At 42.0% G+C, this 144,179-nt stretch overlaps 2 protein-coding genes and 1 long non-coding RNA gene across 11 annotated transcripts; 1 reads left to right on the forward strand and 2 right to left on the reverse strand.

Annotated features, from left to right (window-relative positions):
* Nucleotides 1-8,367: 8,367 nt before the first annotated feature.
* On the reverse strand, nucleotides 8,368-91,353 carry LOC104479695 (DENN domain-containing protein 5A). 9 transcript variants are annotated; one of them, XM_086750201.1, is made up of 23 exons: nucleotides 91,119-91,353; nucleotides 70,548-70,619; nucleotides 69,846-69,955; nucleotides 68,495-69,140; nucleotides 55,452-55,639; nucleotides 45,049-45,366; nucleotides 42,640-42,855; nucleotides 41,492-41,726; nucleotides 40,874-41,024; nucleotides 40,116-40,209; nucleotides 36,842-36,973; nucleotides 35,029-35,181; nucleotides 29,040-29,124; nucleotides 27,546-27,630; nucleotides 26,486-26,614; nucleotides 18,125-18,246; nucleotides 16,034-16,179; nucleotides 15,362-15,480; nucleotides 13,929-14,110; nucleotides 13,036-13,118; nucleotides 11,644-11,767; nucleotides 10,905-11,073; nucleotides 8,368-10,179 (listed from the first exon to the last, which is right to left on the reverse strand). In XM_086750201.1, the coding sequence occupies exons 1-23, from the start codon at nucleotides 91,225-91,227 to the stop codon at nucleotides 9,996-9,998; spliced, it is 3,852 nt and encodes a 1,283-aa protein (XP_086606327.1). In that variant the 5' UTR covers nucleotides 91,228-91,353; the 3' UTR covers nucleotides 8,368-9,995. The 9 variants fall into 9 exon arrangements, with proteins under 9 accessions (XP_086606327.1, XP_086606331.1, XP_086606328.1 ...); XM_086750205.1 differs by lacking the exon at nucleotides 45,049-45,366; XM_086750202.1 differs by lacking the exon at nucleotides 26,486-26,614.
* LOC147600601 (uncharacterized) lies at nucleotides 58,205-63,168 on the forward strand. Its single transcript, XR_015258755.1, has 3 exons — nucleotides 58,205-58,422; nucleotides 61,505-61,757; nucleotides 62,889-63,168. It is a non-coding gene; the product is annotated as an uncharacterized LOC147600601 (long non-coding RNA).
* Nucleotides 91,354-99,757: 8,404 nt separating the features above from the next.
* On the reverse strand, nucleotides 99,758-110,019 carry TMEM41B (transmembrane protein 41B). The gene is made up of 7 exons (XM_086748220.1): nucleotides 109,824-110,019; nucleotides 108,155-108,272; nucleotides 106,861-106,989; nucleotides 105,007-105,100; nucleotides 103,738-103,842; nucleotides 101,588-101,726; nucleotides 99,758-100,754 (listed from the first exon to the last, which is right to left on the reverse strand). The coding sequence occupies exons 1-7, from the start codon at nucleotides 109,903-109,905 to the stop codon at nucleotides 100,585-100,587; spliced, it is 837 nt and encodes a 278-aa protein (XP_086604346.1). The 5' UTR covers nucleotides 109,906-110,019; the 3' UTR covers nucleotides 99,758-100,584.
* Nucleotides 110,020-144,179: the final 34,160 nt, after the last annotated feature.

Genomic DNA, 144,179 nt, shown 5'->3' on the forward strand with positions numbered 1-144,179 from the left:
TGTTAATAGGCATCATCATCTCCTATAAAACCACCTCAGAACTGAGATTTGGAAAAGCACCGTAAACCCAGCAGTTGCACAACACACTTTGCTCAGCAAGGACCCTGTTCTTTTTGTTCCTTTCCCTTGCAGGAATCTGAAAGATTTGAGGCCACTTGTGAAGAAGTGAATGTGTTTTTGAAGCTGTGCTTGCCTCACAGCTTCTGCCCCACATCCATCTTCATCATGCCCTGAAGAAGAATTAGAAGCAGCGGGTCTAATAAGCTGATGAAATTGAGATCATCTCAGTTTTCAAGAGAGGCAAGTTTGGTATCTCACACAAGCATGGCACCCCTGGGAGCAGGTACTGAGTTCATGTCTGAACCCCTCCCAAATCTGTCCAGGGCTCAGGCCACCAGCACCACCTGATCAAAGCATGGGGCAGGCCAAGTTCACTCTCTCAGCATCTCCCCCAGTGAGCCCACAGGATGACTCCATGGGTTTTTAGTAGTGCAGAATCACTGCCAGCTCAGGAAGATTGATGTGGGTCCCCTAAGAGATCGCAACACTTTTTATTTCGCTTTGCTTAAAAAAAAAGCCTATACCACAGACTGGGGAGAGGGAGAGGCAGGGAGAGAGAAACAAAGAGAGATGAAAGACACGGTGATACCTCCAAATAATGATCAAATTCCTTCCCTACTGCATTTTTCCTGATGGTATAAAACATTTAATGATGACCTCATACAGTGTGACACAGAGTGAACCCCACCAATTTCAGAATAGTCCTAACTTGAACCACTACTCCCAGGCTGAGAAAATTACCTTCTGTATTTGTCAGCTTCAAATCAGAAATTTGTTAAAGCATAAGTTAGCCATTGCTAACATGCAGGTCAGAAGCATAAGTAAGTCTCCCTGGTTATAGCTGATAAAGAGTGGGCAGCTCCCTTGTCGTGGTTTTGTTTAGCAAGGGGTGGCCTAAGGTGGTAGCTTCTGTAGGAAACTGCTAGAAGTTGCTCCCCTTTGTTCAGTGGACTCGGCCGGGCCTAGGGCGGACCTGCTGCTGGCCAAGGCCGAGCCGATTGGTAGCAGAATGTCCCGTGATAACGCCTCTGCGATAACATATTTAAGAAGGGGAAAACAGAAAAAAAAGAGAGAAGAGAAGATGTGAAGAAGCTGAGCAGGGGCAGAGGCGCAGAGGGGGAGGCGCAGGCCTCATGGGCCTTGCAGGCCTCACCCTCTGGCCTCTCGCCAGGCAGTTAACTGGGTCCGACTCGGTCCGGCCTGGCTGTAAGAAGTGGAGAGGAGATGAGAAGTGAATAAGATGTAAAAAAAGATCCTGAGAGACATCTACCAGCCTGTTGTGAGGAATGGCTGCAGACACCAAGGTCAGTTCAGAAGTGAGGGGGAGGAGTAATGCGGCTCCTGGCCAGGATTCCTCTGCAGCCTGAGGTGACGACCATGGTGGAGCAGGTTGTACCCCTGCAGCCCATGGAGGTCCACGGAGGAGCAGAGATCCACTTGGAGCCCGTGAAGGACCCCGTACCGGGGGAGGTGGATGCCTGAAGGCAGCTGTGGCCCATGGAGGGCCCACTGGGGCAGCTGTTCTAGAGGGACTGCACCCGTGGAAGAGACGACCCACGCCGGAGCAGTTCCACGAAGGACTGTGGCGTAGGGGTGGGACCCCACAACGGAGCAGGGGAGGAATGCGAGGAGTTCTTCCCCCAACCATGAAGCAGTGGCGTGAAACAACATGTGATGAACTGACCGCGACCCCCATTCCCTCTTCCCCCGTGTGCCGCTCGGGAGGGGAAGGCAGTAGAGATAATGTTAAGCTTGGGAAGAGGGAGGGGTGGGGGGAGGTTATCTTGTTCTCTGTCTCATTATCCTGCTGTTTGTAGTAATAAATGAATAGTTTTCCCCAAGTCGAGTCTGTTTTGCCCGTGACGGTAACTTTAGGGATTTCTCCCTGTCCTTATCTCAAACCTCGAGCCGTTTTTCCTTATATTTTCTCTCCCTGTTCTCTCGGAGGGTGGGGGAGTGAGAGAGAGACTGCTTAGTCTGGTCCGATCGGGGCTGAACTACGACATCCCTAAAACACAGGAAAAATAGTGCACCTGGAGGATGAGCTCTTCTTTACAGATGCTGGGCTACTAAGGAATGGCAGAAACCATACAACATGGGGGAAGTGGCATTCAGCCTTCTTACCTGCTCCTGTCATTGTATGTGGCAAGGAACCACAGAATCAGAGTGACTGAGGTTGCAAGGGATTTCCGGAGGTCATCTTGTCCAACCCCTTCAGCTCAAGAAGGGATGTCCTGAAGAGTGCACCTGGGATGAAGCAGGAGATGAGAATGAGTAAAACTGACTTGGTCTCCCTGCTTCTCCCTCAATTGACATATAAAACTTTCAGGACACAGGCAGTAGAAAAGTTACAAAAGCATAACTATAAATAAGTTGTGCTTCTGTTTGTTTACTACTGCACTCAAATCTAAAAAATTAGATTTAAGGCAGGCAGAATCAGTTTCAAGGTGAGATAAGCAGATCCATACCTAATGAACCAAGATTATACAGGGCTCCACTACATCAGTACGTACTTCAAATAATTCAAAAAGCAGACGAACGGAGAGGGAAGGAACAATATTTTTGCATCTGTGCCAGTACAACTCCTCCACCCAATAATTCCTCCTCTAGGACTATGTCAAGTTAGATCTTACACTGGGCAAAGATGGGGTAAAAAAAAAAAAGTAGGAAATAGGCAATATAGGGAATAATGCTTGGGCATGCATGTGTGCCACAGATGTTGTCAGAGTCTCAGAGATGGAGGACAGTGCTATTTTCTCACTTAACCTTATATTTGAAGCATCTGATAGTTACATTTCCAACAATTCTTGCTTCTCTGTATGAATCCTCTCACAGAAGGAGAAAGGTTGAGTACATGGCACATAGAGGTGACTAATTGTATTTTTCAGACTATAAAATTTGGAGACTGTTACGGCCTGGAGCCATAGCAGGTTTGTGATTCCCTCGGACTATTAAGGTGAACTGACACCAAACGATCGATTTAGGATTTTATTTAACATTTGGAGGAACAACTTACCTTTGGAAACTTGGAAAGCATAAAGGGGGTTGGGTAGCCAGGGCTCTTATCGGGATATTTTTAAGAAGGAAAACAGAAAAGAGAAAGAGGGAAAGAGATATTACCACCCTTGGATCCAGCGACGACAATGATGGGTGGGCATGCGGATCCTCTGGTGCGGGTGCACGACTTCCGGTGGCGGGCGGCCATGATGGTCTTCTGGTGGGGTGGCTCGCCATGCAGCTCCCTCAGGCAGTGTCTTTTATAGTCTAATCCCCGCCTACAGTTCTGCCCCTTGAAGCGTCTGGTTCCAGAAAGTTCTGAGTCCTCTGCGCAGATGGCGAAGCAGGTGCTAAATGTGAGGAGTGGTCAGAAGCCCCCTCCTCAGATGACCGCTGTGTGACCCCTGACCATATTTGGCAAGTCATTAACAAGGGCCTGGGGAGCTACAAATCCCCCATGCAGCCCCCACCTCCCCTATGCAGACTGCAGTGCAGACTGCACCCGGTGCCACAGCCACAACAGTGTTTGAGACATTAACTCTTTCAGTCCCTGACAGAGACCGTCACCAAATGTGGTTATTGGGATAAAAAAAATTAATAAGGTAGCAAAAAAAGCTCATATAAATGGCTGCACGTGTGTGCGTGTGTACTCACAGATACTTCCCAAGATCTGCATTAGCCCTTTTCACCTTCCTGTTCTCCCCATTCCCCAATTACTGAGTAGGCATCTCTTCCACTGATGGCAGTGTGATTGACAACAACTACTTGCAAGAAGGCTACACTGGTGCTGGGAGGGAGGCAGGCATTTAGTTGAACAGATCAGATACAAAATTGTACAAAAAAGTTTCCCGAAATCAGACACTAAAGTGTCATACATACCTGCAGTCAGGCAAAGAAAAAAAGATGATTAGCCAAACTATAATAAGAGGCTTTTGAAAATAGCACATTAATGCTATTTCTCATGTTAGAAGACAAATTTTATTGCAATTCAGCAAATGAGCTACACCTGTAAAACTCTCTTGCATATCCAACTCACATTTAATATCCAATGGATTGAAATGTCATGGGAAAAGACAGAAAAGGAAAACAGTACCTGTTTTTGTCATTATAATGTAAACTTCAATGCCTGCCCTTAAAAAAAAAAGCCAGCTATTTCTCCATGTAGTAAAATATCTAGTTTATAAGGTATTGACGCTTTATCTTAGTTTAACAGCTAATCTATAGGTATAAAATAAAAACTACAAAGATGTGAAGTATGTGTACAATATCTTCAAGTATTTTCAAGTATCCTATAGTATCTTGCACTATCGACAAAAATCATTTGACAATATACAGAAAAAGTTAACTCTGAATAGTTTCACTGCAGAAATCCTAACATATTCATTAATTCAACACACATCAAAAATATGGATCATCCAGCTAGTAGGTCCCATTTGAACAACTTGAAAAATACTCTTTGTAATAGAAAAACTTGTGGAACAGTCTTCAATTCATGAATATGTTTTCAGCTACAGAATGTCAGATAGTTAAGTTCACGTCAGGTAAAGACTATTTTTTCTATAAACTTATTGTCATAGTATTTCACTACATCTTTATTAATTTGCATTTTCTTTTTGTATAAAAGTATCATGGTATGAACTCTGACAGCATTAATCAAAGAAGCATAAATAATTGGTAGGTGATAGTCTGGTATTTTTCCTCAAATCAAGTATCAACCTGTAAACATGTTTGGACAATTTAGCACTATATATTTACTGTATTATGAACTACTTACTTTTTATCACTATATTTCTATCTACAGAATGCATGTCTGCTGTTTAAAAAAACACTATATTTTCCCATTAACTGTTACAAAAAAAAACCAAACAAACAAAAACCGACCCACAAAACAGGATAGTCACATTAACCTGCACCTACCAAGCCTGCTCCCTTATTTTAAAAACGTAACAAACAAAAAAAAAAGTTTTGTTCATTTCTGAACAAAAAATGCAATGCAAGTTTTAAAAAGGGAGATGGATTTTACAAAGTTCTAGTTAAAGATTAAACGATGCCGACGATGACATTTGTTCTTATACAGAGTCATGCGATTCAGCAGAATGGCATGGAAGGAGCAAATGCTGGATCCTAGCATTATTCTGTGGGAAAGAAGTAGGCTGATTTGTGGTAAACACTGAAGAGTGTTAGGGATTATGGCTCCTACTACAGACTGAACAGTTCTTAGATATGCTAGCCAAATCTCTTCCCAACACCCTAGCACAAGCCACCATAGAGCTATATTTAATATCTCAGTCTTCCTTGGTGGCCTCTGGATCCAATAAAACCAGCATTTTTCCTGCTGCATTTCAGAATCATTTACTGCTTTTCAGTGGAGCAAATCCTTCCAGACTCAGAAGTCCATAATAAAAAATGCTTTGAATCCTAATGGGATTAAGCACAGCCCCCTCGTGCGAGAAGCAGGAAGGGTCTACTGCAAAGTGGTCTTTCCTATGATAATAAAGTAACTGAGGAGCTGGGAATAGGATCTCTTGTGAGGGATTTTAGTGATGGTCCGTTTAGGGCCACTGTGGGAAATTTCAAGCTTAAGAGTGTGGGTTGTGGGATAGCAGTGTCACAACTACAGACCACGCGGTGGCATGTGTGAGGGATTTCAGTGATGGTCTGTGTAGGGCCACTGTGGGAAATTACAAGCTGCACACAGCTGTGAAAACAACAACCTTGGAGAGGGGAGCTAGGAGGGTTGTTATATCAGAGAAGGGAGCTAGGAGGGTTGTTATATCAGAAAGGGGACCTAGGAGGGTTGTTATTGAGTGGTATGTTGCTACAATCCGGGAAACCGCTGTTAGCCAGCAGGGCACGTACTTGGCAGGCCTTATTGCATGTGCTGGTCATGCGTGCATCAACACCTGGTCAGTACTCTTCCGCTGAATCTGCTGAGGGTGTAAACAGAGGCGACTCAGCACAGAGAGAGAGAGAAAGGACCCAGAGCACACTCTACGAACAACAGGGGATGCCCTGAAGGTGCTGTGCCTACCTCCCTTCTCTGCTCTGACCCCGCTGATCATCATCCTCCTGCTCGGTGGTGTCTCTGACTTAGTCGGGTTGGTAAGACTCATAAAGGGAAAACAATACGCTGGTAACTGCTTATGCTAGGAACTGTAACTGCTTATGGTAGTAACTGCTTATGCAAGGCTATAATAGAGCAATAAATACTGTTGTGCTTTTAAATATCATATGCTGGGTGAACTTTGTGCATAGGAATCCTATGAACCGGTTACATCTCTGCAACTTCCTTTTGCACATGGACAGCTAGCACACAGGGTGCTGTCAGTGATGCACAGCTTCATCCTCATGTGCCTGCCAAAAAACCCACTAATGGGAACCAGTAAACCCCAGCCTGTGTCCATGCTACATATCGCTAACTATCATAATGAGGCCAAAAAGATTCACACCAAAGCAAGCCACTAAACCAATGGCATCATGCCACACTAGGTAAACTTGTGTAAAAAAAAGAATAAAAAAAAAATCCTTTAATTCAGAGTCAAATACCTCATGCAAGATAAAATTAATCCATACTTAATACTACAAGAGATACAGTTTTAACAGGATGTTGTGGTTTTGTTTAGCGGGGGGGGGGGGGGGGGTGTAAGGTGGTAGCTTCTGTAGGAAACTTCTAGAAGTTGCTCTCCTTTGTTCAGTGGACTTGGCTGGGCCTACGGTGGACCCACTGCTGGCCAAGTGCGAGCCAATTGGTAGCAGAATGTTCTGTGATAACGCCTCTCTGATAACATATTTAAGAAGGGGAAAAAAAAGAAAAAAAAAAAAGAGAGAGAAGAGAAGATGTGAAGGAGCTGAGTGGGGGCCAAGAGGGGGAAGCACAGGCCTCATGGGCCTTGCAGGCCTCACCCTCTGGCCTCTCACTGGGCGGCCGACTGGGCCTGACTCGGCCCGGCTTGGCTGCAAGAAGTGGAGAGGAGATGAGACGTGAAGAGATTCTGAGAGGCATCTGCCTGCCTGTTGTGAAGAATTTTTCTTGTGAGAGGAACGGCTGCAGACACCAAGGTCAGTGAAGAAGGAGGGGGAAGAGTAATACGGCTCCTGGCCAGAATTGCCCTGCAGCCTGTGGTGAAGACCATGGTGAAGCAGGTTGTCCCCCTGCAGCCCATGGAGGTCCACGGAGGGGCAGAGATCCACCTGCAGCCTGTGGAGGACCCCACACCAGAGCAGGTGGAGGCCTGAAGGAGGCTGTGGCCCGTGGAGGGCCCGCTGGGACAGCTGTTCTAGAGGGACTGCACCCTGTGGAAGAGATGACCCATGCCGGAGCAGTTTCACAAAGGACTGTGGCCCGTGGGAGGGACCCCACGCTGGAGCAGAGGAGGAATGCGAGGAGTTCTTCCCCCGACGATGATACAGCGGCGTAAAACAACACGTGATGAACTGACCGCGACCCCCATTCCCTTTCCCCCGCCCCGTGCCGCTCGGGAGGGGAAGGCAGTAGAGATAATGTTAAGCTTGGGAAGAGGGAGGGGTGGGGGAAGGTTATCTTGTTCCCTGTCTCATTCTCCTGCTAATTTTAGAAATAAATGAATAGTTTTCCCCAAGTCGAGTCTGTTTTGCCCGTGATGGTAACTTTAAGGATTTCTCCCCGTCCTTATCTCAAACTTTGAGCCGTTTTTCTTATATCATCTCCCCCTATTCTCTCGGAGGGTGGGGGGAGTGAGAGACAGACTGCGTAGTCTGGTCCTGATCGGGGCTGAACTACGACACCGTATCTCAAACCTCAAGCCGTTTTTCTTATATCATCTCCCCCTATTCTCTCGGAGGGTGGGGGGAGTGAGAGAGAGACTGCATAGTCTGGTCCTGATCAGGGCTGAACTACGACACAGGATCAACTGATCTGTTAAGGTTAAAATAATTAATCCAACCATCCTTTCTTATGTAGACATATTCCTTGTGAAATACACAGGCCTAGTAATCTTAAATACTGGTGAAAGCACTGTAAATTTTTTTTTTGCTTTTATCAATGCATAAATCAGCAATTTGGGGCAAGCATATAAAGATTATCCCAACATATTAAGTTAAATACATTAAATTCTTAGAATAAAGTACATCTGTTTTGGTTTTGCCATTCCAAAGATGGAAAAATCCCAACAAAACCTAACCTGCATACACAAAATGCTTCTGTGAAATGCTCCTGTAAGCTCCAGATTGTGAAAGAACTCACCCCCACCCAGCACAAGGAGTGGCTTGGACATTGCCCTTGCATCTTCCTAATGCTACTGTGAAATGAAAAAAGAATCTTGCTCCAATAAGTAGTGACAAAGGAATTTCTCAGTTTAATAATGAAATAAACAGGACAAAAGTAAAAGTAAAAATAGTCAAAAATTTAATACATATTCTATACTTATAATTATGGAAATAAAACTATCACAAGATGTGACTAAGCTGTAGATAAAGAAAAAGTGCTACAACATTGTATGAATTGAAAAACTCTACTTCTCAAAAGAGAGACAATACTGAGGAAAGTTTATACAGTGGAGACCTCCTAAATACATAGCCCTGAACTTCTGTACAGTAATTTGCGATGCTGATAAATCAGCCTGTTCTTAAGGAACATATTCATTTCAAAGAGACATTTATCAGAGGATTCAAATGAACAGAGATGCCTTTAGGCATTTGCCAAGATCTAGATCTCCAATGATTTTTGCTTTCAAAATGTTTGTGATTTATTGTAGAAATGGACTAAAGCTTTCTCTGCTAAAAACAGAAGCATCCTAAATGAAGCAGACTGTGAACAGGACCCAATACATATTCATTAACATTGAAAAGAAAAAACCTTACTACTTACTGTATTTTCAGAAAAATTACAAAATCCTTAAAGAAATCCTTACATTTGTTAGTAAGGTATACCATTATTATTTTGTAGGGGCATAAACACCTTTCTTTAGTCATCTGGTATTTGGCAAACTCACATCCCTCTTTATTAGCAGTTAAGAGAACTACCAGCAGCAACCATATACCAAACTTCAAACAGCTGGTTCAAGTGGAAACATTTTTGTTATGAACAGTTATTCCAGGTTTTTCATTTAAGTGGGCTGCACTGTAAATTCTGAATTGCAACATAATATAGCCAGCTGTATCATAGAAGAATTTTTTTAAAGACAAACTTACAAAACACAAAGATAGGTTTAATAAATAAAAAACATCAGTTAAAAAACACACTTAATTTCTTCTCTGTAATTATGTACCAATATGAAAAATATTACTTTGATCTCTGCACATTTCACGGTTCAGTCTCCTGGATTTCCCTAAAAATAATACTGACAACAAACATGAAGGAAAATGTGATTTGTTGACAAATCAGTGCTTTGGAGCTATTAAAAAAAAAAAAAGCACACATCAGATTTGTAGTTCCCTTGCAGCAGAACATGACCTGATACGTTAAAAATCAAACACTGGTAATAATGTTAATATATAAAATATTAGTTTAAAAACTATAGAATGACCTTCTGGGCAGAAATGGAGTGTATACATTGGGGTCTATGACACACAGCATATCTGAAGGCAAGTTCACAGAATGCTGAAAGGCTCACTGCACATTTTCTATGACAAGGAAATACTGCAGCTTTAAAATAAGCTGCACAATAGTAATCGCTATCTCTTTCACATGAAAGCGTGTAAAAAGCAAATCAGCAAATAAACTCTAAAATAGATTTATACCAAAATCGTCTTTTTTACATTGAGTTTACAGCTTCTATCCATTTGCCTGTACTATTTTTGGAGTTTCCTTCAAGAAAAGTCAAAGTTGCATTTTAGGGCCATGAATAAGTTCAAGATACAATGTATTGGCCGATAGAACTTTTGCATACTAATAAAATTCACTCCTTGTAGCTTTTAAGAAAAAAAAAAAAAAAAGAAAGTTTTTCCTGTGGGACAAGAGGTCAAATATTGATTCCTTTGACAATAGATGCCTCCAGCGTAATGTTGAACTCCTGCAAGGTCTGCAGCACTCGAATCAAAGAATTCACAAGAGTATGATCCTTAATCAATGCTATGTCTTCATACATCTGTGCTGTGATCGGGCAGTCTGCAAGCAGGGCGATCCAGTGATGCAAAAGGTGGTCTCTGATAATGTGGCAATTTGTAATTTGGAAATAAAAATAAAGCCAAGTAAATTTCTCATTTTCACTGACATTATTTTTATTCTTTGCTTTCTAAACAGACCTACCATCTTCTCCACATATTCTTATAAAGCAGGGAAGAGGGAATAACTATCTATGGAACTTTTTTAAGTAGGGAGCATCTGTGAGAAATGTGTTTCTAGGCTTTCCACTCCTCAAGTCAAAAGATACGGTTCCCAGGAGGCCTAGGAGTCCCAGGTAAGCCCAAAGTCACTAGCCTGTTCCATTGCCTTTATGTCAAGAGGCTTCTAGAGGATTTCAGCTTCCCTCCTACTCATCTTCTACAATGAGTAGGTGGAGGGTAGAGAATTCACTGAGCTTCACTAATGCATGGTTTTATGTTTCTATCTTTCGACCTTGCTAGCTGTATAGGAGAGGAAGGCTATTCACACCAGTTTACTACCCTTCTCTCTTGATTCAGCTTCTCAGCTCTTTGGGGTACTCAGTTTTGTATCTAAGATTTCCCATACTTCATATGTCTAAGAACTCTAATCAGAGTATGGCTCACTTGATCCTTCTTTACTTACAAAGAACTGTATAAGTGAGGTTAAACTGCACAACCCAGCAGTTGTGTGGCTTTCTCTTACTAATACATAACATCCTTTTCATTTTATTAGAATACCAATAACAACAATAATAGTAATAATAATAATAGAAGTTTGTTTATACCTGGCTCCAAGACACACTAGCATCTGAAATTTGCCATCCTTCCCAATGTTTCTAGGGGTGTTGTTGATAGCAGTGATAAAGCGACAGAAATTCCTGGCCCTTGTCTGCCAGTTCTCTTCTGGGACCACTTCATTCTGCTCAAGGGTCACATAGTATGTTTGTGCTTTTTCTTAAAAGCATGGTGGGAGATAATGAAGTTTAATCAGTGCACACAGCAGTCCTAAAATATGTGAAATATCATTCTCCTGTGCTTGGAATAAAATTAGACACTACAACCTTAAAATGCAGATGATTAAATTTAATACCACCTCAGCATAATGCTTTCCCCATAAGCATGCTTACAAATCCATAAGGCTATCTGATGCCCATATCAGACTGTTGGCAAATCAGCAAGAGTGTCTGCATCATGGATGAGATAGTTAAAGCTGAAAGGCCTAAATTCAAAGCTCATCCATTAATTTCCTGAGTTATTATGTCTAGGCATTTTTCTTTTCCTGTTCTCTGTTCCCCACGTGTAAAACTGGTAAAATTCCTTCCCTGTGAATAGTGCTAAAGAGGTTCTAGTATCTCCTGAATTTTGAGATGCTACAGTAAAATGATGATATAAGGAGATGGCACAGAGATGCCTCCAACAAGTATGCTATTCATACCAGCTGAGACACAGTGGCAACGATAAGGCACACAGACAGATATAGTTCGAAGACACAAGCAGGCTGTGGTATGCCTTCCTTCCACTTACCTAAAAAGTCCCAAATAAAGACATTTTTGAAGAGTCTTGGTGATTTAAATCCATGCTGAAACACTTGCTCAAGAGCTGAAACAAGTCCACTTTCTCCACAGAGCAACAACGTCAGACTGCCTCTCTGCCAAGCACATACAGAAAGTACACACGCTTATTATCTCAGTTTGGAATTCTGGGACACAAAAGTGTCTCATGCACCTGTTACTGAAACCAGTTTTTAAATAAACAGATGCCCCAAAGTTGAAGTCTACTGTCAAACAGGGGCTCCACACAGGATGGCCCAGTTGTCACAAGTCCCAAGCATTCAAAAATTGTTGACCTCTCTAAGGATGAGGCTGAAAAAAGCAGTCTCAGAGCCTTGTCATCATCAAATGAAGCCACAAAAATGCCAATATAAAGATGAGCACGTTTTACCTAAAATAATAACCACTGTACAGAAAATTAAGAAAATATTTTTCCCCTTTTATTAAGTAATAAAGATCACAGGTCCATTGTAGCAGGTACCTCAGACTATTCACTTATAAACAAAAATAACATTTAATGCAATTTTTAAATGCAGAAAAATCCCAAATTCTTCTTTAGAACATGATAGTAAATTCTATTTTTCAAAACGAGCGCATGACCCCTTGAGATTATTGTGTAAATGTGATCATCAACTGGAATTACACTGTATATGAATTTGCCATGCTATATTGAACTTAGAAAAGATAGGTGTGGAAGGAATGGGATGACCTATTTGTAAAAAATCAATTAATTTCAAGAGATATCCATACAGGAGCCAGCACTGCTCTGCACCACTCCTGCTCATAAGAGCTGGATTTTGATGCTTTGACAGAGGCATGCTTCTTCATTTCTTTCAGGAAGTAACTCCTGTTGTCACTTAAGATGTTAAGTTCTACATGTATAATGTAACATGTATGACTTCTGCTTCATTGGTGTGTTTGGGTGTGGGTCTTTTCTTTTGTTCTTTTAAAGTGGACCATGGTTTTTCATGTTTTAAGTAGCAAAAGATAATGCAAAACAAGAATTGAAAACCTAACCAGTACCCAAAGTAGATGTAAAATGTCAGTTAATCCAGAAGAAACTAAATAGGAGGCAACACTCTTGACAGTGGTACAGGTAGAATCCTCAGCAGAATTTTACTAATAACACAATTTCCAATAACAGAATGTTAACATTTAAATTAACAGAATGTTCCAGTTAGCAGCAAAGCTGAGGTACTTGAGGTTTACTATTCCAACAGTATAGTCTCACTATCTCATTCCTTAAGGAATTTTCAAACAGATGGTTGTACATTCAGTGTAGTTATTTCTGTTATATATTCTACAATGCTTACTAATCAGAGTTTTAAGACAGAAGTGCCATTACACAGACAACAGAACTCCTCACCTCCTTCTCTGGCTTGTGGAAATGCTTGACAATACCATTGACAGCTTCACCAATAGCTTCTTGTATCTGACCAGTATTTAATTCTGCAAAATAGAAAAATATATCCAGTGATTCTGTAGCAACTTCAGAAATTGTACCTGAGCATGAGGGGTAAGGCGCTGGACTGTGAGTAACAGAAATTCAATTCTACTTTCATTTACTGTGGAGGAGGTAGAAATTGAGATGGTTTGGTTTTACATCTAAGTTAACACACTGTGATGTTTTAATGCAACAAAAGGTGGAAAAGTTTTTTACATATCATGTGCATTTTCAGACCAGGGCCCAAACCTAAGAAAAGGAGATGTACTTTGATTAGGATCACCAAATCTGGACATTCTGGAAATACTTCCTGTGATAGTTTCACTGTAAACCCAAGGGTGCTTGGGAGCAAAGTAACCACTTGATTTATCAGGAATAAGACAACCTTAGAACAGTAATCTCATTAGAAAACTAAAGTCTATGAATAAAAACCACTAGCAAGCTTTTTCATCCACAAAGGACAGATAGAGATAGGACAGCAAATTTCTATCTTCCTCCATAGCATTCATTCCACAGATGAAGGACAAGAATACAGAAAACATCACTAGGGCAGCTAAGCACTGGACCAGGAGTCCAGAGACATTTTCCTTCCACCCTTGGAGACTTTCAAAACTTGAGTAGATAGAACAGGTTGCTGAGGATTGTAACTTGAAAGTTAGCTAGACTTTGAGCAAGAGGTTGGGCCAAGTGAGTTTCATGGGTCCCCTCCAAGCTGCAGTTCTAAAACCCGAGAAAACGTATCGTTCTGTTTGCAAGCAGCTGTCCTCAGGCAATGATGCATAACAGTACAAGACAAGACATCCCCCAGCACTCACTTGGCTTATTGTTTGGTGATATAGTGACAAATCTTCTGATCATGCTTGGTGACTGCTGCAAAGGAGGGGTTCGACACTGCCGCTCATCAACCTCAGTGTGGGAAGTCAGCAACTCTCCCACCAAGATCCTCTCTAAGCTGCCATCATCCATTCCCTTTCCAAGCCACCTTCCACAGGGAAACCTACAAACATAAAGGAGTTACTTGAGTCAAGTCGTTCAACCCAAATTCAATTCCATGCCAAAGACTTTCAAATGCAGTTGCATAAAACCCAAATTCTGCTAGTATAGTTATTAAAAATAGTTCACTCAACTAGCAATAAATAACAAAGTCTTGGTTTTGGCTTTTGCCAGCAGAGGGAGCAAAAGTAAAACAGCTTTTCTATTCTAAATTTGTGCTAAATGTCACACTAGATGATCCACAAAGCAAACAGTAGCAGATTTTATCTTGTACCCTATATGTAGCAGATGATTTGAGGGCTTCAGAAGAAAAAGAAGTAGAAGGGGAGGATCCACTACACCCTATAGATAGATGGTGAAATACACCTATGCTTTCATTGAATATGTTACATAGCAGGCCAGTCACAAAAACAAACAAACAAACAAAAAAAAACCCCAAACCAATCAAACAAAAAACAACAAAAAACACCCCACCACGAATCCAAGCATATACTTAAATGCCAAAACACCAATACATCTATTGAAATTGGGATATTAAATCAGCCACTAGAAAGCACATGTGCTCACTTGCTCATTATCACTTTCTATGAAACAATGTTTATGTCAGTTTAATCAGCTTAATCAGAACACTGAACAGCATCAAAAACCAGAATCTTGCCTCTTCATTTAATTACAAACAAACTGACATGGAGAACTGAGTGGACTTACCCATCAATTTGTCATCAACATGAGCCTGACATTTTCTCTAAACAAAGGACAGGGTATCAAATTATGCTGTACCTAGCGCAAATAGATATAACTCTTACTGTAAATCTCATTCCTTTATGTTCACTATGCAAACACAGGTTACTAATACTCATAAGCCCTTGGATTTGGACTGGATGACCTTTAAAGGTCCCTTACAACCCTAACTATTCTATGATTCTATGAATACCACCTATACTTGGTAAGCAGCAAGCTCTTCCTTGGCTTCAAGGTAGATTATTTTTAAGATGCACAACAGTCAACTCACCTTCTCCACCAATGTTTTGAGGCTAGACATGAGCATTTGCAAACTGAAAACTCCGTTTAATTTTTTAGGAATCATCACTTGTTTAATGCCAGAAGTCAAATGACTTTTCTATGCCATCAGGTAGCAGCAACTGTAGACACAGAGTCCTAGAAGATAAGACCTTTCTAATCCAACAAGTCCTACTGTGCCAGCTCCCTGCAGAAATTCTACTTACCCAACATGAAATGTCAGGATGATACTTACTTGTAAGTATGCCCTGTTACTTCATTTCTGACCATAACGTACTCCACTAGCCACTTGGCATACAGCCCTGAGTTATCATGTCCTATTTGCACTGTGGTCAGTTTTCCCAGATTCTGGCACTGCGAATTAAACAATGAGTTTGTCAGAGTAAGCTAGAAGAGGGCAGCATGTTGGAGTAGTAAACTATTACAGAATATGCTCAGATAGGGAATCAGAAATGCGGTTCTCCTTTTCTGACTGCATGATTGATTCTGGGCTTTTTAGGGGTGGGTTGCTTTGGTTTTGTTTGGTTTTGTTAAATACTATTTTTATCAGCAGAGAGAACAGATTTTTCAATTAAGTTTTATCCAATGCATGCGGACATAGACAAATCAGAGCAGAATCACTTCTTTTTTTCCAGTAGAAAAGTATATGACACCTCCCGCTATTACAGTACACAGTTGTGAGGTAAAGACAGTCTTGTCCATCCTTGCACTAAGGATTTGTCAGTCATTTTACTCTGCATGTTATTAAATATAGACTAAATTTGCTATGTACTGGCACAGGAAGTATTTGCGATTAACCACACAGACTCAAGATATGAAATGGACGGCAAGATGATATAGCAAGGGTAGAATTTAAATCTGAACAAACACATCATACAAAGCATTTTTTCTATCAAGCAATACAAACCTCTAAAGTAATTTCTAATATATTCCTGGGAATCTGCAGGACTCCTGTTTCACCTAGTTCTCCCGAGATACAGATCCAGGGATTGGCTGTAAACATTGAGCCACCAAGTTTCTTGCTAGGAACAATCAATATATGGTACGGTATCACTATAAACACAAGAAGAAATAACACTTCAAAAACAAAGAAGGATACTTATGCAATCTTAAGTGGGGGGGAAGATAAGTCATAAAATAATACTGTAGTATCATGAAAGGTTAAAAGAACATCAGAGCTGCTAATTAATCACACTGACACTTGCACACTAAGTACTGATTGACAATCAGGAAGTGTACACATAGCAGTCATTAAGAAGCAGAGCTGATAGCAAAACACTATCAAATGAAAAAAAGAAATATGGATGGAATAATGCCTTCATATGGGTATAATAATTTTTCATTTACCAGCCTCAAAACATGTCATGGTTACTTGTCCCCAGCTTAGAGAAAAGGAAGTAAAGACAGAATATTCATGTATCCAGGACTGTGTTCTAGCTCCGCATGCAACTCAGTGCTCACGTCTTAACTGCCTGCTTTTGTGTGTGCATGTATGCACACTATACAACTAACAGCAATTCCCATCCAGTTACTAACAGTCTTTGTTTGCAGAGCTTGCTTGGAGCAGCATTCACTACTGTGGCTGAACAAATTCAGTGAAAACACATTATAATGCTGCAAGATACTCTGTACCATGTTGCTCTTAGTTACGCTGTTAAGACTTCTTGATTTTAAAAAGAACAAACAACTTTTCTTCCCCTCTAACCGGCACCACACGCATGCTCAAACACTTTCCAGTCCCCTGCTTTACCAGTAACTCATTCAACATAGTATGCCTGAGTTACAGCCTATTCTGAGGGGACATTTGCTCCTGAGGAAATGCCTGTGCTCTTCAATCACCCAGCATCTCATGCACAGCCCACACTATTAACCAAACTTTTATAACAAAATCCAATTATCTCTGAATGGTCATAGTGTTTCTTGGCAATTTGCCCTTCTTTTATAGTGCATAAATGGATTACAGATAGGGCTTTTCAGCTGAGGTGTTTAATGTATTTCTCCCTCAATGTCTCCTCAGCTGTCAGTGCCCTCAAGAAAGTATTTGGTGGTTGGATTTTCCTAAAAGCTTGATGCTCACAGCATTTAAGAATTAATTAAAATGTTTCCCTTTTTACTTTCTGTTCTGATAGTCTTAAAATATGTGACAATTTAACTGCATCCAGCAGATCAGATTTTAGCATTGTCCGGAACTTGCCCACAAGACCACCAAAAACCATTTTACTTAGAGGTCCGCTTGCTTTGTCTTTCATACACACAAATATGGATCATAACATATCATTGAGGATAGCTCCTATCATGGGGCCAGAGGGGTCCTTTCACACACCTCCACCCTAATTTTGTAAGTCTTGCTGAAGTCTTTCCTTATTCTGCCTTATTAGTGAGGTCCTGTGGCAGCAGGCACACAAAGGCATGAGAACTCTAACATATTTAAGCATCAGCAACAACAGGTTAAAAGTTTCTCTAGGGTATCTTTTAAAAAAAAAATATTAGGAGAAAAAAAAAAAAAAAAGAGAAGTACTTCAGTGTGTTGCAGAGTTCTGATGCAGCCCTCAAGGGCATTTCATTGTTATTCCAAACTCAGAAACAGGCATGCAGCAAAGTAGGCTGAGTATAAAAAGGGGAAAGTTATTTTTAATTTTAATTCCTAGCATGTGTTAAGTTAATATTCTTACCTTGATAATGAACAGTCCATACTGGTCTTGTTTAGTATAATGGAAACAAGCCCACCACAAAATTTTCTGCTCAGAACCATCCCACAACTAAAACAATTAAAGTTGTGTATTTTACTAAGTCAGAAACAAAACCCTTCAGTGACACAGAGAGAGACACTACTGCCTACCAGAGAGGATCACAGAAACAGTGGTACAGCATACACAGATGGATACCAGGAAGAAAGCAGAACAATTACATTAAGGCACGTTGCTTTGAGCTGTTTAGTTTTTGCATAAGGACTCAACCAAAACTGGAAATCAGACTTCCAGGGAAAGCAAATACTTACAGATTGTTGTGAAAACATTGGTAAAGCAAAAGTAATCAACAGCATTGAATGACAGGAGATGATATAAGAACTGTTCTTTCTCATCATCACAGCGGAGAAATGCATAACGCTTGTAGAGTTTTCTGACAAAGTAAAACAAATAATCTGTCATAGTAACAAGACACTTTCAGTGAAATGTTTTCTATTGTGCATATTTATTAGGTAAACTACAAAGAACGTGCAAGCAATTACAAGTGCCAAGTGATACTGGTAGAGTCAATAGTATTTAATGTGCTATGATATCTCAACACTCTGCAATTCTGCAGTCTCCCAAGTGCATCAGTCCAAGACTTCACACTATTTTTCACCACTCAGAAGCAAGGTTTGGGGTGGTCTAAGGGTCTTCTCCCACCCAAAACCACCCTAAAGGATGGAAAATGGAATTTTGTACTTTCATGGAAAAAATTCTCTGACTTATTCTGGACATGTAAAATAACAGAACTGAAGTAAAGAGAGTCCTCATAAGTTACTTCTGAGCAGATGGGAGAGTCCTCTAGCACATGACGTAAGACAGGTAGAAGGCTGTTTTCAAAGGACACTAGGGCAAACGCTGGGGTGATCTGTTTATAATAGGTTATAGGTGATAATTCAGGGCCTACAACAACCTGCACATTAAGCTAGAGCATAGCTTCAGTGTTGATAGTACACAGCTCTTGATATAATCAAAATCATAAACATGCAAAGGTGGCCTAAAGTCCTACTGTTCCCTGTTACTGGGTTGCAAGCTCTTTGCTAGGACTGCAACACTGCACAGAACTGTAACTTCTTTTAAGTGGAAATACCAAAAGATGTAGCTCAGTAGCCTTCTCACTACTGGAGACACTAAATCCATGCAGAAAAATGCACAGTAAGCAGAAACAATCTTATATATTTATTGAAATTACTCAAACACATTGTAGAATTTAACACTGCAAGACTTGCAACTGAGAAACCTTGAAAAGAATTTACAATCTCAAGTGTTTCAAGTGCAAATTTTTGACCGGAAAATACTCTCAGAGTTACTCACTTGTATGTAGCAATTACCACTATTTTTGCTCCTTATACAGCCAATAAAAAATACCAGTGTTGGGTGAATAATCATAAAAGAAGAGCATGCCAAGATGCATCAAAATCCAGTTGACACTATAGGAATACTCAAAACATTATGAATGTATGAATTAGGTGTTAGAAATGATGACATGGCCATGGATAGTCCATTCCTGCCAGGAGGCCATCCTGATAAATCCCCTCAATTTCAGATATCAATTACAAAAAAGTCAGCAAGTGACTCACAAGCCAGGAATTTGCAAAACAAATCAATGATGATCAACACACACACATATTCTCACTTACATAACAAACATAGCACTAGAGATTGACAGGAAATATTCAATGGAAATAAAGATATTGAGCCCTAAATCAACAGAACCTGCCTGTAACCACACAAAGGCCTCACAGGTGACTGTGTCCATGTTTCACTTGAACAACCTGAACCACGTGTTTAGACAGCCTGTCCACACGAGTAGTGCCTTTTCAACGTGTAAGATTTCTCAGTTTACTTGTGCACATAAAGGTCTCAAGGGAGTGAAGCTATGTGATTTCCTTCTGTTCCCTAACTCTAGTTCCTTTGCAGAAAGAAAACAAACGTTTCAGTTTTCTTATATTTTTTTTAGCAAATGCCAAGTAAAAAGAATGGGATAATTAAAATATTTAACAGTTGTTTAAAAAAAAATAACAACACACAGTCATGTTAACAGGAAAAATGGCACAAGTTGTACAATTACTTTTAGTACCTTGCTGAATTTGGCACTGCTTCCTCTTAAAAAAAAAAAAAAAACAGAGCACACTGTAAATCCATGCTGCCTAGAACATCTTTCTTTAAGTAGGATATCTACTTTCTTTAAGTAAGATATCTAGTCGCCGAGGCAACGGCTTCGGAGTCGGCACGATCCGCAGCGGCGCGGCACAGCGCATAGCAGCGCAGCCAGGCGATTCCCGAGCTGAGGAAGCTCAGGGGGGAGCGGAGCGAGGCGCCAGCAGCCCGCAGCTTCCGCGAGAGCTGCTGACGAGACGTGGGCGGAGCCACGGGGCACCGGCTGTCCGGCCCCTCTCCCCGCATAAAGCAGAACCTAGGGAGCGCCAGCGAGCCGGAGCGCGGCGCGGCAGTTTGCGCAGGAAGCGTCAGCGAGGGCGCCGCCCCGGGACACTTGGTGATTCACGCCTCTCAGGGCAATGTGGCCAACACCCGCCTGAGAACAAAGGCTGCATCTCCGGCCGGGAGGCCTGCACCGGCACCCCCTGCGGCGGTCGATGCCTCCGTGCAGACGGAGCAGCCGAGGCGGGAGGCTGCGGTGCAGACCTCGGGCTGCAGGCAATGCCTGGGCCCTACTCCCGGGGCAGGGGCAGGCGGCAGCCCTGACTGCAGAAGGTGCGCCCAGGTGGAGCAGCTCCTGCGGCAGGTGGCTGAGCTGCAGGAGGCTGCGGGACATCAGGGAGGCGGAGAGGGAGCTGGACGCTTGATTCCAGGCACAGTCTGCACCGGAACCGCAGCACCCAGTGAACCAATCAACCCCCCCCCCCCCCGCACTGACACACGACATTAGCAAGCAGGCAGAAGATGCCACTGAATGGCAAGGTGCAGGAGGAAGAAGCAGAAGCTTCCTCAGAACCCCGAGGTGCCCCTGCAGAACCGCTTTGCTGCTCTCCAGACTTAACAAGTAAGACCCAGGACCTCGGGGGAGGCACTGGAGCTGTGTGAGGTAGCCCGACCGGCTCGTGTAATAACTAGCACTACCAAGAAAAAGAGACGAGTGGTAGTAGTGGGTGACTTCCCCCTGAGAGGTACGGAGGCACCCATCTGCCGCCCTGATGCGCTCTCTCGGGAGGTGTGCTGTCTCCCAGGGGCTCGTATCAGGGATGTCACCGAGAGACTACCTAGCCTCATACGGCCCACAGACTATTATCCACTGCTGGTGTTTCATGTGGGGGCCAGTGACACAGCCGGCAGCAGCCTGAGAAACATCAAAAGGGATTTCAGGGCTCTGGGTTCAACAGTCAAAGGCTCTGGGGCACAGGTGGTATTCTCGTCAATCCTCCAGGTCGAAGGGCAGGGACCTGAAAGGGCCAGACATATCTGGCAGGTTAACTCATGGCTCAGGGAGTGGTGCTACAGCCAGGGCTTTGGGTATCTAGATCACGGGGCGTGCTTTCAGAAGCCCGGGCTGCTAGGGACGGATGGCATGCACCTAACCGAGAGGGGGAAGAGTGTGTTTGGACAAAGGCTTGCCAGGCTCGTCCGGAGGGCTTTAAACTAGTGTTGCTGGGGGAGGGGGAGTACAGTTCAGCCCACTGCTGTCAGCATGGTGCCAGTGCCAGCACCGAGGGTCCAGAAGCAGAGGAAGGAGCACAGGTAAGTGCAAATGAACTTAAACTGCGGTCCAATAGCACCCGTCGCTCCAGCCAGCAAGTCAGCTTTGTCGGGGACCCAGCTGAAGCGTCTCTATACCAATGCACGCAGCATGGGGAATAAACAGGAAGAGCTGGAGATGCGTGCACGCGAGCAGGGCTACAACCTCATTGGCATCACGGAGACGTGGTGGGACTACTCATATGACTGGAGCGTCAACATGGAGGGGTATAAGCTTTTTAGAAAGGACAGGAAGGGGAGACAAGGAGGGGGTGTCGCTCTCTACGTCAGCAACCAGCTGGAGTGCGTGGAGCTCCACCTGGGGATGGAGGAGGAGCTGACAGAGAGGATGGGGATGGACGGGGGACATTACGGTGGGGGTCTGTTACAGGCCGCCTGGCCAGGAAGACAGAGCAGATGAAGCGCTCTATAGGCAGATAGGAGCAGCTTCACGGTCACAGGCCCTGGTCCTCATGGGGGACTTCAACCACCCTGACATCTGTTGGAGAGACAACACGGCAGGGCACAGGCAGTCCAGGAGGTTCCTGGAATGCGTGGACGACAACTTCCTGCTGCAGGCAATAGAGGAACCGAGAAGGATGGGTGCCATGCTCGACCTTGTGCTCACCAACAGGGAGGGACTGGTGGGGGATGTGAAACTTAAGGACAGCCTTGGCTGCAGTGACCACAACACAGTGGAGTTCAAGATCCACGGGGCAGCAAGGAAACTACATGGCAAGCTCTCAACTCTAGACTTCAAGAGGGCGGACTTCAGCCTCTTCAGGGACCTGATGGGCCAAGTGCCATGGGAGGCGGCCCTGGAGGGAAGAGGGGCCCAGAAAAGTTGGTCTGCATTCAAGGAGCACCTCCTCCAAGCTCAGCAGAGGTGCATCCTGACGAAGAACAAGTCAGGCAAAAAGGCCAGGAGGCAGGCATGGATGAGCAAGGAGCTCCTGGACCAACTGAAAGTAAAGAAGGAAGCCTATAGAGGGTGGAAACGAAGACAGGTAGCCTGGGAGGTCTACAAAGAGGCTGTGCGAGTGGCCAGGGATCAGGTGAGGAAGGCCAAAGCCCTGGCAGAACTGAATCTGGCCAGGGATATAAAATGCAACAAGAAAAGCTTCCACAGGTATGTAGGGGACAAAAGAAAGTCCAAGGCAAATGTAGGCCCCCTCCAGAAGGAAACTGGTGTCCTGGTTACCCAGGACATAGAAAAGGCTGAGGTACTCAATGACTTTTTTGCCTCAGTCTTCACCGACAAGAGTTCTTGTCCCACCATCCAAGCTGCAGAAGGTGCAAGCAGGGACTGCGAGGATGAAGAAACGCCCACTGTACTCGAAGAGCAGGTTCGGGATCATCTGAGGAACTTAAAGGTGCACGAGTCCATGGGACCTGATGAGTCCTGAGGGAACTGGCAGATGAGTTGCCAAGCCACTGGCCATCGTATTTGAGAAATCGTGGCAGTCTGGTGAGGTCCCTGATGACTGGAAGAGAGGGAACATAACCCCAATTTTTAAAAAGGGGAACAAGGAAGACCCGGGCAACTACAGGCCGGTCAGCCTCACCTCTGTGCCTGGCAAGGTCATGGAGCAGATTCTCCTTGAAACCATGCTAAGGCACATGGAGAGCAAGGAGGTGGCTGGTGACAGCCAACATGGCTTCACCAAGGGCAGATAGTGCCTGACCAATTTGATGGCCTTCTATGACGGGGTGATGGCATCGGTGGACAAGGGACGAGCAGTGGATATCATCTACCTGGACTTGTGCAAAGCTTTTGACACTGTCCCACACGACATCCTTCTCCCTAAACTAGAGAGACATGGGTTTGATGGACGGACCACTCGGTGGATAAGGAGTTGGCTGGATGGCCGCACTCAGAGAGTGGTGGTCAACGGCTCAATGTCCAAGTGGAGACTGGTCATGAGTGGCATCCCTCAGGGGTCCGTGTTGGGCCCAGCCCTGTTCAACATCTTTGTCGGCGACATGGACAGTGGGATAGAGTGCACCCTCAGCAAGTTCGCTGATGACACCAATTGCGTGGTGCTGTCAACACGCTGGAAGGGAGGGATGCCATCCAGAGGGACCTTGACAGGCTGGAGAGGTGGGCCCGTGCCAACCTCATGAAGTTCAACCAGGCCAAGTGCAAGATCCTGCACCTGGGTCATGGCAATCCCAGGCACAAATACAGGCTGGGCGGAGAATGGATTGAGAGCAGCCATGAGGAGAAGGACTTGGGAGTGCTGGTGGACAAGAAGCTTAACATGAGCAGGCAATGCGCCCTTGCAGCCCAGAAGGCCAACCGCATCCTGGGCTGCATCAAGAGAAGCGTGGCCAGCAGGTCGAGGGAGGTGATTCTTCCCCTCTACTCTGCCCTGGTGAGACCCCACCTGGAGTACTGTGTCCAGTCCTGGAGCCCCCAACACAAGAAGGACATGGACCAGTTGGAGAAGGTCCAGAGGAGGGCCACAAAGATGATAAAAGGACTGGAGCACCTCTCTTATAAGGACAGGCTGAAAGAGTTGGGGCTTTTCAGCCTGGAGAAGAGAAGGCTCCGGGAAGACCTTATAGCGGTCTTCCAGTACCTCAAGGGGGCCTACAAGAAAGATGGGGAGAGGCTGTTCAGCAGGGCCTGTTGCAATAGGACAAGGAGTAATGGTTTTAAAATAGTGGGGGGTAGATTTAGATTGGAAATTAGGAAAAAATTTTTTACAATGCAAGTTATAGAACACTGGAACAGGTTGCCCAGAAAGGTGGTGGAAGCCCCATCCCTGGAAACATTCAAGGCCAGGCTGGATGAGGCTCTGAGCAACCTGATCTAGTTGGGGATGTCCCTGCTCCTTGCAGGGTGGTTGGACTAGATGACCTCTGAAGGTCCCTTCCAACCCTAACCACTCTATGATTCTATCTAAATATGCAGCACAAAGCACTCAAGATTGCAAAGAATTGATGTCATTCCCATGCAAGTTCCTCCTTTGCTTGTCACTTTCATTTTAAATATATATTTTTGCTGCTGTCTCACTCTGTTCTAGAGAATCAGAATCTGCCTGAGACACAAACAGTGCATTGGCCAGTCTTAAGACAGTTGGGCTTTTTTCCTTCTTTTTTGGGGATGGAGTATGCGGAAAGTCCTCTCACAGCACTTGTTCGGTATGTGACAAACACTGCTAAATTTAACCTGATCTGGACTGTTGACTTCACTGGAGAGGCCTAACCTTAATTTAGAGATACAGGTAGATTTTTTAGCTGTCCTCACTCTGTCCTTCACCTTTTCCTTGCTCGCTGTTAGAAGGTCACAGCTTCATCAGAAAGTCCAACATAATTCAGTACAAGGCTAATCTCAAGTAATTAGCAGTGCAGGTTCAGGGGGACTGGAGGAGAGAAGACATTTCCTGGAAGGCGGTGTGAATGGGAAGAGAGGAAAGGAAGAGTAGACAGTGTAAGCTAAGCTGTCTCCAGAAAAAAAAGCCTTCTATTAAAGCTAATGACAATTCCTAGGGCCAATAGAAAATAACCTTTAATTACCACACAGTAAACAGTATATCCAACCTTATCAGCAATACATTTTTTTTTCTGCACAGGTTATACTAAATAACCTATATACCAATAAACTCAAATTGTTACTCCTAAAACAATTAAATATGGCCAGTACTCTGATTTGTGCAACTATTTACAGAAGAATTATTAATGTTTACAAAGATAATATCATGTACATGTGCACCAAGTAAATAGGTCCTTGTGCTAAGCATTTGTCCTTTTGCTATTCAAGATGCATACTTATAAAAAGCACTAGCACAGAGTACTTTTAATAGAGTTTAAGCCAGCAGAATTTGGAACTCTCTCCAGGTTCAAGTCTTGAGTTTTGACTGACATCCCCCTCCCCCTCATACTTAATATACTTCTACCATTTTCTTCCTATAGTACAATTACTCTTTAAATAGTGTTTTGGGTCTCAATGGTTGGGTCTTTTCATAATTTTTTAATGACTTTATATACAAGGAATTGAAAGTCACATTTTGAAGTCTTTAGGAGAAGTAATAAAAACAACAAAAAAAAAGGATCATAATAGTAGATATTTGACTATTACTAACGTAATTCACCTTATGTTCTTAAGCAAGGTACAAATGCAAAACCTTTACTGTGTAGGAGAGGACAAACAAAGTTGAGACATTGTTAGTTTGATCTAGAGATGTGGACATTCATGTTCTGAAAGAGTTAGATGGAAGGTTTCAAAAGATTACCAGATCTCATCTTGAGCTTACTGCCCCAAAATGAGATACAGTAACTGATCATCACAGCCTTCCTAATCACTTTCAAGGTACTGCATGTACACCATTCATCTGCTCTCAAACTACACTAGAAGTTGATTTTCTCTACATTATTTCACATGGCACTGAAACGAGTTACAAAAATGTCTCAGATTTGGAGACAGAAGTGAGAAGCTAAGGAACAGTCATTTTCAGTAACACTAACAAGAACCACAGAAGCACATCTGGATATGCCTTTACACTCTTATAGTATCATGACGGAACTGCAGCCAGGACCTAAGCTGCACTTTGCCATGCACTGCCAAACAATCCAAGGAAAACAAAATATCCCACACTTACAGAGGAGGGTCAAGATAAAAAGCTTGACTCAGAGTAGTGGCATTTGGACTTATACTCCATCCGTTTAATCCCTAGTAATTTTTTAAGATTTCACCTCCAAGTCAGACAGTCTACTCTGACAGAACTGATGCTGTATCTGAAGAATCCCAGCATTGAATCTTAATTCCCAAATAGCTCAATACACAGGTACAGAGACATACTTGAAGGCTACTTTGTTCTATTTCTTTTGCACACTTCTAAGCAGTGGAAAGAATAGGCATTTCTGGGTTTTTGAAGTCAAACAACTAAACAGGTTTAATTTTTTAAAAGCTTTCCCAAGATAAACCATCTTACTTTGTGAGTTCATGATCTGAAAGCAGCTGTTTTAAATGCTTAGAGAGCAACTTCTTCTCCATAGAGAGACGAACCCAGGCTCTGGCCTTGCCAACATCTGTTTTGATCTCACTAATGTTCTGAATATGCCTGGAAAAAAAAAAAAAAAAAACAAAAAACCAAAGAGACACTGCCCAGTATTTTCAAAGTATCACAGTTCTTTTGAACCATGTTAGGCTGAAGAAGGAATTTTGCCAAGAATGCATAATATCAGGCAAACTACTGGAAAAAGAGGCATGATGACCTTAATATTCAGCAGTATCTAAATTCCTTGCATATCCAGCTGAAAAAGAGTAAGAGACTGAAAAGGAAATACCTGCAATGCAGTGCCATATTTACAAAATTCTAAACCAGGCCCATTGCCTCATATGATTTAAGAATCAATCTGGACCTTATCACTACAATATTTATGGCTGAGTTCTTTCTAAAATTACATACTGTCTTTGCATGCTCAATAGTAGCTTTTCTTGCATACAAGACAAATTATATATTTCAGAAAGACAAGCATGTCCCTTGAAAATCCTCAATTCACTCCTCTCCACTGAGAAAAAAATTAGATATTAGTAAGGAAAAAAGAGGAAAGAAAAATCCTTTCAAAGTTAATTTAGAAGTTCTGCATATTGTTTTTTGATGTACTGAAAAGAGGGTATTAAGCAGAAGTTATAGTCTTATTCACACTACAGTACTCAATGTTAGACAAACCCATTCTTTAGATCAAACAAGTTTAAAAAACTGATTTCTTCACTGAGAAGCAAGAATGAGCTCAGAGCTACGCAACCAACTTGGCAAAGAGTGAGAAAATGCATATGCTACAACTCCATCTCTGTGGAAATAAAACAATACAGAATGCTTACAAAAAGATGAAAACTGTGTCAGGCTATTTCTATAAGCTAGTAGCTGTGACAATATAAAATCTCCTCAGTATGAAACATATACTTTTCTGTATTGTACGCATTATACACAGAAACAAATATACAAATCTCACAGGTTTTCTGTGTTGGTTTTAATAGCTTAAACACACCTCATATCCTGGATGAGAGAGATTTTAAGAGGTGACATGGCTGGACTGGTATCAGACTTTCTCCTTTCTGAATCAAGAAGTACACCTAGATTCAGAAGAACAGAATTTCTTGTTAGTAGAAATCTATCTATCTAAAGATTTTAAAATCAATGTAAAAAAGAAGGTGAATTAACTTGCACTCTTGCATTAGTGGTGACTCACTGCTTTGTGAAGATATTGTAGCATATTTCAAATTCAAATGACATGAAAATCTAATATGCGACACAGATGGTTATGCAGATCATCACACAGAGCTTTAACACATTAATGAGCTTAGATTTAGCTGAAATTGGTATCACATCAAATGGCTTAAGACATATACTAGTCAAGTTTGATTTCCTAAAGACTACCTTATTTTCTTTCTATGTAATAAAACTGTCTGGCACTGCTGACACCAGAAAAAAGTGTTCAACATGTTTTACTCAGTATACTACATGTCATATGCTTAAGTAGTCTATCACTTTTCATACTCTTTTAACACCATTACTTTTTAAAGTAGCACATTTGGGGGATTTTAAGCAATACTATTACTCTTATCTTTCAAATTCCACTCTAGAATCAAGCTGTATATTAAATACAGTCCCTGCCCTCAATCCCAATTTAGAAAGCATGAAACTGACTGTAACTTCAGTCTGACATGAAAAAAAATACTGTGGACCAAGTGACATTCAGGAGATACTTTCAAAATCTTAGTTTTTGATTGCTTACAGGACCTTGTGCATGTCAGTAATGCTCAGCTCTTTGCCTACAGCAACTTTAAAAAAAAAACAAAAAACAAACAAAAAAACCCAACCCCAAAATAAAAAACCACCCATCTCCTCCCCTAAATCCTTTCTTCCCTCCAAAGTTATACCCTATGCCCCCATCTGACACAAGAAGCAGTGTTTAAAAATTACATTAAGAATCTTAGAAACAGATTATCACTGGATCTTATGTGCAATATTACTTTTATTACAACACTTGATATAGCAAAAATTAAAATGTTTCTTCAGTGGTTTTGGTTTTTTTAAGTGTCTTTTTCTTTTAAACAATGTCTACTGTTCAGCTGTTTTTCAAGGAAAACTTCAGGATGTACAGCACAATTTGATATGCATATTCATAACATAATATGCTTTCCCAGTCATGCACTGACTATGTGTCACATGGAGGATGGTGTAACAGAGCAATCCATTTTAAAGCCTATCTTTGAAACATCAGAAATTTCTGGTATCTGACTACTGCAGTAGTCAGATATCAGACGCAAACAAGTGCACTCAATTCAAACAAGTTTATTTTTCACAAAACATATTGAGACAATACACAGGTCCATATTAATTCTCTAGCAGATGGAATACGTGATTCAGTTATATAGAGTGAAGGATATTTCCAAGGAAACAATCCCTGCATGGTGCAAATCTGCAGGTGGCTCTTACTTGCAGTTTTTTATCACCTCCTCCCAGCAGAAGTCAATCTTACCTGAGGTACAGAAGCTGCCTGATGTAGTTTTTCTCTGTCTGTTTTCTAGGTAGTGTAACAGATGAGACCACAAAGCAGACTTTCCCTAAAATTAAAACCAAACAAAAAATTAGTTAAAGAAATCACTATCAGCTGAATGAAAAAAAAAAAGTTTAAATCATCATTGAAAGTATCAGTCATAACAAAAACTTGCTTTAAATATGTTTCTTCCTATAAAGTCATTGGTAAAAAACAAAAATGAGACACAAGTTGGAAGTGCTCAGGAGCTGTAAAGAGGTTGAGAAAGAAAAGCAAGATGATTCCGGTAACCAGAAAAAGTCAACTGAACTTAATTTCTCATAGTTCATTAACACGACAAGAAAATATTTAAAGGCTTGTAAAACACTATGTGCAAGCAGAGTTCTAAGTCTGAGGCTGTAACCTGTACTATGCGTCTTGCCCTCCCTTCCTCTCTGGCAGTAAAACCAAAGAGACACAAACCTAGCCTGCATAAACCATCTTACACTCAGACCAAGTCTTGTGCATCTGTTCCCTTCAGGGTAATTAAGGGCTTATAGGTACACACTGCCAATTTTCAGAACCTCAAAAGATCCCCCTCAATTTCATCAGGCAAAGGACTTGGATAATCACAAACACAGTAAGAAAAGACAACCCAAAATACAAGCAGGACAATGAAAGCTTATCAGCAAAAGTACTCCAGCTCTATAGATTATAAAACCAACTTAAAATTTGGGATATAGTATTTAGGCCAAGATAAATCCGTCACACGATGTTAAAAGGTGCACCTTGCTCATTATGTTGCTTTCTTAAACCTCTGGTGGCTTAAAGCAGAGTGTGAGGAAGTCCTTCACTGGCACACTAAAAAGATTCATGGATTAATCCTAAAATATTCTGCATGATAAATCAAAATCTTGCAAAGTTGCAGAAAGGCAGCAGTAATTGAACACAGACTCTCCGGCACATTAACTGGAATTACTTACAGAGGAAATTAATTAGTTTTACTTATCATCTTCCTAAATTATTATATTAACTTGAAATCTCAGTAAAGATTTAGCAATTCTGCATTTCAGAAAAGTAGTCATATTATAAACCCATATTTTTATTTACAACTCTGTGCAGAAAGAAGTCATGACTGTAAAGCAACAGGTGTCAATTCAGCATTATCAATGGCATGTAAAATCATTTAAGTGCCTTCTTGGAGGTGCAGTAACTATGAGCCAACACTGAATTTTTTAAAAAGAACCCTTATATTTAAAAAATCTCTGAACACTTTAATTCTATAGCTCACTACAGCTGACATAAAGAACTAATGACCATGATGCATCCTGGGCTGCATCAGAAGTGTGGCCAGCAGATTAAGGGAGGTCATTCTTCCCCTCTACTCTGCTCTGGTGAGACCCCACCTGGAGCACTGCGTTCAGTTCTGGAGCCTCTAACATATGAAGGGCATGGACCAGTTGGAGAGGGTCCAGAGGAGGGCCACGAAGATGATCAGAGGGCTGGAGCACCTCTCCTATGAGGACAGGCTGAGAGAGTTGGGGCTGTTCAGCCTGGAGAAGAGGAGGCTCCGGGGAGACCTTATAACAGCCATCCAATACCTAAAGGGGGCCTATAGGAAAGATGGGGGAAAACACTTCACCAGGGCTTGTTGTGACAGGACAAGGGGTAATGGTTTTAAAATAGAGGGAGGCAGATTCAGATTAGAAATTAGGAAAAAATCTTTACAATGAGGATGGTGGAGCACTGGAACAGGTTTCCCAGAGAGGTGGTGGATGCCCCATCCCTGGAAACATTCAGGGCCAGGCTGGATGAGGCTCTGAGCAACCTGATCGCGTCAAAGATATCCCTGCTCCTTGCAGGGGGGTTGGACTAGATGACCTTTAAAGGTCCCTTCCAACCCTAATGATTCTATGAGGGATTATTCCAGAAGTGTCATGCCTCCACAAGACAAAGCCTAGTGTGTCTGTAACATCCGTATTGAGAGAAATCTATTTAAAAAATGCATTCAGTAGTGAAGATATTAAAAAAATCCAGAGAAGCTCAATGCCTCATGTGTGCACCTGACAGATCCAATTTGGAAAGCCAAAATTGCAAGTCTTATAAAAAGAAAGCATGAACAATATCAACTAGGGAACATTTTCATCCAAAATGGCATTTCTCTCAATAAATATACACATGCACACACAGTCCAGTATTCAGCAACTAGCTGCCATGTCAAGGAGAACTGCAAGAGATCACATAAAGCAGCAAACAAAGGATCCTGCAGCAAACAGATGTCAACAATCACTATGAATGCAAGAATTCACGCATCTACCCACTTCTTTTACCACCTTGTTACTCTCCTTTAGCTTCACCAAATAGCAACGATGATGCAAGCTGTATCTATATAAGGGAAAGGAGGACAGCTTAAGGAAAGCAGTGGGACAGAGAATAGGCAAGGGAAAAACCAAGGCCTTCTGAAAGCTCAGACTACTTCAGCCATTAGATCCTACATCAAACAACTCTCCTACATTGCTGTGGGCGTGGATTCACTTTGCACGTGGAAGAACCAGAATGTAGCTAATGTAGGACTATCAGGGTGTGGAAGAATCAGCATGTAGCTAACATAGGACTATCATGGTTCATCAGCAGGGAAGAGGTAAAAGCAGGGATTGGTGGAAAGCAAGCCATCCTCCCTACTATGGTCAATTGACAAAGAAGAGTCTTCCTTGGCTCATTATTGAAAAATAAAATAAAATCGATGTATAAAACAGCAGGCTTTTGCATATTTAATAAAGGCAAGAGCATATAGAGACTTGGTGGTGTGTTTTTTTTTTTAAATCTTTTTTCTTGTGTTAAACAGTGTATCATAACATGAGGTGCACTGCACTTCCTCAATCGGGCCTCTATTTATATTCCACCACCCTATTTATTCCACCATTCAGCACTGTTTGCCAACATCTGCAATCAATTCAAAGCATTAACCTTATGTAGGGTTGGCCGTCTGGTGGTCTGAAAGGCCCAAATCTGAGTTGAAGCAGAGTATACTGATGCTCTGTCTTCTAAGACAAAAGCAGTACAGCTTCTATCCTAAGCGATATACAAGAAGGAAGGGAGAGAATCACATGATAAATCTTCACATAGAGAACTATTAAATAGTTTGAAGGAGAGCATATTTAAACACTGGTGCTTGGGTACTGGGAACAGAGATATTGAATTACAGTTGTCTGGATTATGAACTTTATTCTGCATATTATTTTTTAAAAAAAAAACCAAAAACCACCACACACACACAAAAAAAAAACCCAAACAAAAAAACCCCAAGCCAACAACTATGGGGAGCACAGTTCAGCCCACTGCTGTCAGCATGGTGCCAGTGCCAGCACCGAGGGTCCAGAAGCTGAGGAAGGATCACAGATAAGTGCAAATAAACCTGAACTGCGGTCCAATAGCACCCCTGTTGCTCCAGCCAGCAAGTCAGCTTTGTCGGGGGCCCAGCTGAAGTGTTTCTATACCAATGCACGCAGCATGGGGAATAAACAGGAAGAGCTGGAAATGCGTGCACACGAGCAGGGCTACGACCTTGTTGGCATCACGGAGACGCCAGAAGGAAACTGGTGTCCTGGTTACCCAGGACATGGAGAAGGCTGAGGTTCTCAATGACTTTTTTGCCTCAGTCTTCACCGACAAGAGTTCCTGTCCCACCGCCCAAGCTGTAGAAGGTGCAAGCAGGGACTGTGAGAATGAAGAACTGCCCATTGTACTCAAAGAGCAGGTTCGGGATCATCTAAGGAACCTGAAGGTGCACAAGTCCATGGGACCTGACGAGATCCATGCGCGGGTCCTGAGGGAACTGGCAGATGAAGTTGCCAAGCCACTGGCTATCATATTTGAGAAGTCGTGGCGGTCTGGTGAGGTCCCCGATGACTGGAAGAGAGGGAACATAACCCCAGTTTTTAAAAAGGGGAACAAGGAAGACCCAGGTAACTACAGGCCGGTCAGCCTCACCTCTGTGCCTGGCAAGGTCATGGAGCAGATTCTCCTGGAAACCATGCTAAGGCACATGGAGAGCAAGGAGGTGGTTGGTGACAGCCAACATGGCTTCACCAAGGGTAGATCGTGCCTGACCAATTTGGTGGCCTTCTATGACGGGGTGACGGCATCGGTGGACAAGGGATGAGCAACTGACATCATCTACCTGGACTTGTGCAAAGCTTTTGACACTGTCCCGCATGACATCCTTCTCTCTAAACTAGAGAGACATGGGTTTGATGGACGGACCAGTCGGTGGATAAGGAGTTGGCTGGATGGCCGCACTCAGAGAGTGGTGGTCAACGGCTCAATGTCCATGTGGAGACCGGCCACGAGTGGCGTCCCTCAGGGGTCCGTGCTGGGCCCGGCCCTGTTCAACATCTTTGTCGGTGACATGGACAGTGGGATAGAGTGCACCCTCAGCAAGTTCGCCGACGACACCAAGCTGTGTGGTGCCGTCGACACGCTGGAAGGGAGGGATGCCATCCAGAGGGACCTTGACAGGCTGGAGAGGTGGGCCTGTGCCAACCTCATGAAGTTCAACCAGGCCAAGTGCAAGATCCTGCACCTGGGTCATGGCAATCCCAGGCACAAATACAGGCTGGGCGGGGAATGGATTGAGAGCAGCCCTGAGGAGAAGGACTTGGGAGTGCTGGTGGATGAGAAGCTCAACATGAGCCGGCAATGCGCCCTTGCGGCCCAGAAGGCCAACCGCATCCTGGGCTGCATCAAGAGAAGCGTGGCCAGCGAGGGAGGTGATTCTTCCCCTCTACTCTGCCCTGGTGAGACCCCACCTGGAGTACTGTGTCCAGTGCCCCCAACACAAGAAGGACATGGACCAGTTGGAGAAGGTCCAGAGGAGGGCCACAAAGATGATAAAAGGGCTGGAGCACCTCTCTTATAAGGACAGGCTGAGAGAGTTGGGGCTGTTCAGCCTGGAGAAGAGGAGGCTCCGGGAAGACCTTATAGCGGTCTTCCAGTACCTCAAGGGGGCCTACAAGAAAGATGGGGAAAGGCTGTTTAGTAGGGCTTGTTGCGATAGGACAAGAGGTAATGGTTTTAAAATAGCGGGGGGTAGATTTAGATTAGAAATTAGGAAAAAATTTTTTACAATGCGAGTTATAGAACACTGGAACAGGTTGCCCAGAAAGGTGATGGATGCCCCATCTCTGGAAACGTTCAAGGCCAGGCTGGATGAGGCTCTGAGCAACCTGACCTAGTCAGGGATGTCCCTGCTCCTTGCAGGGGGGTTGGACTAGATGACCTTTGAAGGTCCCTTCAAACCCTAACCATTCTATGATTTTATAATCCTCACTGTCCTTGCTATTCCTTTATACAAAGGAGAAGGAAAGGATAAAGGCCTTCCAAACTCCATCTACTCCCACAAGCAACTCCAAACAGAAGACCACGACAAACAATTTTTAATTTAATATGAAAAACAACACCTCTAACTAGTGATCTTACAAATGTCATTTAACAATCCCTACATCATCCAGGAAGAACCAAAATAGCAAGGGTTTTACTCTTGAAAACTAAATTATCCTTCATGAAAACAAATTCACCTCACCATATCCCATTGACAGCAACTTTAGCATATGCTGCTATATAGTTTATGTGACTTCAATAATGAAATTATTAAGAACACAGAAACAGTATTCTTTACCATCCTACTAAAAAAACCTCCAAAACCCACAAACCAAGCCAAACAAAAACCCCAGGTTAAACAGAAAGAAAGTCTTCTAAGATGTTCTCTGTGGAACACATCTACATGTGCATTTGCACATACCCCAGAGTAAAAAGTGGAGACAGACAAGGGGGCAGTAAGTGACATAAAAAAGGCTGGGAGTGGGGGGCTGCACAAGTATTTTAACACATCTATGTACACACAAAAGGTATCCTCTGAAAGTAGAGAGAGGAGGAGTATAACATCACTTCAGGAAAGTGTGCTTTGCAACACACAGGAATATTTGTTCCTCACCTGTTTGACTTGCAGACCATGGCTCCATATCCTTTCTAAGAGGTCACACAGACTGGCTATCAGGGTATTCTCTTCTACACCTGTGATATTCACTTCACCATGACCTAGCTCCACAGCTTCTCGACCCATTTTTTCAACCAACATCCTCTTGGTCTCAAAAAAGAAAAGGCAAAAGAGTTACTTCTTTCCGCAGGAACATCCAAGATCACTTACGCTTTTTAAATAACCAGCAAGGAAGCACATGATAGCAAAGGTTTGGCAGAATAATTGGCTGCACGCAGTATTTCTGAAGCTAGTGTAGGACTACATTTCTTTTATCCCTGTTTTTCAAGCCATGGCAGCTCTAGTGTTGATCACTTTACAGCCTCTTCCTTCTTTCTAACAAGCGGCTTGCAAATAGACACATAAGCCTCCACAGAGTAGCCCCAACAAAGGGAACAGCAGGCCACACAAGGACAAGCTAGAGGCCTAGCAGCAACACGCTGCAAGGCAGGCCTGGGTGTTTCTGAAGCCTGGCGAGTGCTGGACTGGCAGCAGTACACTATGTCCACTGCCTCCCAGTGGCAGTGAATGTGCACAAATGTTTCAAAGTAGCAGGGGGATACATCATTCCTGTGAGACCCTGTTCTCTCAGAAGTGTTTCTGCATTTAAACCAAGCACATTCTGGAGCGTATCTCAAGTTTCCCAATGAGCCACATTATCCTAAATCATGCACAATTTCATACTGGTCAACAAAGCTCTCACCAACTCTTAAAATACAGTTGCGCAGTTACAATATAGTCATCATATAAACACCTGGAGAGAAAAATTACTTCTGCTCATCTCTTACACTTTTTCCTCCATCTTTGGTGCTATTCTAGAGCAACTCTCAAATGAGTACACTCCCTTCAGCACCTATGCACAGTCTTAATTGAAATGAAGTACTCCAAATTAGTCTCTAGCTTCTCTTCCTCATCTCCCCTGGTAATTTCTCTCTGCTAACAGTAGGCTCACTACATTCACTAGAGTTGCATTCGCACAGTGAAAGAGGCGAATCTATCTTCAAGGATTTTAACAGTCATATGCCTCTATTAAGTGAAGGGGATTATTTGGACAGTTTCATATATACAGAAAACGGTATGAAACTGCATGAAAAAGTGAAATCAAAAGTAGATGCACATATTAAACACCAGTTTTACAGGAAGGTATATACAATTGCTCTATTACCTCCATTGACTCAAAGCAAGAACGCGTCTATTTGATAATTATTCTCTTTATTGTGTTAGTATAAACATGAACATTTAATTCAGATGGATCTAGTGTCAAATATATACTGGTGAAGCATGTGTACAAACTAATGTCAAGTTGAAGTGCTTGAAACTTATATTTAAGAAGTTTGTTAACCCACTTCCTTTAGTTATGAGAAAAGCTCCTGCATTTTCAACACAATCTCCTCTTTGGAATATTCACTCTTGTTGAAATAGTATAGTCTCATTAACAGTAACCGAAACATGTTATAACAGACATGGGCAGCAGGATGATAAAGATCCATCAGAATATTCAATCTCTTCCTATCATTTTACATTCTCTATCATAAATCTGCTTGATAAAGTTTCCACTCCTTGCTGAATTTCTAAATACATTATGTCTTAATCAATTTTTCACTACCATGCAAAAATCTTTAAAGGGATACCATACAAAAATCCTTGTAGGAATCATTATAGGAATAAAGCAGAAACAGATGACAGAAGCAGGGGTTCAACATTTGGCCACAAAATGGTCCATTACGGATGGATATGAGATGCAAGAGAACAGAATTATTCTCTGTATTACCTTATTTCGGCATTCCTTCAACAAGCCCTCTACAAACTTCCAGTTTGTTTGTGCAATTACAGATGGTGAGAGGTTAGACAGTTTGGGCTGCCGAATAGTGCTGCCCAGATTCCTGGCTTCTTGGATATACTTCTGTATTGGGATAGAAAATTGACAAATACAGATAAAAGTGCAAGTGAGACCACTTTGCCAAGAGAAGAGGGTAAACTTATTTCTATAACCCACCCCCTGTGCAATGAGGAGGAAAGGATCACCTCCTCTTTCAGAAAAGGCCCTATTTTATATGTAGCACTATATTGGGCTGAGACACATAAGTACTACTTCACTGGAGAACAAAACACCATTTATGTTGTCTACCTAGTACTAGCACACACATTGCTGAATAACAAAAACACAATATAAACTGCCAGGGATATTTAGATGCATACAGATTCAATTACTTCCTCCACCACTGAGAATTGTCAGGTTATTTTTTCATATAAAAATGAAGGTTTGTAATAATTACTGAGTCCAAGACTATTCAAATGGCATACTAGTCTATATGCAGACTGCAAGAAAACTTTGCCTAGAGCTTGACAACATTTGAGATCTTTGCTGTGCTCTACATTCCTGCAGATCTCCTGTTTCTTGCCTGCCTCCTAGTCTTCAGGAAGCAGCTGCAAAATGCTACTAACAGCTCTCAGCTGTGAGCCATCTGCAAATAACTTTGAGCAAAATCATTTCCTGAACATATTATATTTGAAGGCTTTTCTGCCTCTGTTACTGCTATCAAGGAGTTGCCATTGTTTTCACCTCAAAGACAAGAATAATATGACAAATGCTTTGAAAGCCAAGTGATAACAGATTGGTTTGGGCATGGCTAATTGTGAACAGGTGATAAAGTCCTGTACAGGCACTGACAGAATACACAGGATAAGTACATATTTCAGATTAATAAGCAATTCTCTAGTTTACACTGAAATAATGACCAACTAAAAAGTCAGTGAACAATCAGATTTATCAAATAAGATATGGTTTTTGCAAAGAGGGAAAATCACACCTTCTCCATCAGCCTTGCAGTAAAGAGATATGATATATATCTTAAAATAAGCATCTTTAACCAGAAGTATGATTGCAGTCATATTGTGCATTGGACATACCAGATAATGCTCTGACACAAATTTTATAAAGGGCATGAAGGGCCAATCATGCTGGTCCCAGTCTAAACATAACTGCAACTGAAGCTCTGACATGGAAAACTCCAGGTTTGGAGTCCTGCCTCCAGGTTGGCAGGACAAATTGGTAGCAAAAAGCCATGCAGACCAAGTAAACTGAAAGTAGTAAGCACAAATGTGAAATAATAAAAGCAAGCATGCAAAACAGAAAAGAGTGAAGATGTAAACTCCAAGAGCATTCAACATAAAAACAAATTCATAAGTAATTAATCTGAAAGGAAAAAAGAAAAGAAGGTCTTGAGTCATTGGATTGGTGTAAACTCTGCCTTCCACTGGGCACAAATACTTGCAAGTTAAAAGCCACTAAATCTCAATTCCACAGATTTTTGTTGGCTGCCCCAAAGCTTCAAATTGTCTAAAACTGACAACATTGCACTTTGAAACCACTGCCTCCTACTCAGCCTGATCCCCAGTGTTCATCTCAGAAGGGCTCCCTCCCCATTCTTTCAAACTTAATAGGAAAGCCTCTGGTTCACCTGGGAGAAGGGGTCAACATTCAACCAGTATTATGTAATAAAAAATGTACAGCATAAAACACTAGCACAGATTAACCCAGCAGTTGCTACCCTCTCCTGAGCGTGTATTTGTAAGTTTTATTCCTCAGAAATCACATGCCTCATGTGACAGAATAACTCCTATAGGATAATCAACTTGTGATTAGTCAGTTAAAAAACAAAACAAGCAAAAAAACCCCAGAGACTAGAGGTAGATTTTTGCCTTTGTAATTGATATCTCAGAAGTTTACATGTACTAAACATCATAATTGTTAAAAGCAATTATAGGGTTAAAAATCAACTATTCTTCCCGTCTATTACTTCTAAGTAAAAAGTACTTTAGAGTTCTCTGAGCACATGGAACATGTCAAAGCCAGAAACTACTCACACGGGTTTGTTTTTTTTTTTTATTATGCAGACAGTCTTCTATTTTGTGGTTATGCATGACATAGACGACACTACATTTCAACAAAATTTTAACAAACCAATGAGAAAATTCTGGAAATTAGTACACTGGAAAGGTAGCTAAACTCATCACTACTATAAAAGAATGAAATGGATAAGATACTTGATTTTGACAACACTATCCTAACAGACACAAGACTACTTTAAAATTCCAAATGAAGCTTTTCTGAAGATATTTAACAAGGCAAGAGAATATTGTCTTCAATAAACAACAAAAGCAAGGCTTCCAGGTTACTAAATTAAAAAAACAAACAAACAAATTCTGGTATTTTAAACCAGATTATTCTTGGAATTACCCGTAAATCAACACCCAGTGTAACAGTTTGCAGTCTGTGAATCAGAAACTGTACCGTAAGTAGCATACATAACTTAGATCTTTCAAAATCCCTTCACCACAAAGAATAACTGTGTTAGTTGCAGAAGCCCTGGTGAGAGAAGTTATCAGTTCAGAAGGTAGGTAAACCAGCATCAGACCATGCTGTGTAAAAACAGGCAGACACAAACCTGACAGTATGGGCGGGGTTCACATTCCCACCTTAGCATGAGATTGTGTGTCAGTTTGCCAGCTTAAGACTTCTTTTACGGTCTACAGCAGAAAACCAGGCAACTCTAAAAGGCAATGCTTCTGATTTTAGGATGAAATTAATCACTCTCTGGAGGTGGTTATCTTCCCTCCATCAAATATACAGAAGAAGCACAAGATTACTAAGTTATTTAGAGACAAGAAATAGATGGCTAAAAACTGTTAAGATTAATCCCTCCCTTCCTGCTACCTTCACTTTCTTTTATTAAAAAACAAACAAACGCCAACAAATCCAAAACTTTAAAGCATATGATGACATTTTCAGGGAACTCTCCTATATGCTTGTTGAAATAATTTTCTCCTGAGAGGGGGTAAAAATGGTGTAACTTTTAGAATAAGCAAACTATGTCTTTTCGGCCTGCTAACAACCAGTAACTTCATTCATATTAAATACACCTGAGGGAGAGTTGAGATCAATTGCAAGTAACTGTCTAGACATTTCATAAAGGTTACAGAGCACTATTCAGGCAATTAGGAAAAATTTAAAAATCACATCTCTATAGCTGAACAGTTTTCACCTCTCTCTGATCATTGTCAAGACGCAGGTGTTCTGTGTGTTGCTTCTGTCTGTCCTTTCGCCTCCACTGTGCCGGAGCATTTCTCTTTGTCCACCTACAGACAGCAGAATATTATTAAGCAAATGGCAAGAGTTAGGTGAAGGGCAGCAGCAATGGGGCAAATAAGAAGTTTCTATCTTATTGTATATTGAACACATTGACATCAATTACATCAAAGTGCAGCTGCAAATACACACAAAGAATCTCTGTAGAAGAATCCAATATTAGGCAACCAAAGGATTTCAGAAAATTAGATCACATATACTTGCTTTGTATTTTTCCATTCTTTTATGATACCCAGTTACAATTTACACCTTTTTCGTCTTCCTTCAAGGTTTTTATAACAGGATGTCCTAATGTATTTGCTAGTTCTTAACTGAGATTCAATAAGGAGATCCACTTTTATATCGACAGTTACTCTAAGTAATGCAAAGTACATGAACTATAACCTCAAATATAGTAGGGCTTGCTTAAGCAAATTTGCTTCTGAAATTCAGATTAAAAAAAAAAAAGAAAAGAAAAAAAAGGAAAAAAGCAAGAGAGACAAAAAAATCTCATCACACACAACCCACTCCCTTGATCTGATTTGTTCTCACTTTAAAATTAAAAAACAAAACAAAACAAAACAAAACAACTGAATTTGCTTTCTAGTATCTCAGCTTTAGTATCATTCTACAGATCTTGCCAAGATCCAGTACCTGTTGTCCTAGCTTACTCACTTGTTGCTTGCTGGTCCAGTAGATAAAACATCAGACTGAAGCTTGGGAAAAAATCCAAGCTCATATTTCCCTTGTCCAATTTTCATGTCCAGTAAGTGTGGGTGGACTGCAGTGTGATCTATTTTTGCTAGCCTTAATTCAATAGATTTCTCTGAAACAGTAAGAAAGTCAATTTTTTAAAAGTGTCTTAATCAGATGCACATCTATAATCACATATCCTCAACTTAAAGTGGATCTCAAATTTAAGAGAGGTGGTGGAAGTTCCTTACTGATCCAACAGGTACACGAGTACAGGAGTTTATTAAATATCAAAGAACTGAAATCTAAAGGAGAAAAATGTTTATCTTCTTAAGCTCAAACGTTTTTCACACAAAGCATGCAGAAAAACAGTTTAGTTCAATCACACTTTACATGAATTATATCTCAGCTTCCTATGTAACATTTAGTTCCCCACTTAAGCTTTACACCTTAACTTTTCTGGTGGTTTTTTTTTTTGTTTTTTTTTTTTTTAGGTTTCAAAGCATGAATCATTACTTAACTTTAACCTAATGTCTACAACATACAGCACTGACTAGTTATATTTTCTTCAGTGTCAGTAAAGTGGCTTATTACTCTTACCAGCCTCATCAATGGTTGTGCACTTTTGATACATAGACGTGCGCAGAGTTGGTGTCCTAACATTTAGCAGCCTAATTTTATCCACTCTGGAATCAAATACTCTCAATACAGGGTCTTTATCATCTTCATCATGGCACATTATCTTATTGTCAATAAAAGATGCAAACATTTGAGTTTCCAGGAATCTTGAGAGGAAAGGCAAGTAAGGTTCAGGCTGGTCCGACAAGAAAGATGCCTAACAGGCAAGAAGAGATAAGAGTGTTTGGGAGTCTGCAGAGAGATACATCCACCAAAACCACAATTTTTTCTAATCGAGGATGTATTATAGTGCTTTGGTGCTGCTTAGAGCCTAGTTTTATTACATATATGAATTCCATCTCTGAAACAGGTAGTCTATATGAAGTCTTCAGTTTCATGACAATCATCCACTATATAGCACAATAATTACTAAACTGTGATTTTAGTATTTCCTCAATTTTCTAAAAATTTCAACAGAATCCTAGCAAACCGCAACAACAGTACCACAGGTGTAGATATTATGTACTTCTGTCTGGGCCCGAAGCATATGAAGTTGATGAGAATCTTTTCATACGATTGGATGGGAATCAGATTAGTGTTTTAGCAGGCAATGCGGTATATAATCTTCATCCATGTGAACTATCCTGCTGACAAATATCTGATCTCCAGTAAAGCACACAGTACTAAAATTTGAAGAACTACGTCTTGTGTTTACCTAGAAAACAGCTAGGGATACATTTGGTACACATATATGTAAGTGTTGCGTGGGGTTATGGCTTTATCATTTTGCATATTCAGCAATTAATCTGTTTAAAAATAAATAAATAAATAATATTTTTCACTAGTGATATTTAATCTTAATGTAGAGGTTAGCCATGAAGTGGGGCCTTCTAAGCTATTCTTCTACAGCAAGCTGTCGTCTTCTACAGTATCCTTATCTCTGAGTGTGTGTATGTATGTATTTTTCCATATAATGCACAAGATGTGACTTCTTTGGGGAACACTGAAATTTAAGGACAAAATTACAGTTTTGACAGTCCTGTTTTCTATTTTATAGCCCAATAAACAAAGTCTTGAGTTTGAATACTGTTTTACTTTTCACATTGACATATATTTTTATTACAACTTACTTTATCAAAGTTTTGCATCTGTTCCCTGTTTGTAAACCAAGATTCCTTGTCCTGACTGGGCTGAATAACAAATACTTCATAATCTGCAAACATTTGTGTAAAGCGGTTGGCAAAAACTTCACGGATTTGAATATTCAGCTGGTAAATCTTGAATTCTTCTTCATCACACTGTATTTTAAGATCCTTTTTGCTTCTGGTTTCCTCTCGCACCTCCAACTAAGAAAGTAAGTGAACACAAAAGAAGTTTGTATTGTGGCTTTGTCAGGTATTCTAGCTACAGAAGATCTTAATCTGCCATTCCGCTGCTACTCCTCAAGTCAATATTACTATAATAAAAATTACTTACAGTTCCAAGCACTGCAAGAAAGCAGCAACATCAAAAAATCTAGTAAAAAAATCTAGAAATCTTTGTCTATAAAAGTTCTAATTTCAATAATAAACCATAACCTACATTAAAACTTGTTGCACTGGATACGTATTAGATTTTGAAAGGATAGATAATAACCATATACATGCCCATGTATGCCATATACTTGACTGAGTTTCTGTTACCCTTTGATCACCTGCATAGGTTATATAGGGGTTTTTACTACCCTTGCATATTAGGCAAATACATATTTATGTTTGAAGTAATACAAGTCCACATTTAGCACTGTTACTGTTCAATGCATACCAGCTCCCAGACGAAGACAGAAATGCACAGTAAAAAGATGTCTAGTAGCCAATTTCCTTTAACCTAAGTCCTTAGCAGCATAATGCACAATTAATCACTACACAGCCCAGAGTACTCTTTAATTAAATAAAATGCATTTTCAGTAAAGACATGGGCTAAGATTTATTAAAATAGCAATATGAGATTCAGATATTAAATTTTTATTGGTTTTGATAGGAATTGAGTATCTAGAAAAAAAAATCATCAATGCCACAAGCATTCATGCACTATATTGAATACACATTTGCTACCACTGTCTTTGTTAGTTACTATAAGAGGCACCACCACACATAATTAGACATAATATCTTGAGCTTACAACATCTGCACAATAATGCACATAGCTGTCCTATGCTTCTTAAAGCACCTTTGTTATAGCAGTCCAAGGTCAGCTATAAATAGCATCCTACAGCCATGCTCTCTGCTAGAGAGCTCTGCTATTCAGCCATTTCTTCTAACTGCAACCCATAAGTAGCACTTGGCATCTATACATTCTCCATCAATTGGGTATTTGGTATTAAGCAGGTTTTTTTAAAATATTTAAGTATTTGAGAAAATTTTGACAGTTATAACCTATACGCTCCTATAATTAAAAAAAAAGGCTAGTAGAATGGGACTTCAACTTCTATGGAAGAGAGTACAGAGTAAATAAGGCCTAAACGTGCAAAAACTTACAATAAATTTTAAAAGACCTGTACTTCTCCCATCACTTCCCCATCCACTCAGCAAAAGAACAAAAGCTTCTTACCAATTTTCCCCTGAACAAGAAGAAAACAATGCAAAAGAAGAACCTGAGAAAGGGAACACAGCTGATTTGAGCATCTAATCCTGTCTAGTAACCAAACACTTCTTCTTGTAACCCCCCTCTAGCTCCCTCCCCACAAAGTGACTCTCCTCCCCAACATATTGTAGATCACAGAATTTCTATCTGTCTAGCCCCACCTGTAGCCCAAGTTACAGTCACACAGGTAGGAATCAGACTCAGCAATGAAGAACCAGTCAAGACAATTTAAATGTGCAAGAAATAAAACCTTTGCTGAGAAAATCTTCGTTACATTCCACAAAGACTCAAAAAACTCACAGTGGTCTTTCAGGTAACACCACTCTGCACAGAGAGCAACAACTTTTCTTCCCAATTCTGATGGGTCAGAAAAGTCCCACCAGGGTCACCACGAGCTCTGCACTTTCACTTGCTGGGAGTCAGACACTAATTCACTTTACAACATCAAACAAAAAAAAGCATCACAGTATCCCTATGGCAAGCATATCATATACAAGCAAAATTATACATATTCTACATATCATGAGCAAAAGATAGCTATAGAGACCAAGATTCGATTCCAACCTCAGGATTATCTGGATGTCAGTTTTAGCCATGTAATTCACAAGAAAGTGGTGTACATTTAGAATAAATCTTAAAACCAAGAACAAACAAGGCAAGATGTATTTTTAAACACATTATCTTGGCAAAGAAACATTTGGAGGATAGCCAAAGGTTTCCCTAAATGTTGTGGGGTTAAATGTCACTCTCCTTCTCCCCTAGGCTTGCCTTTGTCTCTAAAAATGTTCACAAGGTTTGTGAACATATTAACACGAAGTTCCTTCTAGTAAAGACAGACACACGGAGTCTTTGGACCATGACTTTAGACCACCTGCTACTGCAGGTCAAGAGAGAGTGCAGATAATTACACAGCTTACCTTTTCTAGACTCACACCTGTTCTTTTAACAAGTGCTTGGAGTCTTGCAATAGTCTCATTTTCCTTTAGCAGCTCATAGGAATTCAAAGGCGATCCTGCTATGTTCCCATTTCTTTTATCAGAAACCAAGTCACATGCTCTGAGGCTCTTAATCTTGGAGGCACTTTCACTGCAGTGAAGGTTTCCCTCAGGTGGAATTCCAAAAGCCATTAGTATCTCCGAAATTTCCTGAATGAACTCAAGTTTATTTGGGAATTGGGGTAAGTCTTCCGGCAGCTCAACGAAATGGTTGTCTACATCCACAAAGCACAAGTTAGCCTAGGATTTAATTTAGAACAGGATACCATTACAATATCACTAAGCACAAGGGTCATATTTATTCACCTTTGGGTTTTGTGCTTATGAAAAGATTAAAATACATTTGCATTTGTTGGGTTATTTTGTTAAACAGACTTGCCCCAACCATAACTGAACTGGTTGGTTAGCATTGAAGAAAGCAGCACAAGGTCGACATTTCCAGGTCCTTCAAGGAGCTCACTAAGAAAGAAGACTCTAAAGTTGTTCACTAGGTACAAAAGAGATTGTAGCATATATTATGTACAGATGTGCGAATTTTGTCATACACATACAGCTAGATTTTAACTACAGGATATTTGCAACACCATTTTATACATGCACATATGTAAGCAGGTGACTGCCTGTTCCTCAGACTATCAGTCCACTCCTCTAACAGATCTGGCAAACTCCATTCTAAAAGGTGTACTGATACTGCAGAAGCTGCAATAAAATTATTTTCTCTTTCTTGTAAGCAACTTGAGAACTAAGGCAATTCCTTGAATGAGTTTAGAAATTTTTCCCCTTGGAAACAAGTTAATTTAACTAGTTTCAACTCTGTTTTCCTGTTCCAATCTCCATCTCATTTACCATCAAAAAAGACCAAGGTGGAGAGGGGAAGGGGAGGGGGGAAGAAAAACCACCTATGAGGCTTCCACTGCAACATCAAAAGAAGCTACACATCTTTCAAGGATTTACTTCACCCTATATTTGGGGAGGGGGAGTGTCTCCTTTTGGCTTCTGCATTGCAAATTCTGTAACATGACATAATTACACAATTCACAGTAAGAACCCCATTCATATGTGAAATCTGCTTGGAAAGTTAAGTATACAGAAGAAGCGTTGCTCTTCTATAGAAGCATTTCAGTTTTTCTGTTTTTCTTCAGTGCAAAATTAACATGGACTGTCACTTACCCTCCTCTATTAAAAACGCCTTCATCCAGTTTATGGATAAAACTAGCTTTCAAGCTAGCTTCATCCCATTACTCTAAGAGGCACACCTGAAATCAGGTTTCACTATAGCTTTGCAGCAAAAATACATATCAAGTCACAAGACCTAACAGATCTCCAGTTATTTCTTATTATTCAGTAAGTGCAGAAGGATGGAAACACTCTCAGAATTTAATAGGAAAGAAAGAATTTGAAGAGGTTAACCTCACACTAAATGAATGATAGTTGATCCCAGAAAGAAGAGCAATGTGAAACATCAGTAAGGACGAAGTAGTTCTGGTAGGATTTTGCTGTGGGACTGATGATAGGTAGACTAGGTTAAGCTGTACCTCACCCCTTAATTTAAGTAAACTAGTGTGAAAACATACATTTAATACTTGGGACAGATTTAGCTTTCTTGGCACTTCTACAGAACAGAGTCAGGATGTTGATTCTCCTTAAACACAAGTATCTGTTGTGTTTGCTTTCTTGAACTTCAACATTAAAATTTAAAAAGTCATTGTAATTCTTAAAGCAGAACTCCACTGGACATATGTCGGAATCTGCACAGACCTTTGCATGAAAAAGTCCAATTTATGCTCTGCTACAATATTACCGATAGTCACAAAGGTAAGTAGAATAATTCCAGTTCTCCATTTCCTGATGTTTTAGCTTTTTAAAACTAATATTTATTTCTTATGCCCAAAGGAGTGCATGTAAAACAGTTCAGTAGTTCTTGTATAGATTTTTTACTGTAAATCAAATCACAAATTGAATTAGGTGTGACAAAAGAATCCAAGGTCAATAAATAGAACTAAGACCTTGATTCTGAAACAGCTTCTGGTGCATTGTAGAAAAAGTTTTATTTTTTAAATAAGGCAGGTGTCATTGTTTAGACTTCTCCAGTATCAGCACTGCTCAAACAAGCAGGTGTTGTGTGTGCCTTCCTAGCAAGGCAGCTTCAGTGGTAGGCTAGGGATGCACGCAGAGTGCATGCATCTGCTTCTCTTTCAAAGGAACATTCAGCACAAAGGGGCAGTACGTGCACAAGAACTCCCATGTTTCAAGTAACCACCTGAATTTAGGAACTTCAAGACCTCCACTACACACATGGTTCTGTGATGATGCAGCAATACTATACAGAGTGCAAAAAGTATTTCTGGGGACACTCTACCCTTATTCAGTGCCTAGTTAGGCACCCCTAAGTTAGAGGATGACCAAGCATAAGCAAAGGAGATTCAGTATATCGCTTTGGCCTCTCACCTTCAAAAGACTGAGGCCATCCTCAAGAACTGCATAAGCACTGCTGAAAAGGCCACGTTCCCCAGGGAACAAGAAATTGCAAATTCATCTCACTTCTACCAAAACAACATTTTTCTGTAAAAATGAAATCCCAAGTACATAAACCGCCAATAAAAGACACCAAAACAGTAAGTCTCACAATACTCCTACACTGTAGATCCAACAAAAAGGAATATCAGTAAGGAAAGAGAGATCGTCACCTTCAATTCATTTTAAAAAACAAGAGAAATGAAATGGCACTTTTTTTTTTTTTTTATGAAATCATGGCACGCCAAAGCATTTCACATGCTAGGAACTGGGCAAGTACACAAAGAAGAAAAATAAAGGAGTTCTTAAATCAAAATTTTAGTTATTTTGCTTCTGGAGGCAGCAGAGTTGAGTGAGCTGTGAATAGCTGACAGCTCTGTAGGTAAGCCTCTATGGATACATCATTTTACACATACAAAATTAAAATTATATAAACACAAGATATTTAGCAACATGTGTACAAAGAGATACAACTGAAAGGGCATCCTTAAGTTAGTCCCTTGGTATTTTGAGTCTCTAGAACAGTCCAATATGCTTTGTTGCCAAGATATCGGGTTTTTTGACCAAAAGAAAACCTCAAATAGTTACACACCACTTGAACAGCAAGTTATTACGAGAGGACACAACAACATCCCACAATAAAATTGTTCTCCTGAGACACTACACCAAGGAACAAGATGCCACATCCTAATTTAAAAACTTGTCTTTCCCATAAGCTTTTATCATCACAAATAACGTGGTGTCCAGGTGAGCCTTACAAATCTTAGAAAGGTGGCTGCAAGTAAGTAAAGTTCATGTATCTGATGCCAAAGTCTGGTGCCCTGAGATTGAAGGCACAACTTACCACTGGCTCAGTGGGGTTTGGACTACATCCATTAACTCCAAAGCCAGAGGACAAATGCAATACTTTAGTTTGACCTCAGGTACAATAAGGGCCAAATCCCCACACGTATTGAGGAATGCCTATATCAAGCCCATATCCTTCCTTTTCAGCTCTGTTCAAAAATACAGAAGAAAATGACCTAGATTCTGCCAAAAAGACATCTAAGGAGGAACTAATAATATTCACTGAGTAAACTCCCCACCCCACTGACATCCTAAAGAGAAAATATGCTTTATTTTAAACATTAATATATAATTACATGGTGTGGTGGTTTAGCTTGAGTCATCACACAGTTTCCCGCTCAACCTCCCCCTCCCCTGTGGGATAGGAGACAGAAATTGGGAAGAAAGGAAAACTCGTGGGTTGAGATGAAGACAGTTTACTAGAACAGCAAAGAAAAACTACAATAATAACAGAGTATAAGGATATTAATATATACAAAATGAACAATGCATAACTTCTCACCACCTGATGTCCGAATGACCGATACAGCCCATCCTGAGCAGCAATCACGGAAATGAAACCAAGCAGCAAGCAAAGGAGTGAAAGGGAGCCAGCAAGATAGAGGAAAAGATGCCAGCAAGCAAGAGAGATGAAAAGGTGGAATATGGATGCCAAGGATGCCCTCTCCCATGCGCAACCCCTACTTATACACAGAGCATGATGTTTATCGCATTGAATACTCTTTTTGGCCAGTTTGGGTCAATTTGTCTGTCTTTCTCCCAGCTTCCTGCACCTTGACATTAGTGAGACTAGGAAAGCCAGATAGCATCCTTGGTCTCATTAACAACAACTCCTATCATCAGGGTGTTTTTATCAACATTCTTCACATATGAAATCCAAAACACACTGGCTACTGAGAGGAAAATTAACTCTATCCCTGCCAAAACCAGGAACACATGGTATGCAAATAGATGCCCACAATAATATAGAACAGTCAGTTTTGATAGCACAATCACTACTATTTGAATTCTCTGTGCAGCACAGGTACTCAAACTATCAGGTTTTCACATCCTCTCCTAGATAGTCAGATTGAAACATGGTTATGAGTTAAGGCTTCTGCTTGAATATACATTAAAAAACTAAAAATCATCCGTCTACAGCATTTCTACAGCACATACCACCTTTGTGCATTAGGTCTCAACCTTGCAAATAATCACCCACTTCACTTAATGCACAGAAAACATGGATATGCAAATTTATACACATATGGCTGGCTAGCGGAACACATGTTTACAATGGTCCTAAATTCTAAACGATGCTCCTGTGCCATTCCTGTAAGCAAACGTTGACATTCTGCATTTATTCTCAGCACTGCTGTTCCTCATGCCAACTCAGAATTTGTGACTGAGAACAGCTGCAGCTTTCAGAAACATGAATTTAACTCAAGTGGCTGTTTAACACTGAAGTACAAGAAAACAGAAAACTGAAGTTTGTCAATAAATTTGTGGTATTATCAAGGATCTATCACACCAAGAGATAGCCTGAGAATAGATACAAAGCAGTGATTATCTCTCAAAATAATTTTCTTGGTCAGTCTGGTCTCAATGTTTTGGCATCAAGAGGAAAAAAAATGCTTTTCAAGAGATCTTTCTTATCTTCTAAAACAACATACAAAAATAAAAACCCACTGAATTTGTTAAGATTTAGCATTGAACAACATATTTTTAATGGCTGAAATAAAAATACTAAGAATGTGTATCCAGCAGAGAACTGGATTTTAGCTTTTTTAATCTCACAGCTTTTCTAAAAGAAAAAGCTATTGCCAAAGACCCTTGGGATCACTTCATTAAAAACATGCTTTTTAATGAGATACTACTTTTGTTTGATTTAATCTGTACTGGGATACTCAGTGTTGCTTATTTTCACTCAAAATAATTCAAATTTCCTCCATTCTCCTGCATTAGAGTGGCGAGACACACATGCAAATCCAGTAGCATGGCCCAGATTAACTTGCTTGTTAAAAATATATTGCTATAGCACTGCAAAGGTTTCTTTAGAAGGAAATTCAAAGACACATCAAAAAAACAATCTTACTTCAGTACTTGCTGAGTTTGTGATCTGCAAGAAAGCTAGTTTAACCACTTTTTTGGATCAATTTTACTGATAAACAAACATTTTTGCCAGCAACATCTGAAGTAGCTACATGTTCTTCCCTTCCTCTTTGATTTCTGCAGCACCTTATTCTAGCACTGCTTCTCCGACCCCCCCCCCCCCTCCTGCCTTTTCTCTTCCGGGTTCCTTACAAGCAAGTCTCTGAATGAGCTATCAGTGAAACCACAAGGATGCTTATGCATATAGAAAAAGCCCTCAGCAAAGCAGCAACACATATAAGAACAAGCTTAACTTTAAGTGCACTGTATCACTGACATGTACAAGAAACTCAACCCTACAGTAAACCTTGAGCCTTTTTTACAATTTTACTAAGTTTGGTCTTTTACTGAGTCAGGTCTTCAAGTCATTGGTGAATCTCAGTTCTCCACCAGGCACTGTTTTCTGATGTACCCAAGTGATAGTCTAAACTGGAATTTTGTACTAATACAGTTATTTTGCTGAATAATTTAATCATTAGGTGACAAAGCATCAACTTGTAGGACACAGCTGGATTTCCATGCTCCCATGATAAAGCATTCCCTTAAAGCACCAGATGTGACCAAAACATGTAAGAACACCACCACAAGCAAACCAAAACAAGCCTTATGGACTATGTGTGCAAAACTTAAACCAAATCTGAACAAGTTAGGATAAATAGTATTTTTTACATATATTAGCTTAAAACAGTTTGAGCAAGACAAATCAGTCTTTTTAAAAATTCAATATAAAACCACAATCAAGATGTCTACAGTGACACTGAAGCATCCACACTACACCTGATAGCAATACAATGCTCTTCCACAATGCCCTTCAACTGAGAATCACTACTACGTTTGCTGTCAAAGCTCACTTCTTTGGCCCTTGTCCAAATTAGATACTGTTTAACAGCAGCTGTCCCATGCATCCATGTAAACAGATCAGCAACAGAGATGCAGTTTATGTAGTTTCAAGACAAAGAAAAAAAAAAAAGGAAGTTTGGTTTTTTTTTGCAGAACTCTGAATAAATCAGAACATAGAACAGCTCTTTATATACTCTTTGTAATAAATGAGGAAAATTCTGATACTTAGTACTACGAATCAGGAGCCTACAGGCAGGACTTGGAAATTAAGTTCCTCATATAACCCTGATGGTTTCATAATGGATCATATACCTCCCAAACTTTAGAGATAAGCAATGTTAAATATTAATATCCCCTTTGTTACTGATGATAAAATTGTCTTTAATAAAGTACAAATAATAGAATCCCTATGCCCTCTTCTGCTGTTCTATGACAACACATTTTATGCACGTTGCTTGTCAGTTTCTATGTGAGGAATTAAGTGTAGAGCTTCTTTGGCTCTAAATGAAGGGTATCTGAAAGTCTAATCATAAAGGAAAATATTTTGAGATGAACCTGTAAACTGCAGTTCTAAACATATTAAAGCTGACTGATTAAATCATTAATATCAGAAATACTGATACTGAACAATAGTTTCACTTAGTGCGACGAGCACGCACTTTGAATTCTCTTTTACATTTTAAAATGGTACACTTCTTGTCGCAACAGCAGATTTTTTTTTTTAAGTAAACCCTCTACAACAAAAATCTCAACAACAGTCAGTTCCTATTCTTCCCAGTCTACTTTGCCTCTCAGATAAGCAAATCTATTGTTATAGGATAACTTCTCAGTCATCTTTGAAGTCTTCAGCACATGTTCAAGTCCATTGCTATGCCATAGCTACATATGCAGTCTGCAGTGCTAAGGACTTCATCAGTTCACAAGAAACCTTACTCAACAGTGACTACCAAGGGGATGTCTCAGTCTAAGTCACACTCGTTGTATAAAAAGCTTTAAGAGTTCACTCTTCAAATAAGGAAGAGAAAAGCTGAAGCTTCAGAAGGACAAGTTTAAGTCCTGCAGCAAATTTCATCACATGGGTATATCACTGCTGACACTTCAGTCCACTTTGTCCTGCCCTCCCACACAATTCCAATCTCTGTGAGATACTGTCTAAAAACTACTCCTCCACCTTCATAAAAGGCTGTCTGTAAAACAAAATGTAAACTGAGGTGCCAGATTATTTTTTTAATACTACTTTGATTTAATTTTTAAGATCCAAAAGCAGATCAACTACCTTACTTTAAACCTCAAAGTAAGCTGATAAAGCTCTTCAAAACCATTTATCTTTTAAATAATTAAAGTATTTATTTGAAGTGAAATTATGTTTATTTAGTTGGAAGCATTACAGTGATTTTAAAAATGAGGAAGTTCCTTACAAGAGAAGGACAGTCTTTTAAAAGCTTGTTTCAATAGTGAAAACATCCATGGTGGATATTAACATGCATATCCATAAATGCATTTCACTTCACCAGCTGTCCTCTCTAAAAAGTATACTAGCCATAATAATTAAGTCTGTCTGTATATCCAAAATGTTATAAAAGTGTCGTAAACCAAAGCAATAGACTGTTTTCGTGGCAAGAACATACATTACTCTGTTATTAATTTTGTTGTGGTCAGTAGCTCGATGTCCACGTGGAGAATGGTAACAAATGGCATTCCTCAGGGGTCCACATTGGGCCCAGCCCTGTTTAACATCTCTATCAGCAACATGGACAGTGGGACAGAGTGCACCCTCAGCAAGTTCGTCAACAACACCAAGCTGTGTGGTGCCGTCGACACACTGGAGGGGAGGGATGCCAACCAGAGGGACCTTGACAGGCTGGAGAGTGTGGGCCTGTGAGAGCCTCGTGAAGTTAAACAAGGCCAAGTGCAAGGTCCTGCATGTGGGTCACAAGTCCAGAGGCCCTAACATAAAGAGTACATGGACCAGTTGGAGAGGGTCCAGAGGAGGGCCACAAAGACGATCAGAGGGCTAGAGCATCTCTCCTATGAGGACAGGCTGAGAGAGCTGGGGCTGTTCAGCCTGGAGAAAAGGAGGCTCCTGGGAGACCTTGTCACAGCCTTCCAGTACCTACAGGTGGCTTATAGGAAAGATGGGGAGAAACTCCTCAGTAGGGCCTGTTTTGAAAGGACAAGGGGTAATGGCTTTAAAATAGAGTGAGGTAGATTCAGATTAGACATCAGGAAAAAAATTTTTACAATGAGGGTGGTGGAAAACAGGAACAGGTTGCCCAGACAGGTGATAGATGCCCCATCCCTGGAATCATTCAAGGCCAGGCTGGATGGGGCTCTGAGCAACCTGATCTAGTTAGAGATGTCCCTGCTTCTTGCACGGGAGTTGGACTAGACGACCTTTAAAGGTCCCTTCCAACCCAAACTATTCTATGATTCTATGATTTTATAATTATGCCAGGGCAAAAACAAAGAGTCGGAGAAAAGAAAGAAATCAAGACATTAAATACTTTTGTTTTCACAAAAAAAAAACAAATTTGAGGAAAAACTGTCCTTTGAACTTGCCAGGAAAAACAAATGAAAGCTATCAGCATACAGACTTGAGAAAAAGAGCAATGTTGACATGGTGACCAGATGGGAGATTCACAAAAAATACCTTGTCTTTAATTTCACGTAGCTTTTTTAAGAAGTTTTTTTGTGTGTGTGTCAAGCCAGGTGGCAGTACTGCCTGACAACGAAAATAAAAAACACTACCACAAAACCCTCTGCCTGCCATACTTTTGCTTTCCCAGTAATGTAAATGATAATAGAAGAAAACAGACAACCAGCAAAAATGGCAGAGATTAGATAATCCTACCAATGCCTAAAGTAGGGTGTTTACCCCATCCCTCCCCTGCAAAGTTACACCTACAAGTAAGCAGACTCAAGCAGGAGCCAGAACTGTGTTGTTCTGAAACTAATAGCTCTGCAATCACCTGTTTCCCACAGGGCAATCTGTCAGAAGTGTTCAGCTTCTTGACAACAGCCACACAGATCACACTGTAACACTCAGCATTTTCTAATATGCAAGAGCAAATAAACCAATGAATGGTGCTTGATGAGAGAAGTCATTCAGATGACTGATAGCACTGCCTTACGAGCCAGCCAGATGCCAACCAGATGCCAACTACCTGACGTATGTCCCATGGGTGGTAAATGGCTCCTGCAGACATCTCCTTTGCTACTTCAGGTAGTGCTCAACCACTCTTGGTTCCCTGATCCTCACAATCAGCTCTTAAACTCTCTCTTGGCACCTTCTGTATGAGTTGCAAATGGTCTGTAAAGGTCCTGCTTCTCCTTGATACAGTAGCTGGTGTTAACAGAGCCTCACTATGAGGGAGGACTTCCTAAGCACTATCCCAATTAGTTTGCTCACGTAGATGCTGACATTTTGCTGCAGACTGAAGTACGTGTTCTAGAAGAAAATTTGAAATAGTTTTGGTGCAGACATCTGACAGGCTGGGTCAATGTAAGCCAATCCCAACTCAAAGATGCAGTGCAGGGAAACAGAGTCTAATCCCATCCAATCAGGAACTGGCCCAAGCACAGCACAGTGCTGAAGCTAGTCAAGCTTTGCTCATTCAGCATCACACGGAAGCAGCTGTATGGCCTTTTGGCCAGCTGGTGAATTCACACTGCATCTCTTTGCTTTTCCTAGCACTAAAGGGCTAAGTTTTGCAGCCAAAAAAAAAAAAAAAAACTTTTCTGTAACTCAACTGCATCAATATCTGTAAAATTACAGTTTAATTTTATCAGAGCATACAATTTGCAAAACGGGTTTATTTATCAATCTCACCAGATTTTCTCCAGCATCTCCAAAAACTAAACTACGATCTATCCCAAACCAGAGCCAGCAAGACCTTCACGATGGCTGTTAGAGTTAGGACTACTGTTTTGGCTCATTTCTCACTTCCCTCATAGTCACGTACAACATATAATCAATTGAGATAAGCTCTTCTCACCTCTTGAGGAAGTTCCAGCTTAGACCTGTCATCCTGCCCATTAGAGTGCAAGCCCATGAGGTAAGGGACAGGAGCATCTAGAAAATGAAGGAGGGATGCTGGAAGGATAGGAACATACACATGCTGCCACTGAAATGGAAACATGAGTACTGTGATGGTCTCTGCCACAGTCATCAGTCTCTGATAATCTGAAAAAGATCAAGAAAAAAAAATATTTATTTCACAAACATTTTAAGTAGATGTATCTAAGTTAAATAAACGAGAGCTTGCTTTAAAACAGAAACCACAAAACCCAGAACTAGCTGAGTAGCATCTTAATGAAAGCCCAGACTTGTACACCCAAGCACATTTTGCTGAAACAACAAAAAGAGCTCAATGCAAAGTAGGTCACTCTACAAGTCATACGGAAATAAGCAAGTTAAGCCTCAGCATTCATTAAATCATCCTCTGCTATCTATATCAGGGTTACCAGGATCACCATTTTAAGTATGGAACCAGTATTGTAATCAGCTAAGAAATACATCAGAAACACTTTATTTTCTCTGTGTTTATGGCTTTCTATGGAAGCCTTCGATGAAACTCAAGGGATCTGGTATGTCTCAGATAAACTTTTTTAAAAGAGTGTTTAAATGTCTATACAGCATGCTGGATAGGCATCAATACAACAGTGTGACTGCATACAAAATAAAAAGGATCAGCTTCATTTATCCTTTTTAATGTATGATTGAAGTCTCAATTCAATGTAAAAACAACTCATCTCCTCCTAGAATTTAACAGCAGTGCTAAATGCAGCTGGGCAACACGCATATCAAAAGGATCTTTTCATTCAGCAGCTGGTGGCTAGATCAGTTAATATTGCAGTATGCTGTGCCAAAACCTCACCCTCCTCTTTTATACTATAGAATAATCTTTAATAGGTTTTGATATCTATATACCATAAAAGAGGAGGCAACACCAGATGAACTCAAAGTATGTGGTCTAATACAACTGCTGAAACATTCAGAATGCTTTGGAGCTGCCAGGCTGGAGAGAGTATAAAACAAGCTCACAAGACTAAGGCAATACCTACCTTCAGTCAAGCTATAAATACGGTACAAGCTGGAAACATAGGACGCCTTTTTCACAACACTGCAACAATATCGAATTCCAGTGAGGAAGCAGGGAAAGAGGAGGAAAGGAAAAATATGTGTTGGGGTATGGGTGTGTCTTCTAACATGTTCATAAAAATACAGACACTATGGAATTGGAAAAGACACTTGAATGCACAGGTTCAGGTGCTGAGATTTCTGAAGCTGTTTGCACACTGTTGCAGAGCGCAGATGAAAACTGCATAAAGAATATTTGTTCTAAACAAAAGTTGTCAAGGAATCTTAAGTTTAACTGTGCACTTTCTAAGGTTATAGCTTTAATTCCATCCTCCATTCAGACTTCAGAGAGCAGAAGACAGAATCAAGAAATTCAGTTCCTAGCATTCATGATTAATTTTGTTTGAAGCCAAAGTTGCAGTGTTTGGGATCTGCAAAGAGTCCCACAACCCAAGAGGAACTAGCATAACTTTTGCTAACATCAGTCATAATTCTCCAATCTAGGCTTATGATTTTTCTTTTCACATCAAGCTAGGCCAGTGGAAAAGGCTACTGCACCAAGGTACTTGTCACTGTCTCACAGTAGATCTGCTGTGACTGAAGGAGCCTTCAATCAAAACAAGCCAGAATAGCTTAAACAGTTTAAAGTTCTTGCTAAAAGTTCCCTTGGACTGAAACAATTAACGAACATCACCAACAGCACTCCTCTATTTTGCCTGGACACCAGTTTCTGTCTACAGTTACTTATTGGTTTACAGCTTTAATCACAGTCTGACTGCAAAGAAGTGATGAATTAATGACAAGCTTTGAGAAGAAGAATCTATTCCATACCCTATTTTCTTCAGCTTTAAAAGGAACTTTAAATGTAGCTATAGATATACAAACATTCCAGCTGGTTCATATTCAGCTTGTTTATTTGAAAGAACAAGTATCAGAACAGAAAGTGTTTTCCTATGACACAAAACCCCCCTGTCTAATCCTGCTGGCTAATTTAAATACAACTTCTCTCTCTGTCATTAAGCTAACTGTAGTACTAGCCTTTCAAATTGATTACGAAGTAATTACAATAATTCAGAACTTCTATACACTCAGCAGCTACCTCCTGAAACAGAGTTATCTGCAAATATAGCTCTCTGATCCTACATATCCACATGGCTTAAGCCATTCTTTACTCTTGGGCCTTCATAGTCACAGCCTGCAAGTAACAATGACTATATTCTGCAGACTTTATGCATGTCAGGAGCTGCTGGCAAAAGGCAAGAAGCCTGCAAACATAAACCAAAATAATGTAAATGTTTTCTTAAGTTAAACAACCTGAGAGGGGATGGAGGGTTTTTTGACTTTAAAAAAGAAGAAAGTAGTACACTTCTGTAGGGAACGGCGCTCGGAAGATCTCGCGTTGTGACGGACAGATAGGCTGACCCCTCCCCTAGGAGTGCACCGCCCACAAAGGCGGAGCCAGCCAATATATAAGCATGTGATGCAGCCTAATAAACTGCCATTTGCATTTCCACCATATTGGTGTCAGGGTGCTTATTGGCCCCAGGGTGGGTGTCCCTGGACTCCAAGATAGGCCACATGTGGGTAGTGCATCGCCATCTATAGGTCCCATCGATCCCGAACACAAAGGCCAGCAGCAACAAGTGGTGACCCCGACGTGATCGAGACTGGAGGGACTGACAGGGCTGGTGAAGAGCCCCACGGGATCGAGGAGTGCCTGCGACACCAGGATTGGCCTCGAGAGGAACGTGGCAGTAGGTGGGGTCGGGCTAGCCACCCGGAGCGTCGGCGGATGGCACAACTTTCACGGCCAAAGAGGGAGTGAGGCGGCTGCAGGACAGTGGACGCCTGTGTGAGGGCTCACGAGCATGGAGAGTACGATAAAGGTACTGAAGGGACTGGCGAGGGCACAGGGGATTTGTATCAAATCGGCCTAACCAGAGAGTGTATTGATTATATGATACATATGGGAGTGACAGGGACTCCCTCAGATATATCTGATAGGGAAAAATGGGAGAAAATAAAAGGGCGCGTTCATGGAGCCTGCTGTTTTAGGCAAGTTGGATCGGCTGATGACCTTGGGGAAGGACATCAGGATCTTAGAAAAGGCGCGCGAGGAACGCCAAGTGTGGGTGGGAGCTAAAGCGTGTATAACAGGGAAAACTGAGAGGGAAATGGACGTGCAAACAGGACCCTTAATGGGGGACGAGGAGACAGTGGAAGAAAGACTGAGGGAGGTTGTGGAGAACATGAGCTTTCAGGGGAAAATGGCTGCTGGGTTGGGGGAAAAGAACATGGTGGGGAGTTCGGAGCGGGGTAGGGCAGGCGAGGAGGACTGGCCACCCAAATTGCCTGTTGCCTACCCACTGAGAAGGAAGGAGTCGACAGAACCCCCACCACAGTACCCCTGGGAGGATTTGGTGGAGGCAGGGAACACAGAAAGACAGAGGGTAGAGGAGGAGGAAAAGGCGAGGAGGGACAGTAAACGGCGCGAAATGAGGGAAGAACATAAACGTAAAAGGAGGGAAGAACAACTACTTGACTGGGTGCCCGGCAAAAGGCTCTCCTTTGATAGCAGTTCGGAGGCAGAGGGACTGGCTCCGTCCCCGATCCCCGCCAGAAAATGGCGGCAGCCCCGACCGCCCTTCCCCTCGGCCTCGGAGGAGTCTGAGGAAGAAGGCGGGAGCCATGATTACAACGAGGGGGGAGTCGGGAAGGTTCCGGAATGGGAGGGCCCTGCTGGCTGCCGGGAGGGGGCGCGGCCCGAAGAGCAAGCCGACACACCTACAGCACCAAAAAAGGCAAACGCCCAGAGAGGGGAGGAGTCTGAGCCAAATAAGGACATGAGCGCAGCAGAAGTGTTACACAGTCTCACGAAGGGAATGCAGGAGCTGGCTGCTGCCACGGCTCATCAGAAAAGGTTACTAAGTAAACTCCCACTAGGAGAACAACATGAACCAACAGATTGGAACTTGATAGCGAAGGAGTGTATCTTGAAAGGTGTGAAATTAGAGTCAGGAGCAATAGCTGCCTTCCCTGTAAAAGCAAACCCAACCGGAGGGCATGAGTGGACACCTTTAGATGCGAGGCTTGTACAAGCACTATATAAAGCGATAAAGGAGAAAGAACTAAGGGATGAGGAAACGCAAATTTTATTAGACAGTGCCCATGCTAGCCCATTAACACCTGCAGACATAAGGCAGCTGGCAAAAGCCATCTTAAACCCCACATTATTCATACTATAGAAGGAGGCTTGGCAGAGTGGATGTGCTGTGATAGTCCAGGCAGCCACTCAGCCAGGACATCCTCTCCAAGGGACCATTCTGGAAAGGTTAGTGGAAGAGGTCAATTCACCATGCCAGCTGCACAAATCACAGGGCTAAGGGGAAGAGAATTCCAGGCTACTACAGAACAATCGAGAAGAGCCTATGGAGAAACTGCAAAATTAGAAAGGCGAGCAGAGCCTTGGACCACCATCGTACAAGGACTAGGAGAGAATTTCACAGAATTTTGTGGCAGGCTCCAGAAGGCCATTTTAGAGTCCAACTTACCGGATATGGCAAAGGAACCGTTTTTGCTTGATGCATCAGGCAGCAAGCAAATTCGATGATAAAAGACATCTTAAAAAATGTGCCACCAGGGACCCCCCTCGCCCAATCAATTAGGACAGTGCTACAACAGGAAAATTTGCAAACAAATCAGCCTTTTGTAAAATCACTGCAATCAGCAGTAATGGCCACAGTGGGACCAAGGTGCCACAGTTGCGGACAACTTGGGCACCTTCAAGCTACGTGCCCTAACAGGAAGGGACAGAAGCCACTGAGAAATCAGAGAGGCCAAAAAGGTCCTTGTTGGATATGCGGTAGACCGGGACATGTGGCACGCGATTGTAGGCAAAAATTCCAACACGGAAACGGCCGAGGGAGGCTAGCGCGCAGAGGGGCTGCGCCTCCCTCTGGAGCGCGAACCTCTGCGGCAATGACAGCACCCTGGCAACAGCATGGGACAACAGAGGCGAAGCAGCAAGACCGAAAGGAAGCTGCCTGGGAACCCCATCACTCCCAGGAGTGGCCTTGGTCTTAGATTGTGCCGACAGGCCCGTGGTCACGCTTTGGATGCAGCACGGAACGGGTACAAAACCTAAGGAAATAGCTCTGACAGCCCTAGTAGACTCAGGGGCAGATGTCACTGTTATTGCTGCGTCTGTGTGGCCACAATCCTGGATGGCTCAATATGATGGGACCGTGACAGGCACTGGGGGAGAACAATCCATTTACAGAAGTGTCCACCTGATCAGACGAACGATAATAGCAATCAGGTACTGTTTGTAACAATTGACATATACAGCAAAATTATTTTGGCAACATCGCATTGAAAGCAAACTGCTAGAGTAGCAGTACAACACTGGAAAACGGTAATGGCATGGCTAGGAAAACCGGTGACCATTAAAACAGACAATGGGCCTTGTTTCATAGCGCAAGCTACACAAGACTGGTGTCAAAAATGGGCAATACAATTGAAACACGGTATTCCATACAATAGTACAGGGCAAGCAGTCATTGAATGGGCACACAGAACATTAAAGGACAAGATTAGGCAGCTTGGGGAGGGGGAGGGTTATACAGGAGCAATACCCCAAGCAGCCCAATCCACAATTTTAAATCGAGCATTATATGCCCTAAATCATCACATCAGGGGCAATAGCGATGATACAGCAGTGCAGAGGCATTTTAGGGAGCCTAAAGAAAATGAGAGGTACCCCTTAGTACAAATAAAGCCACCTGGGACAGTAGATTGGGAGAAAGGATGGAAACCGAGGGCACTGGGAAGAGGATATGCTGCAGTAGAAAAAGATGATTGTTTACAATGGATACCAGCAAAGTGCATTAAGCCAGATCTTAAGGTTACTGGTAACAACTGAATTAACACACTGTGAAACTAAATCTGCTGTTGAGCTCTTTCTTATAGGTCGTCCTCAGCATCCTAGGACTGCTGTGTCTAAACCAAAACGTAGAGGGTGGCTACTGGAAAAACTGGATGACAAACAGGAGCCTGACAAACATGTGTGTTTACTTGCCGACGATGGATGCAGTGAGAACATGTTACGTGTTTGTGGCACTGCCCGGAACCATCGCAACAGCAGTGCCCCAATTGTGGGAAGCAGCTCGGACAGGAAGCGTGAGAACGGTGATAAAGATAACTGATGGGAGTGGATGTCGTAGTTCAGCCCCGATTGGACCAGACTATGCAGTCTCTCTCTCACTCCCCCCACCTTCCAAGAGAACAGGGAGAGAAAATATAAGGAAAAACGGCTCGAGGTTTGAGATAAGGACAGGGAGAAATCCTTAAAGTTACCGTTATGGGGAAAACAGACTCGACCTGGGGAAAACTATTCATTTATTACTACAAACAGCAGGATAATGAGACAGAGAACAAGATAATCTCCCCCCACCCCTCCCTCTTCCCGAGCTTAACATTATCTCTACTGCCTTCCCCTCCCGAGTGGCACAGGGGGGAAGAGGGAATGGGGGTTGCAGTCAGTTCATCATATGTTGTTTCACGCCGCTGCTTCATGGTTGGGGGAAGAACTCCTCGCATTCCTCCCCTGCTCCGTTGTGGGGTCCCACCCCTACGCCACAGTCCTTCGTGGAACTGCTCCGGCGTGGGTCATCTCTTCCACGGGTGCAGTCCCTCTAGAACAGCTGCCCCAGCGGGCCCTCCATGGGCCACAGCTGCCTTCAGGCATCCACCTCCCCCAGTACGGGGTCCTTCATGGGCTCCAAGTGGATCTCTGCTCCTCCGTGGACCTCCATGGGCTGCAGGGGGACAACCTGCTCCACCATGGGCTGCACCACAGGCTGCAGGGGAATCTTGGCCAGGAGCCGCATTACTCCTCCCCCTCCTTCTGAACTGACCTTGGTGTCTGCAGCCGTTCCTCACAACAGGCTGGTAGATGTCTCTCAGGATCTTTTTTTACATCATCTTATTCACTTCTCATCTCCTTTCCACTTCTTGCAGCCGGGCTGGACTGAGTCGGGCCCAGTCGGCTGCCTGGCGAGAGGCCCATGAGGCCTGCGCCTCCCCCTCTGCGCCTCTGCCCCTGCTCAGCTTCTTCACATCTTCTCTTCTCTCTCTTTTTTTTTTTTCTGTTTTCCCCTTCTTAAATACGTTATTGCAGAGGCGTTATCACAGGACATTCTGCTACCAATCGGCTTGGGCTTGGCCAGCAGCAGGTCCGCCCTAGGACCGGCCAAGTCCACTGAACAAAGGGGAGTGACTTCTAGCAGTTTCCTACAGAAGCTACCACCTTAGGCCCCCCCTCACTAACAAAACCACGACAGTGGATTATGAGATTCTTCAGTTGGGATTGGTTATATACAGTTCTGATAGTTCTTGTGATTGTGTTTGTAATGTTATGTTGCAGTTTACCTGTTTGTATGTTTTTTGGAAGATGGGTTATTGTTCGTTTACATGTATTAATGGATGATAGACATCAGCAAGTTGTATATCATTTGTTAAGGAATGCATGGTGAATAAAGTTGTGCCTTAAGGTTTATCATGGGGAGGGGGAGATGTAGGGAACAGCACTCAGAAGATCTCGTGTTGTGACGGACAGATAGGCTGACCCCTCCCTTAGGAGTGCACTGCCCATGAAGGCAGAGCCAGCCACTATATAAGCATGTGACGCAGCCTAATAAACCGCCATTTGCATTTCCACCATATTGGTGTCAGGGTGCTTATTGGCCCCAGGGTGGGTGTCCCTGGACTCCAAGATAGGCCACAAGTGGGTAGTCCATCACTACCTATAGGTCCCATCGATCTCGAACATGAAGGCCAGCAGTAACACACTTCTAGTACCAAAGAATTATGTAAGATTTAAAAACAATAATATCAACAATTGAAAGAGGGAAAAAGTGCTTCAGCAGTGGTCTTGCTCTTGTTTCTTAAACCAGAATATGCTTATTCTGGTGCAAATGACACAGTCTTTTGGCCTTGCCCTGTACAAGAGCATTGGTAGGGAAAAAAATTATGTACCTCTAGTGCACTATTGTTTTGGAAAGTACTTAAGTGATCACTGTGCAAGGAAAAGAAAATCTGCTACTTTTTAACATGGCCACTTAAGAACACAGAAAAATGCTGATTTATTCTTCTAACACCAATTGCTGTAGGTAAAATACATTATTCCTTAAAGCATGTATAAGAAGTTATTTACACTAGTATTTATCTCTGTCTAGTATATCTAGACATTTTTGTTGACCTGTAAAAGGCAAGTAAATCCAGGAAAAAGAAGTGAGGGGTCTTTGGTCTGGAAAGAGAGGAGCAGGATGGGAAGAAGGTGGTAGCTGTAAGAACTATGATTCCACATCTTCATTCTCACATTCTACCAGAGAGAATTCTATGAAGTGCATACTGAAAATTTCTGACTTGGCTAGATTTAAAACTATTACGTGATCACATTCTGGGATTTTTTTTCCTTCTACTCTTCCTTCTTCATGGATCACAATGAAACACTGTTGTATTCGTCAAGTAATTTCCACTCTACATGTAACTCTCATATTGCTGCTTTTAGGCAGAGAGTTACCCCTGCAGTGGCAGACCATTACCACAGATGCATCTGGATATCTTCAGAAAGTGTTATGGATAAACCAGAAAGATGGGCTACTTGCCAGGATTAAACTTCTCTTTAACCTGAAGGGGAACAAATTATCTACATTGTCCCTACAGACAGATAGCATGCAATGCAGTTGAGAAAACCTACATTTCTTTAATTTTCAAAAAAATTGTTAACTGCAGTAAGAAAGAACTGTGGTTAGTAGCAGCAATGGGTCAAAGTATTACTTCCTATTCATGTTTGCTTGTGTTTTACAGGCTGATTAGAGATGCCTGCATCAAGCAGCAAGTTTCCTAAATCACTGGCGGCATAAGAAGAAAATTGTCGTACATAAAAGTCCCGTGATGTCCAACTCTAATCTTACACCGTAAAGAAATAAAACTAACACTTCACTCCAGAGTGAACAAAATTTTAAGCAAGTGAAACAAAGATGGGGAGGAGTGAATCAAAAGCAAAGTAAAGCAGAAAAAAACACCTTTATTTGTTTTTAAAAGTGGCAGCAGACAGCAAATACCCAAAAAATAAAAAATGTTCAAGATCAGTCTGTGGCAGTGGTGCATTACATTTCTCCTTTTCATTGTTTTTAACTGTTTAGAAAATCGCCTCCACACAGACTTTACAGCTGTCTTAATTCAGTGCACACTTTTCAGAAAAGCTCTAGGTGCTCTACAGAGATAAACTTATTCCTTGTTTCACACACACAAGAGCAACATGAATTGCAGGAAGGCAAACCAGCGCTCACAGAATAATCTGGCGAGGGCATAACTGAAGGCCTCCTTCAGCACCATCGCTTTGCGGGAGTTTCTCGGCACTGGCTTAGCACTAGGAGCAGCTTCAGATTCTTCACTGTCTTATAGGCACCTGCATTTCTCTAACACTTTCCTAAAAGGGAGACTACTCTGCCAATAAGACAATAAAATAGAGGCATTCATTCCATATGTTTGGCTTACACTGATCCGAAACACACATGCTGTGCCAATATAGTGGGACAAAGGAAGAATTTCCAGAAACAAAGTCAGAACATGTCAAAGGAATCTTAAAGCAAAACACATTCACTGTCAAGTTAAGTTACTCCTATTCCAAGGACTCATTGCAACCTAAGATTCTGAATAATTTGTCTCAAAAAGGATCATATTTGGCAGCAAAGTCCTCCAAGAGTTTTGGGTTGGTTTGTTCTGTTTTGCTTTGTTTTGTTTTAAAACAAAAACAAAAACAAAAAGTAAATCTTACAAGCAAACCCTCTGATTCTGACACATACTGTTCTAAATCCAAATCCATCCAATAAGTATCACAATCTCATCTGACCTAGAAGAACAAGAAATAATCCCAACCACCTCAACTGTCACAGGTTTGAGCACCAAGTGATTTAACAAACTCAAAGGACAGTTTTTAAAAACTAAGATTTATATTCTAAATGACAACCTAGATGTCCCACTACTACACATGCAAGAATGTGAGCAAGCCCTTACAAAAGTTCAAGCAATTTCTTATTCCTCTTAGAACCAAGTGCACCATCATCTGTATATATATTCAACATTCCCTGTTTTACTAACAGCAAAAAACAGATGATAGTCAACCATATAGAAGGAAGAGCAGACTGTATTAGGAGCATATTCCAGTTTAAAAGACAAAACAAACAAAACCAACAAAATCCCACAAAAATATAAATAAAATAGAACCAAAGCAAAAGAAGGAAACTGGTAAGTAAAGGTACAGACAATCAAAAACTCAGTCAGAAGTTCCATTTTCCTACTTAAATCATCCTTTTAAGTGAGGCAAAGAATCACTTTACTGAAACAATTTCCTAATTCACTGCCACGTAGAAGAAAACAGAATATCACGTGTTTGTTCTCCCAATATCACATGTTTGTTCTCCCAATATCACGTGTTTGTTCTCCCAATTCACTGCCACATAGAAGAAAACAGAATATGTTAGAAAAGTGAAAAACAGAAAATACAGGAAGAAAAAGTTGACTTTCTAGAACTTCAAAATACTTCACACTCCCATCTCAAGTTATACAAAAATAAAGTACATGTGCATCAAAAGCATTTTAGAAAAGAGTCTTCACCTTGACTGTTGGCAACACCAGCAGTATGCAGTAGCTTCTGTTATTAACTCAGTAGGAGCTTTGAAAATATCCTGAGTAAGTATTAGCAAACTACACCAAAGGTTTTTTTAAGAAAAAAAAAAAGCAGGTAAAGAAAAGGGTGTCAGAGATTAGATCCGTCAGAAAGTACTTAAAAGAAGTCACTTTTCAAAAAACTATGGCTAGTATTACTGAGAAGGCACTGTCACAGCTATTTTGCCAAAACTGAGGGCTAAAAGTCAGCAAACAAATAACTAGAATTCTTTTTCTACTGAAAGAAGTCTTTTCAGCCAGAAATCATAGGTGAGGACTTGATAGAGGCAGGGCAAGACACTTCCATAAGGTGCAACACAGCCCAACTTAGCCAAAGCTTGGGGTGAGGCAGGGGAACAGCGGATAGAAACCATCATAAAAAGCCAGGCCAACAGGCCTTCAGCTGCATGGATCCATTTGAATATGTCTGTGCATGCAAACAAAAAACTCAAGTATTCCAGAGCTATTTTAAGCTTCTTCAATTAGCCACTGATCAGACACTTGGAAAGTGCCCAAGAAAAAAAGTTGAACCTATTAATATGACTTGGAAAGAGAGCACAGGATACAGAAGACTAGCTCAGAAGCGAGCCAAGTTCCAGTCCAGGAGAAGAGAGTACTTATAATGCAATGGCCTGAAAAGAGATCAGGGAACCCTGTTCCAATATGGCGATACAAGCACTGTTTTCCTTGCGATGCTTTCAACCAGCCAGGCACACACACTTCTGCCACAGGCGGTCTCAAGTACCGCTAAAGGCTCACTGGACTGCATTCCTCTTCAGATGGAAGAACTGATGAATCTTCCACTGGTGGGCTACATGTATCCACATAAACAAACTCTCCCTAAATCCCAAATATATAAATGTCTAATCCATCTCTGGAGAAACCACAAAAGAAGTTTGTCTGCTAGGCAACTACTTCTAGATTTTCTATGAATAATAAGCAAATCAATTTGGTTTTTAAATCCATGAGAGTAACCACTATCGAGCACAGTAAGTTTTTTTGACTGTGTTTGAATTACTGTATAGTTTTTCCCTGGTAGTGAACAGTGTTTATACAACGCAACAACTGTGATATAACACCCTACTGCCATTATACACTTTTAATCTCCTTGACTATACAGACAAAAACCATCTTTGACTTTAATCTAGGCACACATCTCAACACAAAAACATCTATATTTCATGCTTGGAGAATGCTGCTAATAAATGCAGGATATATTTCATAAATAGTTACCATTTGTGTTCTACATATTTCAGTGACAGGTCAATGGACGAAAATAGCAAAACCAGATTTCAGTAACGGACTGTCCTTAAATTTGTCTTGCTTTCTTCTAGGCTTCTTTACCTTTACTATAAAAGAGTGTGCAAAATGCAGTCTGTCTACTTAAATCATACCATTATGGATGGGTGGGTCTGGACTAATGTCAGCCGGCTTGGGACAAAAAAAAAAAAAAAAAAGTAGAAAGATATCTTTTGGCATAACTCCACATACTCAGGGTTAGAGTAACAAGATGCAGAGTAAGAAGCCCAGTATTCATAAGTTTTAACACAGAAAATGGACTACCACTGCAACATTACTTATTAGTTGCTAAATAGATGCTACTTCAACTTAGTTGTTGCCTATCCTCTTCAAAGCAAGTTTATCCATGTGACATCAGCAATAAACATTTCAGCCTTAACAGAGTATTTTTGGTACTCTAGTATTTAAATTCAGTCAAATAAAACTTTCTCAGGTAATTTTATTTCAAAGTAACAACTGAAATGTGAATTTGGGTATTCAAAGAGAAAATTATATTTGCACCATTAATTCTTCTTCAGAATCATATATAATTATCTTCTCAAAATGCATGGATAGTTTGGCAGAGATAGGAGGGAATTCAGCTAAGCAGCCAGAGTGGAACATGGGAGAAGGCATACTACTATATCCAACAGCAGAAGGTTTCCAGAGACAACAATAAAGGGGACAGTCAGTTTGTGAATACAAGAGATTGTGCGAAAGCCCAAAGTTTTAAGTTTCTAAAAACAGAAGTCAATGTAACACTCTCTTTGCAACTTCAGATCTTTTCTTTACATTGAAATCTGCACACAGATCACCCTCACTGTATTAGCATGCTAATGCCACTTCAGTGCAGCTATTCTGTTGTTTGTGTGTTTTTAACATTCAAGAACTGAAAAGACCTTGTGTCGGTACAACTACAGGATAAGAACACAAAAAAGAAATACTCACGCTGTGAATAAAGCAGTATCTGAAATTCCAAGAGGGCACAGGTAAAGAGCTGAACCACATTTTCTACTCCAAGCAATTCAAAAACTTCTTTAACTGGAAAATCAAATAAAGGTAGCTCACTGGTGCTTGGCCTCTGGCAGATAATTGGTCCATAAACACCTGAAAATTTTAATGATCTTCCTGCTGGAGGAAGAGGAACCTCATAGAGAATATTGTAGATGTAGCTTTCTAAAGGCAGAGGTGGCGGCTGAGGTGAAGTCACTGCTTGGTGAAGTTGCTCTAGTACTTTCTTACAAGCTTTCATGAAAGACATTGGAGTAATCAGACAAATGCACTTTGAGACATAGAGTGTGTCTCTGCTGATGTCATAGGAGTTAAAACGCTGTAGCTTTGAAACAGAAGTGCCATTGCTGCAGCTATCTTTGTCATTCATGGCTGGAGTATGAAGAATGTCATATTCAGCATTGTGCATATGATACAATGTCTGCATTGCACTGCAGATCTGTTTGCTAGTAACTTCCTCAAAAAATGTGAGAGAAAATCCAAATGTCCGTGAGCCATCTTCACGAGTAATAATAAAAGAGTGGAACTGAGATTCTCTGGAATCTGCTTGTGTCTTGAAAGCAAGTCCTTTAGGCATACATAGCTATAAAAAAAGCGGGGGAGAGGAGACAATATCAATTAAAACACACTTTTCTCTCCCTCTGCCTCCAGAAGCATTGGTGAAAACAGGATTTAGAATCCACAGACCATCATCACATTTCCATTTAAATTCTATTAAGTGTTACAACTCTGTACAATACAGTAATAAGCATCTAAATCAGGAAAACTAAAAGAAAATATTAAAAGGGCTGTATGAAGTTTCTATGAAACTCATAACCATTTTGTTATCAATGTCAACAGAAATAAAATAAAAGAACTCAGACTCAGATAAAGGAAAGTATTTTGGCCCCTAAGATCAGAAATCTGACAGAGAAAATACTACATTTTATCTAAATTAAGAAACCACACTGCATTCCATGAAACAGAAAAATCACGCACAAAGAAGACTCATTAATTGCAGAGTAATTTATTTCTCTGTCAATTCTCTAGAATGTAACAAAAAAGTTGTAAGACAACAATAAACTTTCCTAGGGATTTATCACTTATAAGTTTTAACTTAATTTCCTTTAAAAAAAAACCCAATTAAATAAAAAGGCTTTTTGAGCCTCCACAATTTAGATAAATTCATTATTCTTTCCAGTCTATAATTTGACTTCCCACTTTTTTGTCAAAGAAAACACAGATTAATGTCTTCAACTGATAAGGCAGGTTTCTGTCTTAAAAACAAAAGCCACAAAGTGATACTGACCATTCCCACTGCATCTTGGTCAAAAGGGTTCCATTCAACATTCTCAGGATAGCGAGCAAGAACTTTGGATTTAAATGTGCGTCTTAACGGAGTCTGTTCAAAGTTTTCCCCTGCAGGTGAAAGAAAAATACGGAAGTAAATATTTCATTCTAAGTTCAAACAAGGCCAAAAAGCAGGATATCAGCAGGCAGATGTGAGGATAAGTGAATTAAGCACACATTCCTTTTAAGAGAAACAGAAAATTCAAGAGAGTTAGTTAGAATATAATCAGACTGTAGATATTAGCAAGGATTAGCATTGTAACATTTATATGTCATTATGTATCTGTGCTTTTCCTTAAGCACCACTATCTTGAGATTGCAGTCATGACAGCAATTCTCTAAGCTACTCTTCAGATATTTCACATTTTTGTTAAAGCATAGCTAAAGCTTCAGTTTCAGTGGAATTTTGTTACTGAAGAAAACCAGAAATAGACAAGAGGCAAAGATGATGCAAGTTTAAGACAGATATACAAGTGGCACCACTTAATTTCTTCTTCAAGACATAGGAAAAAAGGGTATCCACCATCTATTACAATAAGTTAGCTGTGAAGAGAGAGTCTAGGAAGTTAAAACATCAAGAACCGCATAAATGCCCATGAAGACAGGGTATCAGATGAACAAAAAATTGTTCATATTTTTTCCCCCACACTTTTTCCTTTACCTTCTGTTGCACTTGAAACGAAACAGCTGGCACCATCTCGGGTTTTAGAGGCCTGTATATAGTGGCATAAAGCTATATAACAAATAAAAACAACACTGCATTATTAATGTCATACTGTCGACTGTAATTACATAACTAACACATACCAGTAAAACACATACAAGTATTCTATACAGAATTAGCATGCATAATAGACAGTCTAGTCTCCTAATATTCTTTTTACACTTATACAGCTTAATACGGATTTCTCATTTCAGGTACATACTTCTTGAAGGAGATGATCAGTATGTAACAGAAGCTCATAGTTCCTATATAAACAACCAGAACACTCATGCAGCAACAGGAATTAGTTGCTTGTTAAATTAAAGTTTTACATATTAAACTATAAAACACTCCCAAAGAGCTGAAACTAACCCAAGGACAAGACCATTTCAAGGCCTTTAGAACTATACAAATTTAAATGGCATGGTCCAACTTTTCACAAATGCTACACTATATTGTCTAACACAGTCTGGTTTATAAGCTCTCACATTTCCTCTAGAGCAATGTTCATTGTGATAGGACAGAACTTTCTGGAGTAAATCTTCTGAATGTGTGTAGTTGCTTTAAAAAAAAAAAAAAAAAAAAAGTGCTGTCATAGTTTAGCCCCAATTGGGACTAGACTACGCAGTCTCTCTCTCTCACTCCCCTCACCCTCCGAGAGAATAGGGGGAGATAATATAAGAAAAAAAGGCTCGAGGTCTGAGATAAGGAGAGGGAGAAATCCTTAAAGTTACCGTTATGGGGAAAACAGACTCAACTTGGGGAAAACTATTCATTTATTTCTAAAACTAGAAGGAGAATGAGACAGAAAACAAGATAACCTCCCCACACCCCTCCCTCTTCCCAGGCTTAACATTATCTCTACCACCTTCCCTCCTGAGTGGCACAGGGGGGAAGAGGGAATGGGGGCTGCTGCTTCATCATCGGGGGAAGAACTCCTCACATTCCTCCCCTGGTCCAGTGTGGGGTCCCACCCACGGGCCACAGTCCTTCGTGGGTCATCTCTTCCATGGGGTGCAGTCCCTCCAGAACAGCTGCCCCAGCAGGCCCTCCACAGGCCACAGCCTCCTTCAGGCATCCGCCTGCCCTGACATGTCGTCCTCCATGGGCTGCAGGTGGATCTCTGCTCCTCTGTGAACCTCCATGGGCTGCAGGGGGACAGTCTGCTCCACCATGGTCATCACCACAGGCTGCAGGGGAATCTTGGCCAGGAGCTGCATTACTCCTCCCCCTCCTTCTGAACTGACCTTGGCATCTGCAGCCGTTCCTCTCACAAGAAAAATTCTTCACAACAGGCTGGAGGACATCTCTCAGAATCTCTTCACATCATCCATCTCATCTCCTCTCCACTTCTTGCAGCCAGGCCGGGCCAAGTTGGGCCCAGTCGGCCGCCTGGCAGGAGGCCAGAGGGTGAGGCCTGCAAGGCCCACAAGGCTCACACCTCTCCCTCTCTGCCCCCGTTCGGCTCCTTCCGATCTCTTCCTCCCCCCCCCCGTTTTCCCCTTCTTAAATACGTTATCACAGGACATTCTGCTACCAATCGGCTCGGCCTTGGCCAGCAGCAGGTTCACCCAAGGCCCAGCTGAGTCCACTGAACAAAGGGGAGCAACTTCTAGCAGTTTCCTACAGAAGCTACCACCTTGGGCCCCCCTCATTAAACAAAACCAGAACACTGCACAACTGCATATCTTAAAATAAGCCTAGATAGCTTAGTAGAATGCAATTAGCTAAATAAGCACGCAGCTGTTGACAGCAGCACTAACGATCAGGCACAACTGCATGAAATCATATGTTTTAAATAAATAAAACTCAGCAACACCTGCAAAAAGAGAAACACACTTTTACTCCTCACTTGTTTTCTTACATGCAGCAATTACATGGCAATAGAAATCTATTTCAGAGTTGGTTGGGTTTGTTCTGTACTTTTACAGTAATATTCAAAGTTCAATTCCTAAGCCAACTTAGAATCTTTATTTTGTACAACATTTACTTCCACAAAGTAGCCATACACAGAGATAGTTATAACGTTGCCTAGAGACAATACACATTACACCAAACAAAAACCCATGGAATGCTTAAGAAGTCCTTTGACAGTTGAGAAGTCATGTAACCCTGGATTTTGTTTAAACTAAGCCTTAAATATCTCCTCAAATAGGGACCTTATCCAGAATCAGGACCTAGGACAGATCTCACAAAAGCCAAAATATTCACGTCTATTTTGCTAATCCTCTGTCTTTTAGCACTCACATTAAAGGAGGGATTGCTTTTCACGTTTGTCTGAAAAATTAACAACTCAGATGATTTTCATACAAAAAGCTGCATTATTTATTACTTTGTCAATAATATTAGAAAGAAAAAAATGTGTATTTGGGAAAATCTGAAATGTGTATATAGAGAGAGGGAGTTAGGAAAAAACAGAACACAACTTCACTGAAATACATGCTTCGTGGGAAAGAGCAGAGTCAAGACAAAAAACATAACAGCATTTCCACAAGAGACAAAAACAATCTTAAAAGATGAAAACAAGCATTTAAAGAAAATTCCAGTCTCCCAGAAAGAAAAATTGACATAATGCCACATCTCTATTTACTGACACAAACATACACTCAAGTAAAGAGAGTCTGTAAAAAAGGTTTTAAAAACAAGTCAGGAGATTTAACATATCTTCTACTTTCTATATTTACATCTGTGCAGATGATGTAATGTCAACCTTTAGACAATTGAGGAAAAACCTCAGACATTTACTAACTAAGCTGTTTTGTTCCTGTTTGTTCGGGTTTTGTTTTGGTTTTTTTTCTCTTTCACTTACATATAAGGGAGAAAATATCTGAAGGACAAATTTTCTCCTGGACTTGGAAACCACACACCACAATCACCGAGTTCCCCTAAGTGCAAGACCACAGATATTTTGGAAACAAAATCTGTGACTTGAAGATCTTTTCATTAAGTTTATTAATATTGCAAAATACATGATGCTGCTCCTCTCTTCTGATAAAAAAAAAAAAAACACCAAATGGATGCTATATACTTTAAGAAGCCTTGCCCCATCTCCTCCCAAGAGACATAATCTCCAATACACACTTAAATTTTTTTAGACTTGAAGTCTGTCTATAACATAATGAAAGTACTGAAATTGACTCCTGGGAACCCATCAAGTCTTGATCCCAACAGAAACATAAGGCAACACTTACATGCTTTTCTGTAATTCATCAAACAATTCAGCTGTTGCACAGACATCGCTCTTGCCAAAGTGCCTCCTTATTAGACTTCTTTCCTAGAGCTATAGTGCTCTGATATTGCACTTGTCCTGTTGACTTCTGCATGAGCATGATTCTGATTTTCTCTTTCACGGCAACAGTCTTCCATCTTTACCTATCTCTTTCTTTAAAAACCTTCATGCTTGTAATAAAGCAAACACTTCAGATTGGGCAATGCTGACTTCCAAAGATACTGAGAGGGCAGGGAATCTCAAGCGATAGCTCATCGACAACATCTGGCAAGTTGAACCCAGGAACAGAAAGGTGATCTGTGCAACTCCAGGACGCTGGCCACCCTGTTTTTGTCCCATTACAACTAATGAGAACCTGAGCACAAGCAAGTCCATTGCCTAGGCTCCCCCTTCACTGCTGTTGCCAAGCAGCTAGTGGCTGTCACCAGACAGCCATCAACAGACAGGGGAGAAAAAAAAAAAAAAAAAAAAAAAATCCATAAACAGTATTTGCTTATATCCAGAGTTAAAACCAACTAACCCTAAATTTCTAGATTTAAGATCAGTTAGAAGCCTCAAACATCTCCAGCAGGCAAAAATAACTCATGGTTTCAAGATCTGTCTCTGTGGATTAGATATCTGATTAATTCAGTGAAAATGTTGAAATGGTTTTGATAAAAATACTGAAGACAACAGCAGGTTTAACAGATGCAGGAGACAAACCCATCAACAAAAATGGACAAAGTTTTATTCTAGAACTGAGAAAATGAAGATATAAGAGAAGATAAACTGATAAAAATATGGGGTATCCCACAAGTTGCAGAATAAGTACAAGTTCCCACACTTAACGGTGATCAAAAGACTGCTATCACCAGATCATGCTTTTCATAAGGTTCCTCTCCTCTATCAAAAGTGATGGCTAGAAAGTACTTTCCTTATTGATCAGACTGACAATACAGAGGTATTCAAACATTATTGTTCTGTAAATAATTTATTTATACTGTGCAAGTTCCATGTAAAAAGGACTTTTTTTTTTTAATGGAAGACAGTATTGCCTGCTGAAGACTAAGGAGGCTATGTTGGGTTTTGGTGGTGGGGTGGCTTCAGGTGTGCTTCTCTGAGAATCTGCTAGAAGCTTCCCCTGTGTTCAACAGAGCCAACGCTAGCTGGCTCCAAGACGGACCTGCCGCTGGCCAAGGCCAAGCCAATCTGTGATGGTGATTAGTGCCTCTGGGATAATATATTTAAGAAGGTGGAGGAGGGGGGAAGATTGCGTAAGAGAAAACTGCAGCTGGAGAGAGGAGTGAAGATGTGAGAAGAAACAGCTCTGCAGACACCAAGGTCGGTGAAGAATGAGGGAAGGAGGTGCTCCAGGCACTGGAACAGAGATTTCCCTGCAGCCCATGGTGAAGACCACGGTGAGGCTGGCTGTCGCCCTGCAGCCCATGGAGGCCCACAGAGGAGCAGAGATCCACCTGCGACCCCTGGAGGGCCCCAAGCCATAGCAGGTGGATGCCCAAAGGAAACTGTGGCCTTGTGGAGAGCCCGTGCTGGAGTAGGCTCCTGGCAGGACCTATGGACCCATGGAGAGAGGAGCCTATGCTGGAGCAGGTTTGCTGGCAGAGCTGGTGACCCTGTGGGAGACACATGCTGGAGCAGTCTGTTCCTGAAGGACTACACCCCATGGAAGGGACTTGTGCTGGAGCAGTTTGCAAAGAACTGCAGCCCGTGGGAAGGACTCACACAACCCATGGGAGGCACCCCACGCTGGAGCAGGGGAAGAGTCTGAGGAGTCCTCCCTCTGGGGAGGAAGGAGCAGCAGAGATGTGTGATGAACTGAGTGCAACCCCGATTCCCTATGCCCTAGCAGCGGGGAAGATGTTTTTGAGATTTGGTTTCATTTCTCATTATTCTACTCTGGTTTGACTGTTAATAAATTAAGTTAATTTTCCCCAAGTCAAGCCTGGTTTGCCTATGACGGTAACTGCTAAATGATCTCTCCCTGTCCTTATCTCAGCCTCATATTTTCTCTCCCTCATCCCCCCAAGGAGGAGGACCAAGCGGCCGCATGACACTTAGCTGTCAGCTGGGGCTAAACAACAACAGAGGCAATGATCTTCACATACACTTTACCACTCAGCTGTTTGTCACAGCAGAGGAAAAGCTCTACAAAAATGCAAACCTTCCCACAGACTACAAACTTGTAACTAATTTGGATTAAAAGCAGAAACAGTAATTAAATAGCTAAAACTAAGATAATTTGTCAGAATCTGTCATACAACATATAAAAATCCATAAACATACAAATTCCAGAAAAAAAAAGAAAAAAAGATGAATACTTCAGGAAGTTTCAGGCCAACATGCTTCTCAACATCAAACCTTCAAAACAGGATCAGTTAAATGATTTGTATTAAAAATAAATAAATGGAGAATGAAGAAGGGGTTAACAAAGATTAATGTTTCACTCATCCAGTTCAGCCAACATCCACAGCTTAATTATAGAATCATAGAATCATAGAATGGTTAGGGTTGGAAGGGACCTTCAAAGGTCATCTAGTCCAACCCCCCTGCAAGGAGCAGGGACATCCTGGACTAGATCAGGTTGCTCAGAGCCTCATCCAGCCTGGCCTTGAACGTTTCAAGTGATGGATGTCGCAGTTCAGCCCCGATCGGGACCAGACCACGCAGTCTCTCTCTCGCTCCCCGCACCCTCCGAGACAGTAGGAGGAGATGATATAGGAAAAAAACGGCTCAAGGTTTGAGATAAGGACGGGGAGAAATCCTTAAAGTTACTGTTATGGGCAAAACAGACTCGACTTGGGTAAAAACACTCATTTATTTCTAAAATTAGCAGGAGAATAAGACAGGGAACAAGATAACCTCCCCCCACCCCTCCCTCTTCCCGGGCTTAACATTATCTCTACTACCTCCCCTCCCGAGCGGCACAGGGTGGGGGGGGCGGGGGGCCAGGGAAGGGAATGGGGGTCACGGTCAGTTCATCACGCGTTGTTTTACGCCGCTGTATCATCGTTGGGGGAAGAACTCCTCGCATTCCTCCTCTGCTCCAGTGTGGGGTCCCTCCCACGGGCCACAGTCCTTTGTGAAACTGCTCCGGCGTGGGTCATCTCTTCCATGGAGTGCAGTTCCTCTAGAACAGCTGTCCCAGCAGGCCCTCCACAGGCCACAGCCTCCTTCAGGCCTCCACCTGCTCTGGCGTGGGGTCCTCCATGGGCTGCAGGTGGATCTCTGCCCCTCCATGGACCTCCATGGGCTGCAGGGGGACAACCTGCTCCACCATGGTCTTCACGACAAGCTGCAGAGGAATCTTGGCCAGGAGCCGCATTACTCCTCCCCCTCCTTCTTCACTGACCTTAGCATCTGCAGCCGTTCCTCACAACAGGCTGGTAGATGTCTCTCAGGATCCTTTTTACACCTTATTCACTTCTCATCTCCTCTCCACTTCTTGCAGCCAGGCCGGGCCGAGTTGGGCCCAGTCGGCTGCCAGGCGAGAGGCCAGAGGGTGAGGCCTGCAAGGCCCACAAGGCTCGCGCCTCCCCCTCTCTGCCCCTCGCTCAGCTGCTTCACATCTCTCTTCTCCTCTTTTTCTGTTTTCCCCTTCTTAAATACATTATCGCAGAGGCGTTATCACGGGACATTCTGCTACCAATTGGTTTGGCCTTGGCCAGCAGCGGGTCTGCCCTAGGCCCAGCCGAGTCCACTGAACAAAGGGGAGCAACTTCTAGCAGTTTCCTACAGAAGCTACCACCTTAGGCCCCCCCTCACTAACAAAACCAGAACAGCTTAATTATAGAATCATAGAATGGTTAGGGTTGGAAGAGACCTTCAAACGTCATCTAGTCCAACCACCCTGCAAGGAGCAGGGACATCCCCAACTAGATCAGGTTGCTCAGAGCCTCATCCAGCCTGGCCTTGAACGTTTCCAGGGATGGGGCATCCACCACCTCTCTGGGCAACCTGTTCCAGTGTTCTATAACTCGCATTGTAAAAAATTTTTTCCTAATTTCCAATCTAAATCTATCCCCCACTAATTTAAAACCATTACTCCTTGTCCTATCGCAACAGGCCCTACTGAACAGCCTTTCCCCATCTTTCTTGTAGGCCCCCTTGAGGTACTGGAAGACCGCTATCAGGTCTCCCCGGAGCCTCCTCTTCTCCAGGCTGAACAGCCCCAACTCTCTCAGCCTGTCCTCATAACAGAGGTGCTCCAGCCCTCTGATGACCTTCGTGGCCCTCCTCTGGACCTTCTCCAACTGGTCCATGTCCTTCTTGTGTTGGGGGCTCCAGGACTGGACGCAGTACTCCAGGTGGGGTCTCACCAGGGCAGAGTAGAGGGGGAGAATCACCTCCCTCGACCTGCTGGCCACGCTTCTCTTGATGCAACCCAGGATGCGGTTGGCCTTCTGGGCTGCAAGGGCGCATTGCTGGCTCATGTTAAGCTTCTCATCCACCAGCACTCCCAAGTCCTTCTCCTTAGGGCTGCTCTCAATCCATTCTCCGCCCAGCCTGTATTTGTGCTTAGGACTGCCATGACCCAGGTGCAGGACCTTGCACTTGGCCTGGTTGAACTTCATGAGGTTGGCACAGGCCCACCTCTCCAGCCTGTCAAGGTCCCTCTGGATGGCATCCCTCCCTTCCAGCGTGTCAACGGCACCACGCAATTGGTGTCATCGGCGAACTTGCTGAGGGTGCACTCTATCCCACTGTCCATGTCGCCGACAAAGATGTTGAACAGGGCTGGGCCCAACACGGACCCCTGAGGGACACCACTCGTGACCAGTCTCCACCTGGACATTGAGCCCTTGACCACCACTCTCTGAGTGTGGCCATCCAGCCAACTCCTTATCCACCAAGTGGTCCATCCATCAATCCCATGTCTCTCTAGTTTAGAGAGAAGGATGTCATGCGGGACAGCATCAAAAGCTTTGCACAAGTCCAGGTAGATGATGTCAGTTGCTCGTCCCTTGTCCACCGATGTTGTTACCCCGTCATAGAAGGCCATCAAATTGGTCAAGCACGATCTGCCCTTGGTGAAGCCATGTTGGCTGTCACCAACCACCTCCTTGCTCTCCATGTGCCTTAGCATGGTTTCCAGGAGGATCTGCTCCATGACCTTGCCAGGCACAGAGGTGAGGCTGACCGGCCTGTAGTTGCCCGGGTCTTCCTTGTTCCCCTTTTTAAAAATTGGGGTTATGTTCCCTCTCTTCCAGTCATCAGGGACCTCACCAGACTGCCACAATTTCTCAAATACGATGGCCAGTGGCTTGGCAACTTCATCTGCCAGTTCCCTCAGGACCCGCGGGTGGATCTCATCAGGTCCCATGGACTTGTGCACCTTAATTGGCTTATTGAGATCACCTAAAACAGGGGTGAAGCAAAGAGTAAACCACAGCCACATGCGACTACAGCAGAGTTTTATTAACCTACATGGGTAACTGAATAGCTCCTAAAGTCGCTCCTCCTCCAGCAGCCCAGCTTGCCCACCTGCTAGCTCCTGCGATGACGGGTAATACATTTTTCAACATCAGCAACCACCTCTGGCTTTGGTAATGCCCTTTCCTTATTTTCCCTTCTTTCACACTTCATCAACTCCCTAAGACTCTTTGCTTCATGAGTGAAATTACACCCCGTTTTACTGCGTGATATCTTACTGAGTCACCTAATACTGAACGTAAGCCACACAATGTAGATTTTTCATGAATGCAGGAAACCTCTCTGGCTCTCGTCTTCATGCTCCTCACTGCTCTTACCCATATCACTTTTCTTGCTGCTCAATCTGTGAGCAGAAGACACTTGTGTTTGTGTCTTCATCTGATGAGAATTTGGACTTACAAACTCAGAGATATTACATGGAGTTTCCAACCTGTGCAAGATAGTATTGGTTTGGAAGCATCTACACGAAACTATCCATACCAGTAGATACCACTTTTCTACAAGACTATACAGAGGAAAAGAAAAAGTTACAGAAACTAGAATGAACTAAAACACTCTTCAGTTCAGTAACCTGCAAAATGCTACCTATCAAGCTCTCCTCAGCTTTGAGGGGGAATAAAAAGAGGGCATTCTGAAGCTCTTTAGCTCTTTTTAGCTCTTTCCTGATTTACCCAGAGGGGAAGAAAAAAAAAAATCTGATTTACTGCCTTCCATATTCCCCTTCAGGAAAAGAATTAAAAAAAAAAAAAAAGTCTTCCCAACACAGTAATAAGAAAAACGCTAAAAACGCTTAGGTTGTACAACTTGGAGTTCCAATTACTTATGACTTCCCCCTGATATACAAACAATTACAAGTTTTAACTGAAAAGTGGATTTACTGTAAGTGAAAGACATGAAATTTTGAATTATCAACAAAACAAAAGAGGAAGACGGCCTTTTTAAAGGTCTGGAAATTCAGACTTAAATGTCTGCCACCACAGACACACACATACACACACATATCTCTCACTCCACTCCCTTCCCTTTTTTAACCATGCCATTTGCAAAGTTCTGTTTACAACCTGAACCACTGGGGAGTGCAAATTATGGTTGCTATTACTATTATTAGGTGCATGTAACCATGCCAAGTAGTAACATATTTCCTGTCAAACCTTCATGTGTGGTCATGAAATAAGCTACTTCTGTATGGAAACTTCTTAACACATAGACTAAATTCAAGCTATGCCTGCCAATCATATACATCCCTATAGAGCAACAGAAGCAACACATATCTAGATGGACTGCTTGCAAATTTCTAATGCAAATTCCCAAGAAAACTTTTACATGATTGTAACAGTTCCATTTTCCCTGATGAGTAGTTTGTTTCTTTACAAATATGCTTCTAGAACTAGATATTTTTACTCTTCCATACATCAATCATTCTTCTTTGTAATCCACACCCTGCCATTACTTTATTCATGTAATAAAGTTCTGTCTAGTACAGAACAGTGCTGTGTGGCTTAAGTTGTCCTTAATTAGAAAGGGTAAACTTGATGAAAAAAAATGCCAGGGATACTTTGCAAACAAAACTTTTTAAGACTGAATCACAGCCTCTTGTATATGCTGTCAATTCACTATCTGGTTTTAGTTTTTAGTAAGTGAGTGCAGTGCTGCAATGCTAAAAATTATTCCAGACTAAGAACTGCACAGGAACTTTGTTCTGCATACTAACTAGAAAAAAGTCTTTGAGTAGTTATTTCAGAGATAGAGTCTAGCTCAATTTTCCCCTCCTTGACAATAAAGAGCGAGTCAGAAGAAGCTATTCTGGTGGTCTAATGTCATAAACAGCAGCAGCATTCTGAGTTCTGCCAGCAATCGCTCTCAGTACATACAGTAAGGCTATAGACATTAAGGTAAATAATTATGTTAACCAAACATAAAATTACTCCAGCTCTAAAATTCATTGGGGGAAGGAGGCGCCAAGGGGAATACGTGGTTTGTGCACTGAGATTTGAGGACTTCTTGATAGTCAAACTGACAGACGATAATACTTGACCTGGTTACATTGTAAAAGCAAATACAGGTGCTTAAGATGTATGTAGGCATGGAAAGACAGTCAAGCCAAGAATCAGTATCTTTAAATCAAAGGCAAAATAGTTCTGTTAAAAATGACTTGCCATATTTCCACTTGCCAACGGAAATGGTCAAATATTCTGTTTCCAAGTCTTAAGAGCAAAAGTGGGATAATCAAACAAGTAATTAAATTATATGGTCTGTACCATACTAGATGTGAAATGAGATGGTAATCTGTTGACTCATTCTAGCCCTTAAAAAACAGATTAAAAAAAAATGCAAATGCCCCCAACCTAGCCTTCTAGAGAGCATTACCATTCTAATTTTTCAGAACCTCATATTCTAATATTACAGAAAAGTCTTTTCAGTACACAGCTAGAGACCTATTAATATACTAATAATTAGCCAAAGTTTATTTTAAAAAACAAACCAAAATAGTACATTTCTCCAATTCCTTCTTTAACAAATGCTAAACCATATATAACAGAAAAAACAAACAAACAAAAAAAAAACCTCTACAATGCAGGAAATAAACATCCAAAATTTGTCAGACTAAGGTAAGAAATTGATTAAACAAGAATTCTTGGAATAAAAACCATGATTCAAGAAAAGCTGCAGCTGCCAAATCTGTAAGTAAACCACCACTTCATCAATGGACAAATGCCTTCAGATTATTACTTGTTTCCTTCCTTCCAGTTCCTCCTTCTTAAGCAGAACTGCATGTATTTCTCATTAGAAATGAGAAATACAGCAAACCTCTTCCTTGGATATACTAAAAAGAATTCTTCCTTTTTATCTTGAAACACATAAATCCTCCGTCTTGAACTTCTACCCCGGCTCTCCCCATTGGCAAGACCATCACGCATAGTGCAAGCTGAAGAGGTGGTTAACTCAGTTAATTTGTCACTAGAATTGTGACTTTTAACAATTTTTAAAGTGGAACAGGCTACCCATATGAGAAAAATCTTCAGGAGGACATTAATTTTATTGCAACACTGCTGTTAAAGCAACTGGAATCAGGGGTTTCATTCACTGTCTGTAATGAATCAGGGGCTTCAACCACTGTCTCTAGTGGCTGTCATTCCATTGGATTTGTAACAGATCTACAATCTATAATTTCCACATCTGGGACTTCCTCTAAAAACTTCTTTATGCAAGCTGCTGTTCCACTTTACCTGACAAAAGAGCTCAAAGGCAAAGGAATTCCACTGTCTGCCTTTCTAAAACATATGTGTTATGGATGCACTGCCCTCTGCTTAGGTATCTATCTTAGGTATGACTTAAATACATGTCAGGTGAGGTGCCACCCTTCATCTGTAAAAGTTAAAGGACCTTCTTTAGAGGAAGTAGAGAGAAGATGAAGAAAATAACCAGAGAGATGAAAGGCTCTAATTTTTTTTTGGCCCGTTTCTCATCTAGGGAATTCAAACTTGTTTGTAACAATCCCTTATCCCAATCCCATGAGAACACATTATTTTCAGCATATGACATACATTTGAACGTTCAATGGACAATACAATTCTTCGCATAGCAGTTACTAAAAAGGTGAGAAGGACAAAGAGAAAAGTTAACCCTAATCTGTCAACTGTAAAGAATTCTGTAATTTTCATATTTTATTTTGCATTCCAGAATTCAAGAATTGTAACATGAAGAACCTCACTGTGAACTGAAACAAACAACAGGAGTTCACTTCACTAACTGGATATTTAGTGTAAACTTCACTGCTCCTTGCAGGGAGGTTGGACTAGATGACCTTTAAAGGTCCCTTCCAACTATTCTATGATTCTAATTTCACACATCAGCACAAAAAAAGTGGCAACTGTGCCAGCACATAGATGGCCTTGCTCATAATCAGTCCCGTACGCTACATAATCTATACATGTACAGGTCTAGTACCAACAGCACTAAAAATAAAACATAAAAATGGTGTGAGAGACTAAGACTAACTAAAAGAGTATCACATCATCATACACTGGAGTGAAATGAGATCTAATATGGATTTTGAAAAGGGAAATGAAGGGTGTCTACAGGAAGGATATTTCCTGGACACATGGGCTTCATCTAATGCTCACTTTCAATTCCTTTAAGGATGAAACTCATGATCAGACGGACTGCACAAAGCACCACGACAAGGATCTTGGCAAAAGGAATACAAGTCATAGAATCTTTAAGGTTGAAAAATGCCTCCAAGATCATAAAGTCCAACCATCAACCTAACACCACCATGCCTACTGAACCATGTCCTGAAGTGCCACGTCTACACGTTCTTTGAACACCTCCAGGGATGGGAATTCCACCACTTCCTTGGGCAGCCTGTTCCAGTGTCTGACCACTCTTTCCGTAAAGAAATGTTTCCTAATATCCAATCTAAACCTCCCCTGCTGCAATTTGATGCCATTTCCTCTCGTCCTATCACTAGTTGCTTGGGAGAAGAGACCAACACCTACCTCCCTACAACCTCCTTCCAGGTAGCTGTAGAGAGCAATGAGGTCTCCCCTCAGCCTCCTCTTCTCTAGACTAAACAATCCCAGTTCCCTCACCTGCTCCTCAGAAGACTTGTGCTCCAGATGCCTCACAAGCTTCATTGCCCTTCTTTGGACACCCTCCAGCAACTCAACATCTGTCTTGTACTGAGGGGCCCAAAACTGCACACAGTATTCAAGATACAGCCTCACCAGTGCCGAGTACAGGGGCACAATCACTTCCATACTCCTGCTGGCCACGCTGTTCCTCATACAAGCCAGGATGCTGCTGGCCCTCTTGGCAACCTGGGCACACTGCTGGCTCATGTTCAGCCGGCTCTCTACCAGCATCCCAGGTCCTTTTCCGTGAGGCAGCTTTCCAGCCACTCTTCCCCAAGCCTGTAGCGCTGCATGGGGTTGTTGTGACCAAAGCGCAGGACCTGGCACTTCGCCTTGTTGAACCTCACACAATTCACCTCGGTCCATCGAATCCAGCCTGTCCAGATCACAGAATCATAGAATCATAGATCTGGAGAAGAGGAGGCTCAGGGGAGATCTCATTGCACGCTATAGCTTCCTGAAGGCAGGTTGTGATGAGCAGGGGTTTGGCCTCTTCTCCCAGGCAACAAGCAGGACCCAAGGAAATGGCCACAAGTTGTACCAGAGGAGGTTTAGATTGGACGTGAGGAAAAACTTTTTCTCCCAAAGAGTGGTCAGGCACTGGAATGGCCTGCCCAGGGAGGTGGTGGAGTCGCCGTCCCTGGCAGTGTTCAAGAGGCGGCTTGATGAGAAGCTACAAGATACGGTTTCGTAGCTGTGGCAGCAATGGTAGTGGGAAGACAGTTGGACTAGATGATCTTATAGGTCCCATCCAACCATGTGATTCTGTGATGATTCTATGATGAGATCTCCCCTGAGCCTCCTCTTCTTCAGACTAAACAATCCCAACTCTCTCAGCCGCTCCTCATAAGACTTGTGCTCCAGACCCCTCACCAGCTTTGTTGCCCTTCTCTGGACACGTTCCAGGGCTTCAATGTCTTTCTTGTAGTGAAGGGCCCAAAACTGAACACAATACTCAAGGTGCGGCCTCACCAGTGCCGAATACAGGGGGATGATTACCTCCCTGCTCCTGCTGGCCACAGTATTTCTAATGCAGGCCAGGATGCCATTGGCCCTCTTGGCCACCTGGGCACACTGTCAGCTCATGTTCAGCTGAGCATCAACCAACACCCCCAGGTCCCTTTCCTCTTCACAGTCCTCCAGCCACTCAGCTCCGAGCCTATAGCGCTGCATGGGGTTATTGTGGCCAAAGTGCAGGACCCGACACTCGGCCTTGTTGAACCTCATGCCATTCAGCTCAGCCCAGCGATCCAGCCTATCCAGATCCCTCTGAAGGGCCTCCCTACCCTCAGGCAGATCAACACCGCCACCCAACTTGGTGTCATCTGCAAACTTACTGAGGGTACACTCAATCCCCTCGTCTAGGTCATCAATAAAGATATTGAACAAGATGGGCCCAAGTACCGATCCCTGGGGGACACCACTTGTAACAGGCTGCCAGCTGGACTTGACTCCATTAACTACTACCCGCTGGGCACGGCTCCCTAGCCAGTTCTTTATCCAAAGAAGGGTATACCTACCCAGTCCATGGGCAGCCAGTTTCCCTAGGAGAATACTGTGAGAGACCGTGTCAAAGGCTTTGCCTCCCTCTGCAGAGCCCTCCTACCCTCAAGCAGATTGACACTCCCACCCAGTTTGGTGTTGTCTGCAAACTTACTGAGGCAGCACTCAATCCCCTCATCCAGATCATTGATAAAGATATTAAACAAGACTGGCCCCAAGACCGAGCCCTGGGGAACACCACTTGTGACCGGCCGCCAACTGCATTTAACTCTGTTCACCACCACTCTCTGGGCTCAGCCATCCAGCCAGTTTTTAATCCATCGCAGAGTACGCCTGTCCAAGCCATAAGCTGCCAGCTCCTCTAGGAGAATGCTGTGAGAGATGGTATCAAAGGCTTTACTAAAGTCCAGGTAGACAACATCCACAGCCTTTCCATCACCAACTAGGCAGGTCACCTGGTCGTAGGAGGAGTCCATCTACTAAATAAATCAGGTTTTGGACCAAATCTTAAAAGACTAGTTCAGACCGGGGAAAAAAAGGCAGAAAGAAATACAGGCAACAGACAAGTCACTGGGTTTAGTCTTCCAGAATAAGATTTTTTTTTTAAAAAAAAAAAGTCCTATTATTAAATTATCAATCTTTTATTTTCTTTTTTTTTTTGTTGCTTACTATTTCTCCTTTGTAACATTGTTATTTCTGAAGTAACTATTATCATCTTTATGATCTGACATACAAGACTAGTAATGTGCAACAGAAAATCTTGGAGTAGAATATGGTGTCCAGATATTTGAGCCAGAGTTCCACATTTTGTAATAGCAACTCCCAGACTACAATTACACATAAGTATAACACAATGGCAATTTGATCCTTTGTTTTGCCACTCCATAATAAACAAACTCTATTTGACAACTGTTTGTTAAAAATTAACACACCACAGAGGAGGAAAACAAAATCTTCAGTGAAAAAGAATGTAGAGCAAAAACTCCAACAGTTCCCTGTACTGCAAGTATTTCCACCATCATTCAGATCAGAATCTAAGTCACTCAATGCATAAGAGAAAAACATTACCAGCTGAAAGATGAGATGAGGCACGACTTCATTCTCAGTATCTTTCCAGGCCACAGTCATACAACCTAAATTAAGAAATCCTATCATAATATTGCAGCACTACAATAAGTTATATTACGCAGAAAAGATTTCTGCTAGTCGGTACATTTTGTTATTTCCTGGTAGACACCAAGTTGATCATGAGCCAGCAACGTGCCCTTGCTGCGAAGAACGTGAATGGCATCCTGGGCAGCATTAGTCACAGCACTGGCAGCAGGTCGAGGAGGTCCTTCCCCTCTACTCAGCACTGGTGAGGCCACACCTGGAGAGCTGTGCCCAGTTCTGCGCTCCTTAGTGCAAGACAGACATGGACATAGTGGAGAGTGTCGAGCCACAAGGACGATGAAGAGACTGGAGCATCTCTCCAGAGAGACCTGGGACTGTTCAGCCTGGAAAAGAGAAGGCTCAGGAAACAATTTTGTCAATGAATATAAATACCTGAAGAGAGGGTGCAAAAGGATGGAGCCAGGCTCTTTTCAGTGGTGTCCAGTGAAAGGATCAGAGGCAACAGGCACGCACTGAAATCAGGAGGTTCCATCTGACTGAGCACTGGCACAGGTTGCCCAGAGAGGTTGCAGAGTCTCCATCCTTGGAGATATTCAAAAAACATTTGGACACGGTCCTGGGCAACCGGCTCTAGGCAGCCCTGCTTCAGCAGATGAGCTGGACTCGACAGCCTCCAAAGCTCCCTTCCAACCGCAATCATTCTGTAATTTTCTCTATGAAGGAAACTTGCCTGTAATAGACCCTTGCAGCATACTTCAGACATTTCTGTCATCCCTTCTGGCACATCAACACCATGTGGAAATAAGCCTCAGTTCCTCTCTTGTCTATTTCAGCAACTGCCACTGGATGAAGCTTAAATAAGACCAAAATGACAGGTTTTTTTGTTGTTTGTTTGTTTTCTTCTACTACCACCCAGTAAATTTTTTTCTATCTGCTTTAACAGATCACCCAGTAGGAACACAATTATCAAAATAAGAAAGGATGCCTAGATAACCAGATCACTTGAATTCAGGGATAAGAGAGCCCTAGCTATAGAGAACATGCTATCTTTAACCCATGCAAACTACAAAGCCCTACATACAGTATTCCTCACTATATTAAAGGAAAACAAACTTATATGTATATACACACACATATATATATTGTGCATTTCCCATCAGTCAGCCAACTTTTTCAGGAAAAAGTGTTACAGCTGTGCTATTTAGTAAACTTCCAACATACAAAGGAGAAATGCTATCAGAGGTGTCTCTCTGCCAGTAAAGTAACTAGACTGAGCATCAATTCATGATCTTATGCTTCACTTATAAGTCCACAGAAAATGCTGTATCATCAATATTAAGGCTGGAATAGCCGAAATATACAATTTCACTACCTTACTGAGAAGAAAGTCTGCTAGCAGCATTTCTGGGGGCCCTGGCAGCCCTGCAGCAGTGGGGCGTAGATGACATCATGCTAGGCCAAGCTCAGCAGCCCTGATCCAGGAAAGCCCTGAAGAGACCCGCTGTGCTCTGCCTAGCTTCACTGTGCTGGGGAACCATCCCACTCCCCACTGCAGCACCCACCAGCTGAAGTGCCAGCGCTTCTCTTCCAACAACGGACACTTCTGAAGCAAATTGTTTTAACAGTACAAGGATTCAGAATCTATTTTTCAGCACAGAAATAAGAAGGGGGGGGGGGGCGGCGACCGCACAATAACCCTTTCATTCAAACAAGAAAGCCTTCTAGGAAGTACAAAACGTTTCAAAGCTTCATCCAAAACCCACTGAAATCAACAGAGGCCCTTTCCATTTATATCAGTGGACACCAGAGGAGGCTGTAACTGAAGACATAATTTGAAAGCATCATCAGTCACACTATTATGCATTAATAATAACATAACAAACTCAAGAAAATGCACAGGAATTCCAGCTAGCTCATACACTGTGACACTGTCATAAATTTATCATTCTCCTCCTTGTTTCCCTCCCTCTTTTTAAAAATCCTTTCCTCAAATCACGTAAAAATCAGTCTACCCCATAAATACTAAAACTTATTCCACCCTAAAACCCACACCTTATCACCACTGTTCCATCTACTGTTCCACCACTACAGCATCATGGTGGAACAGTAGAGTCCAAGATACATTGCACACTACAGTTTTATGTACTATAGATGTGGTCCTTGACAGGGAAAGCAAATACAGAAAGAGCATCATGCTCCAGCTCTCAGACCTGTGCACTCAGATAGAATATTTTTAAAAAGGCACTGAAGTCTTCCAGTTTACTATTAGATAACTAGTTCATATTAATATACTGCTGGTTTTAAATTTAATTATGTCAGGAGAGTTATTCATGTCCCTATCAAGATCAGGGAGTATTACTGAGTGTGCCTTGCACTAAGTTATACAAATAGATATACAGTAAATTAATAACAAATTAACAGTTTTCAATTTAGAAACTTTGTTCACTTGTGATTTAATTAAAAAAAACCTGTAGAATCTCACATATCCTTCAATTAAATTATACTGCACTTTGTCCTCTTGGATTTCTTAAATTAAATTGATGCTGTAATTTAAAGTGCCATTATAGAGCAGACCATTATGTTGTATCTACTTTTCAAGACTCCAATTGTAGTCTACAGTTATTTTAACATTAAGCAAACATGAATTCTTTTGGGATGAAGTACTGCTTAGCATGAGAAACAGATGAAAAATTTTGTCTAAAGTCATCAAGAGGAAAGAAAGAAAATAAAGCCAAAATTTAAGAGAGTTCAATGTAAGAAGTGAGTTCTAATAACACAAATTTCACTCTACAAGAAACAAGTGTTTTTTCAGCAGGGTTTTTTAAATACAATGATGTTAAAAAACCCCAAAACCTCATGACATCTTACAATAGCAAGCTAATTAAAAAAAAAACAAAAAAAAACAAAAAAAAACCCAAAAAACCGAACATATCATTAGCCAAGTTCTGAGCTCAAATACATGAAGTAAGTATGTAATAAACTGTGAGCTGTTTGTTCATCAAACCTTGTCAGAACAATGGAGAGTTATATGAAATACACAAAGTCGGCCACAAGAAAGTTACATTAAATACACAAGGTCAGCCACAGGCACCTGGCTATGTAAAAACGGCATGCAGGACTGCGAAAGGAGGGAGCGGGGGGGGGCTCATAAAGATGAAGGGTATAAAACCAGTAACTTTCTAACCATATAGTTTGAAGAAGCAATTAGTGGGAGGGGGAAGTCTGGTTTGGAGCAAGAAACAGTCTCACATTATCTCGAGGGAGTGAGGGAGTGATTAAAAGGAGCAAGGATTCGAGAACAGGATGGCACCCATCACATAAATCTCCTTGTTCAAGAAGGACACGAATCGGCTCAGACTGATAAGGACACTGCCAACTTGTGGGAACAGCACATTCCAGGCAAAGGTGAAAAGTACACCGTGAAGAAGACCTACGGCCTTCCTCCCAAAAGACCCCCGAAGACCCTCGCCCACAATTCCTGGGAGAATTTGCGCAAGCGCGAAGGACTGATAAGCTAATTAACATACGAAACGAGAGTAGGTGGGTTTAGGTAATGAATATGTATAAGCATCAACGAAATATTTATTGTTTTTACTCTATAAGAATGGGGCGGTTTGCTATCTCGGCGCGCGCCGTTGGCGGAGCAGGAGACTCCCCGGCCGCCCAGCGCTGTTTTGCTTACTGGTCGCTTGCTTTAATAAACCAAATTTTTAATTGGCCAATCTCTGTCAGTTAATTGGACAAAGAGGGCAGATAAACTATAACAAGTACAGGTCAGGTTTTCACCACCACATTCCTATATCTTTCTGAACAGTTAAAGATGCTAAGCGGCAATTTAATTTAACTGAAGCCAGTACAGTGAAACTAAAGCTGAAACAAGAGGCTGCTGAAACAAAGTACTGATTTGTAACCTTAAAAACACAGGCTTGACACAGTGGTGTGGGACAGATTGATATGGTTTAGCTGTGCATTTGGTGTGAACATTCTCATCTAACAGAACAATTACTTCCTCAACCAGTTTCTTTTCAGATACTGTTGGAAAATAATTCTTATCCTACGCTACAACAAAAATTAATGCAGAACAAGCAAAAAAAATCTTTGCTTTCTCTCCAAAATCTGATTCATTAAGATTACCTGCGTGTTTCAAATGTCCAAGAGCCTGATTGAAAGTTGATAAATGCAACCAAGCTCCAAACAGACCGCAATAGATTGCTGTTAGGACAGAGATGATCTAAAATAATATCACCGACTTCACACAACCTTCACTGTGAAAAGGCTGCTTAAAAGGGGTACTTTGTCGGGGTTTTTTACCAAGTTAGGTGCACTTCTACAGATAAATGTCCGTGTACAGCCAGGCGTTTCTGCATGCCTAGCACTCGGGGCAGCCACACAGATCCCGAGGCGGCCGGTGCTGGCGGCGCGGAGGGCGGCAGGGGGGGCCGACGGCTCCCTCCAGCTCCCCCCGTAGCGCATGGGGGCCACCCGAGACGGCGCCTGGGGTCCTCCGAGCGGGGAGGTGGCGAGGCCAGATCCCGTCTCCGGGGCTGCAGTCCCACCGCCGCCGCCTCCACAAAGCTGAGCGTTGACGGCTGCCGTCCCCCGACCCCCTGGACCACTCACCGGAGAGCTCGTCCGGCTCCAGGCCAGTCTCGGTGTCCAGCCCGCAGATCACGAAGTAGTCGGCGAAGCGGCCAGGTGCCGAGGAGCCGCCGCCTCCGCCGCCGCTCATGTTGGAGCCCGAGGGATGCGCGGGGCTCAGGAGGTGTAGGGCCGGGCGACAACAGACGACGGGGCTGCACTGACTGTGCTAGCTGCGCCAGCTTCCGTTGCCGCCTCCATGATGGACCGGAGCGGGCAGCGCCGCACAGCATTATGGGTGCAGCTTCCAGCCGTTCCTGCGGGGGGGGGCGGACCAGGCAAGGGAACCGCAATGGTGCGCCTGCGCCCTGGGCTCGGGGGATGAGGTCATGCTGCTGGCCTGGCTGATAGGGGTGGTTCGCGTGCAGACGCTGTTGGCGGGGGCGGGTAAAGGGCGTACTTTGCGTGCGGTGGGCGTTACGGCGGTGGCTGGCTGTGGTGCGCACGCTCTCTGAAGGGATGATTAGACGGGCGCCGGGCAGCTATCACGGGAGACGGTCAGGGCGCCACAGGGTAAAAGCTCTGCGCTGTGCCTTCTGGCGAGGGATCTGCGGTTACAGCACCGGCCTGAGCTTCGGAGGGTCGGTGGCCGAGGAGTTCGCCTCAGAGGCTCGCCTCAGCCACGGAAAGGCTCTGCCGCCCTCTGCAATTAGAGAGGACAAAGAGGCTCTGCCAGGGGCGACTCGCTCAAAGCACAGTTTCGTGTTAATAGTGCTTTGAAAGCACATCTGGACTGAGGTCTTCCCCTGTCACCTACAGCTTCTCATCCCCACTTCCTGAGGGCTGCTTCCCCAACGGTTGTCGTGAATCCACAGCTTTGTGGAGCTGCTATACCCTGAAACTAGCCCGGGTTATGGAGGAGGGAGGGTGAGGGCAGGGAAAGTGCTTTTAAGATTAATTGTTGGGGGGGGGGGTTAGTGTTTTGGTTGTTTTGTTGGTGGTGTTTTTTTTTCTGTTTGAAGTAATATCACATCCATAGCTCTGTTAACAGTAGGGCTTGCAGTGAGTAAAATGCATCCCTCACCTCTGGCCCAGCACAGAAAGGAAAATTAGCCCTAGGGAAGAAGTGAAGGACAAGAATGGCTAAAACTAAGCTGCTGAGGGACTAGTAACACGTACTCATGTTCTGAGCTGAGAGCACATCTTTCCACTGACCATAGAGGGACCTGGGACAGCCTCACTATACTAAAAAATTTGGTCTGTAAGCAGTTTCCTTTCCTCTCCTCTCCTCATTTGGTTCTCTATTTGTGGCTTTCGCATCAGAGTTCTTCCCTATCTTGTAGGGCTTATAGGAGACATTAAACTTTCCATTCTTTTAGAATTACTATGTAGGACCACCCAAGTAGCTAAGGTTACATCCATAATGCTGAATTCATCAGACACCAATCTAAGTTAACATGCTATCAAGCATGTGAAACTTCACATATTTGTGTTTACATTGCCAGGACATACCAAGTTTTTTGCAGGCACTAGAGACAGCAGTACATGTAAGACTTCACTGTCAATGGTTTACAGTCTTTTGCAGTAGTAATAACTAAGCTCTTACACCATTTTGCCCAGTGAATGAATTGTGGAGAGCTTTTCCATCCTTCTGGGAAACACGAAAAACTGTAAGAAACACTGGTGCTATTATTGTTCACTTGATAGAGACTGAATGGGTTATAAATGAATGAAAGTAGTGCTTAGATTGACAGTTCTGACAGTTCAATTTTAAACCACTAGTGAACCTGAGGGAGAGATTTCAGTGAAGACAGTAGAACAATTAGAAGCAATATTAGAGTGAAAGTCTCAAGTTAACTCTATGGTAAGCACATACATTTAGATTATGTTGAGCCTGCCTAGTGGTTTGTGGGAGACAGTAACAGAGAACAGAACTCGCTAAATCTGGTTGCTCTTATTCTGCTATGTTCTATCGATATTTTCTCTACACTTTACATCTCAGTCTGCTTTTGATGTGGCAAAGGACAATGTATTCAGCATGCGGTAAACTTATTTTGAGTAAGCCTGAACTGTAATTTAACCCTTATAAACAAAAGTCTTAGCCTGAGGGTCTCAGGCTAAGACTTATAAGACTTATAAGAAAGACTAGGGAAACAGCCCAGATATTAGCAGAATGTTTTTTTTTTAACAAGAGTAAAATGGGGAAATACAAAATTGTTCTTACTTGCACTTTAACTGTTGCAGCAATAAGCATTTATTTAGAAGATTTAGCTAAAAAAAAAAACAAACCAAAAAACAAAAAACCTAAATGGGCCAGTAAACAGAGGATTAGTAGAAATACTGTGGAGCAGCAATATTTAAATACACATACACCTTGCTATGCAACAGGGTAAGGGACAAGAAACACTTTTTTAAAAGGAGAATCTTAGAGTAAGAATTCAGATTTGCTTTGCATGGCTACAAGAAAGGAACAAGAAGGGAGGAACTGCATGAACCAGAATCAACAAAAAGTTAATTAACCAAGAAAGATAAGAGTCACCACAATTTTTGCTGGGAAAAGCTTGTTCACCACTTTGTCAGATAAATTCTCTGCTTTCCCAGCCAGCTTACAGCCTAGTCTCTCTTAAATGTAGGCATCCAGTAGATGTACCAAAACAGCTAGAGTTTTCCCCTCCTATTTTGTCAATGAGTGTCTCTTTTCTCCCCTCCCCCTACCCCCCCAGTTATTTAATTTCTGCAATACTCTTGCCTAGTGACCACAAGCAACATCTGTGACATCTAATTCAAAGGCCAGTAGTTTTAAACTGTAAGTCTTTTTGAGTAATGTTCCCATCACAGGAAACACCAAAAATACAGCAATTTTGTCAGTAAACTTTACAAATTGCTTAGATGTCCTTGAGTAAGGTAATGACAGTCTAAACTATATTATGAATTCTTGAAAGTATTCTTTATGATGTTGAGAAATTCTGAGGAATTGTGAAATCTGTGGGAACTATGACTGTTTAGCCAGGGAGTCATAAAGCTATATTAACAAGTAGAAATTATTTAAAAGATTCATTGTCTTTGGCAAGACTATCCCCATTGATTCAGCTACTGTTTTTAATCACAAAGACTGAGATTTTCAAGCTCAAGCCTTAAATCAAAGAGAATAAATTATTTTTAAAATAATGAAAACAGAACTTAATGTGAACATACCTTGATTATTCCTCATAGTAGTTAATTCAGACTTAGTTTGACAACAATCAAAATAATGATTATTGGAAGAGTTTATTTAATAAGCAGTAAGAAACCCAAGCAGCAAATTACAGGTGCATTCAGAAACTCAGAGAATTGAAGAAGTCTGAAATAGGGCATTTGCCCTTTTTCTGAGCAGTTATTTCACAAGATGAGGTACTCTCAGAAAGGTAACAGAGCTCAAATCATAAACAGATCACTACAGGTATCAGGGTGCTGAATGTATATGGTGTCTTTTAGCTACTTCAATTATGAGATTTACCCTGAATTCTTAAAAAAAAAAAATAATAATCTGTGACACTTAACATTAAATCCTCTCCAGTCTGCAAAACTGAAGACTTGAAGCTGACTGTGACTGCTTAATGACAATGCATTTGGTGTGATATCCACAAGTGGACTTTTGGAATATAGCCTGCACATTAGATCACCTGACACACACATCCTCCCACATCAGGGCACAGATCAGAGAACTGGCACATCAAGGTGCTGAATGTTTCTTAGGCTCCCATGCAGCATTATCCCTCTTCTTGCCTGCTCCAGGAGCCCACACCTGGCGGTGCAGCTTGTGAGCAGGTCACAGATCTGCTGTGCAGGTCTGTCTACCGCAAGGGCTTCCAGAGCCTCAGATGGGCAGTGGCAGCAGGCCACTTGTCAGTAAGGTCTGAGAGTTTGTCAATAGCTGAGATGAGAGCAGAGGGCAAGTATGTAAGAGTCTGGTTTAATTTGTTTCTGCTCCTTTCACTTCGGCTTGTTGAGGATAGTGCTCCAGCCTAAGAAGGTCGAGTCCTCTGAGGCGGAGGCAAAGGCCAAGGTATTGACAGCCAAGAAGGCTCTTGAAAACATCCATAGTTTCAAGAAGGTCTGCACATTTCCCACTTGCAGGAAGCTCAGTGGCTGCAAAGGCAGCCCAGGAACCTCTGCAAGAGCACCCCAGAGCAGAACAAGCTTGAACTTTATATCATTATGAGGATCCCTTTGACCACAGAATCAACCATGAAAAAGAAAGAAGAGAGTACCTTGATTGTTATAATTAATGTCAAGACCAAGGCATACATAGGGTCAAGAGGCTTTCAGGAAATTGCACAATATTGACACAGTCAAGGGCACACATTGATTAAGTCTGAAGTATGGTTTGAAGACTTGTGACTGGCTGACCTAGTGTTCTAGCTGAGACACTGAGCTAGATCCACAAAGGGGGCTTGGGTATTGAAATGTCTGATTTACTGTATCTGCTTAATAATTTTTTTACTTATTCAGACTGAGCATTTAGGGTCTCCCTTAACACTGGAGGAGAATCGGAGGACATTAGAAGATATAGTTCAGGGTAAGTCCCATCAAAGTCAGCATATCAAGACAGAAACTGCCTATAAGAGGGCCCTGAGCAGCCTCAGCTGGGATCTCAACCCCACCAACCATGGGTCCATTTAAGAAGGGCTGCTGGGCTGTGTCTGACCCTGGTCACCCTTACTGGGTTTGATACTGACCTCATGTTGCTGATTTGCATTTCTGGCTTCACCTCAGAGCAGTCTCATTACAAACTTGCTTAATGACCTAGACTTTTGCTTGAGACTGCCCCGAGCCTGCCCTGCTCCCTCACTGCAGGTTGGAACAGTCCAGCTGGGCTCTGCCCTTCCAACCCTTACCTAGCGATATTCCCTGTGAGAAATTATTTTAACACAGAAGTCAGTCAAATATAAGACTGATTTAGTGATTTGCTCAAAACACTTTTTCATGGCATGAAACTCTTCCAAGTACAGTAAACATTGCAAATTCCAGATTATGGAAGGGCCATGTTCTAAAAGAAAAATCAGGAGTTATAACCATAAAATTAGATCTTAATTCTGATACAGAATTTTAAAACCTACCTGCTACTATAGCACATTCTCCTCTCCAAAGCCTACTAACCTTGTGTCTACTAACCTTTTAAGGCTATGAAGATATCATTGAAGCCCTAGGGGTGTGCAGAAGCAGAATTCTCTGCATTTTGAAGATTATCTACAGAAAGGAGCTTTTATGAGGCCTCTTGGATAGTTACACACCAGTCTTAGCTCCCATAATACAGACCTAGATTCTTCCTTGTGTACTATAAAACAATGAAACATAAATTATTGAACTAGGTGGAATACTTTTAAGAAGAGGAAGCAGAGTTACAGTATGTTAGTAAACATATTATGCACATTAATTGCATAAGCCTTATTGAAAGGCTATAACTTCTTTCAGTTTGGGTGATCTGGAGTTATAAAGCCACCAGCTGAGAGTTAGAAATGTGTGTGTCGTGCAAGACATCAATTGGGGATAAAAATAATCAGAATAACTAACTTCTCTTTGAGAGAAATTTCAGAAGCTCACTCTGGATCCTGCTCTCGTGTCAAAATTTCTTCCATTTCCCTCTTAACACTGTAACACTAAAATAAATGGTTCATGAACCTCACACTATTTATGTCATAAGGAAAGCTTTCTATAATTTCACCTATATTCTTCTCAGCCTCCTGGGGGAAAAAAAAAATCTCCATATTTTGTAATCTTGCAAAAGAGATTGCCCCACATAATGAAAAATAGTTCATTATATATCTGAGCGATAGACTTCCCCTTTCTGGCACTGGCTCTATAGTGGGTGCTAAGGAATGGACAGGTACTCACATGACACTCCTGGGACAGGATTGGTTCACTGTGCCAAACTTAATTTTGAGTGGAGGAATTTGACTAGAAGATACGATTCTTAGTGCTTTAGCTCACACAATTCCCCATTATTACTCCACTGTTACTACTTACAGGAATGACAGAAAGAAAAAATACGTGACTAAGAAACAGAAAGAAATGAAGTTCCTGTTTTCTTCATTTTTAATGTATCTCTAGTGCAAAACACTAGAGGTATGAATTTCATTCCTGTAGCAACAACTCTCACAAAGGTATCTATTTCAGTCAATCCCTACATTTTTAAAGACCTTCAGTAGCTGCTGGGTGTTTCAGTCCCTGATCAGCTACCTGGTTGAGTCAATTCTGCTGATTGTTCAGCTTAATCCAGAGTAAACTGCAAGGTAAGAAGCAGGCAGCATACTTCAGTTCTAATGTAAAGCAGAGAAATCCACACTGCATTTTAGTTACTATCATAAAACTAGGTTATCACAGGAACCATACATGATTATTTTTCTCAGGAACAACACACAAAAGTCTTGAGTTACCTGACAACAAGAACCATGTTTTGACTTTGCATAATAGCACAGTTCACTAACATTTTAAAGAAAGATTTGTCATTTTTTAACTTTTACTTCTTTTGTCTTAACCTTTTAGCAAGCTTTCAACATCAGTTTTCTACACAAGGCAAAAAAAAAAAAAAATTCCATGAACTGGACGTAAGGGAAGGTAAATGAAGCTATAATAACTTTAGCACATGAGGCTTCCATTAGGAATTCATAAAAAAAAAAAAAGGGGCAAATAATGCAAATGGTTCTAATTGATATAAAAAAGTTAGAACCAGTTACCTTCCAGTGCAAAAGTTTTTCAAAATTACTGTTGTATGTCAGAAATTAATTTCAAATGGAAAAGGAAGTGAAGTTTACCTAGGTGTTCTGAAATAAAGGCAGAAACAGAATGAATCATATCTACAGATGTAATCAGCTCAGTTTAATTTTTAAGCCATCATTAAAAAATACCATTTAATAACTCATCCCTTTTAAACCAGTAAATAAAAAATTAAGCTTACTGGGAAGTTCAGCATGCTTCATTTACTCAAAAATACAATGTTTCATGTTTTATATAATAGCTTTATTATCAAATGGCAAGAGACATTTAGTAATGATGTCATGCAGGTATCACATAAAATTCTAAGAGATAAACAGGTCACCTAACAGCTCAAAATTCCTTGCAACTGAAAAACAAAGCTACATCTTCCCAATTTCCCAGTTTGGTTCATAGTAGCTGCTGATCTCCTGTCAAAATGTTACAGCTCACTCTCAGATCCCTTGCTGGATTCCCTAAAGGAAAGAGTAGTCTAGTACAGTATTCCACAGCACAGTGCTTTTTTTCCTTTTTCACAAGGCCTTCCTTACTCTTCACAACCCTCAGAAGGAGTCTTCGTAGGGCAGGAAACTGCCCGAGGCTGCTGGCAGCTGAAGATAAACACAGAAGGGAAAGTTTAAAAAGAACACTAACATTTTGCAAAGGTAAAGAACTAGATTTTCAACCTTTTTAAGGTCTTAACACAACAGGTTTTTCAGCAACGTAGCCTGATCCCATTTACACAGTGAAATACTCAATGAAAGTGTCAAGTGATAGCATGATTCATATTAAATTGAAACATAGTTCAGCTCCTTCTCCAGTGTTAGGGTTTCACCAAAACATTGGCGTTATACAATGTAGAAGGGATTTTACAACAGCATCTGTTATTGAGCAGAAATTGAGACAAATTTTGAGAAAAGCCACTGGACAATACTAGTAGGTAATTTATTCTGAGAGTTCATCTGCATGAAAAATTAACAATGCAGAAAAGTAGGCAGCAAGTCTCCAGTGACTTCACACTCAATAGTCATGGGAACACTTGTTCACAACAGCGAATTCACACTCAAGTCTACTATGGAATAAATCGCCTTGGGTAGATGACCTCTGAGATTAGAACTGCAGCAATAAAAATAGTCACTGTTCAGTTTTAAATGCAAATAAAGTACACTTTTAGAGTAAATTCTAAATAACAAAACAATTGCTGAAGCTAAATGATCTTACAACAAACTTGCAATCAGAAGTTATATGAATTCATTTATATATCTATGTAAAAAATACCATTTACTGTGCAGCCCAGATTTAAATAAAAGACAAATAGTGTATCAATAATATTTACATGTAATACTGTGATGAAATGAAGAAGTCAATTAACATTACATTACAAAAAGAACAAAACTCTTTAAAGGTACCAGTACCTTTCACACTATCACCTTTGTCGAACTGTTCTCTTACATCTCAATGATCTATCATATGAGGATACAAATGAACTCTTCGAGTATATGCTTATGTGTCAACTCCCATTTCAGCAAGATACTTCAGGGGCACCAACTTAAAGCAAATAAGCAGCACTTGTTTCAGTAGGATAAAACTTAAATGCGCACCCCAGTTCCTTGCTGATCAGGGCCTTATTTTATGGGATTCCACTGACAATACAACAAACTACAACAGTTGTTAAGCATACAAGGGGAGGTATCATATATCTTATCGAGTGAATATATATACTTTTACTTAAAGGTGACTCACAGCTGATTGCCCATTACCATTTACTGACTTAAAAGACAATGGAATCATCCTTTCAATTTCATATATGCTGTGCCTTCTGTTACATGATGCTTTGAACATTATTTGGAATCAGCTCTTTAATAAGAACTGCACCAATTTGTGTACCTAACATTTCTAGCTAATTGAGCTGCAATGGAAAATTTTATACTCTTTAAATATTGTTTGAAAAATCACTTGAGAACTGAGAGTTTTATATAATCATGCAATTACTTTCTTAGATTGGCAAGAAAAATCTATGCAAGTGAATTATTGGCAAAATAATCAAGATTAAAAAATTAAAATTAGAACTTCAAAATCATCAGCTAGCCACAACAAAAATTCTAACCTGCTCTCTCCCTTCCTATATTCTCTCCCAGAATAAAACTTTACAGAGGATGAGAGGTGACACTTTGCCTGTGTTAATCCAGTTAGTAAAGCAGATGTAGGTTCAAGTATTTAAATCCACACAGCACTAATAAATAGAAGTAAACAATCAAGATGAGAATACCATTGTAGTTAAAGTACTGCAAAAAAATCTTTGTTTCTGAATAAGCACTTTTATTATAGTATGCTATTATTTTGTAACTCCAAAAGGAAAAAAAAAAAAATTGTTGATGAGAAATGTTCTCAGACCAGATCACATGCAAGCCTACAGAGAATGTTACAAAATTGGACTGAACAATTAAGGGTTTTTTCCTGCAAGTTTTAGAAAGCATTATCTGTAGTTTATGTCTACATTACAATTTTTGCTCTGCCGATAATCAAAGCAAAATGTTACATCCTGAGGGCTCCACACAAACCCTCCCAATGTAAAACACTGATGGTTTGGTTACAAAACTGTATGCAGTACATTTCTGAACACAGTTCCTTCTATTTTAGGCCATGTATTCATTTAAAGATATCAATTACAAGCCTCCCCTTTGATTGCTTAAGATCCAATAGAAAAGCAAATATACAAATATCAGAAGTGCTGATCCTGAGATGAAGTATGGGAAATTCTGGTTCAGTTTGATCCTTATTCAAACTTTTGTTTCAATTTCTTCTGGAAGACAGCTGGTAGGATGGAGAGGATAGCTAAAATCATGAGAACAAAAACAGAGTTCCAGGAAACAGCTTCCCCTGCTGTTGTAAGTTGGTACAGCGTTGTCCCGGCCTTAATGGCTACAAAAGACGGCGGTGCCACACCTGGAACAGGGAATTAGAAGGGTAGGAGGGCAAAAGAAGAAAAAAAACCTTGTTAAGGAGGAAATAATAAATTACTTATCCAACTTTTAACACAAAAGTTTTCAGACTTTGTGGCCTTATACTTTTTTTTTTTAAGAGAAGTATAAATACAAAAATCAAAGACAAAAAAAACACTTATCAAAATAATTGATTTTATGTCATTTTTAACACCAACTTAAACACAGAATGCTAAGAAAATCTCAGCTCTTTAGATTCTGCAGATTTCAAGTTGTCTTTGTGTCAAGTTCACAAAGGAAAAGTATGAATTTTTTCCTAACCAGATTAAAAAGTACTTGCAAGAACATGCTGATTACAAAACTAGTGTTTAGCACTACCTTAGTTACATTATGAATTGACTCTTAGGAAGATATATTATGATGAACAAAATGGAGTGGGAAGGGGAGAAACAATCCTTCAGATCAAAGTCACATATCCTCACACAATTATTCTGAGCTCAAAATAGGAGCTTATAGAAGTTCACGTAAGGATTAAGAGTCATGGAGTGGAACAAAAAGTTACTAATAAAGTGTTCATATAATGTATGTTTCCTTAAGCAAGTAATTAAGCCTGAATTCATTACCTCTCATCCAGGACATCAGAATAGTCCTGCCTACTAAGATCGTTCGAAGCTATAAGCCCCATGCAATTGAAAAGGACATAAACAATGTTCTTGTGTAATCTTTCAGCTGTCCAGTAGGCGGTGATCTCTGCTGAACAACGCATACGGACAGAAGCAAATAACACTCCCTGTTCTGGCAACCCCCAAATTGCAGTACACTAGCCATAATTCTTACCTAGAAAAGTGCCAATGAAAAATACTTTCAATGGCACATTAATTACAGGAGATGTTATATTGATAAACCAATTGGGAAGAAAAGGTGTTATTCTCAAAAATACTATGTAGTTAATGAGGTGTTCTCTGTGTCGTTCAACCTGCCAAAACAAAAACAAATTCAGTAAAAAAAAAAAACCTTGCCTTGAAAATACGCTGTGATTTTACTACTAGAAATTTGTTAGGGGTTTTTTTTTGTGTATCTTTTGTAGAAATATACAAGTTGCAAACATAAATATCAGTTAAACGAGTGACACAAGGAAGAGTGATCAGTGCTGTTAGATAGTACTGAAGTTAGTCTGGAAGTATCAGTCTGTGGTAGAGCACGGTGATGATGTGTCTGAATCCCCCAACTTAAACAGCAAACAAGTAATTCAGCGCAGCAGCAGGCCTAACCCTAACTTTAGCACAGCAACCTCTGCCTGTCTAACTGTAGCCAAATCAACATGGCCAGCTTGTCATCCTACTCCAAAAGTTTTTGCAGGAACTAGCAATGAAGTTTGTTCCTCAACTCATTCTGTCATAACCCATTATCAAACTTGAAACCCAGCTGTATTCCTCATTTGGAAACTTATCTAGCTCACGGGTCTGAAGTTCATCAAGGGGCTGCTGCCATCACAGTTGCAAAACCTATCTACTCATATGTTAGAATGCTTAGCCTAGCATTAACATTTACCCAAGAGCAACCATAATAGACCAAACTTTATTTACTTAATTATATTCTCAAGTATAGCCCAGCTCCTTACACTAGTACTACATGAAAGCCTCTTCTCCTTCCTGCCTGGCTTTAGCACATCAGCCCTTTCAAACAAGAACTATAACATCAAACCAAGTTATAAGGATAGCAAAGCATCCAGCATTTCTGGCCTATCCTGGCAGACCTAAGGACAAGCCTAAGCCTAAACATTGTCATCTGGCCCCAACAGTTGAAATCAAAACCAGTCTGACTGCAATTCCATCTGAAATCTCATGTAGCAACTCACCTCAGCCACACCTGTATTTTTCCCCCAACTGCAACACTAAAGTCAGTAGCCCTGCTATTTTTCAGTAATACTGTGTGTGGTTTTTTTAATCTTAATGAAGGACAAATATTTAAACACTGATTAATCCTGCATATAAAATGTCTTAGCCATCAAAATGCAAGCATGGTACAATCCAATTAACCTGGAAACAGCAAGATATGAACTGCACATGTAATTACATAATTTTAAATCACATATCCAGTTCTACTAATGGAAAGAGTAACCATTTGCTACTCAGTGAATAGCCTCAAGATTATACTGCAATATTAAGATTTACTTGGGTCAAGAGTCAAAATACTACTATGTTATTAAATAAGGTCAATTGTGCCAGACACAGCTCTACATCTTACCTAATGAGGAACAAGTTTAAAATACTTCTACGTGATTAAAAAATCTTGAACAGAGTATAGTACTAAGTTGTGCTTCCTACTTGCCAAAAAAAACCCAAACAAACAAACAAAAAAAAAAAAAAAAAAAAACCCCAACAAACTAAACAAACTCGTTTGAATATGTTGCAGAGTTACAAAGCAAGAGATAAGGGGTCAAATACTAATCATATTGTACTGCAAAATCTTTAACTTCATCTGACAATTAATACTTGCTGAAACTAATGTTACTAGATACTGTTAAGAGAAAGTTTCTAAATGCTCCAACCACAGTAACATCTTCAAATTAAGGTTTTGTAATCAGAGAGATACAGCTACATGTTTTCTTCCCCTATAAAAACCAAACCAAAACAAACAAACAAACAAAAACACAAAAAAAACCCCACAAACCCAGCTTTCATCAGTTCTGATGCTTAGAGAGTTATTACTATAACGTCAATAGGAAACCTCTCCAGTTTCAGTTTAGCTAAACCAGGGGGCTTATCAGTTTCAAACTCTTCCTAGGTAAAAACAACGTCCCTCATAGGAAATACCATAAAATCAGGACCCACTGTTTAAAAACTCAGAGAACGTAACTATACAGCATCAGAAAGGAGTCAGAATCCTTTCTTTGTAACTAGATACATGAGCACAGGACCCTCTAGTTTTCCATGCTGTTCCGCTATACATTTTCTATCAAATTTCAGCACCTCTAGAAACTTTACCTGTTCTGACCATTTTACTGCTTTTTCTGTTAAGTATCTGTATACAACAGGACGTCCCACTAGGTATGAAAGCATATAGCAGAATGAAGCTCCGAGTCCTGAGCACTGGGGAAAGGGAAAAAAAGAACAAAAAAAAAACAGGAAAAGAAAAAAAGAAGAATACATGAGCAGAACAGAAACTCTAATTAATCTTAGTTTCATAGCCCCGTTAACTACACTGGCTGGATAGACCCTGCTTCTATGCAGCTTTCCATTGAGGCTGAAGGGCTCTCCTTCAGCAGTAAGTACACACACCCTAAGAATGTTACTGACCCAAGACAGTTCCTTTATTTCCAATGCATTTAGGCCAATCTTAACATTCAAAGTAGACAATGTTGACTACTTAGCAGTTAATATTGAGTGCTTCTGCAGTTTTAAGATTTCAAGCAGCGAAAGCTTTGCAAATAAGGGGCATAATGGCATTAAAGAGATTCCAACTTGAAAATTCATCAACTTGATCCTCCATACCTACTCTCTCTCATTCTTATGTCCTAAGGCTCATTGTGACTGCATCTTTTGTACGACATTTTTTGAAGCTCGTCAGTAACATACATTTCATATTTTAAATTAAGCTTCTCAGGTATTTAAGCCATTTAAAACCTGATGTGTTTTGCAGTGCAATAATAAAAATGCAGTAATCTTGTTCTGAAATTACAATCAGGTTCTGGTAGATGCTAGAAAAATTTAAATGTAAAGGAAACTCTGGCTAATTCACACTCAGATGCCTCCATCATTAAGAAAACAATTGAGGAAACAAGTCTTTTAGATCATCACCCAATGCTACAGTGAATTTTGCAGGTAATGCCATTCTCAAAACTGAGCTGAATAAGAACTCATTTGTTCCTCAGAAACTAAAGTAAACCCCTATATTTTGCTCAAACTCTCAATTTCAAACAGGAAGCTGTTCGGATGCTTGGCTGTATTCAAAAAAGATAGAAATATATGCCCTCACAAACTCTAACATATCCTGTTTAACAGGACGTTATTTACCTGTTGACCATGGCTGTAAGAACACTGCACCGCCCCTTTAGATCAGGGCAACTCCCTGCAAAGATTCAGTTCTGAAGGAACACTCTGCATCAGCAATTTGCTTTTCTTACAGGTTAATTTTGTTATTTTCAAAACAATGGGAGAGCAACAAAGGGTACAATCAAATCTGTATTTCCAGTTCAGCTTAATTGAGTGTACTTTACTTTAACAAAGACCTCATAAACTATTTTTCATACTTACCAGACAAACAAGAAATAAGGCCAGTGGAAAGGGATAAAGAAATCCTGACAGGATACTGAGAAATATAGACCCAGGAATAGCAAACGTTTGCAAGCTGGATGCATCTTAGTTAAGAAGAAAAAAACAAAAGTAAAAAGCTACCCAATTCTTAATTTTATAAGCAGTCAGGATACATATTTCAATTTGAAAAAGCATAAATGTAAACAGATTTTTAATTTAGAATATGTTTGCAGAGAAGCACAAGAAGCCCAAGCACAAAGAAACAACGGGTACGTTCATCATTACACTACAAAAATAAGTCACTAAATAATAAAAGCTGTACTACATTTTTCTCTTTATCTGTGCTACAGTTGACACTGGGGATTTATGTGACATTACAGGAAACATATACTTCTGATTTTACATTGTTCACTAGAGATAACGCAGATTTCAGATATTCTCTCTGAAAAGTTCACAGAACTGTCCAAGCCCATAACTACTCTGAGTTTCATGGAAGACTAACACATATGAAGGCAACTACTACTTCCTTACAAATAGGCATGGTGCAAACACTAGATAACTAGGATACATGGTCACTGATTTCAGTCAGAATTTTTCAAAAACGCAAAAATTAAGTCTTTGCAGCATAAGCTAGCAGGATGTTGAGCTTAAGGCTTGCTAGGCATACTTGCGACTATGATACATTGCCCACTTCAGATTGAAGTCTTACATAGAAAAAAAAAAAAAAAAGAAAAAAAAAAAAACCACACAAAAAAACCCCTCCACACTATTTTATCTGAATTGAATTGACTGAAATATCAAAAAGCCAAATAAGTCCATTACAACCAGTACAGCTTTTTCTAAGCAAGTGTCAAGGTTCTCCAATAACTCTAACATGCTTGTAACTGGTAACAGTGTACTGCTGAGACAGTACATGTCATCAACTGCTACAGTAGTTCAATGAACAGCCAATTCTGTTCTACTTCTTGTTAATATATAAACTCACATTTTAATTTTCTTCATAAGTCTATAATTTGTGAAGTACACTTAAAAAGCACGAGCTAGAGAATTGGTAATAGCACATTCAGCACTGATTTTTCCCTGCGTTACGAAAGCCTCCTGCATTAAACTATGAAACAGACAACTTCTACAGTTTTAAAAAGATATTAACCTTTAGTTAAGTGTTCCAGTTAAGAGTGTGTTTAATGATTAAGTAATATATTCAGCACTCACGAAAAAGAAGTTAAGACAGAACACAGGTAGTCTTTGTGTCTCCCTAGGCAGAAAGTATTTCAGAAATTTAGATCTCTAAAAAGAAATGGGGATTTGTTTTATGAATATGGGCACTGCAGAGATGAAAGAAGGCTCAAAACACTTTCCTTCAGAAATACTGTAAAATATTCTGTAAGCTACCCTTACATGGCACTTTTTAATGTCTCAAGGAAAAGCAGAGCAGTAGTCTCAGCTTTCCTTTAGAATCAACAGTAATTTTTAACTGGCAATTCAGTTTGCAATTTAAAAAGTTAGCATAACACCAAAATGAGACCAAGTCTAATATCAAAGCTAAAAATATTGTCCATAAAAGATGCAGTGAAGGTGAAGCTGTATGCAAAATCCCAACAGCATTTACTACTATACATGCATCAATTTCCTTTTACACAATCCTTTCTTACAGTCCAGAAAGCATACTGAAACAAATAAGAAATGTTTTTAAGTTCAAAGATTTTGGAATATTTATGTCTATATTTATAAACATATCTAGGTATGTCAGTCTTCCTCACCCATGATCAAGAATTTATAAGTTTGTATTTTTCATTTCTTTTTCAGAGAAATATGACTACATCAAAATTGTCCTTTATATCAGAAAAAGGATACAAAACATATGTGGCAAAATATGCCACTAACACTTGAACATAAAATGTGTCCTTATATTTGGACAGGACTTTTCCCAAGGCCTTTGCATCATCCATATCTCTAGGAACCTTTATACATTCTCTTTCTTCTCTGCAGGGAACAAAAAAAAAAAAAAAAAAAAAAAAAAAAAAAAAAAAAAAGCAGGAATGGTGATAAATATAATCAAACAGTACAGTAAAATTACTTATTGACTATATAGATAACTAGATACACCACATCACTAAACTACAATCTCTGTAAACAAACCACATGATTATTGTTGCGATAATGTTCTCAGATGAACACTTAAAATTTACAATGTGTCTTCTATTAGAAAATCCTCAATTTCAGATATTCACAAACCTTTCTTTTTTATTCATTACAATAATCTGCTTTATTTCTAGGATTTTTTTTCTTACCAACTACTGATCAAAAAGAAATAATTACTCAAACTAAACCTTGGCAACTGAACAGTGGTCAACATTCCAGCCAAAACCAACCATAACTGCCTTACCGCTAGGTTTGTTACATTTGAAGTGCAGCAAGAGCAGCTTTACCTCACAAACAAGCCAAGCTTTAAGAGCAAAATCTCATGTCACACCTTAATCTGGTGCAACCCTGGGCAGCACAGTTGAGTGTCCTCTCTTCCTCTGTACCAGACTTAGTGATTGGATTGTTGCAAATTGAACTTGTTGAGCAAGTTAATCAGACAGAAAATTAACTACTAAAAGAAAAAAAGAAAATTGTCAGCAAGCAGGCTTCCATCTTGTCAAACTATCTACCTTCCCAACATGAGTACTAGATGCAATAAAAAAGAGAAAAAGAGAACACGAAGCTTAGATATTAAGGAAGAAGGATGTCCCCTTTTGTTGACAGCCTCCAGTTACACTGATGCAAAAGGAATTTTTAAATAAATCTAGCCTTAACCAAGTAAATTTTGGCTCTCGACTGAAGAAGGTTAAGAACATCATGAGTTACCGTTGCTAATGTGACAGAGGGTAACTTTTCAAAACACGGTATTTCAACTGTGCAATAGAAACCCTAGGTCAAGTACAACTCTTTACACAGATCCTACCACTTAGTATTTCAATAACAAGCTTTGCATCCTGAGATTCCAGGTTCTAAACACAAATTACCTTTTTTTTAAAAAAAAAAAAAAAGTTTATGTCTATAACTAACTCATGTGAGTTTAAAAATCACTTAACTCCATGTAGGTTCCTCTACAATTCAATACTGAATGAAAAGCAAATAAATTAATTTTTCCTGACATACTCACTCACTAAGTTGTGGGAAATTTTTATATACCAGGAACATAAGGAAAGCGGCTGACAAGAAGACAGACACTAAAATAAGAAGCGATGTCCGAGCGGATCCGCCTTCTGTCTGAGCTTTCCCTGAAATAAAAAAAAAAAAAAAATAAAAATAAAAAAAACAGTGTTAAAAAAGACAAACCAAAACAGTAACAACAACGAAAAATTCCTCATATCTTACAACAGATTTCAAACTTATACTTTAAGGAAGCATTAAGGTAAACTGTGGACGTTATCTTCCCACCAGTGCTTTCAATGACATATACAACACATTGCTCACCTTCCCTGAAAGCTTTCAAACAAATATGAAGTTCTTACACTGCAAACACCCCAAATTTCAACTTCTATGATCTATAATAATTTAAGCCTCAATTAAAAAAATAAATTTGAAATAGAAAAATAGAACAAAACAAAGTAAGTCATAAATATTTTCCCAATTTTGCCACAAATCTTCTGCCAGTCTAGTTAACTAGAAATTTAACTTGAAATTAAATCTTCAGTATGTACAATGCAACTTTGAAACATGCTCATTAATAGATGATTTTTTTTTTCCCTCTTAAGAAAGAAGACCAGGCATAACTACTAGCCAGTTAGGTGAGATGCCCATCAGGAGAAAACATGCGTAAACACACACACACTCCCACGAGCCTGGGATATAAAAGATTACAGTTCTCAGACTTGAGAACTACACATATTTTACACTAATCTAAAAAGACTTCTCTTTGATATTTTTATATAAGTTTTTATTAGCCTTTAAATTCTTGTGTAAAGGAAGTAATGGAGTACAATAAGTGACACAATTACATTTTAGGCCTCTTTAAGATTTTTACCAATATGACCATATATATGCCATATACTGATTAACAGAAATACAGCTATACACGCAAAAAAAATTAAACAGAGAAATAAACTAAGAACCCTCTCTATCCACACTAGGGTGTGTATGTGTGCACATGTTAAAATATTCTCTCTCCTCAGATACTGCTAGGCTAGCACAACTTTGCAGTGACTGTCAGTCTTGGTCACCTGAAGAACACAAAATATGCCAAGGCAGTATTTTCATTCGTAGATGCGGGTCACATGACTACAATACCAACATGCAACATTCAAGCAGGTTGCATTACCACCTCACTGTTGTGAAACACATCTAAAGGATGACAAAACCCACGGATGAAACAGAACCAGCTGCACGAGCTGGCAATTTTATTTGCTTCAATGTTTTTTTCGCTTTGAGGTCAGCATGATCCCACACGTGCATTAAGGCCGAAGGGGCAGAAGGCAGCAGCCATGTAGCAGTTACAAGCATGACTACCTCACCTGTGGTTATTTTAATAACATCGTCTCCAGAACGAAAAAATAAAAATAATAAAAAACAACTTAGAGAACGAAAAAGGAAAATACCTGCCACTTTTTTGTACTACATAGACGAACTCACGCGTGTTTCCCCACTAGCGAGGGGGCGGGCTGCTGCCCATTTCGGCCCCCAGCCCTGCGGCGGGTAGCGGCTGACAGGCCCCGCGAGGGGAGCCCGCCTCACCGTCCCTATATCGGATCCCCCTGAGGCGGCCATACTGTCCTCGCGCGAGCGGTTGACGGGACACGGTCGCGCGCTCCCACCGTCCCAACCCCCGGCACCTTCTAGAAGCTGCCGCTGGTGTCTGGTGGTCTCCGCCGCCACTTGGCAAGGCCCGCGCTCCGCCGCCCTCCGCTGCGCCATGCCTCTGCCCTACCCTAGGGGCCCGCAGGCCAGGGAATAAGGCCCAGGACAGGCCTCACCGGCACCGAAAGCCGTGGGAAAGAGCCGTGACCCCCCGGCCGCGCCTCCTCACCCCACCGGCTCGCTGTCGCGCTTCCGCCCCCGTCGCCGCCACAGCGCATGCGCTGCCTCGGTGTGTCGGTTTTCTGAGGCGCATTACGGTCCTGCGCTTCTGCGCCATGATATACGGGAGCACATGTGGGGCTTTACGTCGTTAAATGTTGCCGTGGGTTAGTGACGGTACTTACGGTAAGGTCTGCTTTGTGGGAACGTCAGTATTGGTATATACGGTAATCGGTCGTTTGCTCCGTAGGTGTAGATATGGTGCGGGGTGACTCCTCAGCGCGACAGGGTGGCGGTGGTCTAGCCAAGTTTTCTCAGCCCCGACTGGAAGTGAAGGCCGATCGTGCCTGCAGGAAGCAGCATAAAGCGCCTCTGCAGGCTTATTTTACCTCGTTAACAGCGTGAGGTGTGGGAGTGGCTTTACACCTGTTAGCGGGGGTGGAGCTTCCCTCAGAGGGAGAGCAGCGGGAGCCTCGCGGCGGGCGGTTGGGATGGTTGGGCCTCGCACGCGCCTCGCCGTGGCGGCAGCTCTGGTGGTGGCCGGGTGGCTTTGGGGTGGGGCAGTGCTCACCGGGGCAGGGGAGCTGTAGTGGGCTTTGAGGAAAAGAGCAAACCTTGTTAGGTTTTTAGGTTTTTCGAGCTGTTTTGTTCCTCTCTTTCGAGAAGAAAGCTTCAGCGTGCTGTTTCAATAAGCCGGATTGCTCTTTCCCAGGAAGAAAGAAAACTCTAGCCGTCTCAGGAATTTCTTAATGTCTCTTCCTGTCAGTGAGAAAGTCTGAAATCCCTCAGAAAAGCTAGGGCGTCATATCCCAGTGTTCACAGATTCCTTGGCATTCAAGTCGAATCTGACCTCAAAATGCCTATTCCCTCATGCAGTCTTTTGGCAACAGGACATATCTTAACCTTTCAACTCTCCCCAGCAGTGAGAAGTGTTACAGTAAGTGTTCTCCAGGGACAACACTCTGAACTCTGACAACATGCATTGCTTAAGCTTCTGAGCAGGCTTGTTGGCTGAGGGAGATGGTGTGTCACCCTCTCTCCTCTTTTCCAGCTGTATCTACTTCTGAATGTCTAGCCTTTCGTCAGGGCCTTTTCTAGAAAGGAAGCTCCCATGAGAGAGCTGGACAACATTGTAACTTCAGCCTCATTTATCTGAATGCTCTGGCTGCAACTAACTTTATACCATGACTAAACATATCTTTTAAAATTGCGTGTACAGAGTATAACATATAAGTAATTTTATAGCAGTAGAATTTTTCAGATTTTATTTCCTGAGATCATCATATCATAAAGCAATGAGGAAGATGCAGTTCCACACACAGCAGATGTCTTAAAAGCGTTGCTTTATTGCTACACTGTACAAAACTCACTTATGTTACAGTGTAAGTGTCTACAGGAAGTTGATGATTCATTTAAGATATAAATAGTGTAATATACTATTACACAAGTGCAGTCTGCCAAATCCAGTGGGAGGATATAATCCAAACTATAAATTGTGATCAGATTCCAAATAAAGCTTAAACTCATTAGTAGATTCCACAGGAAGCTTTAATTTATTCAGAATTTCTTATGTTTAGAATCAAATTATTTAAAATAATTTCATTAACTCAGGTAATGCACTATTTTTGTATTTTTAATTGATATTTCAGAAATGCTACTGCCCTGAGGAGCCAGTCAGGTCTGTGAACTTGTTGCTCCGGGCATTGGTGCCAGATGACAGAATCCTTTGTTTTTTTCAAATGCTTTCACTAGAAAATTGTACATACTAGCAAGATGGGAATTGCTGAAACTGTAGCAGATAGCTTTTTTTTTTTTTTTTTTCCCCCCATTGTAGACAGATGCACATCATGTTTGTCATCTCTTTTTGACTATCCCATTGCTTCTGGTACCCCAGGTAAAATGATTCAAGCACTGGGACTTCTTTCTTGTCTGGATAACGTCTGACAAAACATTAAATAGATACTAAACTGAAAAATATTGGAAGTAAAATTGTAAATCTGATTGTTAAGTTTTGCCTGAAAAAAAAGGAGAAAAAGCACATACTGAAAGATGTAAATAAAATGTGTACCACAATTTAAAAACTGTTGTGCTGGTTTTGGCTGGGGTAGAGTTAATTTTCTTCTGCAAAAAGCAGCCACTAACAAGCACTAGACTCTGTACGGCAAACAGCCCCATGGCAAGCGCAGGAGCCTGCCAAGTAATAGCTAAACAGCAATAACAGCTATAAATTCAATCATCTAGCACATTCCAATCAAACGTGTCATTATCTTAAACTCTTCAAGCCCCACATTGGGCACCAAAAAGGACTGTCATGGTTTAACCCTAGTCAGTAACTGAGCTCCACACAGCCACTTGCTCACTCTTCCCCAAGGGGAATGGAGGAGAGAATCAGAAGGGTAAAAGTGAAAAAAATGCATGGGTTGAGATAAAAACAATTAAACAATATGTAAAGCAAAAGCTGCATGCACAAGCAAAGCAAAACAATAAATTCATTCACTACTTCCCATTGGCAGGCAGGTGTTCAGCCATCTCCAGGAAAGCAGGGCTCCATCACATATAACAGTTACCTGGGAAGACAAATGCCCTCACTCCGAACATATCCCCATTCCTCCTTCTTCCCCCAGCTTTATAGGTGGAGCATGATGTCATATGGTATGGAAGATCCCTCCCCTCCCAGCTTCTTGTGTATCCCAGCTTACTTGCTTGTGGGGTAGTGTGAGAGGCAGAAAAGGCCTTAACTCTGCGTAAGCACTGCTCAGCAGTAACAAAATCACCCCTGTATTATCAACACTTTTCAGCACAAATCCAAAACATAGCTCCACTATGAAGAAAATTAACTCTATCCCAGCCATAACCAGCACAGCTGTAGACTCTAGATGCTGCAAGGTCTGTCTCTTATTTTGGTCTAGTAGTTTATATGGTGAGGCATGTTTGTTGTTCAGTAATCACTCAGCGCCAAGGAGTCAGGCAGAGCCTGCTTCAGTGGATATCTGACTGCTAATTCACCTGCTTTGTATTGTGTAGCCCCTCCATGTGACCCAAGTGCAGGTAACCTGACAACACAGGGTAAGGGTAACATCTGACTCTTGCTAAATTCTCTACAAGTTCTCACTGTCCAAGACACCACTGTAAGACATACAACAAACTATTACAGCAATACAAATTTGCTTCATGTTTCTCCTTCTATTTAGTACAAGCACATGGCCTGCACATGGTTCCCAGGATGCTGATTCTGCAGTAAGCTCCCAGGGTTCGTATATGTCTTATTAAAAATAGAGAAGATAATCAGCTCAGTGTTATGGAGCTCCAGCTTTCTGAATTGCTTCCAGAGTGAAATTTAAGGATTCATTAACTATCTCACTTTGAAGTTGAAATATACTGCATAAGTGGCATGTTTGACTACATTATCAAAAGACTTTTAGACTGTTTTCTGCTGTCCTTGGTTCCCCTCAGAGGGGAGGATACTGCTGTTGTGAATGTGTTGGCTATTTTACTAAATTCTGAAACTGTCAGTGGTGTTTAGTATCTGCTGACAATTGAAATAGTCACCTCCAAAGATGTCCACACCTAACAAATATCTGCAGAACCTCTGCATTCACTCAGGAGAAAAAAAGGGACATGTCTGGGGAATGTTCCTTAGGACTCACTCTGTAAATAAGATAACTCAGAATCTCTGTTTAAAACATTACATTAGATTCATTTACTGGAAATAAATAAAAGAATGAAAAATACCACCTTAAGCCACATCCCTTGTATGTTCAGAAGAGAGTTTTGGTAACTGGAGCTCTGTGAGTGATCAAGGAAACTTTTGACATATGGTTGAGATCAGCACTGCCTGAAACAGTTTCACTCCACAGCATACTGTGAACGATAGCTGTAGACTGAAAATAGATTTACTTTCTTCATGTATAAAGTATCCCCTATACATAATGTACAACTTCATAAACAACATAAAATCTCCTTTGTCTTTGGAGCTTCTTTATAAGCCCCTCCTGACATGGAAAATATGCTGCACAATACTTTGCTCAGCAGAGAATGATAGAAGTGCTCTGATCTTCAGCTGGAGTTTGCTCAGTGGCCCAGTGCAAGTAGCACGCTGTACTTAGAGGCTATAGACTGAATGAGGCAAGTACCCACAAGCTTTATATGAATTGGTTTTTGGAAAATATACCTTAAATTCTTTCAAATTATATATGAACTAAAAGGAAAAATGCTTTTTTGACCTTCTGGAAAGAAAAAAAAATATTGACAATTACTAGAGCGGCAGCTAAGTGGTCACCTATATGAAGTCACTTCCTTCTGAAGGTGGTTAGATGGAATATTTTATTTTTATCAAATTGAAAGAGCTGTCTTCCCACAGCACAAAACCTTATATTTGCTTCTTTTTTAAATCATGCCTAGATGGACTGATAGAGCACGTGTCGCATGGCTGAGTCATTGACACTGCTGATGCTTCATAGACTGTCATCCTAATTGTCAGCAAGAGGAAGGAGGAAGAGAGACTGAGAGTAATCCTATGCCTGAGAGCTTCCAGCTGAAAATTATCAAACACAGGAACATTAATCATTAAATAAATCATAGGTATAATTTCTTGAGGAGGAGAAGTGCAGATTTAGAACCCCTTTCTCCTGCTTTCCCTTACTATTCTCGTCTTTCTGACCACCACAAAGAAGACTGCATTGTTTTAACAATTTTTATTATGTATAAATATGGCAAGAACTTACTCTATTCCAACTAACAGTTTAAACTTTAGAATAAAACAGCTGATTTTGCTTTACATAGAATGTGGATCTACTTTCCTGGCATCTCAGAGAGGCAGTACCTTGCAAAAAGAAGTTGTAACAACCTGAAAGGCAGGTGACACCAGAGCTCATCTCCCTGCCTCACCATTCCCAGGAAAGTGATGGAGGGCCCAGCTGTAACATTGAGCTGGACAACCTGCCAGGTTCAGTGTGCCTGCTATTGCCCATGCCCCCTCGTGGGCCATCACAGAGCCTGAACACTGTTCCAGCGGAAACATGTGCAGAAATGGCATGATTGGTCACATCATTCCTTATGTTTCTCAAAAATGACTTTTCATGAGTGCTTTTTTTCCTCATTCTTCCTCCCTGGCCTGGTTAGGATTGGAGTGAACAAAGCCTGAAGTTTATGAGCATTCAGTATATTGTCTCTGGTTGGTTTTAAGTCTGTCATGGCTCAGTGATGGTGCTGAGTTTTCTCTCAGCATGGGTGCTGGGTGTGGGATACAGAGGTAACAGTGACTTGCCAAACAGTACAACAGTAATCCCAATTAAAGAGAAAGTACATTGCTTGAACCAGTTCAGAAAGGAGGTTAGCCAGAGGCCTTGCTCTTGGAGCGCAGATGTGGAAAGAAGCTGATGAAGAAGAGTCTGATCCAGTCATTCTCAGGTAACTACAAGACGTCTGTAGTATAGCAGTATATACATGCAATACTCAGGAGTCTGCTGAAGGAATATTGCCTTTTCAAAAGTTTTGAACAAAATTATACGAGCAGATCCATTTTTAATCAACAAAGGAATTTGTATTCTGTGGCAGATGCATTTTTTTTTTATTCCACTATTGCCTTAAAAAAAGATTTGCAGTCCTATGAAACCTGTATCTGTGGTGTAAGCATTAACCAATGGAGTTACACCATTGTAATTTTCCAAGTTGTGCAGATGTTCTTGTAATATTAGAGAAAGATCTTTCCTCAGCTTCTTTTATATCACTTGGGAAGGAAATCAACACAAACAAAATCAAATACCCAACTACACTGATGTAACTGGTAAACTAAGTCGAAGTACACATGGCCTTAGTGATTTTTTACCTTTTTTTACCAAGTTCAACTAATTTGTTTAAAGATTCTATCAGTATGTTGTATGGACATTGTTCCAAGAAGTTGGCATTAATGTAATTAAAGCACATCTAAATTAATTTAGCTATATGGATGCAATATTCATATATAAACAAGCTTTAACAGAGAATTTTTTAAAGAGTCCACTTTTCCTCAGTTCTCCTAAGTACGGTTTTGGTGGAGTACAATTAAATATGCTTGACTACTGTGTAAACTAAGCAATACCTGTCAGAAGTTAAACCTCTAACATTTAATTTATTGTAATTCTATCCAAATTCTAATTTAAACCAAGTAAACCCATTTCCTTTCAAAGGAATGGGGTTTGTGTGTTTTGTTGAGCTCATACTTTCATGAGTTATGATAAAGAGTTTGAGGATGTAACTGGTGAATAAGCATCTGCACCAACAAGGGAGATAAATAGAAATAAACACATATTTGTAGCTGGATAGCTCTATTTGTATGGATGAAGGATTAGAAATATCTTGGAGCCAGGAGAGTTAATGAAAGCTTTTATTTACAAAAGTCAGTGCTCAAGGACAGAAACTGAAAAATAAATTAAACAGCAAGTGAGAACAAAACTTGTAAGCATTAAAATGAGTTGAATTTGAACTCAGGAAGCATAAATGTTCAGACTAATTTCTCTCTTTCTATTTTTTAATAGAAGGTATGTTTCTTAACTCCTATTGTCCATTTTTGTACAATTGTACATTTTATGTACCTACTGTACATATGTACACACAATACACTGTACACAGACTTATGTACAAATGTACAAAATGCACATTTTTATTACTGTGCACCTATTTTAATTACTGCTAATTAATTAGAAACACAGTAAAATAGATAGCTATGATGTTTCTATCCCAAAAGGTAAAAATAAAAGCCAGATTCTCAGTTCTGATGCAGCTCTTGTTCCTAATTAATAGTTCATAAATCACCTTAAATAGCCAACTACATTTATTTTTTTTCTGTCTTGCATGTGCCAATAGTGTGCATGAAATGTGGAAAGAAACTTTTATGGTTGGTCTGCTCATGTCCTGTATTTGAGTGCAAGAAGACAAGAATTAATTGTTATTTTGTCTTGCTGCAATTTAAGAGTAAAACATACCCTGTAGTAAGCTTATGCCATCCCATCTAAGGGTCATGAAAGTTCTATCAGGTTTCTTAAATGTAGTACCAACCTTCAGAGGTCTTAGTTCTGATTCTTTTTTTCCCCTCCCCAGACTTGGAAAGCACTTTCTCTAAAAAGTCAAAGCTCTTATTTAAAATACCAGGAAAACAGGGAGCTCTCATCACAGTACAGGGAATCTCAAGTGTCCTCCTGACAGAAATAAATAACTTCCTGTTTGTAACAGGAAGAGAGCTGAACAACTCCACCTCACTCTGTCAGTTACCTCATCCCAACTCTTAGTCTAGCCTACAGCATCTGAGGTCTCGGAATGGGCTCAGGCAGAAAAGGTTAAAGACTTCAGCCAATGTCAGCTCTTTAAGATAGGTAGCAAGGGAAGTAAAAATATTTCCAAAGCAAGAAAATCTTCCTGGCATCTTATTCTTGCTCTGTGTCTCCTTCATAGCTCTCTGCAGGCACTTGTGAAGCACAGCAGAGCCACACATAATGGAACACAGCAGCGTAGGGGGAGGCCAACATGAGCAGCGGTCCAAACCACAGACAGATAAAAGGGAGGCAGCGTAAGAGGAGAGTGAGTATGCAGAGCTGCAAGGAGATCCTTGCTTGACTCAAAAACAGCTGTGTAAAACTTCAGCTATGCAGAGCTTGTCCACATGTTAGATATTTAGAATCTGGCATTTATTACTTGTGATAACTATCACCTTGGTAAATTACCATTTAGAGAATGCATAGAATCATGGAATCTTTAAAGTTGGAAGAGACCTCCAAGATCATCAGGTCCAACCATCAACCTAACACCACCATGCCTACTAAACCATGTCCTGAAGTGCCACGTCTACACATTCTTTGAACACCTCCAGGGATGGGAATTCCACCACTTCCTTGGGCAGCCTGTTCCAGTGTCTGACCACTCTTTCCGTAAAGAAATGTTTCCTAATATAATAAGAGACCATATTCTGGGATACACCTGTTAGTTATGATTCAAATTTAATACTAGGTTAGGATTAAATGTGATGATCAAATTTAAACCCTGTCTGCAGCTGAATTTATACTGACAGAGCTGAAAATTCAATTATTCCTTCTAAGGAGGAAGATGTTCCTTCAAGGATTCCTTCTAGCAATAAGGTAGCTGGACATCCCTGTCTGCAGGGCAGAAGTTCCCAAATCTAAGTTATTCCATGCTGATAAAAACACTATCTTTAATCTGATCAAAGACCCTTTAAAATTTATCTTTAGATGCCATTACATACTTTTCAGACTGTTCTTACAGATTCTGCCTCTATAAATGTGGAATTGGAGTTTCAGCTCTGTTAATCTGAGGCTTAGGATATACATTGGGGTATTGGCAGATGTTTCTGTCTTTCAATTCTTGTTCTTGGGCACACAAATTCAAGAGGGAGGGGGTGAATATTGAACCTGAGCAGAGACCTTTGATCTCACTCAATAGTACTCTATGTTTCCTTTTGCTGGTTTATTCTTTGTTGGACTAGTTCCTGAACTCCCTCACTGTGTTTCCACGGAGTTGTTCAAAAGGAACACTGGGAATGGTATGCTGGCAGAAAAAAAACAGTCAGAAGTGGAGATTTCCAGTGCCCATATAAACAGCCTGTGTCTGATGCTTGTTCTATCTAGTCTCAACCCCATCATTTACTGTCACCTTTTTGTGGGCCAGGTCACTTTTCCTGATGTAACCACATTGCACTGTCCAGCCACATGGGCCTGTAACATGCCTTATCTGGAAAGCCTGGGGTTCATATGAAGGTAACTCACGAAGATCATTAGTCTGGACAGCCAGCTTCAGGCCACCTCCCAGTATTGATCACATACGGGGTGTGTAGCTTTGACAGTGTCTAATCTACTGGAGTAATGTCAGAAATTAATGCTGCAGAGTGCTATCAGATGTTTTTTAAGCTATTTTTTCCACTATCCTCACAAAGGCCCAAGTGGAACCACCTGCAGTAACTCACCAAGACCTAAGTGATCTCCTGTTGCTGCCAGGTTCTTAAAAAGTAGACAAAGGGTCAGATCACTGTAACTGTCTATTGACATTTCCTTTCTGCATTTTGTTTTCTCACTGTAAGTAGGCTAAGAAGGTTACACTATCATAAAGAAAACTTCCTTTTATTCTAATTTGCCCTGAAGTGAGGGGCAAGTTAAGTTCTGTCCCTTAATGCTAAGAAAGAAGCTAGGGAAGAAAGTGTTTATAAAAAGCAATTGAAACTAATAAGATACAAATCAGAGAGTAAACACTGTGAAAGATAAAAACAGAGAACTTATCGAGATCTGAAGAGAAAACAGTTCAGCTTCCTCATTTATTCTACAGTTGTCTTGGAATGTTGTCTTTACTCAACACACCACTTGGTTACCCGAATTGGGTTACCAACAGAAAGAGTATGTCAACAACCGATTGCCTAATGGTATTGCAGAGTCAAATGGTTAAATTATCAGCAGTCATCTCCCATGTCACGCTCTTCAGTGCAATTTTAATCGTCCTTTGGTGTTAAGCAGTAAATGCATTTAGCTTGGAAAATGAGGAGCACATCAGCAGAACTGGTACATAGTTTTGAAAAACAGACCAATAAAGCATAAAATTAACACTTGCTTCAGTGTTAGGAAGGATTTGCATGTCTTCTCATTAATTACCTAACCAACAGAATTACCTTAAGCAATGTGACCCAGGTTATAGAATCATAGAATCATAGAATGGTTAGGATTGGAAGGGACCTTCAAAGGTCATCTAGTCCAACACCCCTGAAAGAAGCAGGGACATCCCCAACTAGATCAGGTTGCTCAGAGCCTCATCCAGCCTGGCCTTGAACATTTCCAGGGATGGGGCCTCCACCACCTTTCTGGGCAACCTATTCCAGTGTTCTATAACTCGCATTGTAAAAAATTTTTTCCTAATTTCCAATCTAAATCTACCTCCCTCTATTTTGAAACCATTACCCCTCATCCTATTGCAACAGGCCCTACTGAACAGCCTCTCCCCATCTTTCTTGTAGGCCCCCTTGAGGTACTGGAAGACCGCTATCAGGTCTCCCCGGAGCCTCCTCTTCTCCAGGCTGAACGGCCCCAAATTCTCAGCCTGTCCTCATAAGAGAGGTGCTCCAGCCCTTTTATCATCTTCGTGGCCCTCCTTTGGACCTTCTCCAACTGGTCCATGTCCTTCTTGTGTTGGGGGCTCCAGAAATGGACACAGTACTCCAGGTGGGGTCTCACCAGGGTAGAGAGGGAGAATCACCTCCCTTGACCTCCTGGCCACGCTTCTCTTGATGCAGCCCAGGATGCGGTTGGCCTTCTGGGCTACAAGGGCACATTGCCTGCTCATGTTGAGCTTCTCATCCACCAGCACTCCCAAGACCTTCTCCTCAGGGCTGCTCTCAATCCATTCCCCACCCAGCCTGTATTTGTGCCTGGGATTGCCGTGACCCAGGTGCAGGACCTTGCACTTGGCCTGGTTGAACTTCATGAGGTTGGCACAGGCCCACCTCTCCAGCCTGTCCAGGTCCCTCTGGATGGCATCCCTCCCTTCCAGCATGTTGACGGCACCACACAACTTGGTGTCATCGGCGAACTTGCTGAGGGTGCACTCTATCCCACTGTCCATGTCGCCGACAAAGATGTTGAACAGGGCCGGGCCCAGCACGGACCCCTGAGGGACGCCACTCGTGACCGGTCTCCACATGGACATTGAGCCGTTGACCACCACTCTCTGAGTGCGGCCATCCATCCAACTCCTTATCCACCGAGTGGTCCATCCATCAAACCCATTATAAAAGCTCCATTATAAAGATGGAGCTTTTTGGAAATGCTGAGTATCTGACTTCTGACCTCAGCTTCTCTCAAATTCAGGCTCAGCATGTGTCAGTGTAGCACTGTGTCATATGACACTGTGATCCTAGAGTTTCGTGTTCTGGGAAAACATTTCTGTCTTACCTACACAACTTGATAAACAGTGTTATGTGACACAGAGGGAACATAGTTCTGGTCTGATGGCAGCAGCAGCCAGTTTTATGTGACACAAGGCCTTACACACCATACTGGGTAGTACTATGAGTGACAGGGGCACTAGTTTACTCATCCTTCTTGCAACCCACATGAAATGATCAGTTTGAAGTTCTGCTGCTTTTAGTTTTTCCCAATTTGCACTGGAAACCTGAATTAAGATTTTCAAAATTAAATGCAACTTACTTTTAAGAATTAATAATTTTCATATTTAAATAGCCTGACCAGCAGTTATTTATAGTCATCAATGAATCACTGGCTGGTGGCTGGCATGCAAAAGACTGCAGGTTGGTTGATCCTTTGGTTTATTTCCAGGTGTTGCTCAGGGGTCTCAGAAGATCTGGAGAGGTCAGAGTTTCTACTTTGACTGAAAATTTCTTAAGAGGAGGAAGAGAGGAAAAATCAGGCATCTTTGCAAGTGGAGACCAGACAGACAAAGATTTTTTTTTAAATTGACACAGTAGTTAGACACATGATTCAGGAAGAACATGTGGAACAACAATGATGCTGGGGAAAGGAATATGGAGAAGTGTGTTCAGGTAGTATGGGAGTGTAAAACAGATTGTAGAAGAAAGAATGATAAGAAAAAAGGAAAAGTAGGAAAACCTGGTATTACCTTTTACCAAAAAAAAAAAGCTAAACTTCTGGTGAAAAAGTTTAGAACTTCTAAATATTTTCCATATTGTAGGCAGTCTCTGCAACCTTCAGATAAATTGTATGAATTGCATTTGGGATTAAGAGGGGAAAAGTTAATAGGATTACTTTTTTTCCTATTATGATGTGTTTCACAATTCACAATTTAAGAGTGCCTGGTCTAATCAGAGTATGTGTAAATGTCATGCCATATTTTCTTCTGTTTTGCTTTTTCTGTGAGATTCAAAATGTCTGCAACGAGAGTGTCCAATATTTCTCCTGATCTGGCCTTTAAGGTCTAAGTTCTTCCAGAAACTAACCATTCATAATGAGCGGGCTGATAACCAATTCACAAGGAACAAACCTTTCACCCTGTCCTGGTTTTGGCAGGGATGGAGTTAACTTTTCCTCTCAGTAGCTGGTATGTTTTGGATTTCGTGTGTGAAGAATGTTGATAAAACACCCTGATGATACCAGTTGTTGTGAATGAGACCAAGGACACTGTCCTGCTTTCCAAGTCTCGCTGATTTGCAGATGCAGGAAGCTGGGAGAAAGACAGACAGAATAACTGACCGAAACTGGCCAAAGAGAGTATTCCATGCCATAAACGTCATGCTCATGGGGGCAGGCGAGGGTGGGTATCTGCCTTCCTGGCATCCATCTTTCCTGCTCGTTTTGCTGGCATCGTTCCCTCTACCTTGCTGGCTCCCTTTTGCTCCTTTGCTCGCTGCTCGGTTTTGTTTCCGTGATCGCTGCTCGGGACGGGCTGTATCGGTCATTGGGACATCGGGTGGTGAGAAAACACATATTGTTCATTTTGTATATTTTTAATATCCTTATATTCTGTTATTATTGTAGTTTTCCCTTTTTATTTTAGTAAATTATTTTTATCTCAACCTACGAGTTCTCCTTCCTTCCCAATTCTCTCCCCCATCCCCCTGGGGAGGGGGAGGGTGAGCGAGAAACTGTGTGGTGATTCGGGCTAAACCATCACAGTCTTTTTGACGCCCAACGTGGGGCTCGAAGGGTTGAGGTAATGACAGATCTGACTAGAGTGTGTTAAAGTTGTTACAAGTGCTCATTATTTTATTTGAATCCCTGGTCACAATGTTGTATTACGTGTTCACATGGTTGTGTTATGTCTGTCCTAAGTTACATCACATATTTCCTTTGATGCTGTTTATCATTTGTCGGAAGTGGATGAGAATTCTCATTTTGATTTACTGGGCGCTACTGGCTTATGATATGGTAACATCACTGGTCATGAAATTAGTCTTGTTTTCGGCATTGCTGGCAACTCCATACTTTGGATGCCATTTGGTAAGAATTATTAATAATCGCACATTTTTCTTTTTCTCCCCGGAGAACCAATCTATGGGGAATTCAGAGGAGGGTACCTTCCCCTACTGCTTTACCTTCCCTTTTTCTTTTGAGCTAGTTACATCAGCTCTCGAGAATTTTTAATATCCTTGGAATGTGCAAGCCAGCATACTCCTATTGCTCTGTCTCCTGAATGGGTTTCAGATGTTGTTTAGGATTAAACAACTATTTAAAAAATTCACCCAGAGATCTGCCTTGAGGTTGGAGGGGCAGGGGTGGCATGGTATGTGGGAGAAGATGGGCAGGCACCTAGAGAACTTCTCACCTCCAGTAGTCTGGAACTTCACTCCCGAACAACTAGAGAGTCCTGATGAAGTGATCGAATATTTGAAAGAAAAATGCCATGGCTATTCTAAAGAGGCAAAGCTTATCGCTTTGTGTTGGGCACTGGCTAGTATCTACCAAAAACTGCTTAACGTGCAGCACCTCCAGGAAGAAGGGAGAAAAAATCAACCGACTGATACCATGGCTACTCCAGCCCCAGCTACCAGCACCGCAGCTACTCCAGCCCCAGCTACCGGCGCCACAGCTACTCCAGCCCCAGCTACCGGCCCTGCGGCTACTACAGCCCCAGCTACCGGCCCTGCGGCTACTCCAGTCCCAACGACAGGCACTGCGGCTACTCCAACTGTAGCTACTGGCACTGCAGCTGAATCAGAGAACCAACCTGTGTCAGTATCAGTCACCCCTGTACAGAAGAAGAAATCTTGGAAGCGAAAGTCAGCTCGTTTAGTAAGGGATGAGGAAAAACCAGGACCATCACAAACAGAGGAGGAAGAAGAGGAACTCCTGAGAGAGGAACTCGTAAGAGAGGAACTCATAAATGAGACTGAAACCACCCGATCCCTATCCCTGAATGAGTTGCGAGACATACGAAAAGATTTTGGCCACCGTCCAGGCGAGCACTTTCTCACCTGGCTGCTTCAATGCTGGGATAATGGGGCCAGTAGCCTGGAATTAGAAGGTAAGGAAGCTAAACAGCTGGGATCCCTTCCTAGGGAAGCAGGCATTGACAAAGTGATTGGAAGAGGTGCACAAGCTCTCAGCCTCTGGAGGCAACTCCTGTCAAGTATGAAGGAAAGATATCCCTTCAAGGAAGATATTACTTATCATCCAGGCAAGTGGACCACCATAGAGAGAGGTATCCAGTATCTAAGGGAATTAGCTGTGCTGGAAGCCACTTATAGTGACCTAGACAGTGAGGAGTCACTGTTAGTTCGGGCTAAACCATCACACACCCTTTCTATACGCAACCACCATAGTTTTTAAGAAATATATTCAGGTCATCATTAAAACAGTATTCTGCAATGGTAAATAATTAAAATTCAGAGCAACATCAAAGGAGTCAGAATGTGTTTAACTGAGACATTTTAGAAAAGCTGCCAGCATTCTGAGAAATGAATTGCTGTATGTGTATTCCTTTGGGAAATTATTGAATCAATTCAAAAAGCTGTAGCATGACTGATGGCACTTACTATCATAATAAATGAGCACCACAGAGTCAGTTGTTAATCAGGATTAGAGATTAAATGGGGATGGTCTGATAAGTATAGACTGTTTTCATCTAAGACACTTCTGTGAAGGAAACCTCTCAGTTTTAATCTTGAACATTATGCACCCAGTCCTATAAAAGTTTCCTGTCAAATAGCTTGTCTAAATGCAGAAATCCAGATCTACAAATACCTGTGCTAAGGAAATTCGCACACACTTTTTCTACTGCATGCAATACTAGTTCTTTTTTGTCTATGGACGGACTACAGGATCAGCTTTTTGTTCCACTTCCCGCAACAAAATAGGCTAAAGCCAATGATTGCAGAAAAATGTCAAATACTTGTGTAAGACATTATTAATTCATATGATGTAATAATTTCTGCATAAGCAATGCTAGTACAAAGAAAATAAAAGGAATCCACAGGGACTGATAAGTATTTTTATAAGAACTAAGAAAAGCTGGTATGCCATTATTCTGTAGAAATCCTTGTTGTAGCTGAACCAGCATGTTTGCTTTTTTGTGTGTGTAATTACTTGCTGTACTGGTGATGCAATTTCATGCAAATACTTAATAAACTTTCAGCTTGACTTAGCTGTAGCAATTCATTATTTCATCTTGTCAACCAAGGAGAAACATGAAAGGAAATTCATTTCACATCCTGAAGTGAGGAATCCAGCTCGGGAAGGCCAGGAGTAGAACAGCAGAATGCTGGCAAGCAGGAACGAAGGTGTATGAGGAGCACCCAGGGAGGAAGCTGACATAGCTCTTTGTTATTCTGAGAACCTGATGTTGCCCTGCATGCATCGTTCATATGCCTTCAAAAGGTGAAATGAGGGGTAAGTGTTTTCTACTTCGTTACTTCACAAAACACATGGAGTCAGACATGGGCATTGGCAATATGGTACTCATGTTTCCATACACCTTCTCTGCCTTGCTATTGCAGCTACTGGAATTAGCATGCAGCAGTCCTGAGATATGTTTGTCCCACAGGCCAGGCTAACAGAACTAATTTTACTCTAGCTGTTGGCTACCAAGAGCCTGGAAGCCACAGAGTATGAATTTCTGGGCTAGCTCTGTACTAATTCAGCTAGCCTCAGTGGAGGGTAATGCTAATAGATCCGGGCTGCTGCTCATGCAGAAGCTAACTGTGATAAAGCTATGTGTCCTGTGTGTTTGCATGTCACAGGCAGAACCCAGCTGTAGTGCAGACACACTCCAGCTCACCCACTTATTACTCCACATAAACAGTGGTACACCAACGGTCATCAAGAAACTCATATATGTGCCCGCAGGTAGCGTATAAAATTGAATAATATTAATTTCATCACTTGTTTTAATATCTGTATTTCTTTAGCAATTTACATACAGGTCAGAATGGGTCCTCTGTTTACCCTTCCTCGGTATTATAACCGTTTTTGTAAAAGAAGAAAACACTACTATTTAAAATAATATAACCAAACAGAAAACATCCCGTTTGGACAGCAATACTGAATTGCAAAGACTTGCAAAAAAATAAACACTGTAAGTTACCTAATAAAAATGCTAATCAGATAACATCTAAAATGCAAGTAACAGAAAGAAATTAAAAGAATGTGGTCTTATAGAAAAAAAATATTTTTAATACACTCACATTCTGATATTTATCTTTGCTCTATCTAGGAATACACATGGAATCACAGAATCTTAAGGTTGGAAGAGACCTCCAAGATCATCGAGTCCAACCATCAACCTAACACCACCATGCCTACTGAACCATGTCCTGAAGTGCCACGTCTACACGTTCTTTGAACACCTCCAGGGATGGGAATTCCACCACTTCCTTGGGCAGCCTGTTCCAGTGTCTGACCACTCTTTCCGTAAAGAAATGTTTCCTAATATCCAATCTAAACCTCCCCTGCTGCAATTTGATGCCATTTCCTCTCGTCCTATCACTAGTTGCTTGGGAGAAGAGACCAACACCTACCTCCCTACAACCTCCTTCCAGGTAGCTGTAGAGAGCAATGAGGTCTCCCCTCAGCCTCCTCTTCTCTAGACTAAACAATCCCAGTTCCCTCACCTGCTCCTCAGAAGACTTGTGCTCCAGATGCCTCACAAGCTTCATTGCCCTTCTTTGAACACCCTCCAGCAACTCAACATCTGTCTTGTACTGAGGGGCCCAAAACTGCACACAGTATTCAAGATGCAGCCTCACCAGTGCCGAGTACAGGGGCACAATCACTTCCATACTCCTGCTGGCCACGCTGTTCCCGATACAAGCCAGGATGCTGCTGGCCCTCTTGGCCACCTGGGCACACTGCTGGCTCATGTTCAGCCGGCTCTCTACCAGCACCCCAGGTCCTTTTCCGTGAGGCAGCTTTCTAGCTACTCTTCCCCAAGCCTGTAGCATTGCATGGGGTTGTTGTGACCAAAGCGCAGGAGCCGGCACTTGGCCTTGTTGAACCTCACACAATTCACCTCGGTCCATTGATCCAGCCTGTCCAGATCCCTCTGCAGAGCCTTCCTACCCTTGAGCAGATTGACACTCCCACCCAATTTGGTGTTGTCTGCAAACTTACTGAGGCAACACTCAATCCCCTCATCCAGATCATTGATAAAGATATTAAACAAGACTGACCACAAGACTGAGCCCTGGGGAACACCACTTGTGACCGGCCGCCAACTGTATTTAACTCTCTTCACCACCACTCTCTGGGCTCTTCAACCCTAATTTTGTTATTTATGACTCTTTTAACATAAACAGCTATCTAAGGGTTATGATCTATAGAGGTATTTCTAATAGAAAAGTAATTTGGTGAAGGAGTACAATACTTTTATGAAATCGTATATATTTAAAAAAATATGTATCAAAAGTTGTGCTTCACTTAGAATCATAGCATGGTTAGGGTTGGAAGGGACCTTCAAAGGTCATCTAGTCCAACCCCTGTGCAAGAAGCATGGACATCCTCGACTAGATCAGGTTGCTCAGAGCCTTGAACGTTTCCAGGGATGGGGCATCCACCACCTCTCTGGGAAAGCTGTTCCAGAGCTCTACAACCCTCATTGTAAAAAATTTTTTCCTAATCTCTAATCTAAATCTACCTCCCTCTATTTTGAAACCATTACCCCATGTCCTGTCACAACAGGCCCTACTGAACAGTCTCTCCCCTTCCTTGTAGGCCCCCTTGAGGTACTGGAAGACCGCTATCAGGTCTCCCCAGAGCCTCCTCTTCTCCAGGCTGAACAGCCCCAACTCTCTCAGCCTGTCCTCAGAGAAAAGGTGCTCCAGCCCTCTTATCACTTTCATGGCTCTCCTCTGGACCCTCTCCAACTGGTCCATGTCCTTCTTATGTTGGGGGCTCCAGAAACGGACACAGTACTCCAGGTGGGGTCTCACCAGGGCAGAGTAGAGGGGGAGAATCACCTCCCTCAACCTGCTGGCTGCCCTCCTCTTGATGCAGCCCAGGATGTGGTTGGCCTTCTGGGCTACAAGGGCACATTGCCAGCTCATGTTGAGCTTCTCATCCACCAGCACTCCCAAGTCCTCCTCAGGGCTGCTCTCAATCCATTCCCCGCCCAGCCTGTATTTGTGCCTGGGATTGCCACGACCCAGGTGCAGGACCTTGTACTTGCCCGGTTGAACTTCATGAGGTTGGCACAGGCCCACCTCTCCAGCCTGTCAATGTCCCCCTAGATGCCATCCCTCCCTTCCAGTGTGTTGACACCATCACACAGCTTGGTGTCGTCGGCAAACTTGCTGAGGGTGCACTCTATCCCTCTGTCCATGTCGCCAACAAAGATGTTGAACAGGGCCGGGTCCAACACGGACCCCTGAAGGATGCCACTTTTGACCAGTCTCCACTTGGACATCGAGCCCTTGACCACCACTCTGAGTGCGGCCATCCAGCCAACTCCTTATCCACCGAGTGGTCCATCCATCAATCCCATGTCTCTCTAGTTTAGAGAGAAGGATGTCATGCGGGACAGTGTCAAATGCCTTGCACAAGTCCAGGTAGATGATATCCATTGCTCATCCCTTGTCCACCGATGTTGTCACCCCGTCATAGAAGGCCATCAAATTGGTCAGGCACAATCTGCCCTTGGTGAAGCCATGTTGGCTGTCACCAACCACCTCCTTGCTCTCCATGTGCCTTAGCATGGTTTCCAGGAAAATCTGCTCCATGACCTTGCCAGGCACAGGGGTGAGGCTGACCAGCCTGTAGTTGCCCAGGTCTTTCTTGTTCCCCTTTTTAAAAACTGGGGTTATGTTCCCTCTCTTCCAGTCATCGGGGACCTCACCAGACCGCCACGACTTCTCAAATCCAATGGCCAGCACCTTGGCAACTTCATCTGCCAGTTCCCTCAGGACCTGCAGATGGATCTCATCAAGTCCCATGGACTTGTGCACCTTCAGGTTCCTTAGATGTTCCCCAACCTGCTCTACCAGTACAGTGGTTGGTTCTTCATTCTCCCAGTCCCTGCTTGTGCCTTCCACAGCTTGGGCGGTGAGACAAGAGCCCTTACTGGTGAAGACTGAGGCAAAAAAGTCATTTAGTACCTCAGCCTTCTCCATGTCCCAGGTAACCAGGACACCAGTTTCCTTCCGGAGGGGGCCTACATTCTCCTTGGACCTTCTTTTGTCCCCTACATACCTATAGAAGCCTTTCTTGTTGTTTTTGACATCCCTGGCCAGATTCAATTGTCAGGGCTTTAGCCTTCCTCACCTGATCCCTGGCCACTCACACAGCCTCTTTGTAGTCCTTCCAGGCTACCTGTCCTCGCTTCCACCCTCTATAGGCTTCCTTCTTTACTTTCAGTTGGTCCAGGAGCTTCTTGCTCATCCACGCGGGCCTCCTGGCCTTTTTGCCCAACTTGTTCTTCATAGGGATGCACCTCTGCTGAGCTTGGAGGAGGTGCTCCCTGAATATGGACCAACTTTCCTGGGCCCCTCTTCCCTCCAGGGCTGCCTCCCATGGCACTTTGCCCATCAAGTAGTAGTAGTGTTTAGTGTAGCAGGAATGAAGCAGAAATGCGTAATATGTTTCTTTTAGTATTTTTAAAAGTAAACTTCCCAGCTTATTTGCTGGGAAATACAACAAACTCTGTATCTAATTTCGTTTTCATCCTAATCATCTGTAAGCACTTCCCTGCCTGCCTCTGGGTATTTTTTGATGCCTTTATTGCGCATCCTCTCAAACAGAGAATTCACCAAACAACAGTCAGTCTCCTTTATTTGTAGTCAGACCTGAGAAACTCATTTGGCCATGTAGCTGTGATTCTTCACCTGCCCTGCACGGGGCCTCTGCTTTTAACACAATTCTGATTATTTCAGCTATATATTCCATAAAGGAACAGAAATGGTTTTACATTTTTCCTGCATTAAAGTCTTATTGTCTATCTACCTGCTTCCCCTGTATTATGCATAAACCTGGTAACTGTACTCTCCATTTACTTCACTTTTCTAAAAGAAAAAAATGTTTACACATCAATTTGGGAAGGGAGTAGAGAATATACCTAATTGCCTGGCCTAAATTTTAGTCTTAAAATTTTGGCACAGAATGGATTTTAAGGGTATCTGTTTGGCATTGGACAACTGCCATCTTGAACTTGCTATTTCTGAAAATTAAACAGGGAAGTTTTAAAAGTTCAATTTAGTTTTTTATTTAAAGATAAACTATTATTCAGTATATTGACTTAGTAGTATACATAACTGTCTCCTCAAGTTTAGAAAGAACAGAGGGAAAGGTAGATCTGAAAAGCTGCAAAAGTAAGAAAAAGGAAGATTGTACCATGCCAGGAAAAACAAAGTATGTTTTCTTTTTTATAATAAATACATAATAAATCCCAAATGTGCAATTAAGGTTGTGGTCATCACTAGAGGTGAATCATATTTACTGTTTTCTCATCCTTGGATGAGAAATCATCACATCCATTTCTCATCCACAGCCATATGATGTCATTTAATATTGCATAATAATCGTAATAGACTTCTTGATCAACTTCATCCTTTTTACCTCTAGCTTTTTGTTTATACCTTCTTTTCCTATATCACTCCCTTCTTTTCCACCTCTAATATTCTTTCCCTCTTTTCTTCTTTTGCTGCCTCCACATTCCTCCTTTTCTCTCTTCATATACATCCTCACTGCCACTGATGACATCCATGCTGCTCACCATCTGTGGAAAACTGCATAGTGTTGACCTACTGTCAATTTAAGGTGCTTGAAGGAAAACGAGCTTCCCAGCATACTGGCTTGTGGTGTCACCTCACAGTAGCACGAGGAACTGACATCCAAGGAGGTTGCTCCTCACGGCCTTGACCACCCCAGGCTGCCTCACAGCCTCCCTGTCAGCCAGGACTCTAGAAATGCTTCATAGGCAATTATGTCTGCCGCCCGGGAGCTGTGTTTTGAAACACACTTTCAAAACACAAATGTGTTATGCAGGGAACTGCCTAGAATTGCATAGACTGGAACGAGTTAATAAACCGAATGCTATATTACTAGATTATGAAAATTCTTAATGTATGGTATGTAGTTCCTTGCTTTTCCTAAGTGCTGAGAATTTATTCTGAGTGAATTTTTAATATAATAAAATCCTGCTCCTGTTCTACTGTACTCATTATTATTTAATCAATTTAAATGGAAACAATATATGATTATAAAGACTAAAATTATTCTTAACAGGTCTAACTTGAAGTCTCTGTCTTACTAAATAGAAAGAAATATTACACTTTGATAAATGTACATATAGCTTGCATGAGCCTCACCCGAACACCTATTTAAGAATACAAGTAAAGTTATAGCTTAAATGCACTTTTTTACTCTTAGGAACTTTCAGAAAATTTTGCCTGCTCCCCAGCTTGAACATTTTCATAGCTATTTCTGAACAATCTCAGTTTATTACTGTGTCTCAGCTGTAAAAACTGCATTAGAAAACTTGTGTTTTAAAAATCAGCATCATCTGCTTGCACACTAAATAAATAATAGATGCACATTCCTTATACTTAGATTTTCCATAAATTTGCTTCCTCAAAATTTCAAGTCTGCATTACTTTTGATCCACAGGTGTGCATTGTAGGAACATTCATAAAAAAATAAGATGAGCTTGGGGTCCTACTTAAGGAATGGTAAGGAAAGGACATACTTGTTTTCTTGCAAAAAGAAAATAAACCCATGCCTATAATGCACATAAAGAGAAAACATTCTTGGAGAACACCGTGATCACAGTCATTATTCTGAGAACATATTGTATTCACTTGCAGCAATTCTGTGATCTTCAGCATGAGTTTTCATTTTACAATACAGCAATACATTCCTCTCAATGCATTTGTTTACTTCTGTGGTTGTGCAACTGAATTTAAAACATGAAAAGAGCATAAACTGTTAGTACCATCTTAGTGCTACAAGTACCAGTTACTGTCTCCTGCTTATCTCTCCAGGGTGTCACAGATCCATCATTCTGCAGCTTTGTAAGTTTGGCATTTTCCCTAAGGACCATGAAATTAAATTTTTATCCACAGAGAATTCACCATTTTCTAGTGTCCAGCCTTCATTGTCTGTGTCTATGTGCCACTGAGGCTTATTTGAAATGGCCTCTTTCTATTTTCCCTGCATGAAGTATATTTTTTGCACAGTTTGGCAGATGGTAGAGTTACAGAGCTGAAGAGGACTCCATATGGCAATAAGGGAAAGCTAAAAGCATAGATGCTTATAGAAATATAAATATACAGGTTGGAAAAATAGCACGAGATAGAATCATAGAATAGTTTGGGTTGGAAGGGACCTTAAAGGTCATCTAATCCAACCCTCTTGCAAGGAGCAGGGAGATCTCCAACCAGATCAGGTTGCTCAGAGCCTCATCCAACCTGGCCTTGAATGTTTCCAGGGATGGGGCATCTACCGCCTCTCTGGGCAACCTGTTCCAGTGTCCACCACCCTCATTGCAAAATGAGGAGGTAGGAGGAGATAAACTGCTGTAGCTACTGACGCCTGCTCCACTACCTGTCACACAGAGACTGAAGCAGGTTCTAGGCCGTGTTTAAGCTGGACCTCCACATTGTGGAAACCAAGCCTTCAGGAGCAGATACATCTAACTTGAAAGTGAACAGCAAAAACCAAACTATCATGCAGTTTATGATCACATAATCTAGTCTAACATCCTATATATTACTGGCAATCATAGAATCACAGAATACTTTGGGCTGGAAGAGACTTTAAACATCATCTAGTTCCACCCCCCCTGCCATCAGCAGAGACACCTTCCACTAGACCAGGTTGCTCAAAGCCCTATCCAACATGACCTTGAACACTTCCAGGCATGGGGCATCCACAACTTCTCTGGGCAACCTGTTCCAGTGCCTCACCACCCTCACAGTAAAGAATTTCTTCATTATGTCTAGTCTAGACCTACCTTCTTTCAATTCAAGTTTTATGCAAGTATTTCTTATTAAAGCCCTAATCCTGTTGTTTTGACTGAAGCACAGCTTGTGTTTTTACTAAAACATATCTTCCAGAATGACATCCAGTCTCAGTCAAAAGATATTAAGAGTACTGATTAACTGCTACTGGGAATTTGTTTTGGTGATTCTCTAGTTTCATCTGTTAGACATTTGATCTTTTTACATCTTCCTTCACTTAAGAGCTGTTCAGCACTCAGTATTTTCTTCTTGAGGAGATACTGTTGCTCTTTTTTTTTCTCAGCTTGATGCCCAGAGTTAACTGTTAAAAGTAAGAATTGATGAGGGAATCCTGCACCTTTCATGAGATGCTTATTAAAAAATAAAGTTAGAAGTCTGGTATTTCTGAACTTGAAGAGCACTACATCAGAGTTTTTGTTTGTTTGGGGTTTTTTTTTTTGTTTGTTTTAAATAAGCCATTGGTCTAAAAGCTCTATAAAAGCTCTATCTCCTTGGCATTTACTCAGGACCTTAATATCATTGGCTCTATTACAGTGACCGTTTCTTTGCTGCTTCATCTCAGCATTTCTACTCCTGCCATTCTACTTGCTAACGACCAAATCTTGTTTTCAGCCTTTGTCCCCTAGGAATGTTGTTTGAATATGGAGTTTAGCATCCGTTCAAGCCTTGTAATCTGGCTGAAGGGGGTGGGGGTGACGCGCTTTTTTTTTTTTTTTTGGCAGTGTGTGTGGGGTAACGTTAGCAGGGCTGCGTGTATGCAGGAGGGGCGGTCCGTGGCGATTCATGCACTGGGCACTGATAAGTCTATGAGTGCAGGGGGCAGGTGCGCTCACGTACGTGGTAGGGACGGATAAGTCCATGGGCGAAGGGGCAGGTGCGTGGCGGGCACGGATAGATGCGTGGGCGCAGGGGTCGGGTGCGTTCGCGTGCGTAGCAGGTGTACGGGTATTTAACCCTGTGTTGCGCAGCATTAAATTGAAGGCTTGACGGTATCCGTGTGATGCCCTGCTTTCACCGGGGCGGGGTTCCGGTGCGTCCTTAGTTGGTTTGCTGGCAAGAGAGCCGGCAAGTGGTGACCCCGACGTGATTCCGCGGGATGGGATCCCGATAGAGGGAGGGTCTGTAAGTTGTCGTGCAGCGACAACCGGTGACACCCGACGTGTCAGAAGGTAACGCGTGGCCTCGGGGCAGTCGTGGTCCGGACAGGTTTGAGTCGTGGCCGCGGGGCGGTCGTGCCTGCCTGCTGTTAGGATGGCATCCATCCAGGATACAGTAAAGGCGTTGGGAAAAGAGGTAAATTGTCCGGTGCATACGGCACCGTTGACGAAGGGCTTGATTAGCAAGCCGGGAGAGGTGATGGACGTGGCGCGGTTACAGGTGGCGGGGAAAGAGCTCTCGGAAGAGGAGGGGGACGAACGGGGTCGAGACGGCGCGGAGGGGACGCGGGTGGCCCTCCGGCGGTCTGCCCGGTTCGGCCGAGAGCCTCTGACAGTGATAAAGGGGCGATGGAGTTTGGGTGTGCTCCCCCGTGTGTTGCGCCTCGCTTGCCGGGGGGGCCTGGGCCGAGCGGGCGACCCCCCGGATGCGAGGACGCGGGGGTGCCCTCTGTCTCTCCTTCTACCCTGTCTGCTCCACCGCTTGTGGATTCGCGGAGGGGCGATACCGGCTTGCCACCTGAGGATTCATGGGTTGCGGACAGGGAAGGGGGCAGCGAAGTGGAAGTAGTGGACGCTTTAATCCGCAGGTTCGAGCGGTTGGCGGCGGACGTAGAAAAAACACTCAGTAAAGTAGAGGGGTCGGCGCGGAAAAGCGGAGGCAGCGGCTGAACAGAAAACAGGTAGTGGATTAACGGATTGGACATCGATTGCTAAGAATTGCGTATTGGAAGGGGTATCTCTAGGGCCATCAGATGGAGATGGGGGTGTGCCCAGTGACACAGGGGCAGCAGGGTCGGCAGTGGAGCCCCTTCAATTACAAGTTATTCAGGGAATGGCAGAAGGCGGTGAAGGAGGAAGGTGTTAATGGGGTGGCGGCTCGAGCGATCTTGGATGTGATCTGGGCAGCAAACCCGCTTCCTTTCGATTGTAGGCAGCTGGCTAGAGCGGTTTTTACAACCCCCCAAATGGTGCTGTGGGAGGCTGCGTTAAAGGAGGAAGCGGACAAGGTGGTTTTAGAAGCTTTAAATCCGAATCACCCCTTGCACGGGATTAGTGTGGAAAGGATTCTAGGGTCAGGTAACTTCGCTGATCCGGCCGCACAGGCTAATATGCAGGGCAGGGATATCCACGCCGCGCGGGTGGCGTTCGCAAAAATGGGTAAATATGAGGGCAAAAGGCAGCCGTACACTCAGGTGAGGCAGGGCGTAGGGGAGTCGTATACCTCTTTCTTGGAAAGACTACAGGAGGCGATTGAGAATTCTGATTTACCAGAGAATGTGAAACTTATAGTCGCGAAAGAGTTAGCTAAACAGAATGCAAATGAGGTAACTCAACAAGTTTTGGCGCAATTGTCTGGGGATGCAGGTGTGGCGCAGATGATTAAGCGGGTTATGGAGGCAGAAGCCTTGCAGCAAGCAAAACCGCTCATTGCAGCAGTTTCCGCTATGCGATCACCCCCCGCGGGCCCCACCTGCTTTGGTTGTGGGGGTGTAGGACATTTCAAGCGGCAGTGTCCTTCAGGGACCGATCAGGGGATAGAACTTACAGGTGGCCAGAACAGGAGAAGTTTTCTATGTGGGCGGGGCGGACATCTTGCCAAACAGTGTCTGCAGCCACGCTTGGCTAGAGGGCAGTCAGCTGAGCCGGGGCCGCCGCCGCAGCCGTGGGCGAGCTGTGAGGGGGGAGAGCGGGGAGAGGCTCGGCGGTGGCTGCCCCTCAGGCGAGCCTGGTGCCGGGAGAAACTGCGGGCGGAGGCCGGTTTCTGTCACGGTCGCCGTGGGCGGGCTCGCCCGGTGACTCGGCGGATCCAGGTATATGCTTCAGAGATGTCCAGCAAGCTGAAAAGCCATCCTGCTGAAAATGGAGAGCATCCCAAGAGAAAAACGGAAAACGGAACGGACAGCATGGCTGCCTCAGCCCTTAGCACCTACACCCCAGAAGAAATGGTACAGCAGATGAAAGAACTCATCACTGAGAGCAATGAGTTAAAAGAAGCCATGAAGTTGCATAACCAAGCTATGAAGGACCAGTACGAGGAACTTTCCATCTGTCGAGAGAAGCAGAAAGAAGAACGAGAATTTTATGAGTTAAACTTTAAAGAAGTTAAGCAGTGCTTGCTAGACAAGTGCATGGAAAATGAAAAGCTACAACAACAACTTCAGAACTTAAAGGAAAGAGAAGGAGCTGAAATGGAGGGCTGCATGGCTCCTGAGAAGGAAATGAGGCAGCTGATATCCCAGGTGCAATGGCTCCAGGCTGAGAAGGCCGATATGCTAGGCATAATTTCAGATCTGCAGGTCAAGCTGAACATCTCAGCAGAGGATTCCTTTGTGGAGATTGGGATGAACGAAGGAGAAATAAATAGAACTGCAAAGGAACATCAAGAGAATAGTGGTGAAATTGACATTTGTAACATTGATATCTACAGCAGGAGCAAAACTGCCGATGAATCAAAGAATCTGCAGTCTGAGGAGCTCATTGTAAGCCAACTGTTCTACTGCCTTAGAAATGAAACTCAGAAGAGGGAAGAACTTGAGAAGGAGCTGCAGAATCACAAAGAGAGACTGTCAAAACTGGAGAAGAAAACCAGCAACTGCCTGAAGAGTGGGACACAAACTGAACAGCAAGCAGAGGAGAGTTCAGAGGCTGTTGGCAGTGAAGTAGAAACTCTGAGTTTGCAAGTTTGTGCTCTGTTTAAAGAGCTTCAGGAAGCCCGTGAGAACGTAAAAGAAGCAGAATTGATTCAGAAGCAGCTTCAAGAAAAGTGCCAAGTACTGGAAAGGAAAAGCTCAGCTGCTGCATCAGAACTGGAGGAGAAGCAGCAGCTAATATACACAATCAAGAAGCTGGAACTTCAGGTGGAGAGCATGCAGGCAGAGGTCAAGCTGGAACAAGCCAAGGTGAGAGAAGGGGTTAAAGAAACTTTAATAGATATGGCATTTATTGATTATTGCTGTGCATACTAATACATATGATGCTTTACGCTTTACTAACTAGCTATTGTAAAAACTATCCGAGGGGGGGAAGTCTTGCATTCCTCACAAGACAGTTCCTGATAAGAACCGAGGGGCCTTGCTTTGCGCTTTGAAGCGAGAAGGCCTGCACCTCCTCACGCGGACAGTTCCTGATAAGAACTAAGGGGCCTCCTTTAAGAACCAGCTAAAACCAACCCCGTGGGTTGGACAAGAACCAAAGCATAACCGAGTGTGCGCAAAAACAAAGGGTTACTAGCGGTGGCGAAGAGGAGCAGCTCATCTTCATCCCCACGACCCCCGATGACCACCACCAGGAGACACTGTGCAAGCGCAGATGGAGGGAGTTTATGAAAATGACCCCTTGGGACTAATTTTAATATGAAGCAGGGATAGATCATGCATATGTATAGGTGAATTACCTAACTTCATGTATATGTAACACCTGGATGTATAAATTCAAAGTGAGTTGCCGTGTCAGGCGTGCACGATTTTGGCGGGACTACCCCCTGTGCTGCCCGGCGCTGAATAAACATACCTACTTTACAGTCTTACAAATTGTGGAGTCTGTTTTCCGCATGTCAAAGAAGACGTGGAGACATGAAGAAAAGGCAAGATATAGTAGCTTGCAGGATACAAATAGCAAACTCCTTCCTGAACTCACCAAGGCAATCAAAACCATTGATGAAATGAAACTCAAAGAGCTGCACAGAGTGGATAAAGTTGTGGTGAAACAACTGCATGCAAAGGTGGAGTTGGCAGAACAAGTGCCTGCGGCAAAGTAGTTCCAGATAGATGAAATGAAGCAAGTAATTGCTATTTATTTGTTATTGACTGTGCCTTTTGATTTGAAAAACATTTAATTTTTCTATGATGCTTTCAATTTAATTACTTGGGAAACACAACCATCAGTTTACTCGGGAATACAGCATAAGACTTTTGCCTATGTACTTAATAGAACTATAGATCAGTGGTTTAAGAAAATTTTATATTTCATTTTGGAAATGTCAACTTTAGACTAGAATGATTCAGCATGGGGGGGGGGCGGGGAGAGGTTGTCTTGTTCCCTTTCTCAAACCTGCTTTGGTTTTGGTAATAGATAATTTTCCCCAGGTCGAGTCTGTTTTGCCTGTGACGGTGGCTTTAAGGATTTTTTGCTGCGGCTGCCGCCAGGCGCGCCCCTCACCTCCCCCCCCCGCATCCGGCGGGGCGGGGGCAGCTTACCCAAAAACTGCCATGGTTACAGATACTCCCGTCTGAGTTGACCAGGGGCCTTTAGCAAGAGACAGGCTGCACCATTTGGATGAGTTGACGAGCGATTACAACTTGGACATATAAAACCAACAGACAGTTCCTAGAATACACCTGTGTTTGTAATACAGACAAATCGGGTAAATTATTACTCTTACAGCATTTAAGGGCAGTAAATTCAGTAATTGAGGATATGGAACGTTTGCAACAGGGGTTACCATCTCCTTCGAAGTACGAACTTTGTGTATGTGTGTCGTGGTTTTGTTTAGTAGGGGGGGGCCTAAGGTGGTAGCTTCTGTAGGAAACTGCTAGAAGTCACTCCCCTTTGTTCAGGGGACTTGGCCAGGCCTAGGGCGGACCTGCTGCTGGCCAAGGCCGAGCCGATTGGTAGCAGAATGTCTCGTGATAACGCCTCTGCGATAACGTATTTAAGAATGGGAAAACAGAAAAAAAGAGAGAGGAGAGAAGATGTGAAGAAGCTGAGCAGGGGCAGAGGTGCAGAGGGGGAGGCACAGGCCTCATGGGCCTTGCAGGCCTCACCCTCTGGCCTCTCGCCAGGCAGCCGACTGGGCCCGACTCGGTCCAGCCCGGCTGCAAGAAGTGGAGAGGAGATGAGAAGTGAATAAGATGTAAAAAAGATCCTGAGAGACATCTACCAGCCTGTTGTGAGGAACGGCTGCAGACACCAAGGTCAGTTCAGAAGGAGGGGGAGGAGTAATGCGGCTCCTGGCCAAGATTCCCCTGCAGCCTGTGGTGATGACCATGGTGGAGCAGGTTGTCCCCCTGCAGCCCATGGAGGTCCACGGAGGAGCAGAGATCCACTTGGAGCCCGTGAAGGACCCCGTACTGGGGGAGGTGGATGCCTGAAGGCAGCTGTGGCCCGTGGAGGGCCCGCTGGGACAGCTGTTCTGAAGGGACTGCACCCCATGGAAGAGATGACCCACGCCGGAGCAGTTTCACAAAGGACTGTGGTGTATGGGTGGGACCCCACGATGGAGCAGGGGAGGAATGTGAGGAGTTCTTCCCCCGACCATGAAGCAGTGGCGTGAAACAACATGTGATGAACTGACCACAACCCCCATTCCCTCTTCCCCCCTGTGCCGCTCGGGAGGGGAAGGTAGTAGAGATAATGTTAAGCTCGGGAAGAGGGAGGGGTGGGGGGAGGTTATCTTGTTCTCTGTCTCATTATCCGGCTGTTTGTAGTAATAAATGAATAGTTTTCCCCAAGCTGAGTCTGTTTTGCCCGTGACGGTAACTTTAAGGATTTCTCCCTGTCCTTATCTCAAACCTTGAGCCGTTTTTCCTTATATTTTCTCTCCCTATTCTCTCGGAGTGTGGGGGGAGTGAGAGAGAGACTGCGTAGTCTGGTCCGATCGGGGCTGAACTACGACAATGTGAAAAAATGAATCCCTCAATATTGTCTCCGATTCTGCCTATGTGGTCAATGTAATACAATGCACTGAATGGACAATGTTAAAGGAAATTAATAATCTTTTGTTGTATGACCAGTTTCAAAAAAAAAATATTGGAGTGAAAATAAGAATCTGGAAACAGGTAATTGGGAAGGACTATTCCCTCTTATGATGTGGGGGAAAGGATACGCTTGTGTCTCTACAGGAGCAGTGAACAAGTGGATCCCTGCACGATGGGTATGACCAGCGCTCCAAGCTGCCTTGCATTTGTCGGATTGTTAACAAGCTGTGTGGCAGCTCCATGGACATCAGTCACAGAAAGAACAAATGTGTGGGTAACTATGGCTGGTGCCACAGGGTGGGGTGCCATTTGTCTGTCTGAATCATCTTCAAATAAGCCTTTCAGAACATGCTTGGTCAATCTGCCAGATCAGATAGCAGTAGGACGGCAACTCTGTGTAAAACAACAGCAGCCGCGAGTGCTGAGTGCTAAATTACAAAAGATGGAACTTTGGGGATCACTAAAGATGGACTTCTGTCTATTTTCTTTAACTATTCAGGAGCTAATGTTACTAGATTGTAAATGCTTTAAGACCTATACATTGCAACGATACAGCATGGTGTAATCACGCGAGCACATATCAAAATCCAGACAGCATAAAAGACCTAAATGAAGTACACATAGCTTTGAATCTGATTGCCAAGATAATACAGAGTTTTGGAAACCAAGTGAAATTATTGCTGCTTCAATCTTTGCACGTGGTGTGGCAAGTGCCCAGGCATTATCTACGCTAAATAAATTGGGCTTTTGGCTTGCTAAGCAAATGCATACAGCTGCATTGGTACTATCAATGCTGTTAATTGATGTAGATTCTATACACTATGCTACTTTACAAAACAGAACTGCTGTTAGCCTGCAAAGCACATATTTTGACAGGCCTCGTTGCATGTGCTGGCCACACATGCAGCAACGTCTAGTCAGGCCTTGTTGTGTGTGCTGGCCACGCGTGCAGCAACACCTAGTCAGTACTCTTTCACGGAATCTGCTGAGGGTATAAACAGAGGTGGCTCGCAGTGAGGGAGAGAGGATGCATCCAGAGCACACTTTATTTACAACAGGGGACGCCCTGAAGGTGCTGCGCCTGCCTCCCTTCTCTGCTCTGACCCGGCTGATCATCACCCTCCTGTTCGGCAGTGTCTTTAGCGTAGTCGGGTTGGTAACAGAATAGATCAGTAGTAGATTCTTTATTATTAGCACAAAATCATGGTTGTCAGGATTTTGATGGGCTTTGCTGCATGAATCTGTCTGATCATTCGGAATCTATTCACAAAGTATTCAAAACTTGCAAAAAGGAGTACAGAAACTGCAACAAAGTGATGATTTTGATAGATTCAGAAATCTTTTTGGTGGATTGATAAAAGCTTATTACAAATAGCTGTAGGATACTTATTCATTCTTTTTATATATGTATTTTGATCTGTATTCTGTGTGTGTTGAAATATGTGCAGATTTTATTAGATAAAGCGTTTAAACAAGCCTCTTCTCATAAACAAAGAAGAGAGAGATGTGGGTATTTCTTGAGCCAGTACGGTGTCAGTGAAGGCAAACTGACCTTGGGAGAGGGATACAATCATGCTCGCTGGAAGAAAGCCATGGAATGAGAAGGGATGCTTTAAGATACAAAACATTGTTAGCGGACTTTATGGCTTGTTTCAACAGGGGCTTGCAAAAAAGAAACTAGTCACTGGCCTTGTATATAGGAAAGTTACTGGAGTTGTTATGTTTGTAATAGTAGAAGAATGCTATAGTAGAAAATTACTAGAAGGTAGTGAAACTTAGTTTTGCTTAGCAGTCATGAATATGTATAACGTGATCAGTAACTTTATTGGCTAAGCTTGTGTGTGGGATAACTGGGTGGTTGCTATCCTTGGCTAAAATCAGAATTGTGATACTAGGCATCATACTAGGCATAATCATTAACATTCCGTGCTTGGTCACCTGCCTACAAAAGTGGTACAGAGAATACTACATCAGGGCGCACACGCCATACGACGTCAGTTCCGACTGCCCATCTCACAGGCTCGGGCTGTAGTGGCAGCGTGTCCAGCATGTCAAGCAGCAAAGCCGAACCAGGCCTTATACTATCCAGGCATTAAGCCCGGGGGTATACTCCAAACCAGGTATGGCAAGTGGATATCACAGAGTACGCGCCATTTGGCTGTCTCAAATACATTCATGTTGCGGTCGACACTTGCTCCCGAGCTCTCTTCGCATGTCCATTCACAATGTCCACAATGCAGAAATCCATCCTACACCGGAACCGGGCTTTTGCCTGCCTAGGGGTACCTCGGGAGATAAAGACTGACAATGGGCCAAATTATCAGTCACGGGTATTTTGCCACTTCCTGCAGACGTGGGGAGTCCGCCATACGTTTGGCATTCCTCTGAACAGCACCGGGCAAGTGATTGTAGAATGCGCACACAAAACCCTGAAAGCACAGCTAACGCGCTTAAGAGAGGGGTTTGCCAGAGGTCTTAGTCGATAAAGCACTTGTAGTACTGAATCATATATCCTTCGCTAACCCCCAATCCTTTTTCCCCTATCCAGAACCATTTTTCCTCGTGTCAGCCGCTGTTTGGGGGCAAGGCACTCCCAAAGGTCTGGCACCACCTGCCAGAAGACCCACGTTGGGAAGGTCCCGCTGATCTGCTAATAAGGGGACGAGGGTATGCTTGTATCTCCACAGGTGCGGGAACCTGATGGATCCCGCCCGGTTGGTACAGCCGTGGCTGGAGGATTGACAGAGTAACCGAGCGGCGCGGTGCTCTCCAGCTTACCCTAGTGGGATTGATCCTGATTGTGAGTCTTCCAATGGCAGTGATAAAAACTAACTTCTGGGAGCAGTTCATGCATTACAGAAACCCTACTCAGGTTTGCATAGCGCGTGGCCTGTTGGGCTCTTAAAAATGCCAGCCGCACAGCCCTCGCCATATCTGAACCGGCGACTGCTTTAGCAGCACACGACGAAGGACTGACACAAATGAAGTTGGCATTAGATTATGCCCTTGCAAGGCCTGGCATCGGTTGCAGCGACCTAGAGGGAGTCCTAGGGCTCCAGGGTTACTGCTCTTTGGACTTCAGCAAGAACACCTCCTCGGCCTTGGAGAAGACGTGTGTGCATGCTGCCCAGTCAGTATTCAACGTCAAAGCCCTAAAGGACTGGGGGTATTTTCCAGACCTGTTCGGTTTACCTAGACGGCTAAGAAATATTGTGTTTATAGGTTTGATGATCCTAGCAGTTGCTTTGATAATGCTTTGTTTGTTTCTGTTATTGTTACGTTTCTTGCATGCTATGATTAAGGGGTCACTAGGCAACTATCCATGATCAACTATGTTATGGCGGCATCCGCCCCAGGGTACCAGCCATTAGACCAGGATGATTTAGCATGGGGGGGGGAATTGTGGGGTAACATTAGCAGGGCTGCGTGTATGCAGGAGGGGCGGTCCGTGGCGATTCACGCACTGGGCACAGATAAGTCTATGAGTGCAGGGGGCAGGTGCGTCCACGTACGTGGTAGGTACGGATAAGTCCATGAGTGTAGGGGTAGGTGCCTGGCAGGCACAGATGGGTCCATGGGCACAGGGGAGGTGCGTTCGCGTGCGTAGCAGGTGTACGGGTATTTAACCCTGTGTTGCACAGCATTGAATTGAAGGCTTAGCTTGACGGTATCCGTGTGATGACCTGCTTTCACCGGGGCGGGGCTCTGGTGCGTCCTGGGTTGGTTTTCTGGCAAGAGAGCCGGCAGTGTGGAGTGAGTATTGAGCTTACGGCCACATAAAGGAGTTTAGTGGTTTCTTTACATCCATCCTGAACGAAATTTCAGCAAAGTTTACCTTAGGGGTAAAGCCAACTCCCAGCTGACTAGAGGGGATTAAAGGGAGCTGTGTCACCACGGGATGGGCATGCTATGGTATCCTGCTTTTTCGGCTAGAGCCAGCCTCAGAGCAGGGACTCTGTAAGGAATCTCCCTTATGCTGCCCACTAAATTTCTGCTTTATCTCATCATTATAGTAGTGACATACAGTAATCAAGACTCCTCACAGCTTTTGTCTTAAACCTAATTTGGACATTTCAAATATGTCTCTCTATTATTTTCATCTGAAATAATTTTATGGGTATTTTATATATCTCAGTTTGTAAATACTTAAAAAATGTAAATGCTAGAGCTATTCTTTGGCAATGTAGCATCTGTCTCTCCAGCACGAGAGGAAAGGACAAATCACTTCCCAACTGTGATGGTTTAGCCTGAATTACTGCACAGTTTCTCACTCACCCTCCCCTCCAGTGGGACTGGGGAGAGAATTGGGAAGGAAGGAAAACTTGCTGGTAGAGATGAAGACAATTTACTAAAATAACAAGGAAAAACTACAATAATAACAGAATATAAGGATATTAAAATACATAAAGTGAACAATATATGTTTTCTCACCAC

This window comes from Chlamydotis macqueenii, chromosome 5, assembly GCF_036417535.1.
Source record: "Chlamydotis macqueenii isolate bChlMac1 chromosome 5, bChlMac1.mat, whole genome shotgun sequence".
Classification (NCBI taxonomy): Eukaryota; Metazoa; Chordata; class Aves; order Otidiformes; family Otididae; genus Chlamydotis; species Chlamydotis macqueenii.

What these genes read in the sequence shown, in the direction of transcription:
- TMEM41B (XM_086748220.1), bottom strand. Translation starts at nt 109,905, where the DNA reads ATGGCGCAGCGGAGGGCGGCGGAGCGCGGGCCTTGCCAAGTGGCGGCG. An exon ending in TATTTTGCCACATATGTTTT is followed by an intron (nt 105,101 to 106,860) that starts GTATCCTTTTTC and finishes AGATGCATCCAG; the next exon opens with CTTGCAAACGTTTGCTATTC. An exon ending in CAGTAAAATGGTCAGAACAG is followed by an intron (nt 101,727 to 103,737) that starts GTAAAGTTTCTA and finishes TTGTTTTGGCAG; the next exon opens with GTTGAACGACACAGAGAACA.
- LOC104479695 (XM_086750201.1), bottom strand. Translation starts at nt 91,227, where the DNA reads ATGAGCGGCGGCGGAGGCGGCGGCTCCTCGGCACCTGGCCGCTTCGCC. An exon ending in AGGCAGCTTCTGTACCTCAG is followed by an intron (nt 27,631 to 29,039) that starts GTAAGATTGACT and finishes TTCTGAATCTAG; the next exon opens with GTGTACTTCTTGATTCAGAA. An exon ending in TCCACAAGCCAGAGAAGGAG is followed by an intron (nt 11,768 to 13,035) that starts GTGAGGAGTTCT and finishes TGTGCTTGGCAG; the next exon opens with AGAGGCAGTCTGACGTTGTT.